Genomic DNA, 144,179 nt, shown 5'->3' with positions numbered 1-144,179 from the left:
GTTTATATCTCGGATCATATGTAACTCTCACTTCACACTTTGTCTGTAATTAAAAACACTTACACATCTTCACTGTACTGTCTCTTCCGCTGATATTTACAATCTAACAAGCAGTCGAGAAGGCCATTTATTGCAATGCAATAGACCTCGCATTTGAGAGTTTAAGCTATTAGTATTGTAAATGACAAAGCCTTTTATTTATGTTTTAAAACCCAAAATATAAATGAAAGTCATTGTTATTTAGAATGCCGATAGCTCAAACTCGTGTGAATGTGAGATCTATTGCATTGCAAATGCTTGTTTGTGAATCCCACTGGTCCTACATATACTAGGAGACACAACATGGCTAAAAAAGGGCTCTCATATAATGTGTAATTCCATGAGTGAGCACTTCTTTTGCCTCTTCAAAACCTGTCACATTTGTCTTTGTTTTACAGTGTTTTTTAAATTGGACTGCAAATGGCTCTGTGGCTCACAGTGTCAATGTGAACTTCAAGGTGTCCCAGTGAGTGCAAGTCATGTGGCCTAGCAGATGGAATTAGCCAGGTTGGCTCCCAAGTCTTCAGGTCTTTCGGTTGTACAGTTGCAAAGTGCCACAAATCGTGGGCAGGTCTCACAGGGACAAATTTCACACACCTTTGAGCCCCCCGACCGTCTCCTGTTTCACCCAATCTGCTGGGATAAGGTGCCAGTTGCATGACCCAGCTTGAATATCTCAAATACAACCTTTTGAATTACTTCAGCACCAAAGTAGTTGCGTACACAACACAAAATAACTTTACTTGGGCATGGCCTCAATGGATCGACAAGCTTTCGCAAATGTAAGATACCTTACACTGTACCCCACAAGGTACTCAAAGCAACTGGTGCTGTTGGGTACAAGAAGAGCTTTCAGGTTCACTTCAAACCGAATAAAGCAATAATTATTCTCACATTACTCGCACATGAATACTGAAATCCGAATTATCTAATGCAAGGCCCTCGCGAACTGGCTTGCTTGCAGTTTCTATTTTTGTTCAAAATCTTTGGTGACAAAACATTGTAACCCAAGGAGAGCACCCGTGATCGACATTAAAATGTATTTTGTGACGTTTGCATAAATTCATCAAATATCTGCAATCTTGATTATATCGCTCGGTGGAGGGTTGTCTTAGGAACACAAAAGATTAACCTTACGGCAATGGATATAACGGGGCTATGTGGCATATGACAATTCCTTCAGCATGATGTATTACAGTCCGTGATCTCGAACTTTAGATACAGAGTGGAGAGCGAAAGCCAGTGACGTCAGACATAGCAGCGCAATGAAGGATTTAGCTGGGAAGGAGGGGTACAAGATAATTGGTAGAAAAGAATGTGGATCAGTGTAGGCCACCCCATGAATGCTTGCAATCTCATTTGGGAGTGCGGTTGTGTATTTAGAATACAATACCAGCATTTGTAAAGCGCACAGCTACCTTCAGAGAGGTGTCCCAGCGCTGGTGGCTGTCGGGAAGATTAAGCGAGCTATTGCCCAGAGTCACAAGGTGCTGGGCTGGGCTGGGCTGGGCTGGGCTGACCTGCCGCCGGGGATCAAACCGTGAGCCCACGTTCCGGAGTCAGCCGCCCTGGCCGCTGCACCACACCTCTTCCCTTGTTTATGGTGGTTGGACTATTTGGAGGACTATGTCCAACCAGTCCCATTGAATCGGCCACTGGAAAAGAGGTATTTTTAAGTTTTTATTATTTCACTGTATATGCATGTGCCCATGGATTTAATGTTATTGAACTGTATATGCAAATAACAAAATCTTCAGAAGACTAGTTATGTATATAGAAAACAGGCAAACTGCCACAAATACTTCTTGCTTTAGTTTTTACCCTATTTTTAAATGGGGTGGGTGATGCCATTACTAAGAACTGTTGTAAAAGTAGGACAAATGAGAGAATGATCTTAATGCATGGGGCTGCCTTGGGAATAGGGTGACCCGTATTTACACATTGAGGGGGGGGGGGCTATCAAAAGCTTGTGGTTTTCCCCCCTTAAAATAGGAACCGGGTATACCAAATCAGGGTCAGCCTCTTGCATGGGTGAACTGTGCTTATGCCTAGGGCACCAAACTTTAGAGGTAGTACACATGGTGTTGTCTGCATTAAGGCCTGCAAACAGCAGCACTCCCATGGTGTCATTTAGGAGAGAGTAGTCAAGGAGCCCAGCTTTGGCCCCTGGCTTGCCTTTTGCAGCTTCTGACTGCCTTTGTGGCCCTTGAACTCGGAGGAAGAAAAATCAGTGCCAAGTACACGGGACAGCTCACCCGTATGCCCCAATTGTAAGTAATATTGAATAACAGTCTGTTCACTGTTTGTGTAATGTAAAAGAAAATGGCACACCAGGATCCTGGCAGGAGACCTTCCCTGCTGGCAGCTGAGATAAAGGGGGGGGGGGGGGGGGAGAGAGAGTGCTTTTACATGTTAGTTGTGTGTGTGCTTGTGGATGAGAGTGACTGTGTATGTGCTTAGGAAACTGTCCCTTTTTGCATGGTTACCCCCTAACTTTTTGCCAGATACCTAATGCCAACTTGACTATGTGCTCTGGGTCCCTGACAATTAAGCTACCAGGTCCCAAAACGGTACCTTTGTTTCCACAATTGGCACACCTCTGGGCCACATGCAAGTCCCTTGTAAAAGGTACCCATGGTACCAAGAGCCATGTGACCAGAGAGGGCCTCTGAGGGCTGCAGCCAACCATTAAAGACCACTCACCCTAACACCCACACACTGCCATTGCAGGCTGCGTGTTTTGATGCAGACTAAAAAGAAGAGTTAACATGGCCCCCATCCCAGGTTCCATGTCCACCAACACTGTTGTGGGTAAGTCACCCCTCTAGCAGGCCTTACAGCCCTAAAGGCAGGGTGCACCATACCACCGGTGAGGGCATAGCTGCATGAGCAATATACCCCTATAATGTATGTGCCATTCACAGGCATTGTTGAGTGTATTAAAGCCATTTTTAATACAGGGGGTTGGAAGTTTGTCATTATGAGCTTCACTGAAGACTGGAAAGTTTGGTACCAAACTTCCCAGCACATTTGGTATCGACCTCTGCACCCGGCTGCCCCTGTGCCGCTAAGGGTGCCCCCTTTGCACCTTCTTGACCCTTGCCCAGTGTAAGTGCCACAAACCAGAGACTGAACTCTAAGTCTAGTACTTACCTGTAAGTTACCTGCCTATCTTTTCTCCCATTGGATTGCATTGCATTTACTCACCTTGCATTTAAATGTGTGTGTTCCTGTAAAACATAAGTGTGCTAGAGCTAAATGAACTGTACTTACTGTCTTAAGTTTTTTTTGCACGTGATCACTGCTTACCCTGTAAAAGTATTGTATTCTGAACTGTAGTTCACACTAACAGAATTACAAGTATTTGCACTGTGTTGCTCCTGCAATTCGGTAACTTCATTTGAGAAAATAAACCAACAACAAAATACCTTTTTATACAAGCCAATTGATCTGGACTCTGTCTGAGTGTGTGCTATAATTTATTTTCTGAGTGTGTACAACAAATGCTTAACACTACCCACTGATAAGCCCAACTGCTCAGCCCAGCTACCCAATAATTGAAAGAGTAAAGCATTATTATTAACTCTGCCATTCCTTTGGGGACCCTGTGCACAGTCGCCCTCTTTTTGGTATGGTATATATAGAGCCAGATTCCTACATTGGTGGATCAGCAGTGGGATCTACGACTTTGCCTTTGTTGGACTACTTAATCAAGACAGGATCACAGGACTACAATCCAAAAATTGCCTTTAGTTCAATTAATTTTTTGAATTGACATGTTTTAGTCTTGTTAGGGCCTTGGTTAAGTCCCTTTAGCATTTTTTACATTTAAAACTTACTATAGTTTGGGGTAAAAGTATTTTACACGGTCTTGACCATTTTAAATTATTCCCTCTATTAGTAAAATAATGACTGATACACAGGACAGAGTTGAGGAGCTTGAACTCACCGCCTCCCTCCATCTCGAGCTGAAAGAGTTAAGGTCTCTGTGTAAACATCAAAAGATAACCATTGGGTCCCTCCCTTCCAAGGGCAAGCTCCAGGAGATCTTGGCAGAGTATTCAAGGGACCACCCTTCGCGGGGGGGGGGGGGTTTGGGGGGAATCACCACTCCGAAGATGATGAGGCTAGTTAGTGATATGGAGGATAACCCCCCCCCCCCCCAAACTCCCTGACTAAATGGGGAGAACAGGGTTCCTGTGCCCCTGACTCCAAGTGTAGTAACCGGCATCTAGATCCCACACAGGTGGGTGAGGCCTTATGAGATCACGGAAGACAGCCTCAATGAAGAGGACACCCTTCCAGCAAAGTTGATGAAAAGACTAGACCTATAGTCCTGGCTCTAGAAAGAGAGCAGATGGTCAATGGTGGCAGCAACTTAGAACAAAATAGGGAAAACGAGTTCTTCAGACCCTAAAATCCCCAAAGGGATTGTCCCCATATATAAGGAAGGTGATGACATCAGCAAATTGTTCACAGCCTTTGAGAGGGCTTGTTGAATGAGGGAAGTGAAGGAGCCTTACTTTGGTAACTGTTCCCTGCTGACTTCTAACCCTCACTGGGACAGAGGCTGAGTCCTAGGACCTCATGAAGGGCACCCTGATAGAGGGCTTTAGACTCACAACTGAGAAGTACAGGATTAGATGCAGGGGGGCTTACAAAACCCCAAGCCAGTCCTGGGTTGACTTCATAGACTACTCAGTGAAAACACTAGATGGTCAGTTAACTGGAAGTAATGTGCGTGACTATGTTGGGCTTTATAATCTCTTCATGCAAGAACACGTGAAGTAATTGCGCTAATGAAAAGTTGCATGGGTATCTGGTGAACCTAGGTCTAACTGCTCCCCAAGAATTGGGAAAGAAGGCAGACCATTGGGTCAAAACTAAGGAGAACAAAACAAACTTCCACTGGGGGGTGACAAAAAAAAAGGGGTTACAAAACCGCACCAGGGAAAGGGTTTGATCCCGCCACCAGACACAAACCATGAGTCTTCTAAAGGCCCCCAGAAACCAGTTCAGGATGGTGGCCACCAGAAGTCTTCCCAGACCACTGGTGGGTAGAAGGAAAAAATGTTGGTTCCCTAAAGGCCTGGTGTGGCACCTGTAAGAAGTTTGGACACCAAACTGAAGATTCTGCCTGTCCCACAGTCCACCTCCAGTTAGTACTGGTGTGGCAAATCTCCATGTGGAACCAGCAATGTGCCTAGAGCAAATCAGAGTTCACACTGAAGCTGTTATAGTTTCGGGGGGGGGGGGGTCCACTTTAGCTGCCTGGCTCCCTAACTTGAAAAAGTACTTGTAATAAGCCCGGTGAGAGAGAGAGACTGGTTTCCCCAGGACAATACCTGACTAGAAAAACCTATCCAGTCGCCAGCGCTGACTGGGTCACTCGGACCATTCTATGGCGACATTCAACTGGGGGGGTGGGGGGGTGTTACTGGACTGAAGCAAGTAGTGGTCTCTCCAAAATGTCCAGCTGCCTGTCTGCTTGGGAATGTCCTGGAGACCTCAGCATGGGCTGGGGTAGAGCAGAAAACTCATACCCCGAGAGAATGTGTGATGACAAGGGCACAAACCTAAGCACAGGGTGAAAAAGTAGTGGAGCCTGAAAGGATTGCCCAACCATCCAAGAGGAAAGGCAAGAAGACTGGGGGACAAGCTTCTGAACAGCAAAAAGCTCATGACCCCTCTGGGAGAGGGCTCGTCACTTAAAAGAGGGAAATGAGCCCATGAAACTTGGACCTTACCGGGTTGAGCTCCTGGGCCCAGGGAGACCCTCTAGGTAACAGTTGTGCCTTGGACAGCAAGTCTGCCCCACTATTGAGATCCTGTGACTGCAAGCTGCTGCACTGGAAAAGGGAGAGGTCAGTGGCTCCCACAGGACCTATAAGGAGGCGGGTCTCCTGTACACTGAGGCCAGATACCCCCCCAAACCTGGTGCCACCAAGAGAGTGGTAGTGCCTCAGCAGTATAGAGAGTTCTTACTCATATTGGTCCATGACCTTCCCCTAGCTGGGCACTTAGGTCGGACTAAAACTTAGGAAAGGCTTGTTAGCCATTTTTACTGGCCCCAGATAGTAAAGGAGTTAGTCAGTTCCTGTGTCACTATTCAGGCCAGTGGCAAAACAGGTGGACACCCAAAGGCCCCTTTAAGTCCACTACCAGTGGTTGGTATTCCCTTTGAAAGGGTTGGTGTGGACATAGTGGGTCCACTTGAACCACCCACTGCATCTGGAAACCAATACGTCCTGGTAGTAGAGGATCATGCTACCTGGTATCCTCAGGCAATTCACCTTAGGTCTACTCGTCTTTACCAGGGTAGGGTGTCCTAAGGAGGTGGTGTCACAGTCATATCATCTTCATGTCTGCATACCTAAAACGTGGGATGAGTGTGGAGTGAACTACAAATTCACTACCCGTACCACCCATAAATCAATGACCTTGTTGAGAGTTTCAACAAGACATCGAAAGGCATGATCATGGGACTCCCTTAAAAACTCAAAATGAGATGGTATGCCCTCGGGCCATGCCTATTTTGCTTACAGAGAAGCATCACAGAAGAGAGTAGGGTTTTCACCCTTTGAACTTCTGTTAGGCATCCTGTGAGGGAACCACATATTTGCATGGTGTTGCTCCTGCAATTAGGTAACTTGGTTCTAGAAAATAAACAATAACAAAATAACTTTTTGTACAAACCAACTGATCTGGATTCAGTCTGAGTGTGTGCTATAATTTCTTGTCTGAGTGTGTACAAGTAATGCTTAACACTACCCTCTGATAAGCCTAACAGCTCAGCCCAGCTACCACTAAATTGAGAGTAACGTATTATCAACTTCTACCGCTGCCTTCTCTTTGGGGGGACTCCCTGGACTCTGTGCACACTATACCTCTTTTTGGTACAATACATACAGAGCCAGCTTCCTACAATGTGTGAGCGCGTTTCTGTAGGTGTATGCATGTGTGAGTCCGATAGGGATTGAGAATAAATGACACTTGGTGTCTTTAAATGAGTATGTGTGAGTCCGAATGAGTTAGAAAGATGGAGTGAGATAAATTGACTGGGAGTGAGTGGGCAAATGAGAATGAATAAGGAAGTGTTGGAGAATGTCTGAGAATGAGTGTGAGCTAATGTCAGTGAGAGAGTGAGTGTGAATAAGGATGAATAAGAGTGCATGCAAGTGAGGGAGTTAGAAAGTTTAAGTGAGAGTTAATATGAATGATTGAATGCATGTAGGAGTGAATAAAAGAATAAAATATTGAGAATAATGTAAGTGTGAGGTAGTAAGAGTAACTGATTTATTGTGAGGGAGAATGATTGAGTGGGAATAAGTGTGTGCAAGAGAGAATTAAAGATTACACATGAATGATTGAGAGTGAGTGAGTCAATCTAGGTAAGAGTAAGTAAGAATGTGGTGTTTGTCGTGTGAGCTTTCCAGTGGCCCTGGTATACTGAAGGTAGGCTTACAGAGACACACACGGCAAAATGATGGCATTGGCAAACTGGAGACCATTCTTAGCATGACAGGCACCTGTGACAAAATACTGGAACTTGCATATTTACATAATGTCACCCATAATAAAATACGGATAGTGGCATACTAGAGGTAATTCTTGACAAATGGGTCATGCATCTAAAAATGCTGGTGTTGCTAGTTGGCACGCTTGAGGGAGTTCTAAAGAGTAGTAAAAGTGACGGATTTAAAGCTTTAAGTAATCTCAGCCACTGGTAATTACAGACTTGCATATGCAAATCAGTCCTTACCATGCACCAATGGCAGTCGATCCGGAAGTACCAGGTCAGGTCCTCTCTGAAACAAAACCCAAGCAACCCTGGGCCGGTTTCACCCTACTTAGGGCTCATCTGCCAGGTATAGCTTATTTCCAGTGAGACAGTGTGCATGGGACCCACATTTGGGCATACCCTTCCCACTTAGTGCGACACACTAAAGTATACCAAAAAGTGAATGATGGAATGCTTGAATCAATCTCAGCCACTGGTAATTACTTGGGCCGCATCCCAGTCCATCCATGTTTTGTATACCTTTCCTCCTCCGTTTGGACCCAGCAATATGCAAATTAGTGTTGAGCCTGCTCCAGTAGGAACAGTGTAGCCTGAATTGCCAGCCAGGTCCTCCCTGAACCAGAACACAAGCAACCCAGGACCTTTTTCCCCCTGCCAGGCCTTATCAGTGAGGTTTAACTTGGTTCAAGGGACAGTGTGCAAGGGACACATGTCTGGGTATACCCATCCCACTTAGGGCGACATACTAAAGTGTACAAAAAGTGATGGATGGAATGTTTGAATTAATCTCAGCCGCCTTTGTTCTTCTGCACACAATGCCACCGGAGTATGGACCCAGCCATATGCAAATCAGTCTTGATCCACTTTCAATGGGAACAGTCCAGCCTAAATGACCAGGCCAGGTTCTCCTTGAACCTGAACCAGTTTCGCCTTGGTTAGGGCTCATCCAAGAGGTATTGCTTAATTCCAGAGACATAGTGTGCACAGGTCCCACATTTGGGCATACCCATCCCACTTGTGGTTGAGATTAATTCAAGTATTCAATCCATCACTTATTGTATACTTCAGTGTAACACCCAAATATAGGCTATATAAAACAGATATGTCTGTTTTGTTGTTATATCAAGACATTATGATGAAATGTCTAGAATGACAATTATTGTGATGTCGTCAGCATTAAAGTCATGTGACCACTTCCTTGGAATATTCGGGTTTATATGATGGCATGCCCTGCAATACCATTCCGTCAAAGGGTGTGTGATGTCACTTCCATTACCTCGGGCATTTTGGTCAATGAACGTCCACGGGCAACCCTCTCACTTGGCTTCCGTGACTCACTTTAAGGCCCACATGCATCAAGCTAATTTGCGACCGGAAACATTGCGAATCGGTAAAAAAAAAACAGTTTCCGATCGCAAAATAGCCAGTTCTGATGCATGAAGTAAATTCACACAAAATAGTGGTTTTCGCAATTGTAGCGCTTCATAAAATCCAGAATCGGTAATACCGATTCTGTATTTTAGGAAGCGCAATTAAGAATTCGCAAAATGGGAGGCATCAAGTTTTCGCAAATACAGAACTAGACAAAATTCGCTATTTGCATTCCTTAAACTAGAAGAAATCAAAGCAGGTGGTAAAGATTACACAGAAGCAAAAACAGGTTGAAATCATCAGCGAACAATAAACAGTCCCAGAATGCATCACAATGACCGACCATGGCTGCGCTCTACGTCGTGGCGAGGAGGATGAGGCTGAAAGCAGCTGCACAGAGGAGAATGAGGATCAGGAGAGGGAGGATCAGGAGAGAATCTTTAGAGTGCACGTCACATTGCTAGGGCAGACGGAAGAGGAGATCTATGATAAATATAAGCTGAATGCTGTAGCTATCTTAGATCTAATTGCGGAGTTAGACCCAATACTGCAGCGGCAGACCCGCAGGACACATGCCATACCCACCCATGTGCAGGTCCTGTGTTCCCTGCATCTCCTAGCTTCAGGGACCTTCCAGGGAGTAATTGCAGCAGCTGGAGGGGTCTCCCAAAGTGTTATATCGCGCTTTTTTAACAGTTTCCTAAATGCCATGTTGCAGAGGATACACCACCACATCAGGTTCCCCACGACACCACAGGAATTGATGCAAACCAAATTAGAATTTTATCAGGTCACACAGTTCCCGCATGTAATTGGTTGTATCGATGGGACGTATGTACCCATATGTCCCTCTGCAGTGAATGAGTATATCTACCGCCACCGGAAATCTTACCATTCACTTAACATACAGGTAAAATGCAACTCCTAAACACTAATCACTGACATAGTGGCAAGTTACCCTGGCAGTGCACATGACGCCTGCATCTTGAATACACAGACTTCTACTTGCGGGAGATTTCAGAGAAAGATATCTTCTGGGTAAATCCATGTAATACTGTATTTCAAAACTGTTCGACATGGTGACACGTAGCAGTGACTAATGTATGTTGATTTCTCACATCCTGTAGGTGATAGCCAATACCCTGTGAGGTCTTACATATTCACCCCATACCTGAAACTTGCCACACAAAGGGAGCAACGTTACAGTTGTGCGCACATTGTGACGCACAATGTGATAGAAAGGACATTTGGGGTACTAAAATCACGATTCCGCATCCTACACAAGACCGGTGGGGCATTACAGTATAGTCTGGAAAAATGCTGTAAGATTGTGGCAACATGTGCTATGCTGCACAACATAGCCACTAATAGAGGCATACCCTTGGTGGACTCTGACAGCGAGCCAGATCAGGACATACAGCCGACACAACCACCCCATGCAGCAGGTGGACCAAATGCAGCAGAGGGCTAACAAAGAAGAGCAGAAATCACGAAACATTACTTTTAAGGTGAGTAAGCACATGACAACACAGTATTTGCTTAAAGGTTTAATGTGACAGTTGTGTGGTTGTGTTAATGCACACATACCATGTAAAGACAATCACTTTCCATTGCCTTGGGACTGCAACTACAGTGTGAATAAGTAACGCATATCTGATTATCTCACCAGATTGTTTGAATGTCCAAATGTCTAACTCTTCCTGTGACGCCCTCCTGTAGCCTTTGTAGTAGGCCCAGCTACACCTGACATGGTGCCTTCTGTGCCTGCCTAAATCCTGCTACTGCGCCTCCTGCTATGTGCCACAGGCTCCAGTAGGCTGCTGAGGCTGGAGGCCTCCTCACTGCCCCTCCCTCCATGCATGAGGTTCCCACTGGCTGCGGTCTGTAGCCCTTCCACAGCAGTGGTGACCTGGATTAGACCCCTGGCCACATCCCCACAACAGTGGGTCATCTCAACCTGCATGCCGACTGCATGCCTGTAAAGCTGAGCTGTTGTAGTACTCAGCCTGTTGATGGCCCTGGTGTATCCGTGCATGCGCCCCATAGAATGGTGTTGCCTCCTGGCATTAGAGACATGCTCAGCCTGGATGACCCTGCACATCTGTTCAATGGCTGTTGCTACATGGTCAAGTTTCTCACTGTGTGCCCTGAGCCCCTCAACGACTGCAGTTGTTTGCTCCTTCATGCAGTCACATATACCACCCATGTGTGTGACCATTGTTCCCAGTTGCTCCTGCATTATATGCAGGTCTCTGTTGTTGTAGGCGCTGGACCCTCAGCATCTTGGACTCCAGCACACTGCAGGCAGCTTCACTATCGTCCCCAGCAGACCTCAGAAATGCACTTGGCCTTCACCTGGGGAACAAACTGGGACGTTGCGGGATTGTTTCCTCTGGTGGTGGTGTATGGACAGTGCCCTGTGGGTGCGCTCCTGTTTGGGTGTCCTCCTCACTATCCAAATCGGGCAGTGGTAGGACTCTTCTCCTGCGATGAGTGGGAACAGGTAGGGGCGAGGATGCTGGCATCTCTTGTTCCTCATCTGGCTGTTCTGTATGTCCCTCAGTATCGTGGACGTCTGCCACGTCACTCTCCTGTGATGCATCTGTGAGGGAAACAGTGCAAGATCATTTTTTTTTTGTAAAATGAAATATATTTTCTTTACACAGGTTTGTGACATTGCGCTTACAGAGATCTAATAAATTGACTTATGTGATGTAGACAGTCTACTGTTGTCACTGCCTTGCTGTACTCAGTTGCAATTTGTTACTCCCTCCATGCTTTGCCATTACATTTGTATGCATACAACTCCCACAATGCATTAGGGGGTTGCAAGTAAGAAGTGGACTGGACTCATGTCTGCTACACTACGCAGGGTATGCATTTGTGGCAGTTTGGGTTACATTTCTATGGAAATATGGTTGGTTGTGCACTTACCTTGGGAGATCCCCGCATGTCCTGAGTTGTCAATCTGTGTGATCCCGACAACTGCCTCTGCCTGCAGAGTGGATTCCACCAAGTCGTCCAGTGGGGTATTTGCAGACTGAGAGGATGTTCTCCTTCCTGTTGTTCTTGCAGAGGCCAGCCTTTGAGCCACTCTCTCTTTTGCCTGGCTGCAAAGGTCATCCCATCTCTTCTGTAGGTTGTTGATGTGACGGTGTGTTACCCCCACAGAATTGACCTTGGCTTGTATCCCAAGCCAGATCTTCCTCTTCACTGACTCTGCAACATGCAGGGATAGTTTCCCAAACAGCTGGTCATGTTTTTATACAACGTCTTTAGTGAGTATTTCCAGTTCCCTCTCACTGAATTTAATCTTCCTCTTCCTGTCTTCTCCTTTTTGCTGTTTAGGTCTCGCCTGACCCAGCGCATGCGCTGGTCTGACGAGACTTTTTGTGAGGGCTTAAAAAAAATGCTACCGCCGGCCTAGAGCTACAGTACATGTGCGCGGGCGCGCGCTTATGAGCAGAGGCTTTCCTCCTCATGCTCATTAAGCGCATCGCTCGCCGCGCTTGATCGCCAACGAGATCACTTTCACTTTCGCGGCCATCTGCCTCCCAGCGCGATCAATGCTGCACGCTCAGAGCGCGTCCTCGCTATCACGATCACTTCCGCTTTCACGGCGCGGCCAATGCTTGTTGAATCTTTTTCCCGACTCTCTCTTCCCGAGAGTCTAAATGAGGTGATTTATGGTAGCTATCCGTCTGTAGGGTCATCCATCAACTTATAGGCAATCAAAGCAGCAGCTGTTTGCTTTGAATCTAGCAGAAACGTTGTCAGTCATCGCATGCAGGTATGACCTTTTGTGGTAAAAAACATTATCTCGCACGCAGAGTTAAAGGAGCAGCCTCCTGGTTTTTTTTTTTTGGCATGGCCAGGGTACATTGTGTATCCTGTGAGGAGGCCAACAAAATTGTAAAGTAAACATTTCCTTTGTATTTTTGACCTGCTTAGTAAAATGCCCTCGGGAGGGCACTCAAGAGGCCTGTAAGACGATCTGTGCGGTGCCACATTTCAGAGAAATAAATCTCTGGTTAAGGTTAATAGTCTGTGTGGCTAACAAACGCGGCCTGGTGAAGTTCTCTGCTGGTGGGCGCTTGCTTTCTGCACACACTCATTTCAACAGGAGACTTGAGTCGGTGCCTGCAAACATTTCTATTAAGCACTCTCCTCGGTGGATAAAGACAGACACACACACATTTTCTTAAGAAACTGTTCTGTGTTAGTAAGACAAATACCAAACAATGCATTTTCTTTCAAGAATAAAAAACATGGAAGACACAACGTGCGCGAGAAGTCAAAGTATCTCGCCTTCTTCATCCTAGTGGCTTTGCAGGCAGGTTTGTCTAAAGGCTTCTTGGTCATACCACTTTTAACTGTTCGGGAGATATAAAAAAAAAATGCCTTTTAGCAAATCTACAAGAAGTAAGGCTTCAGGTACATATATTTAGTTGTCAAACATGATCTGGAAACCGAGAAAAGTGGACTACTGGTCAAGTCCTGCCCTCAAACTCCATAACATTGGGTTCTAATCTCTTTTTTTCTATTTAGAAAAAAAACACGATTCTCGGAAAACGACCTTATTTTCCTTTCCTTCAGATTGTAAATGTGTATTTTTATACCTAGCCTAGTACTGTTTTACTCCACTTGTAACTACTTCCTAGTTCCTATACTCCTATGTCAACTCTCCAAAACATCATATCGTTCTGTGTCTAAGTACCTAATGTTTAGGGCGTTCCTCCTCCAGTGAAGATGTTCTGACCGGATTGCTGCTAAATTATGTCAAATAACACAATAGTGGGTTTCTAAAGACACAAGCGAAGAATACCTTGATATTGATCTTTGCAAGTTAAATAAAACAATCATTACATTGAAGTGACCAATAGCAATCAGATTACACGAATGGCAGTAGATGTTATTTAGACTGTCTAGTGAGCTCTCGTTTGGTCTCATTCACAAATCACAATCCTTGTGTAGATAAGACGCAAATGTGGTAAAAGCAGAACTCTGGATGCAGAACGTGTGTTACCTCCACTTGCAATATCTGAATTATAATCAATTGTTAGGAGCATCATGTGTTTTAAAGTGTGGCAATTTTGCCCTTATCGAAGATATGGAAGGTAAGAGATGTCTTCTCATAGAAAATGTATTTCCATGCAAAAAAAGTAATTTAAAAAAAAAGAAAAAAAAGTGTGAAATATCTTGTTTCCATTTATGCACTGAGAAGATTCTTTACACGTAGGACTATAAAATACAGGCAAACTCCAACGATGTGTGTGAGTACCATACTGTCCATGCAGCAGTTCTGAAATTTGCGACCGGTGCACACATTTGTTCAGGGCTCGCTGATTTGGGTCCACACCTATTATACTCCAAGGTAGGAAGTTTACTACACAACCACAGGCTTACCACCTTTTTGTGAATCTGGCCCAGTCTGGCTCACACAACAAGCATTTAGATGTTAGCATTTGGAAAGGACTAAAGTATTGAATATAGGTGGTAATAAAGTAACAAAAAGTGCCAGGTGTGATTTATTCTCACTTATCTTACACTCCACCATGTGCACTGACATACTTTTAAACTTTTTGCTTCACTTAATTTTCTGCCGCAGTCCTAATACTACTTGGTGGCCACCCAGCAATCAATATAAGACAGTTTTCAAAAAGACACCGCCATGACACCCAAGAGCCACTTTATTGACCATCAACTCGTTTCCAAGCATCATTTATTTCAGTTTGATGTACAGCGTGCAAATGGGTAAAACAGTGTAATGGACTCTAGAAAAATTTACCTGGCTAATTCTGCACACACACACTGCAGTGTATTTTAACATGCTGTGCGGTAGAGTTCTAATACTATATTTTTCACAGTTCTGTTTTGCAAACAAATGATATTGAGAAGTGATTTATTGATGGATTGATTAAATGTATTAAGCACTGACTACCCATGGCTTTCTTGGTGCAGATCTAAGTAACTAATAAATAGAGTTGCATTCTAAAGTGTTTCTTAAATTCCTCAAAAAGTGCAGGGAATAGAGTTCTAGATGGTGGGACCTAGATGGAAAAATCTTCCACCATTTGACTTAAGTATTGTTTAAACATCTCTCCATTTTGTTTTTTTTCACAGTGATTTATAAACCCAATAATACTGGGGTTTTTAACAAAAAATCCTAAACATCTTGCCAAACAGCATTTTTAAGTGGAGGAGTCCTACTTTTATGCTACAGGACTTTAGGAAGGATGGATGGTGTGGGTCAGTGCTCCCCTAAGTGGCAACATCATTGCTCAGGTGCTTGCGTTTCTTTTTGGTGTGGGCAGACTTCCAAGAATTCATAGTCCTAATTAGTTTCTACTCCCCAACCTTGGTACACCCACAGTGCTAAATTTGTGAAAAAATATATGAATACAATTTAAAAAAAGCGCAGGCCACAAAAATATTCTCAAGCGCCCAGCCCTGCTGCTGGTGTTGCTGTATACCAGAGCTGTCTAGTCTTCATTTCACCTCTTCCTGTTTCTTCAGCTTCTCTCCACCATCTGTCGCTTTGTTCTTTCTTCACTGTTCCCTCCTTTCCTTATCTGTCACTATTTTCCCGTCTTTTACTTACTCTTTCTTTCTCCCGTTCTGCCTTTCTCTCTTTTGTTCTAAGTCTAAATCTGATGATCAAAAATAAGTACTGCTTCTCAAAAATGAGGGGAGGTGTCTACTAACTCCAAATGCAACCACCATCACAAATTAGCCATTGCCCACACCGATAAACAAAGGGCATATGACTAACATGGTCATGTGTCTGGTGGAGCAACAAACACAAGGCCATTACAAGCCCATGAAAATTTTCTATGTCGCTATTAGTGTGCAATCCCCAATATTAAAAGTAAAAATTTCCAATTGAGTTTCAGTCAGACCGAGATTTCAAGTTTCTCGTAAAATTACGCCACTGTTATGATGGCACTGGAATATTTGTCTTCTTTGGCCTAAATGAATGGCCTTAGTAGTTGCTGAGCCGATGTCACTACCACTCTCACATCTTCAGAAAAGTGAGAGGACCAGAAAACAACATATCAAAGTCAGGAGTTAAATGGATGCATTCTCCGCCACAAAGCCTTTTTTTACTGTCTCAAAGAAGCGTACTTATCTCAGCTGCTCTTTGCCCTCGATTATTCCATTTTTGCCCCTACAATTCTCCGTAGCGGTGATCACCGGACTCTTGAACACACATCACCACAGTGCGAATGCACTCGCTGAGGAATGCTTGCTTTCGTAAATAGGTAGCTGCAGCTGATGTTGTATTAACAGAGAATCCCAGTGGAATACCAAGTAAAAGAGTAAAAATCACATAAATGAATAAAAACCAACATAAACTCTGCAATAAAAAAAAAATATCATTCCAGTCATCACAGAATTGACCGGAGTTTGTGTCGGAGGCGTTGCATTAAACAACCACTCTTATTGGATCTCACTTATGAGGTGCCACCACATTATAAACAAGCATTGCCATAGCCAATAGGTCTCGCCTTTGGGACCTTATAAGTGTTTAGCCATGCTACAGTTAATGTTGTTGCAGTAAGGATATTGTGCTGCATAACTAAATACTTGAAAGGCGAGACCTACACCTCTCTTTCTCTCTACACACCTCTCTCTCTATACACACCTCTCTCTCTCTCTCTGTACACACACCTCCCTCTCTACCTCTAAGTGGCAGCCGAAGCCTGATAGCACTGCTTGTCCTTTAAAAAGAAACAAGCATTGGCATAGCCAATAGGTCTCGCCTTTGGGAACTTATAAGTGTTTAACCATGCAACAGTTAATGTTGTTGCACCAAGGGTATTGTGCTGCATAACTAAATACTTATAAGGTCCCGAAAGCGAGACCTATTGGCTATGCCAATGCTTGTTTTTTTTGTGTCCATGGTGTTTGTCTCAACTTCTGCAGGAAAAAGTGTTTTCCAGGCTGTGCACCAACAGTCTTCCTCCTCCTCAGTTTCTCCCTGTGAACAGGTGTGTGGAATCTGAGAATCACTTCCTGCTTGTGATGTCATCTCCATGAGACGATTGACGCTTTCGCCATTACCGATTCTGTAATTGCGAATTCGCAAATACAGAATCGGTAAATAAGTAAATCTGTAAATATTTTAGCCATTTTTAAAGGAATCGCTAATATTTACCTATTTTTTTGGGTGCATTTGGTTTAACGAATCAGTAATAGCGATTCCTTATTTCTCGCTATTTTAGACTCGCTAAATCTTTATTTGATGCATGTGGGCCTAAATTCCTTTTAATGATTTTAACTTGCTATAGCCACCATTTTTAACATTCCCTTTCTGTCTCACACCTGCTGCCACTAACCAGCAACGTGGCACTCACCTGACAGAGCGAATCTAGGAGTGAATCAGGTAAAGTGGGACAGGTTCCGAGATAATTGTGTTCAGAGGCCAGTCACTGCTCTGATGTAGTCAGGAAGGGACTGACCTGGGAACACAAAATGGGCCCCAATGCCTCGTTTTCTTCAAGACCAGAAGCAAAGGATTCAAATTTATTTCAGCCCAGGTGGCGCCTGAGCAAAGGCCGGCGCTACAACAAACACAAGATAACAAAACACACGGCAACTATATAATTATGTTAGCGAAAAAGGCAGACCTGTTGTGTTGAAAACAGTAAAGAGGATACATCCTAAGATAAGTACCAGTTGCCGGGCCGTCCAGAATCACAAACTCTGAGCTAATGGCTAGTATTACTCTCAGAGACCGGTGGCAACCCCACCTGGGAGGCTGGGTGGGGCATTGTGATCGGTAAACCTACAGTGAGTCATGGTTTCGCCTCGCCTGCCTTTTGCGTCACGCTGACACTTGCGCAACTGATCCGGGAAGAGACCTTACTAAATAAATGCGGAAACGAATCACTGGGCGGCATCCGGCCATTGGTCGGCCTGTGACTCGATATTATTTCCAAATTAAAGGCGGTGTCCCGAGCCCTGAAAAACTCCCACCGAAATTCTGCCAAGGGCGAGCAATTCGGGTAATTATAAACAGTTCTCTTCTGTCCGCATTGGAAGCCGAATATGCTGAACGCACTTGAGCACGACTGACTCGTCGCTTCGATTATCGACCTCAGAAGCATGAACATCAGTATCACCTGGATCCGAGCACGCAGCTGCAGATTAATTAATCACTGTTTAAGGTTACTGAGATTGAAAACTGCAAATTAAAAGAAGGAAGGATGTAGAAGTGTAATCCCCAGAAAAATCAAACCTTGCCACCCGATAGGTGGACACGGGTGTGATAAACGGGCCTGGTCTGGTGCCGAGAAAAAGTGGCCTTCCCCCGTATAAAATAGAACCATGAGCGATTCCACCTTGTGCCTTCTTCTCCAATCTCCACCCTCCCTACACTTTCTCTCTGTATCTCACTCTCGCTGGTTCTTTTAATTTCGGCTTTTTTGTCAGGCTATTCACGTCCTTCTCTTACTTCCCATTTCTCCCTTCCTCTTGCTACGGGTCCAAGTCTAATCACGAAAAATAAGTCCCGTCGCAAAAAAATGAGTGGCGGAGGTCACCACCTGCAGTCCCCCACGCAATAGAGCACTACTATTCTTCCAAATACTCTACACAAGCAGGGTCATGAAGGCTTGCCCTTGGCACCTGGGTGGATGGATGTCCGTATATGGGTAGATCTAGATAAGCAAGTTAATATGCTGGCTGTGACTCCAATCTCTACGCTGCAAAATCCCGAGCCAGTGAGATAGTTCAGTGGGTCCTTGTGCGAGTTACAGATAACTGTGAATCTACATGGCATACATTTAAGCTGCCATGAGATAGCTACGTGGGTTAACGCGTCATCTGTAGAGATCTATTTTATTAGTGCGGCTGTTTTCTACAATATACAAACATATGTGCACCAGCCTCATTAACCTGAGCCACGTCACTGGGTTTGGAAACTAGATACATTAACGCACTGAGCTCTTTCCTGGATTTCAAAGTGTGGCCTGCAGGTTTCAAATGTCTCTGCAGTAGGTGCATTCCAGAACTGTTTTGCTGAGACCGGAATTTGTGACTAGTATGTTGCACACACATGTGTGCAGCAGAGAGTGACCCACTGAGCCATCTTAAGGAGCTTTTATTCGCCATACTGTAGATTGCAGGCTTGCCTTCAGCAGGTGAACAGCTTACAAAGGTTGAGAGTTCAGCCACAGTTCTGCACTGTCATTTAATTGGGGTGACCAGACGTCCTGGATTTCCCTGGCAGTACCTTTTAATTTTTTATCGAAGTGTCCTGACGCATCTCAATAAATTAAAAACGTGTATTTACCTTGTGTGGGGCTATGCACGCTCCATTTCCACCAACTTTCTCATGCTGAAAAGGCAGGTATCAAAGACGATGAAGTAGCTAGACAGTTGCTGATAACTGCATAGCTATCGTTAGTTCAGGGGTTATTCTCAAAACTATGGTAAGGGAGGTTGGGAGCCCTGCGAACCCAGGGGAGTTGGTCGATCCTTCCCTGTGTCAAGGGAAACGTCCTCCCTTCAGGTACCCCTCTGTTAGAAGAGACACTGTTTAGACGGGGCATGCTTCATCATCAGGTTCACCCTGACCCCTAAATGTCAGGGTGGGCTTGTTCGTAGTACAGGCAGCTCTTTAGATTTCTAGAAATGGGGCCAGAACCCCTTATCCTTTAACACAGTAAAGGATATCCCAATCCGCCCCCCACCCAGAGAATTTTTTGCACCGCACAGCTGCAGGGTTTTAGAAAGACATAATCTGTTCACTGTTCTGATGTATAACACCCAAATGGCCAACACCACAATGGAACAACTGGACCTTGCGTAGACTGATGAAATTGCATCATTAATTCTATCAACCTCATCACTACTTCCAGACACCAATATCACACAAAGCCTAGCTCAGTCACACAACTGCGACGAATTCAAAGAACTGAAAAGAAACGAAATGAAGACCCTTCCCCAAGGGGCAAACATGACAGAATACCTGCAAACCAAGGCAGCCCCCACAGGCCTCCTGGAAACCAAAGAACCCAGAATCTTTCTGGATGACCCTTTTAAAACAAGAATCCCTCATCGCATGGTGTTGCAACATCAATATTACACAAAGCCTAGCTCAGTCACACAACTGCGACAAATTCAAAGAACTGAAAAGAAACTAAATGAAGACCCTTCCCCAAGGGGCAAACATGACAGAATACCTGCAAACCAAGGCAGCCCCCACAGGCCTCCTGGAAACCAAAGAACCCAGAATCTTTCTGGATGACCCTTTTAAAACAAGAATCCCTCATCGCATGGTGTTGCAACATCAATATTACACAAAGCCTAGCTCAGTCAAAGAACTGGGACGAACTCAAAGAACTGAAAATAAACTAAATGAAGACCCTTCCCCACGGGGCAAACAGGACAGAATACTGCAAGCCAAGGCAGCCCCCACAGGCCTCCTGGAAACCAACAAATCCAGAATCTTTCTGGAGGACCCTTTATTAAAAAGAATGGTCCCTCATGGCATGGTGTTGCTCAAGGGACTGGCTCCTCCGGTTTATAAACATGGCAAAACTACTCCCAGACGTTATGCTGATAAACGTTAAAGCTAGCAAGGACTTTCTTAATACTACCCAGGTTAAGATAACTGTATACAAGAAGAATTGAAGGATGTCAACAAGGAGATAGTAGAACAGAAGGATTTCCTCATGCAGAGCAAAATAAATTGCATAAAGATATAAAAAAAAGTTTTTACATGAAAGGATCTATCCATACACCCATGATAATTATAAAAATAAATATAACTCTTACGCAGAATCCTCGGGAAGAAGTGATTCGGAATCCTCTTGCTCAGATACCGAAGAATGGTCAAATGATAACTCCAACCAAAGTTGGAGAGGCAAACGCAGACAAAAGCGAGGAGGTTACTATAACCCCACATACCCACCGAATCAAATTAATTTGACCAGGCTCCTATGGACAGCAAACTTTCCCTGGCACTCCCACAACACCAGCATATCCTCTTACTCAAACCAACGTTTTTTTAGAGAAAGGCGACAGGAGAGGGAGACGTGGAGGAATGAGAATCCAGAGGGACAACGAAAAGACACAAGGAATGAATACACAGGACCAACAGGTGGGGCCAAGCAGTCTGTAGATATGGTGGTCAACTTTACCCCTGAGGAACTATCCACAGATTACCTGTGCTCAACAAGGGACTGGGATTCGTTCCTACTACCCAAATGGATACATTCAAAATACGATGGGATCTAGCCGAGTTCTTTAAGGAAATCCATGTCAAAGTATTTTTCCAGAACAACCCAATCAATTAATACAGATGATGGACACACGACGTTGAAGAAAAAAATCCAAATTTAACCCGCCTCCTTCCACAATACCCCCAGAAGTATAGGCCTTCGAAGAGGCAGGGATTAAAGAAATAAAAAGAACAGAATACCAGGGGGAGACACCTATCAGACTATCACTAGAAAGGAGAGAATGGCCTTAAAAACCCTTAGCAAAAAGGATCATCTTGTCACCAAGCCAGTGGAGAAAGGGAGAGCTATTGTCAACCAAGGGAAAAAAGAATACAGAGAAGCATGCCTTACTCTTCTACGTATTGGAAGGAATTATGAACTCTTACAAGCAGACCCCACCAGCCGTCTACAAAACACCATCAGGAATCTACTGGATCAGTGATACTCAAAGTATGGCCTAAGGGCCATATGCAGCCCTCCTGACCTTTACATGCGGCCCCCCAGTCAACAGCAGCACTGGGCTGCTGCTTACTCGACTCAGCACTAATATTAAAAGAAGTTAAATAAAGCATTTATTCAATGGTAATTGAAGTTAAAGAAAGAAAATAACTAAGTTGACCTGCACTGATTAACTATAAAAGGACCTTCGTTTTTAAAACCATCTTGAAGCAAAAGTGTAAAAATGTGGTAAAGTCTCTTCACCCTAGAACATCAGATTAGATCAGTGCAATAGGGAGTATTTTCTTTTGTTAAAGATGTTTTTTTTAAATAAATGTAGAAACATTAATTCTTCTCCGCACCCTAACAACGCCTATGGTGAACTAAGAGTCATGTTCCTTGTTATATGCACTCTTTGGATGGAATGGGTTCCTATTACTCATGAATAATATTATAGTTTATTGAATCAAACACAGGACAAGCCTTTGTAGAGCACATATCCTGAAGTCATGTATTTCAAGGTCAATACAATTGCCTAGGATCACAAAATTTGGTTAAGTGGGAAAGCCAGGATTAATTCCATGTTTTCTGGAATCACATTGTGCAATTCAGTCACTAGATGTATATGCTTTGCTTCCCCTACACCGGCCTTCCAACTGCCCAACCCCACCAAACATCACCCTGCGACAAACTTCATCCTGCTGGCATCAGTGCAGCCCTCGGTCACATCACAGATCACACTTTATGGCCCTTGGGAAAGTGTTTGTGAGTACCCATGTCCTGGATGAAGCTACAGACGAGCAGATTACAAAGAATGAACAAGAATTCCTAACCACCATGGACGCCTCAATTCTACACCATCCTGAAGATCCACAAAGGGAGAACACCACCTCCGGGAAGACCCATAGTAACGGGTATTGGATCTGTCCTTGAGCCTTTATCACAATATACTGACTGGTTCCTATGACACTTGGTCACAAAAATAAGATCCCAAGTCACGGATACTAAACATCTGCTAAATCTTCCCAAGGAAGTGGAGTACGATGCGACCACAGAAATTATGTTGTGCCTCAACGTGGAGGCCCTCTACACCATTATTCCGCATGGCGAGAGTCTGCGGGTCATCAACCACCTGCCACTATCCTAAGAATGGCAATTGGCAGCCCCCATCCAGTGGATCATGAGCCCGGCAGAACTAGCAGTGACAGAGAATTTTTACCATTTTAATGGTTTACATTTCTTTATTGTATTTGCATGTAGAACAGATAAAGATGGCTGATGGCAAGGGCCACCAGCTGCAGTGAATACAATTGTATATTAACCCCCAAACTCCCTGGAACCTGTTTAAGGAAAGCTATAAGAAAGAACCAGTATCTCCCTCCACCCAGCCCAATTCAATGACCATGGGTTGGTGTAATGTTGGCTTCCGACAAGCAAAGTAAGCATAAGTACTTGGGGCATGTAAGCTCTCGAAACTCTGTCATCAATAGGGATAAAAAGGGCCTCCAGAGCTTGGGGAATGTTGAGCCCTGATTCGTTATTGTGAGGGTGATTAACTCCATTCCCATTATATACCACAGTCTATGAAGCCAGCCTAGGCGTGTGGGAATGTGGCCGGTGCCCCAGTACAATAGTATATTCTGGAGGGCCGCCAGTAGTAACAGTCCAATTTGTCTACCCCTGTGGGATTTTAATGGGAAGGTAAGGGCATTAGGGAGGCCAAGGAGAATGTATCCCGGGAATCTAGAAATTTGTGTTCGTCTATGTCTTTAAGCATCTGTGCCCAGTATGAGGCTAGCTTCGGGCATTCCCATAGTATGGGAAGTAGCGTGCCTGAAGATCTGCATTGGCGCCATCAGTCAGGTGACTTGGATGGAGTGTATTTATGTAGTCTTACCAGGGTAAGATACCAATAGGTTATGATATTGGTGGCCGTTTCAATGCCTGGGATGTTACGGACTGTGTTTTAGGTGCAGTAGTGAATATCTTCCCATTCTTCTGGAGATAACTCCCACCCTATCTTTGATTCCCATCGGTTTTGGCCTGGGATTTCATGATTGTGCTTTCAGAGGCCAGTAGTTTATACAAGTGGGTAATGAGTTGTGTATCCGTCGTGCTAGAAAGTAATCAGCATTTATATGAATTAAGATGTTGTTGTGTCCCTGGGCGGTTTGCCGGATGCATCACCCAGTGGTGGATCTGGGTGTAGTGCCAACGTTCGCCATCGGAAGGCTGTGTTCTTGGCGGAGGGAGTCAAAAGGAATGGGGCCTTCCATATCAAACATGTGTCCCTCTTATCTTCAGCACAGTTGGTTCGAACTGTGAAATCCCGGGTCAGTAAGGGCTGGAGTGAAGTGGGGATTCTCTACTATGGGTGTCAGGGGGGGAAGGGAAGGACATGAGTGTCCTCTTAGTCGCCACCCTGTCCCATATAACTAGCGCAGGTTTAGTGATAGAGGAAAGATAAAGGTTGAGGGGCAGTGCGCTTTTGGGAAGAAAAGGTATTTTTGACAAGGGTTGTCCTGCAAGCGTCCTCTCCTTAAAATCCAGTGTTTTTCGGACTCTGCGTGTGACCACTCGACAAAGGCTCTTAGTTGGGTGGCCTGATAGTACCGGACAAGGTCCAGGACGCCCAGGCCACCCCCCAATGGGGACCTACAAGTCCGGTCTCTTTGAAGGCGGGGGACGTTTACCCTCCCATACAAAGTGGCTCAAGTCTTCCTGGAGGGAGCAGAGCGAACCCAGTGGTGGTTCTAGTGGCAGGACCTGGAATAGGTACAATATCTGGGGAAGGACTGCCATTTTCACTGCGGCCATCCTCTAAGGCCAGGAGAGGGAATGGCGTTGCCAGCGGCCAAGATCGGAGCATATTTGATGAGTCAGAGCACGAAAATTGAGGGTCACTGTCTCGGGTATCGTAGGGGCAAACTGGAGGCCTAAGTACTGAATATATGTAGATGCCCATTGGAAAGGAAAGGTCTGTCCGAGTGTAGTTAGCGATTGTTGTTGCAGTGTTAGGTTAAGGGCTTGTGACATACAAATGTTCATTTTAAAACCCGTTACTTGGCCAAATGCTGCAAGCTTATCAAGGAAGGCCGGTAGGGAGGATGTCGGATTCTCCAGAGTCTAAAGCAAAGGTGTAGTGCGCGCACAACCGTTTGGATGATTATTAAGTTTTGTTGTTGAATCGTGCTCCGGGGTATCACTCTCCAGAGTCGCCAGAACATCGTCTGCGTATAGACTGATGGTATGTTGGTCACCACCGAATGCGATTCCCTGTATTGCCGGGTTGGATCTGACTCTATGAGCCATAGGCTCCATGTATAGAGCAAAGATTAATGGCCATAGAGGGCGCCCTTGTCTGGTACCCCTTATTGATTGTGAGTGGGGTGCAAGGATGGCCATTTACCCGAATTACTGCAGTCGGGTGGTCATAGGCGCTAGAGATCCACTTTCGGAATCCCTCACCTATACTGGAGTGTTCCAAGGTGGCCTCGAGGTAGGGCCAGTGGACTCTGTCAAATGCTTTCTCAGCGTCAACCGATAGTAGCATTAGTTCTTGGCCATGTCTCTGAGCTGTGTCTATGAGGTGTAGGAGCCTTTGCGTGTGATTTGTTTATCTTTTGAAGACCAGATCTACCTACAGTGCCATGGGACTTCCATAGGGAGTACATTTGCGCCAAGCATAGCCTGTCTATATGGGGTGGTTTGAGGAGGAGAATATTTGGACCAACAACCCATACAATGATAAGATCCAATCATGGCAGCAGTACATCAATGACATTCTTGTCATTTGGCATGGGAATGAAAGTACTGTTGAACCCTTCATCACATGGCTTAATGGCAGGAATCCCTACTTGAGATTCACAATGACGACAGACAGAAATTATGTAGCTTTTCTTGATATCACCATCACAGCAAAAAAATTATAGACTTACCAGCTCCCTCCACACAAAACCCACAGACCAGAATAGCCTCTTGTATTTCAAAAGTGCTCACCCCCGGGCTCTCACAGAGAATCTGCTCGTGGGGCAGTTTTTAGATATCAGAAGGAACTGCTCACATATACAAAACTTTAAAAAAGAAGTTACGACTCGCACAAAGAAACTTAAGGGCAAAGAATATCCAGAAAAGATCGAAAGGCATGAAAATGTGCATGTAACATCCCAAGAGTTGCCTTACTCAAGACCAAAGCCAAACAGGATAACAAATCTTTGATCTTCGTCATTATCTACAATATCTCGTCCAACAGTGTCAATAAGATTGTGAACAAACATTGGCAAATGTTTACATCTAACAAGTTGTCATTGAGTAACCAAAATACTGGACTTAAGCCTTCCAACCCCCTGGGAACAGCGAACATATACTAATTGTAACAGCAACAATGTAATATACATCATCATCTGTCCATGTGACCTTCGCTACATTGGAATGACTACAAGAAAAATCAAGATCAGGATAAGTGAGGAAAGAAGTACAATACCATGTAGAAGAACGTCCTCCAAACTAACAACATTTTCTGGAGAAAATCCATTACAACAAAGACCTTAGGTGGTCAATCATTGAGAAACTCATCCCAAAAGTAGGGGTTAGTAACAGTCTCTTGGAAAAGGAATAAAGATGGGTCTATAAACTACAAACAAATAGACGAGGGTTCAATGACATACCGTGAAATCAATTGACCCTCAAATAGAATAGATACAAGTAAACATCAGTAACACTCTCTGTTTGGGGACAGTCTTCCCTTTTTTTTTTTTTTTTTTTAAAACAGGCTGCAGCAGTGGTGTAACTGGCCAACAATAAAAATACAAGTGTAGGTTCTGCCCCTAATACCAGCGTGGGAGGAAGCACTTAAGATAGTCTCTCCAAATGTGCCCGGAATCATCCCAGAAAGCACTCAATTCCCTCTATAGTTTACGTTTTGCCTTTGCCATCCACCCCACTAATAAAGGGATACCTTGAGAGTGGATGAGGAATTTGTAATAAATTGTTAACCTCCCCCTCTCCCCTCGGTTGTTAAAAATTGCTCCCTGGAATACAGTCTAGCCCACCCTGACTTTTAAGGGACAGGGTGAACCAGATGATGAAGCATGCCACTGTTAGAGTGGATGAGAGATATTTATTTAAAAAAAATATATTTTTTCCCCCCACCTCCTGATGGCGTGGAGTATAGGTGTGGCATATAGCAACCCCCTTCTTGATAGTGTCTTTCTAACAGTGGGTTACCTCAAGGTTTATTGCATGGGTCAGTGGGGACACTGAAAAGCCGTTTTTGTTGTCTTAAAAGTGAGACCGTGGACTATGGACACCATTTTAGGTCTGTTGAGTCTGTTGTCTCGAAATTGAGTCTGTGGGACAGCAACAAATGTGAACTCCGTTTAACATTGAACTCCGTTTAACATTGAAAAACTGTTTTTGTCCTCCTAGAAGGGCACATTTAGTTGTGTCCTGGCACCAGATACATTTTTAGGGGGGGGACGGGGTGTTTATAGAGAACTCAATTATTATTATTTAAAAAAAATATATATATTTTTTTGACGTCTGCCATATCTGGGGTCTCAACTCAGGATCGCAGACCCTGCAAGACTTCCTTTACAGTCTGCGGACTATGTGCAAAAATTAAAGAGCGTTCTGAGTTTTTCACTGGCAGAAAGTTCAGGTAACATTTAACCACATAACAAAGCACCCTTTCCTTGACCACAGAAAACACATTCACCATTTTGTGATGAGCAGGAGACCTAAACAGGTGTTTCTGGTGCTCAGTATTACATTTCGGATAGCTATGCTGAGAGAGGTGAATGAGAGATTCCTGGGCCATCTTCTGTTATTGCGAGGAAGTAGCACTTGGGGAGAGTGAAAAGATAGAAAAACCTAAGACCTAGACGCACAGAGTTTTTTTTTTTACACATTCACAAGGGAAGAAGAGGCTCAAAGCAAGGCTAGTCACTAACAAGCTATATGACCAAAAGGTTAGCTGGGGACAGAGAACTCTCTCCTCCTTTGGTACATTCAGTGCTTTGAATGGGAAAAAATAAGTGCAGGTACTCATTAGAATAGAGGCGTGGCAAGTGGGCGGGGCGAAGAGCAATACATGATCGTACCTAATGATTTCTGTAGCAGTTGCAGCACATGTCAAAACACACGAGAAATGCGTTTGTGGCACGAAAACAGATTAACCCATTACACATAAGTACATTTTCCTCCGAAGCAGAGCGGAATCTGCCCTGGAGGAGAAACCTAACCTGCGCCTGCCGTGCTGTGGATCAGGGTACCGGTACTCTCCCTGGCTGCAGAGAAGTGCCGGTACTGAGTGCAGAAAAAATCGGCAGTGCCGGTACTCAGTACCGGTGAGTACCGGCCCATTTAAAGCACTGGGTACATTCACCATAAGGTGACCGCTCAAATCACAGCATGCCACAGAACGTGGGAAGTTTCTACAGGAACAGAAGAACAAGAAAACAGGATCACAGGAATCGGAGAGACCACAGAATGTTCCACAAAAGGAAGGAGAAGAAAACTATCTCCACCTCAGAATCTTTGCACTCTACTGCATAGAGTGCAAAATGAACATCCGGTGGGGGTAGAAACATCACAGAATTCGGAATCAAATGATTGGCGATCATTACACCAAATTCCATCTGCAAGGGACAAATTGCTGAACAGTTTAAGTGGCCATTTACCTCCAAAGTTGTAAAAAAAAAAAAAAAGGCAAACAAAATACACAAAATCAAAGAATCCAAACCTTTCAATGCAGTTCTTTTGAGAACAATCAAAAAACTAAAAAAAGTACTGGTCTCTATAAACCACTATGCCTCGCAAGCTGCCCGTAGTGGGTTGGCTGCAAGCTCTTGGATCGACCCCCAACTGCACACAGCTGAAAGATGCCAGAGGCAAGTCAGGACTTTCGCAGAAAACTCCAGAAATTTACTGAAAAAAAAACTACAGTTAAAGTGACTTTATGGTTAGGGATGGTTATAAAACAATAAAGCATTTAAAAAAAAAAAAAATCTGAAATTCCCTTAAAAAAAAGCCAACGTGACGCTTACAAAAAATAACCCATAAAAAACACTTGTAGTTGCCAGTTAGCTTCGATATCTGTTCTTTGTATGGGTCTGAACTCCAAGAAAGTAAAGCACATACAAGAAGTGTATGATCCCATTTTACCTTCCAAACAATAAGTGTAAGGTATGTCTAACAAGGTGTATAGCACAGACAACAGTGCAGACTTTACAGAGACAGACAGACACACAGTTCAAGGTGTTGTTTAGTGGTGGTGTTCAATGTGCATAGGTACATCATATATTATGCTCTCATGTCTAATGTTTTGGGTATTAAGCATAATTAGCATTTCACAGATATTTAGATTTTGGGATACTTCTTTAAATGGAGATTTGTTGGGTATTAATATTAGGAATTTCAAAGAGATTTTGGTGATCTTAATTTTAAAATGTGTGATTCTATGGCACATCTGTACATTTGCGTTAGCTTTTGCGTAAAAACAAAAATCAACATCAGACTGTCGACAAACCAGTGAAACTCTCTTAACTTCAGAGAGACTTGCATCTAGCTGTAAAGGTGGGTGTAACAATGTAGATAACTAATAAATCCTGAACTTTCTATGCCCCAGAGTGGCCCTACTATGGATTCTAGATGACATAGGAAATGCCCTATAAACTGTCTCTGCCGGTTATTTATTCAGGGTACTTATTGTAACATTACTGACCTTAGCGTTCACTTGCACGGGACAGCCTATATACCGTGTTCACCTAGGTCACATACACATTTCCACTTTTAAGACACACCAGTGTTTTTTGGCAGACGATAATTTTTTACAGAAACTTTTCCCCTGGTCAATACAGCACCTATTGTTATATCCATATGTGGTACCCTTAAGTGCTTTACCTCTTGTTGGACGGCTTTTGTCTACCCAAATCTGGCCAATTAGCTAGAAGTACTTCCTCACTGGAAATAAATAAGCTTGCTTACAAAATGGAGGAAACAATTTCCGAACCAGAAAGTTTCATATCCTTCTCTCTGAAGTGTCACATATGCTAACCTCACGAGTTATCTGCCTCTACAGATTCTTTCTGTCAGAACTCAATTAGAATCCTGATGGCAAGTTAATGCGCAGACATGGGGGCACTGCCGTCTTAGTACAATGCAGCCGACTCACAATAGCTAATTGCAAATTAGTAGTAAAATGCCTCTTCACACTAGATGGCTACTGCACTCAACAGCTTTGCTAAAATATATATATATATATATATATATATATATATTAAATTTATTAACTAAGGGAAATTCTTACCGACAGGCTCCCCCCAAGTAAGCTTATGGCAGATCAAACAGCTGTCCAGACTGATACCATTTCTAATGGCTGTTGGCACTTAATTTAATCTCTGGTTATCTGCAAGTGCTGAATTCTGATGCAAACACGTCAAGGCTGACCTAGCGAGAAAGTACAGACTTGAGGAAAGGGAGACAATAACACAAAGATAAAGGACATTAAACTCCAATATGAACATGGCTTAGTAGCAAGGACACTTTTGTGAATTGCAGTCTATGAGACAGCAAGACGAACATTTGGCATCTTCTCAAAATCAACGTGTCTAGGAGTGATACATTTAACAGCACAAACCCTTTCTGCCTCAATGAGAACCATGGGCAGTATTAAAATATCAGATGCACATTCCCAATCTGCTCTGTAGCCCATGCATGATAGGGTGCACCTGGCGCAGACCGAGAATGTGCACTCAATTACAAAAACAAAGTGTGGTTTCCAGTGTAGGAGCGAACCTGTACACATCTCAGAACAGCACATTACCGAAAGGCAACCAGTTGTTTGAAACCCAGACAGTGCACTCCCTCATATCTGGTGGTCACCCAGTTCTTTGCCAATGCACCCACACTTATAATATAGCGTGGGTGAACAAGTAGTAGGGTTTCCTCATTGGCACGCGAACACATTCTTAGGATATTGCAGCCACATAAATTGCACCGGCATGATCCATATTACAGAAAGGGCTTAACAAGTGTCTGCAGACCTTTCTGTAATATCAGAGTACATGGATAGGATAAAAAGCAGACGCAAATGTCTGATGTGATCCGGCAGCATTTTGCATAATGTAGCCTCAGGATTCATGTTGCCACCTCGAAAGCATTTTGGGATTTGTGGTTGGTTGGAACTATATCAGAACCAGAAATTATTTAACTAACCTTAACAGACAGAGTGCAGCAGCAGTGCCAACGCCCCTAAACCGTTGCACATACTGGGCATAGGCTGCAATGCTACACGCTTCACTGTTCCTTTAGCTTCGTTCAGGGTCCACATTATCAGACTGCTAAGTGGGTATATAATGAAAGCTCGTGTATTATAAACGATCATGAGGTCCAGTGGAATAGTACTAAAACTAGCATAAAAGGAAATATATCTAGAAAGATCTCCTGTGGAGTGCTGTACCCAGTTATGAAGGGTTCATATGAGACACTGTCTAGTCCTTAATGCATCTCATGGAGTATTGCAACTACTTTTAGCTACAATATATGTTGTAAGAACCTGGAGGTCACGTTTTAGGTACGCTGCCATTTCTGGAATGTTGTATCCATATCTGGAGACACAACAGCACAGATATTCATTGGACTGTGGATTCAGAACTGACCCTATGACAGATGTCGGGGTCTAAAATGGATGACCTTGCTACTATGCCAATCAACTGTCATTCATGTCTTTAACTAAAGCCTCAGAAAAACCATTAGGTTTTTAAAAGAACCCTCATCCACCAACCTTGTTGTAGGCATGCTTCATCTTTGGGTTTCCATCGAAGTTGCCACATGCACCTTTGGTGTGCTATGACACCTGATTACAGCGAAGCAGGTTTCTTTTTGTGAAGTGGTGAATTTGTGAGGGATTTTTAAAACTACCTCCAGGATATCCACCCTTAGGGAAAAATATTTTAATTATGGATTCCTTGGGTAGCGTGTAAAGCAGTGGTAGATGTGTCATGAGAAATTAGCGATCTCTCACATCCTAGAGGTAGGTCGACATGTTTCAGCCAATGAGGAGTACTTTCTTCAGGACCAATGTGCTATGGACAAAACCCTATGAGGGGGAACACACACACACACTAAGACATGAGTATGTGAGGTGTAGCATTCAAAACTTAAGATTTTCACCCAATTATTTTATTGTATCTAAAAAAGTTGAGTACAATGAGAAAAAGACATTACGCATGTATACATGGTAGTTTAAAATAATGATGAGGATAATGCAGAGCAAGCTCAGCGTGCGTGTGCGGTGCAACATGCTCATCATGCAACTGTATAGGTACTTCCAGTATTGTAGGCACGCATGTGGTACTTAAGACGCATGCAACAGTATAAGCACTTCCGATATTGTAGACATGTGTGGTACTCAAGAGACATGCCATTTCCGATGAATGTTCCGTTAGAGTTTAAAGGACATATTTGTGACATACATGCCAAAATTCTCATCCCGGTTGCTTGCCACAAAAAACAAGCTGCGACATACGAGTACTTTATTGAAGTCACTCTGCGGCAAATTGTGCCCATTCTTTTAAAAAACAGTTATGGTCGATACTCTAATATGGCAGAAAAATGTGCGAGACACATTCAAGCAATGCGTCGCACCAGACCAGAGAGGACAGTATCTCTCCCCGTATTTTGCAACACATTGTTTGTGTCATGAGTACCATGCGGCAAAATCCACTCCGTCAGTAAGGACCTACACCCCTAAACATTTTCTCTCGTCTACTATGGCGTGTCCATAATCCCTTCCAACATACGAATTATCATTCCTCCACCTCAGTCTTCTACTCCATCCCACTGTGACAGTTACACCAGTGGTCCATTTTAAAGCCAAACCAAAGCAGGAATTGGGGACAGTGGTTTGCTGCTACCCAATGGTCCCCTACATGCCCGCGGTTAAGGAAGATACAACTATAGGGAGAAAAACGGCAGTCAAACATAATATTGGCCAAAAAGAAGGGTGCACCAATGAGAAGCTATTCTGCTGCTGATCAGTGTTTTCAGTTTTGAAATTTTTTGCACCATGTGCCAGTGGTTTTGTGCACGGTCTTGCAGTCAACTTTTGCATGGCTGTGTACCCACATATGGGGCTGAAGGGGGCTAAAGAATAAAATGGAAAATTTCCAGTGTCTTCTGTTTTCTTTTCAATTTAGTGGGGGATGCCACAACTACAATTTGGGCCTCTCTGCTACATAGTTGAGTGCTCAATCACTAAATGATATGGCCTTCTAGATTCCTCCTGCGGAAAGCACAAAGGTTGTTGTACATAGAACATCACAGTGTATTTGGCCTTTCTATATATTTTGGTACCCTACCAAATACATAAAAAATAAAAGAAACTAAGTGCTGCAGCTTTTACACATTTTATTTAAGTTGATTTCAATTAAATAATCAAACTCCTTGTAACACGTTATAAAAAAGAATAAGGGTTTAAAAAGAGGCTTGACACATGGGAATAGTACATACCAATAATGTGGGACTGTGTGCCTCGTACAATACCTTTTCTTTCTTGAGAACTACTCCATGGCCTCCTCTAGCCGTGTTTGCTGCCCAGTTCCAAATATTACGTATCGGTTTTAGAGACATACTTGCAGCAATGGGGCAAGGTGAAAGCAAGACGACTTCCCATCTACCAAGTCTTTTTTCTGGACCCTGCAACTACCTTAACATCGTCGCACTGAACCTGGATAACACTGGAAGTGAATGTCTACATAGTTCTCTTACAATGTTGGAGGAAAACGTTTTTCGAGCTATCCTTATTTGACTGTGCCAGCTCCTCCCCCAAAATATTCCCGCTCAAAGCGCTTGAAGTCTGCATCAGTGAAGATGCTTGGCTCCTCCTTCTCCTTGGGTTTCTCTGGTGGCCGATCAGATGCCTTCCGGCCTCGGTTCTGGCTCAGCACCTGCCAAGCGAAAACAGAAGAATGAAGCGGACAGAAATGTGAAATTAGAACAACAGGAGGAACATTATCCCTCAAGTGCTAGTAAGTGACTAAGAAAAAAGAAAATGGCTGGAATCCAGGCAATGATATTTAACAGTAAAAGAGGAAGTTGTTGATCAAGGTCGGACTGGGACAGAAAATAGGCCCGAGCACAAAAATCACCCCCATGGGATAATCAGACAGCTAAAAAGGTGCCCCACATTTGGACATCATGGTCGTTTAAAACTTGAAAAGACAAGCTATGTGTAGTGTCCCCTCCAACAACGACCAGATGATCAGGTAAGTCAGAAGTATTTTTTATACAAAAACAGACAGGCACATCTGCTACTTCATCCGTTCTATTCAATCTGGCTAACTGCCAGTAGTGCATTCCAGAACCCACGCCATGTCCCTGGTAACAATCACCAGGACAACCTACGTGCACCAGGAGAACCTGATGCACACATCCTCCCACTTTAACAAACATAACAAAGATAATACAGATCTCCACTACACAGTTGAACCGTACAAATTACATAACTAATCAATGGTATGTGTGCAGTTACTAATACCACATACAAATAAAAAGAAGAACACCCATAAGAGTACATTGTAACATTTCCTAAACAACAGTTTAACCCACATTGAAATACTCTTTGGACAAGGGAAAGTCCTTACCCTTCTAGTAGTCTTGGACATATCCTCCAAAACAGTAGTCCTATTACCACTCCCTTCACACACTCTCCTGGTTGTCACTACTTTACAATCCCGCTAACTCCCAGTGGCATTTCCCCCACTAGTTCAAGCTTTCATATCCTCTCCTTCACATCTTTGCTCACCCTTTGTGGAATTTTCCCCACTCGTTCCACTTACATCCAAATGCTGCCACAGTCACTTCTCATTCAAAAATCTCAACATTTGATCCCTTTGCATTATTACCTTGGTTGCACCTAGTAAGCCTACTGAAATGCCAGACCATTCACTTGACAATTTAGCAGTGCAAGCAAAAACCTCTACCACTCGGAGAGGCCTGGTTAACTTACTATTGCTCTTTTTTAGGTCTCGGCTACGCAGCGAGCAAGCGCTGCATTGGAGTGACCTCTTGAAATCGCTCCGTACTTTTTTGGAAACTCGTGCATGTACTGCATTGTTTCCAATGAACCCTTGTGCATGTACAACGTTTACCTTGCGGGAGTGAGCAGCAGCGCCATCTGTTTGCAATTATTGTGGCCGCCGCTGCTCGCTCCCCTAAGGTAAACGCCGTACATGCACGATGGACTTTCACGGCCGCGCTTGTTTTCATTATGAGCGCTTTTCACCAAACACGCGTGAGCCAGCCCATTACATGCTGCATGACACTGTCCCACTTAGAAAGCGCTTCAATGTAATCAAGCACTTCGGACGCCACACACATGTTTATGCTTTTAAAATTTTTTATGATTAATAGCACCCGATTTGTTCGCTCTCCTCCCTGTGTGCCGTGTTCATCAAAGAAAGCCATGCAGCCTCTTACTCGCACGCGCCTTTGTTCCTCACTCCATAACGTTCGTGTTGTTTATTTGATATAAGCTTGCTCGTGTCGTCAATCTACAGCTGCGATGGCATGGCATAGAAATCTGTGCCTTTTATTTTCTCAAGACGCGCTTCATGTTTCAGCGCACCTTTTATTTTATCTGCACGGTATTACAATAGTAGCGTTTGCAAATATCTGTCATCACTGTTGTTCCACGATCACCTATTGGATATCGTATACATGTACAGGTCCTTGTGCTTAATGTAACTACGCTTATCAATAGACGAAGACATCGCCCACATGAATATGTGCAGTTAGCGGCCATGTTTAAGTAGGGCTGTGATCGCCAGCATCCCAACACCACCCATTCTCCGACTGGAAGATGATTTGTTTACATGCAACTAAGGAACACAACAAGACCTTCCTGATGGACGAGTCGTCCAGCGTGCGCTACGCCAACTTCGTGAACGAGCTGAAATTCATGAAGAAGCTGCTGTCAGACTTCCCCCGTGGTGCCCTCTGCCACCAGAGTGGCCATAGTGACGTTCTCTTCCAAGAAAAACGTGCAGTCCCGCGTGGACTACATCTCCGCGATCCAGTCCCACCAGCACAAGTGCTCCCTGCTGAACAAGGAGATCCCGGCAATCACCTACAAAGGAGGAGGAATGTACACGAAGGGGGCTTTCCAGCAAGCGGCGGTAAGGCTATGACTGTAACCTGTTCGCGCGCCAATTGCCCTTTATAACTCCCTCCACAGAGAGCAGTGGCGCCACGCACTCAACATGTAGTAACTCCACGTGCATGTCATACTGTAATTTACGGTGATGTCATCCGTGCGCCTTGTCCTGAATGCGATTTTTTTAATGTGATAAACAAAGTGCTTGAATTGCAACCATAGAAGTACACGTGCTCGTTATCTAAGTGTACCAGTTTGATAAATAGAAGTGCTGGTTACCCCCTATTAAATTGGACATATGCTGATAATTGCGGACACTCTCCCCTTAAAATTTAAGAAGTGCAGGTACTGAGTGTATGACGGTACAAGCTGCCCATTTTGAAGCAATGCATCATCACTCCACCAATGCCCACCTGCCCTACCACCGGTCACTTCCTATTAATCCCACCAAGTGACCCAGCCACTTCAGGGAACCTCACAAAATGTATCCCTCACTGCACCACCACCTGCCCTCCCCTTGTACACTAGAAAATACCCCCCTGCCGCCCACCTGCTCACCAACCACCCTCTTCAGCTATGTTTCACATAAAATTTTTTCCACCACCCAGCCTCACAAACCCTCCTATCAGACACCACACACCACTTTCCCCGTTTGTCTTTTGTTGTCTCTTTCCCAAATCACTTAGTTTGCACCTTCCCCTCTTCACCCATCTGCACCCTCGTCCCATCATTTAAAGGCGTCATCTAAAGGAGCATTCCCCGCCGTCCTCTCGTTTACTCGTGGAGATGTTCCTGCGTTATCTTCTCCTCGATTTGAGACCCCGCCTCGCTGTCCCATTTCACGGGTGGTCCCCAATCTCGACTTTCATTTATTTGGACAGAGGCTTTTTTTCTCTCTTTGGGTTATTTGAGGAGTGGTCTCAGCTCAGCCCCAATTTATTTGCAGAGTGATGTCGGCTCACGTATTTTGCTCCCTTCCTAGTATTCCCTTGCTAGTGTCCCTCTGCTCACTGCTCTCTTGACCCAAATTGAGGAGCGTTCTCTTCTTTCTGGCTCTCACCCCACTCGAACTACCCCAGGCTCTTATTTGAGAGGCTTCCCAGCTGTTATTCCCACTTGCTTGCACCCATTTAAATAGTTGTTCGTGTTCCATTGACCCTCCACATCTCCCCCTCTCTCTCTCTCTCTCTCTCTTAGACTCTCTCTCTCTCAGACTCTCTCTCTCTCTCTCTCTCTTAGACTCTCTCTCTAAATAACTCTCTCTCTCTCCCACTAAATAACAACACTCTCTCACTAACTAACTCTCTCATTAACAAACTATCACACTAACTGTTACACAGGTACTATTTCCCAAGCTTCAGCCTCCTGTTATTTATGCTCCCCCATAACAAAACAAGCATTGGCATAGCCAATAGGTCTCGCCTATGGGACCTTATTAGTGTTTAGTTATCGAGCACAATATCCTTGGTGCAACAACATTAACTGTTGCATAGCTAAACACTTATAAGCTCCCAAAGGCGAGACCTATTGGCTATTCCAATGCTTTTTGACCTTGCAATCAACCTTGACACTCATCCAATCGTCCTTCTGCAATGAAACACTTTACACATTTCTCTTTTTATCATAGTAATCCTTATTGGCTCTTTGCACTAAAAAACAATTCTTAATAACGATCGCAGGAGACCACTTACTTTTCAAATCTCTAGACACCCATTCTTTATTATCCTTTGTGAACAGTTCTCGTCCCCTCAACATTTTAAATGGACTATAAACGGTCACCGACGGAGTAATTCTATACACCCAGATTAACTTGTTCACTTCCTTCTCTTAATTCCTTCCAGCATTCACAGCTGCTTGTACACTACCCATAATCACACAGTTGAACCTCTCCACACAAACATTACCTTCAGGATGGTATACCACTGTGTGCAAGGCGCACACCATACCTGGAGTGGAAGATCTCCACTTTGTCTGCCCTAAATTGTGGACCATTGCCACTCAAAAACGTCTTAGGAATGCCCTCCCTCAGAAAGGTCCCCCTCCAAAAAAGAGATCACTTCTTCCGCATACACTATGGAAAGCACTCTAACTTTAGGCCACTTGGAATACAAGTCCATAAGGACAATGACAAATTTGGGCTTCCGCCCCTCTGTCCAGAATAGGACCCAAATGTCACCAGCTAACAATTGCCAAGGACCTTCTGGTAACTCCGTCACACCTAACAAAGGTCTCAAAATCTTCTGGGTTTTGTCAACACTGGAGCAATTACTGCATTGACGCACAAACCTTTCCATATCAGAGTCCAAACCTGGCCACCAGTAAAAAGTTTTGATACTTTTTTTTTTTAAGTTAAAAATTCTTAAATGCCGCTCATGCATTAACTCCAGAATCCTTCCTCTCAATTCACAAGGAGAAACCAGAAACCACTTTAAACCCCCTCAACAGAAATCCTTTTATCAGAAACAGAAAAATCCTCTCCGAGTTACCAACATTTCTCAACTTCCACATCATGTGTGTTCTTGGCAGGCCATTCGTCAACCACAAACTTCTTAATTTCTTACTTTACCTCATCTTCTCTGTAGTGCTCCAACCATTTGTTCTCAAGAATGGCAAGGCCATCCTCACCAATAATAGCAACACTGTACTCGTCCCACTCATCCGGCAAAGGAACCTCCCCGCTAACAGGGGACCTACTAAACAAATCTGTGACCTTGGGGGCGCTAGGTGGCGCACACGCAAGATGGCCGCACAAGCATGAGGCTCCGGCAGCCCGATGTTTTAATCCTGTATTTATCCTGCTTAATGGCCTCCTCACTGCTTGGAAAAGCCATTTACTGACAGACAAACTGGCTGCTGACTCGCTGAGAAAACCGACGATTTTGGGCCAACCCTTCTCCTGATCTGGCAGCGCAAAGAATTGACAGAGGGAGAGGGCGGAGAGGCGAGGCGATCCAGAGCGGCCTCAGTCGCTACGGGAGTCTGCTGCTGCCCACGCGGAGCCCAGGCCAGGAGGAGCGGATCTGGTGACGGTGAAGGACATATTGTGCCGGAACCCTAAGCGGCGCTGAAAACAGCTTCCTACCTGGAAGTGAGGAACTCCGCCTGTTGCTGCATCGGCGGGGGAAGCCTCGGCCCGCACCGTGGCGGAAGGAGGTAGGTGGGCAAACAGGAGCATTGCTGGCGGCGGCCACCATAAGCTCCCGTCGCGGGGAGAGGAGAGTCCCTGCTGCTGCCTGGTGAGTGAAGTCGGCGCCCGGAGGAGTGCCAGGGGGCCGTGTCGTCCTTGCGATCTCCGGGACCAGATGAACGGTGCTCCCTGTGCACGTCTGTAGGCCTTCCCGCCTCGCGGCGTTAGTGGAACAGCCCGTCGCTGACAAGATACTCCTGTAAATAGGTGGCTGGCCTGAATCTTACCTGCGGGCCATACTGCGGGAGGAGGGGGAGCAATTCATCGGTGGTGCGGCCCACGACACCGGCCCTCTCCCCAGGGACTCCTCGGATTGAGGCTAGAGGGGGACGGAGTGGCCTACTGTTGTCGGCCTCCTGAGCTGATATAGGTGGCTAAGCGCCCCTGGACTGGAGCTGTGGCGGGAGGAAGCACTACCGGTCGCCATCTAGAGAAATGCGGGGCTGACAATATGCTTTCACCATTCGGTCACAGCTGCTATTGTTGGGAACGTGGGGACCTAATCCGGGGGGGGCCACGTCGCTTTGAGAGGTGAGGCTCCTGATAGAGCTTTGCTGGGGACCACACCTGGAATTCTCCCCTTAAAAAGCACCGGGCATTCGAGTGGTGACTGGGCTGGTGCTGGCTAGCCTCTAATCAATGTGCTAAGGTACATAGCAACTGTCGCCATGGCTGCCCCTCGATGTAGAGTTTGAGAGCTGCCCACGTTGCTATCAGCCCTAATTGCGAACTGTGCACACCTTGGTGCACGGAAACTGTGGTGCGGGGCCTAGCGTGGAACGGCCTGCGGCGGACCACTTGTGCTACACGAGGAAGTAGGTGAGAAAGTAAAAGTGTGCAGGTAGGACTGTTGCTGAATGCCTGAGGTGGCGGCGGATTCCCTGCTGTGCCCAGTCGCGTTATCCTGCACTGGTCACCTCGAGTGTTGTTTCTTGTAGGGGGCACTGACAAACAACTCGAACGGAGGTCGGTGTATGCATGTGGGTTGTGGCGCACCACATAACAGCAGACATACGCAGTCATGGGCAAATCAGATACTAGACAGCTGAAGCTGAACTTTGAGGCCATGAAAAAGCCCCCCTGGACCTTACAAGATGGCCAGGACATTGACAAGAGAGCTGAGGCCCGGGGATGGGGGGGGGGGGGGGGATCCCACAAGATGCTGACGTGCAGAGTATCCTTCAGGAGGTCAGACAGGGGTTCACCACCATCGTGGATAAGGTGGACAGAATGTCGACACGTATAGACGCCATTGCACATAAGCTGGAGGGGCATGAGGACCGTATAAAGGAAGCAGAGCGGCGTGTCTCGGACGCAGAGGACACGGCATCCAGACATACAATGCAGTTAGCTCGCATGGATAAGCTTCTAAAGCTTATTGCTGCAAAGAACGAGGACTTAGAACCGCGCAGCAGGTGCAATAATATTCGCGAATTAGGAATTCCTGAGTCGACCAACACAGGGAAATGGAAGAATATGTTGAGAAACTACTGTTGTCTGCAATTGGAACTGAGTCCTTCTCCAACCAGTTTATTGTAGAACGAGCCCACCGATCTCTTGGGCCGCGTCCACCGCCCGGCAGCGCTCCACGGCCCATTATAGCAAGACTTTTGAACTATAGGGACCGGGATGTGGCTTTGCGAGTTGCGAGAAGTAAACAGAATCTGTCTTATGATGGGAACACGTTCTCCATCTACCCGGATTTTACGCCGATAGTCCAGGAAGAGAGGCGCAAATTTATGGATGTTAAGAATAAGCTGCGGGTAGCACAAATAGATTATGCGCTATTATATCCTGCGCGGCTTAGGATTACTCATCAGAGCAAACAACACTTTTTCACCAAGCCACAGCAGGTGGAGGAATTTCTCAAGCATGTTAGGCGCACGAGTCGCACTGATGGAAGCATGGCGGCATCACAGCGATCTACATCGACGGGAGCAGAAGATGATTCGCAATGACTGGGGCCCTTTTTCTTTATTTTTTGCTCATAGCCATTTTAATCATAGCCTGTGTTGTGAAAACCATTTGGAAATAGGATCTATATCAAGGGACACAATCTGTTCAGATGAGGGCCCATTCTGAGCTATACCCACTGTGCATCGGGCACCCTCCGCCCGCATGAGCCCAGCTAGGCCATCAGCGGAGGGCTTCACGGGTGAGAGGTACCTGTGCTGCCGCCTAGGAATGGTGCCCAATGGGTATCCCCCTGAGAATGTTCACTGCATATTAATTGCAGGGGCTGTAGTGCTGTTTTTGTTTAAGTTGGGATTAGGGGAGGGCGAACTTTTCTGGCATGTTGGGCTTGCTTCGGGCGTGGGGGGGGGAGAAGGGAGGTATGTTGTGTTATTTGTATGGCAATCACCCATCAGGACTGTTTCCTCGTCGGTTCAGTGACGATGACAATTGAGTTCGCGTTTGAGCATACTAAGCGAATTAAGATATTATCCTGGTCTAGAGTACAGAGCATGGCAGGCATTTTGGAGGGCATAGCACAAGTTGATAGCAAATGTCACGAAATATGGCTGATATAGATTCTGGAAAATTAAATACTATCACGTGGAATGTGAGGGGCATGGGGGACCCGAGGAAGAAGAGACACATATTAGCGTATCTGGACCGGTATAAAGTGCACATAGCCATGTTGCAGGAAACGCTCTTCACTCCTCAAAAACCGAACAACTTTGCAAGCAAATGGGCGGAGCACAGAATCTTCTCCTCCTATTCATCTTATGCGAGGGGGACGGTAATCCTTATTAAAAAACAGATACCATTTCACCTAGCAGGAGCCACTTGTGATGCGCAGGGATGATACTGCCTGGCATGGGGGTGACTATGGTCGGTCTCAGTCACGCTAGCCTGTTATGGACCGAACGTAGATGCACCCGAATTCTTCACCTCATTATGGGCTAAGATATTCGATATAGTCACATCATCGGGGGTGGGGGGACTTTAATGTAACATATGACCCATGCTTGGATAGATCACATCCTGCCCCTCATCATTATACCAAAGGGTGCACAATTCTCCAAGATACCATAACTGCCTACAACTTGATTTATGCTTGGAGACACACCCACCCACACACAAGAGAGGGAACACATGACACGGCATGGGCAGCGTCATGGGCGCGACTAGACTATTGGTTGGAGTCCCGAGGGTTGGGCCCAGCGATATTTCAAGTGCAGCATCTAGCTAGAACATACTCGGATCACGCCCCGGTAAAAATCACGCGGTCGTCCTCAGAATTCGACACGCCGCGCAGGGCTTGGTGACTGCATACTCCCCTTTTGTTAGACACGGTCTTCCAGGCAGAACTGCGAGAGGAAATACTAGATTTCTTCACGCGTAACAAAGGCTCGGTGGACAGTGTGGAAACCATCTGGGAGGCTTCAAGGCCACTGCATTGCAAAAGGGTCGGGTGTGCTAAAAGACATAACCAACACATTGCGCAGATTGGAGGTGGAGCTTAAATCACTGGAAGCACAATTAGCCACGGGCTCGAGCAGTGTTGCACAACTCAAGTTTAGGGAGACACTCACGGAATATATGGATGCAGCACAGAGGGAAACTCGGTTCCGGGGTAGGTTCTGGGTGGCCCGCTGTTACGGGAGGGAGAAAGACCTGGTAAGGCGCAGGCGCAGACGATTAGGAAACCTCGCTACTCAAATTGTGTTGGAGCTTGAGGATTTAGACGGGATGGTTTATTGCGATACTGCCAATATCCTTAGTGCATTTACGCAACATTATAATCGATTATACACCACCCAGAAGAGGGACGACCTGGATTTGGAGAGTTATTTGGGAGATGTAGCGCTCGGCTGGTTGATTGATAGGCAACGGGAATTCTTATGTGCCCCATTTGAGTTGGACGAGCTCAGGGATGCTATTATGAGCATGCAATCAGGGAAAGCCGCGGGAACGGATGGTATCCCTATAGAGTTTTACAAAACATACATAGATCTAATGGCTCCCATCTTACATGAGGTGTATGAAGAAGCTAGAGGTTGGCTGTCTACCTGCATCCATGAGGGAGGCTATTATCGTCTCACTCTTTAAACCTGGGAAATCTTGCATTTTCCCACTGACGACTGCAACAGATCGCTTGCCGCTGGATTATCCCTTAGAGTGGTGTGATGAAGAGCTGAGGTATTTGGGAATTCAGGTCAATAAAGATAGAGGAACTAATGCGCTTGAATTATGGAACTGCAATGACTCGCATAACGGAAAATGTTACCCGCTGGATAGCTCTTCCCCTCTCCATGGCGGGGCGGGCATCCCTAATTAAAATGGTAATACTTCCCCAATTGCTCCATTTATTTTTAAATATTCCGTACTATCCAGGGGCCTTCTTTAAGACACTCAGATCAGAACTGACGTGCCTAGTATGGGGGTGTAAGCAGCCGAGATTGCAATGGAGGTACTTATCAGGCCGTATGCACAGGGAGGGTTCGGAGTACCGAATTTTGAACTCTTATTACCTTAACACACAAGCTCATTATGCATGGTTTTGGGTGAAACAGCCACGGTATATGCCGCAGGAAGCGGCAGAGCATTGGCTCGCACACCCCACTCCAATAGAGGGAGTGATATATGACCCGATCACACCCACAGACAGGACGCCGACCACCCTCACATGTACAGCGGTAGCATGGCAACGCATAGGGCGTATGTTGAATGTCACCCTACTCTATTCCCCATTATTACCTCTCAGTTATCATCAGAGTATGCCCCTGCTCCAAGAAACAATATTTCACAACTTTAAAGAGTGCACTCGCAGTAGCACTTGGGGGGGGGGGGGGGGGGGACTTATACCATAATGGTTGCTTTCACACTGCTGAACATGTATTCCAGGGCCTGCAACAGACCCCACTTGATGTCTTTCTATATATTCGCCTTAGACACGGAATCCGGTCTTTAACCACAGACTTCCCAGCGGAACCTCAGGCTCTAGCTCCACTTCAGTTAATACTTTTTAAAAGTACGATGAATAAACGCCTGGTCTCCCTGATATATCGGACGGTGCACAACCAGAGAGAATTGCCGGCCACGCTCTGCTGCACACGGTGGAGTGAGGAGCTGGGATTCGCCCGGACGGATGAACAATGGGGATTCTGCTGCTTGCAAACTGAGAGGGTCTCGGCTAGCAGCAGGCTCCGCATAATACACTAAGTTTCTTCATAGATTATATTACACCCCAGCCAAGATGCACAGATATCATCTACGAGATTGTGACAGATGTCGAGTTTCCGGAGCAGATTTTCGACATCTGGCCTGGGAATGCTCGGGGGTGCATGAATATTGGGGCAAGTTTTTGACGCTTTGGCTTGGATGACGAATGCACACATAGAACCCACACCGCTGATGGCGCTGCTCGGCTATGTCAAATCAATACAGGCGGCACACCGTAAAAACGTTGCTCTCGCTCTACTCCTGGCTAAGAGGCGGGTGGCCTGCCGCTGGGGCAGGGGACGGGCTCCCAAATTTAAGGAATGATTTGGTGGTTTGCCAAGATTGACTCACCACATATGCTGAACTGCTGCCTAGTGCCTCTAAACTTCGGGATATCTGGGCCCCCTTGACATGTTACTTGCTGTCGCACCCGCGTGGGCCTGCTTCCTCTGACACAGAAGTACCTACACAATAAACTCCCTATTGCAGTGGGGTCGACATAGAAATTCCCCTAGGTGGCACTTACTTCACCCTCAGATAGAATATTTCATAGAGAAAAGTTGCGGTCAATTGTAAGAACTCCCTACCAGTGCTGCTGAATAATATTGCAAGCACCGTAACAAGTGGCCGGATGCACACACGTGAAGAGGAGAAGGTCCAGACTATATAAACATGAATGAAGGGTCTCCCGAAGTGAACAACAGCGATATCACATAAGTCATTAACAGGACACATTTTAGTAAATGTCATGTCACCGTCTACATAAACACTTACATGACAATGAAGTAAGGACAACCTGGTGTGTGAGTGAGATTGGCGTATAATACCGGATGCAATGTCCCCTGCCTCTTGATGTACTGCCGATATAGTGAAATGCTTTGATATATTATGTGAGATGGACTAATGCTATCAATGTAGGAGAAACATACGAGCTGAAACTGTACTAATGACTGCTTGTAATGATGCTCTTGGTGTCTTTGTTTGGTTGAAAAACAATAAACAGAATTTACAAAAAAAAAAAAAAAAAAAAAATCTGCTACCTTATTCTCGCACCCCGGAATGTACTCCACTTTGTAATTATAATCAAGTAACCGGAGTGTCATTCTGGTCAACCTGGGAGCACCACAAACAGACCCATCCGTAGTTAAAATCTTCAAATGTTTGTGATCAGTGTGCACCAGGCAATCAAAACCCCATACGTACTGTCTAAACGTACTCATTCCCCAGACACACGCTAACATCTTTCTCGATGACGGAGTAGTTCACCTACACCGTGGATAAAGGATGCGAAGCAAACAACTGTTTCCCCATTTACTTCCCATTTTTGACAGAACCTGGCTCTGCACTGCCCCTAAACCCTTACCACTAGCATCTGTGGTAAGTATAGTACGAGAATTAAGAACAAACCCTTGCTATGGAAGTGCAGTGCATATGTCTCTCCTAATGCTAAGAAATTCCTCATTCACGTCCTCATTCTATTCAAAAGGTCTTGTATTCGTTTAACAATTGCCTTAACCCAAATTTCTTATCCGCAATTAATTTTTTTACAAACTTGAAATAATATTCAGAGAGACCTAAAAAAGGCCTTACTTCGTCTCCGCTTGTGGGGACAGGGACATCAGCAATATCATCTTTAATCTTTTACTTTGGAAAAATTCCTCAAACCAGATAGGTCACCAATTTCATGCAGAATTTGCATTTATTCCATTCCGCCGTGAAACCATTTTCCCTTAAAATTGCCAAAATTTCCCTGGTGCGTCCCATCACTAAGATGTCGTTCTGAAAAAACGTTTTTATTTTAGTTTTTTTTTTATTTTATTGTTTTCAAGAAAAAAGACATTACATAACTACATGTCATGGCAAATTCAATGATAAGTAATACAAAATACCTCTTGCAAGACACTAGAAAAACAAAAGAGAAAAAAAAAACATTAAACAAATAAGAATTACAAAACCCAAATCAGACAAGCAAAATATACTCTACAAAAAGAAAACCGAATAACTCCTCATTCAGAACAACTGCAAGGCTCATGAAAAAAGAAAAGAGGGATGTTTTGTCAGCAAAAAGCCCCTGACACAATGAAAGTAATAGCAATATAGCCCTTGGGGAGGAGAACATTCCATCATGATATTTAAATTGTTATCTAATCCCGATTTACTGCATCCAACCTGCAATAGGAGCCCAGATTGTTTGCCCCAACCCCCGTCTCCTTCGCCCTCTTAGCTGGTACACTGAAGATTCAATATTATATATGGCAAACAACCTGGAGCGCCAGTTACAGAAAGTAGGAGGATCAGGACTTATCCACTGGGAGGCAATGCATAATCACACAATAGCCATTGAAAAACAAAAACCCAGTGACAGCTCGTGGCTTAGCATTTCCCCCCCATATTTCCCTCAATCCCCAAAATTACCAAATCCGCCGTAATTTTTAACGGGATCCCTAGAACCATAATCAGAAAGGATTCAATATCCTGCAGAAATTTCGCTAAGCTAGGACAGGAATAAAACATATGAATGGTATCAGCTGCCAGCAACCCACATCTATTACATTTTCCACCCCGCATTCCTCCCCACTTGGCTATCTTTGCCGGAGTATAGTAGAGATTGAAAATGGACATACAATGTTGACTAAGGCTTCCAGTTATTAAAATCAGGTTGGCTAATTCAAGTGAATCCTCACTATTTATTCCCTCCTTCCCAAACTTTCTATCCCATTTAGTGTTCTGAATAGATATATCGTCGGGGAGAGCTTCCAATAAATTGATAGATTTTCCCTACAGAGATTTAATTTGTATTAATTCCACTAGTCGTAGCTTTTCAAAATTGAAAGCTAGACCTTGCATGTTCCTCCCCAGAAAGCTTAGGATCTGCAAGTACTTAAAGAAATCTTGTTTACCCAAACCAAACCTTTCTTGTAAAAACATAAATGAAGCAATTTGACCTTCATAGCCCAAATCACCCTAAGTGTTAATTCCAATGTTTCACCATCTGAAGGTGGTTTGATCTTGGAAAATTGATGGCAAGATCACACAGGCCGATAATGGTGTATACCTATTAATATTTAAGATCTTCAATCTACGCTGGATCTTTCTCCAAATCCAAATCTAAGCTTTTTAGGTCGAGGACTACCGGTCTGCCGAAGGCAGAACCGGAAGTCGGAAGATTTAATGTTTTCTAGAGTGGCTATTTAGCCCGCCTCTCTTTTAGCTTCTCCTCCATTGGCTGGCTTCCTAAACGGAGGCCAGCTATTGGAGGAGAGAGCCGTCCCTCCAAATAGGCTCCGTCTTTTTCAGATTCGGGGGCGTGTTCCTGCTGTTCTTTCCACTTTTTAGCCACGCCCCTTTAGAACAGCAGGAACACGCCTTCGAATCTGAAAAAGTTTCGAAGCTTCCATCCGCCATTTTTTAGGACTCACCAGAAGCTCCGAGGGCGTTGCAGGCGTTTGTCTCCTACAGGGGTAGACTTTCGGACGAAGTGGAACACCAGATCAGGGAAGGCTGAAATGTCAGGTAATTCCTAGCTCTTTATTGTGGGGGTGAGCGGATTGCCGGCCCTGACGCAAAGCTTGTCCCCTGATGCCAAAACATGGCCTGTGACCCGGGGCAGTGAAGGGTGGTACAACGCGTGTGTAAGCAGGGCAAAGTGAAATGATGCAGCCGCCATAAACTTGGATTATTAAACTGAATCCCATCCGTAGTTTTTACACCTAGACTAAATAAAGGGGCAGTGTTTAGCGTCTCGCTAGATAGCACCTTCACCTAGACCAGACACTTGAAGAATTTGGATGCCAGCCCCAGAATGGTCATGTTCTTCGTACTGTGTGTAGCAACACAATTTATAATTGGCTCTTTAGCGCCTCGGAATATCGTTTAATCGAGCTTTGTTTTTAGTAATTCGTGGTAGTTTAGAAGTCAGGTGTCTGATTGTGGAGGTATGTACTGTACTGGGCGTTAATAATTCATTAAGTATCGCAGCTCTGCAGCCTCACTTAAACGACCTTTTTTCCTCTGCACTTCAATCTGCTGTTGCTACTTCCCTTTAGCAGAACGCTTGTTTTCAAACATTGGACACTTTCTGCCACGAAATTCACGTTGATTCGGGACCGCAACCAAATGATAAAACCTTACGCTTAAAACTGACTTGTGTTGCTCGTCTCTGTTTAAGACGGATTTAATGGCGGCTTTTTGTCTCCTACAGGGGTAGACTTTCGGACGAAGTGGAACCCAAGATCAGTGAAAGCTGAAATTCAGGTATTTCCTAGCTCTTTATTGTGTGGGTGAGTGGATTGCCGGCCCTAAAGCAAAGCTTGTCCACTGATGCCAAAACGTGGCCTGTGACCCGGGGCAGTGAAGGGTGGTACATCACGTGTGGACAAAGTGAAATGAGGGCTTAAACATCTTTCGGGACAGACAACCAAATGGTGATAAATCGTAATGCTGATCACTTTGTGCCCCCCGCCCCCCCCTCCGGTCCAGGTAACCCATCATACCGAGCGTGTCGTAATTATGATTGGTGGTTAAGTCGGTCTTTCTAGGGCATGTCACGTGAGCAATGCATACTGAGTGAATATTTTGGTGTCAACGGCAGTGGCTTTTCTATTCCGTATTTTCTGAGCACGCCGTCAGTCTGCACACTGAATACTTCAGCGAAGAAATTAGCTGTACTGTCGTAATTTCCCCTTGAAACAAACAGTGGTGGGGGCAGGGTTTAGCGTCTCTATGTAGCTCCTTCATCGAGAATAGACATTTGATGAATTTTGAGGCCAGTCCCAGGATTGGCATGTTTTTCATATAAACTGTGTGTAGCAACACAATTTATAATTGGCTTTTTAGCGCCTCGGCATATCCTCTAAACGAGCTTCGTGTTTATGGTAATTCGGTGGTAGCGACTAAATAACGGGCCTTCTCCACGCCTGAGTAGTTTTCATACTAAATAACTTATAATTAAGAAGTTTCTTGTTCGGTTTGGAGGGAATGTGTCTAATCGTGGAGGTATGTGCACTAAGTAATACTCGTAGGTAATTTCATCGTTGCTAGTATTGGGCGTTAATAATTCATAAAGTATCGCAGCCTCACTCGAACGACATTTTTTCCTAGATACTTCCATCTGCTGTTGCTACTTCCTTTAGCAGAACGAAATTCACGTTGATTGTTGGTTTTGCACTAATCTTTATTTCTGTGTTTAACAGCATTCCGATGTCCGAAGGATGCGCAGTTCGTTCTAGAGAGAGACTATCTTCACAGCACAATTGCGGGTAAATATCAGACCACCTCGGAACTCCCCTAAAAGACTGAATTTCTGTAACGTTCCTTAAACTTTGCAGACTCTTGCGAGGGTATATTAAAGGCCTCACTCCACGAGGACTACACAGTTGTAGTTCATCACTACTTTGTGGCCAACATGCTGTTCAGATATCATTTTAATTGATTAAAACTACCGTGCTTGCTTAAATCACTGCTATGACTTGCGCTCAGTTCCACACGGTGGAAGCATTTAGTTTCCTTTTTCGGTCGAGCCTAGGCAGTGCGCTGTTTTTGAGACATGCGGTGTCTCCTTTGTGCACACCCATCGTTTTCATTGGTTCCTTTTTAGGCGAGGGACCATCTGGTCTGCCGAAGGCAGAACCGGAAGTCCGGAGATTTAATGTTTCTGAGAGTGGCTATTTAGCCCGCCTCTCTTTTTGCCTCTCCTCCATTGGCTGGCTTCCTAAACGGAGGCCAGCCATTGGAGGAGAGAGCCGTCCCTCCAAATAGGCTCCGTCTTTTTCAGATTCGGGGGCGTGTTCCGTGCTGTTCTTTCCACTTTTTAGCCACGCCCATTTTCGAACAGCAGGAACACGCCCTCGATTCTGAAAAAGTTTCGAAGCTTCCATCCGCCATTTTTTATCAATCACTCGAAGCTCCGAGGGCGTTGCAGGCGGCGCCGGGCTCGGGAATCCTGTGCACAGCTCCCAGGTGCAGCCTGCTCTATGCCCGGCTGCCCTGTGCGTATCACAGATCGACAGCCTCCTCCCGAGGATCCCGGTGGCTGCGCTCCACCCTCACCCCGGCCGCTACCTTCCAGTGCCGTCCGCACCGCGGCACCAGCAGCAAACAGCTCTGGGATCGTGCACAACCGGGAGCCCCGTGTGCTCCCGGTTGTGTCCCATATAGTGGCTTTGAAAGTTGACAAATGTTACTGTAAATGACTATGACCCATACTTTCCACAAAAATGATTATTGGGGTTGTGCGTATCTTTTTGGGGTGAGAGGTCGGTCCGCAGCTTGCCAGTCTACAAACGATTACTATCATCGAACACAGCCACGTATTGAGTGTTTATTGGTGGGGGCTGTTAGAGCCGTAGGTCTGGGTGGAAAGAACCCCCTTTACACTGGAGGTTCATGTACAGCTGTGCACTCACACCGCATGCAGTGCAGGGACACGGCCCGAAGGTGCCTTCGCGCAAACAAGGAACCGGTCAGATCGAGGGATGGGGGCACACCACAGCCCCACGGAAGGCCACTACAGAACTGGCTCTCTGCTCCAGGAGCGCCCTCAGCTCTGCGCCCCCCCCCCCTGCAGACTCCCTTTTACAGCTGGGAGCGCCCTGGACTTCAGAGCCCGCGCCGTCAGCACAGCGTCGCACTGAAGGCACGGGCGGGGCATTAACCCCTCTCTCCCAGGCGAGCCTGCGCCTCCCTTGTGTGAGGCCACCCTCCCATCCACTCCTGAAGCCTTGGTTGGAACTAGGCAAGGACCCTGCATCACGCCACTGCAGGTGTGTGCGTTTCTGGGGATGGGAAGCAGGACAGTAACACCATGCACAATGTGAACATGCCATTATGCAAATATAAATCACACCCGACAACATGAATTTCAGCCTGCCACCCCATCAATGGTTAATATTCACAGCCGGGTGTATTTACTGCCGTCATAATAAATCTGAGTTAGTGAATATAGCCCCAATACTCACCCCGCCCCAAAAAACAGCAGAAACAGTCCTTGGCACCCAAGCAGTCCCCAATATCCTAGCAATTTACTATTCGGAAGCCCACCGTCAGTGTAATCGAATTAAAAAAGTTTGTGGGCACACGTCATATTATATTTCAGATTTCATAATGTTTTCGAAAATTCTAATTCGCCATCACAGAGTTTTACATACTTCTGAGATAAAAAGGCTTAGAAATCACATTTGAAATTGAGTTAAAATGTGTTGAGGTGTGTGCTGCAGGCAGTAAAACTTTTTTTTAAATCCAGGTGAAAAAGTCTAGTGTTTGGGGGTCTGTTGCCCTTTCGCCAGAATTTTGTAAATTTTTTGCAGTTTTATGTAGCGCTACGTCGACCGGAGCTATTGGAGGGCAATACTGTTCACCAGTTCCATTACACATGGTTTATTCGTTTTTGTAGCCACGAGGAGATTAAGTAATTTGTCTCGAAACACAAGTGGTTGAGCAGACGCCGAGATTCGAAACCGGTTCCTCAGTTTCAAATTCGACGGCACTGGCCATAACGCCACATCCCTTAACGTCTTCCTAATGTTTACATCTCTTGGTCTTTAGGGTGTTGTAATGTTTCCTATATCTCACTACCTCACAACACCCCTCTCCCTCACTATATCACTGTTTCACTACCTCACTCTCTCTCACTACATAACTCTCTCTACCTCACTACTCCACTCTATCTCACTACCTCCCTATCTCACAACTTCTCTCTCTCAAAACATCACTACCTCACTCTCTAGCTCACAACCTCACAACTTCACTCTCTCACTCACTACCTCAATCACTCTCTATCTCACTACCTCACTCTTTCTATCTCACTAACTCACTTTCACTCTCTCTTTCACTACCTCTCTCTCTCTCACTACATCACAACATCACTCTATGCTTATATATCACTACCTCACAACATCCCTCTCCCTCACTACCTCACTCTCTCTATCTACCTCACTCTCTCTCACTACCTCACTCTCTATTTCAATACCTCACTCTATCTCACTACCTCACTCTCTCTCTGCTAATGCAATAGGTATCACATATGCAAAAAAAATCTAATGCCCATAGAAATGACAATGCCATTTATTTAGGGATACAAAAATGATTAAAAAAATAATGAGCAATACCAATAGCTCTACCTATAATATTGCCGAGACCATTGCATTGTAAATGCTTGTTATAGTAACTAGGTTCTAGTATCTTAACCAAGCATTGCTTTGCTTCATCCCCCAGCCCTATTTCATATATGGTTGGTCTAACTGCCTCCGAGCTTTCGGCTTTATCCCCCACTAAGATTATCCTCATATGTTGCAGCATGGATGCCCAATAATACAGCAAAAAGTTGGGGATTGCCCATCCCCCCCAGGAGTCTTGAAAGAGTCAGCCACTTAGCCGCCCTCCTTGATCTATGGTATCCCCAAAGAAATCTAGAACACATTCTTTCTATCTTTGCGAAGCAAATTGCAGGAAATTCTAGAGGAATAGTCCTAAATAGGTACAAAAAGTTTGGAAACACCACCATTTTGATAACATTACTTTGTCCATACATGGATAGATGTAGATGGTCTAACCTCTCCAGTGTCTTATTAACCGTATCAATCATTGGTACAATATTTATTTCCCGAATTCGATCAACCACTGCTGTAATCTTAACCCCCAAGTATGTTGCTTCAGGAACGATTGGTAAGTCTACAGGGGACTCAGTGCCAGAATAAAGAATCGGAGTCTTATCAATATTTAATTTGTACCCTGAGGAGATCTCAAATCGTTCAGCCAAATCCTTCACTGCTGGATAAGCCAGGATGATATCACTAGTAAGTATCGCAATATCATCAGTGTACGCCAATATCTTAAGTTCAGTGTCATTGACCTTCACTGGTTTGATATTCCTACTTTGTTCTAATTTATTGAGAAAAGGGTCAATGTATATCGCGAAAAGAAGGGGAGAACATGGGCACCCCTGCCTAGTGCCTCTACTTATGCTGACTAGTTTAGATTCCTGTCCCGATATGCGGATCCCGGCCTCCGGCAGTTGATACAGTGCCCGATTAGCAAGAATAAATTCAGTACCCATCCCCTTCAATCGTAGGGCAGACCACAGAAACCGCCAGGAGACCCTGTCAAACGCTTTCTCAGCGTCCAACAGGATTACCCCCAGCGGTGATTCCGTGGCATGAGCCCAATTGAGAAGGGCAATAATGTGTCTAACACTATCAGTGGTTTCCCTACCAGGGATAAACCCATGCTGGCAATTAGAGACCAAAGGATTGATGATCTTTCCTAACCTGGACGCTAATATTTTGGAATAAATCTTACTGTCTGAATTAATAAGTGGGATAGGTCTATATGAAGATGGATTGAGTTCAGGTTTATCTTGCTTTTTAAATACTACTATAGTAGTCTTGCGCCAGGAATCAGGGATACAGCCCCTTTGAGCTAACCGAACTAAAGATGTGATATCTGGCCGCAGTAGTTGACGAAATGTCAAAAGGAATGCCATCTGGGCCCACAGCCTTACCAAAAGCTAAAGAAGTTATAGCACTTTCAATCTCTTCCCATCTAATCGGGTCTGCGAGAATCTTATTTTGATCAGATGTAACCTCCGTTGTTTGGAGGTCTTTAAAAAACTCCCCTGGAGATTCCTCTCCACAGGAAGCTACTTCCTCAGTATACAGTTGACGGTAAAAGTTCTGAAATATATTCAGGACTCAGGACTCCTGTTGGAGGGTCCTGAATCAAACCAAGCTGGTCCTTAATTCTGCAAATTCTGTTCGAAACTTCCCTCTGTTATAGTAGTTTCGCCAAAACCTTCCCAGTATTTTCTCCAAGTTCATACACTTCAGTTCTATATTGCAAGTACTTATTAGCAAGGTCTGGAGGATTCTCTGCCATAATCCTCCTTGACCTAAGCGCAGCCTTCGACACGGTGAACCACCGCACCCTGGTTCACCGTCTCAAAAAGGTGGGAGTGACAGGCACGGCCCTATCATGGCTACAATCATTCCTGGAAGAAAGATACTTCTAGGTATTTGAAGGTGACATCCTATCCAAACCCTTCCCACTGCAGTGTGGAGTTCCCCAGGGCTAGTCCCTGAGCCCCACTCTTTTTAATGTTTACATGGCCCCTCTAGCGGATAATGTATCCCCCTTTGGAATCCACATAGTCATATATGCTGACGATACTCAGGTAGTCGTAGCGCTGAACCAGGCTGAACAGTCGCCCACTGATCTTCGTTCCGGTCTCAAGGAAGTTGCTACCTGGATGAGCTCATCTCACCTAAAGCTCAACGGTGATAAAACAGAGCTTATGCTGCTGGGCAACCAGTCACATTTTAACTCTAGCACCATGTGGCTGGCCTGCATGGGCTCGGCACCAATCCCAAAAACCCGAGATAAAAAGCTTGGGTATTTGGTTAGACTAAGATCTCACCTTTAGAGCCCAAGCGAGGAAGACTGCTGCCGCGCGCTACGGTCTGCTCAGAATGACCCGCAAAATACTACCCTACTACCTTGTCACTCAAAAAAGTTACTGATCCAGGCCCTAATCCTCTCTAGGTTGGACTATGGTAACGCTCTCTACTTAGGTGCCCCAAACTCAGTGATTGCTAAACTGCAGACCGTGCAAAATTCGGCAGCAAGACTGCTCACGGGCACGAACAACCGCTGCTCGGCAAAGCCCGCCCTACGCTCCCTTCACTGGCTTCCGGTACAGGAGAGAATACATTTTAAAGCTCTCTGTATTGCACACAAGACCCTGGAAGGAAAAGGGCCACCCATCACTAAAACCCTTATTAGACCTTTCAAGGCTACCAGAAGACTTTGCTTGGACGAGCTCCACCTGGCTAAAGTGCCCAGAATCAAAAAGACCAGAACAGGTGGCAGTCTTTTCTCATATAATGCTGCCAAGCTCTGGAACTCCCTACCGCTCCCCATCCGTAAGGAAGCTAACCATCTTGCATTTCAGAGACAACTAAGAACTTGGCTATTCCCATAAAGCATCCCCCCCTCCCCCTCTAGCATCCGCTGCAGCGCTGGGAGGCCTCCGGGTAGCCATGCGCTATATAAAAGCCACTCATTTCATTACTGTCTGAAAGTTCAGATTCTGTTTTATCAGCAACATATGTCACAGTTTAACTTTCTTATTCTTCCTCCTACACACTTTTGCAAAGTGACCAACTACCCCGCAGAAGGCACATCTGACTTCAATTTCAGGACATTTGTTGAGCAAGGTATGGGAGGCTATGCATTTCTGCTTGCTGTAGGCAAGGACTGAGGTAATATCAGGAAATCAACAGTAAAAGTTGGTCCACCAGACTATAAAACTGGTTCGCAAACAGCCAAAAATACAGCCCACACACTGATCTGTCAGACCACTGCCTGATTGCCCTATAGGAAAGGTCAGAGTGCCATCAGGGGATTTTGTTTCAGAAAAACTATCTAGTTATATAATTCAAAGAAAATTAATTAACAGGTGTATTTCAAAGTTAACACCAATCTACGATATCAATCGTCTCATTCAATCATATAATGTAAAGAGCAAAACACACGGGAAGTCTTTTTTGTGAGATAAACACAAAATGTTTTTAAGTATAAATCAAGTTAAAAGGAGTACATGAAAATTCTTTCGCTCCGTAAGACTCAAAAACGTTTTTGCCAATAAAACCTTATCACAAGACACTGACACTACAGGTCTGCACAATCAATCGACCTTTTTTCCAATAAATACAATGGTAGCGAAGGAAGTTGTCACCTTTGAAAATGCCATTCTGACAGAAATAGACAACTTCTTTAAAACTCCGGCTCATGTAAAACATAACCTCACACATGATGAACATGTAGCCCTAAGAAACCTTCAGTCCTTACCAGATACGATCATAAAGCCAGCCGATAAGGGTGGGGGGATTGTTTTGTGGGATCTTGAAGCCTACAATATCGAAATGACAAAACAACTATCAGTAGAATCACATTACAAGAAACTACTCAGCAATCCAACTACACGTTTAGAGAAGTCTATCATTGAACTCAGCAAAATGGGCCTGGACGGTGGGTGGCTCAGTCCCAAGGAGGCAGCCTTTCTAATTAATAAATCACCAACGGTACCGGTAATATATATCCTACCGAAAATACATAAAAATGCCAATACACCTCCTGGTAGACCAATTGTGTCTGGCTGTAATTCAATTCTTAAACCCTTAGCCCAGTATGCTGATTTTTTCATCCGTCCTTTTGCTGCTGAGACTACCACCTATATTAGGGATACTACAGCAGTCATCAATGTGGTTGAAAACCACCCTTTTGATCCTTCCTGTGAACTCCTGGTCTCTATGGACAGAGAGTTTATACACGAACATTCCACAAACAGAAGTACTAGAGATTGTAGAAAATCTACTCAATAATAGACCTAGACCACATGCGGTCCCAACGGAATTTATTATTGAATGTATAAGGATCTCGCTCTGTGAGAATTTTTTCCTCTATGAGAAAACCTTTTTCCAACAACTGAAGGGAGTCGCAATGGGGGCAGCTTATGCCCCAGATATTGCGAACATCTATGTATCTGTTTTTGAGATGAAATATGTCTATAATACAACTAATCCATTCACAGCCAACATTACATGTTGGCTAAGATACATAAACGACGTATTCCTTATTTGGAAGGGGACCCAGGAACTTCTTACTGAATTCCAAAACTGGATTAACTCGAGGAATCCCAATTTGAAAATTACACTTGATTCCGATAATCAACAGATGAATTTTGACATTTCAATAAGAGTAGGTATAGAGAAAACACTATACACTACTTTATTTTCTAAACCTTCAGCACGAAACACTCTTCTGAAATACGAAAGCCACCATCCACAGTCACTCAAAGATGGACTCCCTTACGGACAATTTCTCCGTCTTCGGCGGAACTGTTCCAGAAGGGAAGACTATTTCTTAGAAGCCAGAAAACTAAAAGAAAAATTACATTCACGTGGTTACCCTAACAAACTACTCAAAAAGTCACTCAAAAGGGCATGGTACAACGACCGTGATGCTCTGCTAGAAGTAAAACACAAAACTAACGAACCAGAGTTAGTTTGTGTATCAACCTTTGGGACAGCTACCAACAGGATAAAAAAAAATCATAAAAAAACATTGGACACTTTTGGCCTCACTCCCAGAATTAGTCAAAGAACCATTGTTTTCTTTCAAAAGAGGCACGAACTTAAAAGATCGGTTAGTTCATGCCTACAAAATGCCAGACCACAATATAATTGACAATATGAGACAGCTCATACCTGTGATTGGTCATTATAAATGCAGTAGTTGCACAGCATGTTCAAGTACCGCTAACATGAAATCTTTCGAACTGAAGGGAGAGAATTTCGTAATGAAATCTTTCTCAAATTGTAACATCAGAAATGTCGTCTACTGTACTCAATGCCCGTGTGGCTTGAAATATATAGGTAAAACTACACAAATGGTCAAACAACGTATCTTACAACACCAGTCAAGAATCAGATGTAAGGTTGAAAATGCACCACTTGTAGATCATTACATCAGAACAAAACACACTGATAAAGACATGCTATGGTGGGTTGTCGAAGTAGTTAGACCTAATATCAGACAGTCCAATGTCGATCGCACACTCACAATTAAAGAAAATCGCTGGATTTGTCGCACTGACAACATTAGGCAGGGCCTGAACTCTGCCACAGAATGGCATACTCTAGCATGCTTGACATAAGATTAACTATGTGCATGTTTACATCATGTCTTTCTATGATGGAAGGTCCAATGTCAATAGATGCGGATATATTCCTTAATATCTGATCATCATCTTATCTGAAATTGCACTACACTTGCTGAGATTAACATTGTCTGACCAGCACTATTTGTAACACTTGATTATAGACATTGGATCGGCAGATGGTGGTTCATGTAAACAAAAAAGTATTACCTTCATTATATGTATAACTTGTATGTATGGTTGAAGTTTATATCTTGATCTCCATGTACTAAAGATTTGGCCATGATTATGCCCAACATGCCATTGTGGGTAATGTACATGAAAGATAGGATTATCATTGTTTGTAAAATTGTATTGTTAACCTTACTGCAAATTCGATGTTGGTATACGGTTATCCACGAATACAAAAGATATGACTTTTTGCTATGCAAACTGTAACATTGACATGGTTGAAAATCCAAGAGTCATTATGGATCAACTAAAAAATCGTCTAAAAAGTAAACACCAACAAATGAAACAACATCTTGTTCGCTATTGTATATTTTGTATTTCAAACATCCAGAACTTCATTATTTAACTTTTGAATATCTTTTGAGATGAAACTAAACAAACTGGGAGTTATAAAATATTTTAACGAGACCCTCCTGTAATTAACACCCTGACCGCACGTACTATTAACCAAACGAAGTGAGGCAATAGTTCTGTCCGCTTTGTCACATCGAATGGTTATACGATGTGTTTTCGGTCTCCCTTTGGCCTTCAAAAACGCTTGACGACCTTCAGTCATGTTAGGAAGTATTTCAATAAGTCCCCCGTGTGATCTACACTTCGATTGAACGCATCAGTAATCACACGAAACAAAGCAGTCAAAGATGGCCGCCAAGTTACACCGAGTTTCTAACCCGATGTGCTTCCGGTCTCAATTAGGAAAGCCTCCGCCCCCTTGCCTTTAGGCTTTAAAAACGTCAAACGATCTTCAGTCATGTTAGGCTGTTTTTTCCCGAATATACCTGTGCGCTTCCATTTCGGAACAAGACATGTAAGTAGGAAAAGTCGTTAGTACAGTTCTTTCCATTACGAGCAATCCGCGTGTTCTTCGGGACACCGATTTTAACAAATATTGGATATATCTTTTGCCATAGACCTGTTAAAGACTGAATTCCCATGAAATTTTGTTGGGCAGATTATTTTTTATACATGCAATAGGAGTTCACCATGCTCCAAATTAGATGATTTAACTGTAGTTAAACATTCAAAGATGGCCGCCATCTGTGTCAGCCCTTTGAGAACGCGACGCTTCCATTTAAAACGGGTTTGTGTTCTCCACAGAAACATTACATTTAAGATCCTGCATGAAATTGGTTTTACCCTGAGCCCTTTAAAATATTAAAAAACAACTAAGGTTGTGTTTTGGCATGAATTACATCAAGTGACTAGAAGCATTCTAGCGATGCATCAGTTGTACGGCCATTAATACGGCATGAGTCCCACAACAGGTCCAAAGGAGATGTGGCCCTTGCTTAGCCTCGTTAGAATGATAGTTTGTGCTGGCACCAATTGATCACAAACGACAACACAATTCAAGTCATCACCAGTAGTAATTTTAACTACTGAAACGTGATAGGACTATACCATTCATAAGCCACATATCAATGTTTTTGTATCTCTGCTTTGTTATGCAGTCTTTGAAAACAAATGAGGAAGGATTCTCCCCTCTATATGGTTTTGCTGTCAGAAAATTCAAAGAGAATCTGGTAGGCATTACTTGAATTATGGGTAATCCCTTTAGAAAGTTATCAACTACCAATGAGAGATAAGGGACTAACTTTGCCACTTGCTGTGTATTTGTTTTGATTGCAGCAACAGCAAGAAACGCACGTACCATACTAGAATAAGTATCGCATAAAAAGTACAGTGCGAGATCTATAACTGTTGAAGTAAGCATGTCTGTCTTACTGTTATACCAAATGTTTGTTTTATTTTGTAAATATTGGTCTCTTCTGTAATAAATGATAAGTAGCCTGTAGACAAGTATCTGTAATACAGGGCTAAAAGATTAAAAAGAAAAAACAATAGGACCATTCCTTTCACACGGGTTGTTTAGTTTAGATGTATATTAAATGTAGAAAGCACAATTATGTTGACATTATTGTAACTGATTGTATTCTGTTTACATAGGGGTCTTTTATGTGCAATAATTACTGTCCTGAAGATGGTCTGACGGATTGATGCCACCCAAGACCGAAACGTCGACTCCGTCATCTATTTTCACAATATTGGTTATACACAGTTGATTATCTTCTCAAGAATGAGATATATCTCTGTTTAAATGTATTGGAATAGATGTTTTTTTCATGAAATGTGGATATGATTTGACCCTCTTTTCATGACCTATTGCTCAACCAATGGTTTTCATGTACTCCTTTTAACTTGATTTATACATAAAAACATTTTGTGTTTATCTCACAAAAAAGACTTCCCGTGTGTTTTGCTCTTTACATTATATGATTGAATGAGACGATTGATATCGTAGATTGGTGTTAACTTTGAAATACACCTGTTAATTAATTTTCTTTGAATTATATAACTAGATAGTTTTTCTGAAACAAAATCCCTTGTTGGCACTCTGACCTTTCCAATTTGTTTGCCCAAGCCCTCAAGGGTTTATTGGGTCTTCCCCTACATTTATATCTGATTGCCCTATAGGCAGGGCCAATGGATTTATGAGATTCAGTGGCTTTTCTCGCATAATCAAGCACTTGCCACGTAATCCATCACGCTAGTGTATATTGTTGGGATTTTAACAAAAAACATTGCATCTAGGTCAAACGGATCAAAAGTTACTCAAAACGTGGCATTATGAGTTTGCATGCATTGGAAGACCCTTCTCAAAGGTTAACTGGGCATCTGTCAGAAGCTTTTTAATGAATTTGGTTGTTAAACTGGTACTAGAAGAGGTGAAATTTTTGCCCAGACAGTATTACCATGTGTAAAAATTAAACAAGCATTTACAATGCAATGGTCTCGGCAATATTATAGGTAGAGCTATTGATATTGCTCATTTTTTTTATCATTTTTGTATCCCTAAATAAATGGCATTGTCATTAGCTTTTTTTTTGCATATGTGATACCTATTGCATTAGCAGAGAGAGAGTGAGGTAGTGAGATAGAGAGAGTGAGTGAGGTATTGAAATAGAGAGTGAGGTAGTGAGAGAGAGTGAGGTAGATAGAGAGTGAGGTAGTGAGATAGAGAGTGAGGTAGATAGAGAGTGAGGGACAGGCAAAGCGGTCCATGCAGGAACGAAAAAGCATCTGTGGAGCCAGGACAGGGAAAAAGTGGTATCTGTGAAGACAGGGTAGGGAAAGGGGCATCTGTGGAGCCAGGGTAGGGAAAGGGGCATTTGTGGGGGTAGGAAAAGGGGCATTTGTGGAGCTAGGGTAGGGAAAGGGGCATCTGTGGAGCTAAGGGGCATCTGTGGAGCTAAGGGGCATCTGTGGAGTCAGGGTATGGAAAGGGGCATCAGTGGAACCAGGAACGGGGGCTCTGGGGGGCCAGGGTAATGAAAGGGGCATCTGTAGAGCCAGGGTAGGGAAAGGGGAATTTGTGGAGCTAAGGGGCATCTGTGGAGGCAGGGTATGGAAAGGGGCATCTGTTAACCAGGAAAGGGGCCTCTGTGGAGTCAGGGTAGGGAAAGGGGCATCTGTGGAGCCAGGGTAGGGTATTTGTGGAGCCAGGGTAGGGAAAGGGGCCTCTGTGCAGTCAGTTCTCTGTTGGACCGGTCAGAGGGATGGAGCCTCCTACATCTCTCACTCTTTCTATCTCACTAACTCACTTTCACTGTCTCTATCTCACTACATCACAACACCACTCTGCTTACATCTCACTACCTCACAACATCCCTCTCCCTCACTACATCACTGTTTCACTACCTCACTCTCTCACTACATAACTCTCTCTACCTCACTACTCCACTCTATCTCACTACCTCACAACTTCTCTCTCTCAAAACATCACTACCTCACTCTCTAGCTCACAACCTCACAACTTTACTCTCTCTCACTCACTACCTCAATCACTCTCTATCTCACTACCTCACTCTTTCTATCTCACTAACTCACTTTTACTCTCTCTTTCATTACCTCTCTCTCTCTATCTCACTACATCACAACATCACTCTATGCTTATATATCACTACCTCACAACATCCCTCTCCCTCACTACCTCACTCTTTCACTACCTCACTCTCTCTATCTCACTACCTCACTCTCTCTATCTCACTACCTCACTCTCTATCTACCTCACTATCTACCTCACTCTCTCTCACTACCTCACTCTCTATTTCAATACCTCACTCTCTCTCACTACCTCACTCTCTCTCTGCTAATGCAATAGGTATCACATATGCCAAAAAAAAGCTAATGCCAATAGAAATGACAACGCCATTTATTTAGGGATACAAAAATGATAAAAAAATAATGAGCAATACCAATAGCTCTACCTATAATATTGCCGAGACCATTGCATTGTAAATGCTTGTTATTATTCACTTTGTAAACAAATCGTGGCCTTTAAAAGGCAGTTGTTCACAGCTAAAGTTCGCAGTGAGCAAGGCTGTGGCGGGGACATCCGGGGATTCTGGAAGCATTATTACGCGAGGCTACTCAGGCCCCTGAGTGGACTCACTACGCCCACAGTCCAAATCTGTCTCATTAATTAATATTCATGAGCCGGCCTGTGCATGCTCAGCGCCGCTCTATAAATAACATCGCGGGCAGAGGCCCACGGTGGTGATGACGCAGCGGGAACACAGGCCTACATCTGGCCGCCTGTGGCCACCTGGGTTAAATTATTGGCAACTACAAAGGGTTTCGTTGACGTCAATTTCACAATTCCATGAATTAGCTGTTCCGTTTTGAAGGTCAGAGCTTCGAAAGAAATCAGTTCCGTCAGCCTCACAATGAATACCTGATGTGAGTCACCAGCCATACTGCTATATCCAATCGTGAGCTTTGATGCATTCTGGGAAATGTAGTCTTGGGTTGCTTCCACTAAAACAAGTGGCGCAGCAGGCACATTATTAAGGATGCTTGATACCAGAAAAGCACTGTCTGAAAACAAGGTCTACAGTGCCAAAATGCAGCGAGCATTGTGCACCACCCTTAACCTTTTTTTATTTTCGAAAGGACAACAGCGCAGTTGTTGCAAATTATATCTAAAGGTTTTCCACAGAGTTGCTAGGGTGACTAGAGTTATTTATGTGCAAGGAACGCTTGTGTGGTGCTGGTAAAACACTTTAGATTTTTGCGGAAGGCAAATAAATTTTAAAAAAAAAAGAAAAAAATACAACCGGTTGCAGTCTCCCCTCATTTTTTAAGTCAGGAGTGCCCAGTGTTGGTTCAGGCTGAAGACGTATTTAAACGAGATGCAGTGGTAAATACAAAGTAAACACGACTCATTTATTTAATTGTGTATCTACCTAAACATGGGCCATAGATTTAGCTCTCTTGGACATGCGTTGGACCTGTAATGGGTGTTCTGTGGCTGAACGCCCCTGCTGCCTCAGGATCTGTGGAGGACGGGATGTATCGGGTTACCTGCTGGACTAGCCTGTGCGTGCGTTGCCACCCAGCCTGACTGCATCAACGAAGCCAAGATTTGGATGTTGGCGGCCGGGCTAAAGACTGCAGCTAGCAATAGCGATGTGGGAGGGCTGTGCTCTTGGCTCACTAGCCGCCGGGTGCCATGCCCTTTCGCATCTTGCTGCGCTGCCGCAGGCTGCCCTCCATCACTTTTCCTAGCTTAAGGAGCACTCCCCGATTAAAATGGGGGTCAGCTATGAGAAGGGTGAGGGTGGGGGTGGGGGTGGGGGGGGGGGGGGGGGGGGGGGGGTCGATGAGGCCGCTTCCTAATGGATTTTGTCGGCGGCGGTGTTCGAATGGCATCGGATTGAAGGCAGCAGCCTCTGATCTGCGCATGCATATGAGCCGGGGGGGGGGGGGGGGGGGGGGGGGACGGAAAAAGGTCTGGACAGAGCTGACCGCAAATACAAACAAGATGGCTTACCTTACTCGTGCACAACAGCAAGAAGATCCTCACGGCCAGACGATACCTAATAAATGGCGGATGGAAGCTCCAAAACATTTTCGGATTCGGGGGCGTGTTCCTGCTGTTCTAAAGAGGGCGTGGCTAAAAAGTAGAAAGAACAGCACGGAACACGCCCCCGAATCTGAAAAAGACGGAGCCTATTTGGAGGGACGGCTCTCTCATCCAATGCCTGGCCTCTGTTTAGGAAGCCAGCCAATGGAGGAGAGGCAAAAAGAGAGGCGGGCTAAAGAGCCACTTTCAGAAACATTAAATCTCCGACTTCCGGTTCTGCCTTCGGCAGACCTGACGGTCCTCGACCTAAAAATAATGATTTAATACTATCAAAAATGTGCCACATTATGCTGCATAATTAGGCTTTCCTTGATGCATAAATTCAGTCTATCCAGCTGCAGAATTTGGTGCTCCCTTGCCACATATTGCAGTGGCCCTGCCTATAGGCCAGTAGACCCCGTTCTAAATAATGGCGTCTCAGCTGGTAGGAAGAGGGTAAAATATCTGGAGCAATACAGGTGAGTGGAAATTCGGAGCCTAGGATGTCAAACTACGAGAAAATTGAAATAAATCTATGCACAGCAATGGGAAGAACACCTACCTCCTTCGTGACTGTGCTGTCTGTCACAAACTTAGGTCTTTGCATGTACTGGAGGTTTTTTTGCAGATTGTCTGTTCCGTGTCGCTTCAGGTATTCATCTGAAGTTAAAAAAAATATTCCAGTTAGCGCATTTGGAGGCTTTCATAAATACTGTGGATACAGAAGGTCAGTACAAGTTCTACACACTCTCAGAATAAAACAGGCACAACAAAGTAGTGCAGGATACCTAAATACAGTGAAAAGCACATTATGTATAACAGTTTAAGTCCCTCCTGCAAACATCTTTCACAAAAATAATACAGGTACAATACAGGCAAGAGTGAAAGCTCCACTATCACACAAGACAAGAACAACAAGCATTGGCATAGCCAATAGGTCTCGCCTTTGGGACCTTATGTGTTTAGCCAGAACGTTTGGCTATGTTGTAGAGCATTGTGGCTGCTGTGCATTATGTTGAAAAGTTATAATAAAAAGTGTTAAGCATTTTTGTTACATTTATACAAAACAAAGATGATATTATATATACAGCTGAAAAACCTGATTAAAAAAAGATTTTAACATAAAAATGTCTTCTAGTTTATTTTGTGCTTGCACTGCTGACAAATTCTTCCTGCATGTTGTCATGCTTGTTTGTTATAATTTTTTTGTTATGGGGGAGCGGGACATAAATAACGGGGGAGTGGAGGTTTGATAAATAGTAATTTAGTTAGAACACGAGCAGCTGACGGACACTAGGAGAGAATCAACAGATCCCAGATTCCAAGGGCAGACTGACGTGATGCTTAGGTGGTGCGCTGATGCAAAATGGTGGTGGTGAATTATGTTTGGTGTGCAGGTGGTGATACTATATGGTGTGGGTTGGAGGCAAGTTGAGAATTGTGGAGTTCTGGAGTTGAAATATGTTGTTTGGTGTGTAATTATGCGGTGTGTATTGGAAATGTGTGGAGTTGAATTGCGTGGCCTGGAACTGTGATGTTGAGTGAAATTATGCTTAGTGAAATTGTGTCATGGTGTGGAGTGCATTTATGTTGATTGGTGGTATGTAGTATAGAGTGCATTTATGTGGAGTGTATTTATGTTGCATTGAGTAGAGTGCAATTATGTTGTGTCTATTTATGTGCCACAGTAGTAATATGTGGAGTGTATTTATGTTGCATTGAATAAAGTGTAATTATATGGCACTGAGTAGTATTATATGGAGCGTATTTATGTTGCATTCAGTAGTGTTATGTGGCGTGTAATTATGTGGCACTGAGTGGTATTATATGGAGTGTATTTTTTTTTTAAATCTCTTTTTAATAAAATTTTCAAACCAAAACATCAACAGCAATCGTGGCATATATTACTGAGGTAGCATTTGCAGTATATATATATATGTATACAACGTTTACAGTTACACATCACAACATGACAGTGGGCATGGTATTCGTCCTATCTCCAAGGTAAGTGACCGGGGACGGCAGAGGCTCATCTCCACGTGTGATCTCCCCCCCCCCCATTCCTCCTCCCCCTGGCATGTTCATAGTCCGCCAGATGATAGGTCGGCCGTGGACCTTCACCCAACGCTGACGTCTTGAAATCTCCCACTCAGTCAGCCTACAGCGATTAACCACTGATATGACTTGCGCAGCCTATCCCCCGGTCTTTACCCCCCCACCCCATCCTCAGTGTACATGTCTGTCTGCTACGGAGCCGTGCCCTCCGGTGGGTGTTCGAGTAAATAGCATGTGAGCGGCGCCCATATGTTGCGAGGCCTAGAGGCTCTAGGCAAAAGCTCCGAATATAGCATAGCTTGATCCTGGCAAGACACCAAGTCCGCAATCCAATCCTTAAACTTCGGGGCCCTCCCCCTTCCCCACCGACAGGCCACCCTCCTCTTTGCCATCAAGAGCGCCACAGCGACATACCTCCGGTGTGCTGCTTGGATCATTTTAACACACCCTAACAGTGCCATCAGGGGCGCTGGTTCCACAGATGTATGCGTCATCCGGGATACCGCTTCAAATACCTGCCGCCAGTACTGCTGTACTCCCGGGCACACCCAAGCCAGATGCAGAAAATCCGCGCCGGCGCCCCACACCTGTCGCAGCAATCTGTGGCTCGCAAGTGAAAATGGTGCAACTTCGCCGGTGTGTAGTATAGTCTGTGTAAGTATTTATAGTGTATCATGCGGAGTCTACTGCTGGCTACGACCATCTGGCAGCAAAATTCCCACTGATCGTCTGGGATTGCCATCCCCAACTCTTGTTCCTATTTCGCTCTGGAGCCCGGGTCCCCATACTCTCTTTGCATGTGGACCGTTCTGTAAATCAGTGAGACAAGCCGTGCAGCCGAGGTGCATTTAAGCATCACCTGCAGCGGGACTAACGTCTGCGGTTTCTCCGGGAAATCTGGTGTGAGTGTACGTATACCTTCTCTCAGCCTGACATAAAGAAATCTATCCAGTGGGGTCTGCGGCAAGCCCTGCATCATCTGCTCGGCGGACCGGAATTTGCCCCCCGCATATAGATCCCCCCACGTCCCAATGCGTGCTCGGTCTCGGAACCGATGGAACAGCGTCTCCTGCAGCAGAGGCATAGTCGGATAGCGGTAGAGTGGGCGCATAGAGCATGGGAGCGCCCATAAGAAGCCCAATCCGGCACCAGGCATCCGTCGTACAAGTGACTGTTGTAGGGCTCTTTTCTCTGGGTGTCGTAGGTGTGAAGATCGCACCATCCAATGGTATCGGGTGGGCTAACCAGTGCTCCGCCGCCACCTGCGGCATGTATCTGGGCTGCGTCACCCAGCACCAAGCATAGTGAGCCTGCGCACTGAGATAATACAGCTCAAAATACGGTATCCCAAACCCGCCACGCGCATACGGTCTCGTCAGGACGTGCCACTGCAGTCGCGGTTGCCGGCCCCCCCCAAACCAAGCGCGTCAGTTCTGACCTATATGGAGTGTATTTATGTTGCATTGAGGAGAGTGTAATTATGTGGCTTGTAATTATGTGGTACTGAGTGGTATGTGGGGTGCATTTGTTGCATTGAGTAGAGTGTAATTATGTGGCACCGAGTGGTATTATGTGAAGTGTATTTATGTTGCATTGAATAGAGTATAATTGTGACGTGTGATTATGTGGCACTGATTGGTATTATGGGGAGTGTATGTTGGATTCAGTAGAGTAATTACGTGGTGTGGAATTATGTGGCACTGAGTGGTATTCGGTGTGTACGTTGCATCAAGTGCAGTGTAATTATGTAGCATAATTATGTGGCACTGTGTGGTATGTGGAGTGCATTTATGCTGCATTGAGTAGAGTGCAAGTATGCGGCGTGTAATTATATGGCACTGAGTGGTATTATGTGGAGTGTATTTATGTTGCATTGAGTGGAGTGTAATTATGTGGTGTGTAATTATGTGGTACTGAGTGGTATTATGGGGAGTGTATGTTGTATCCAGTAGAGTAATTATGTGGCGTGTAATTATGTGGCACTGAGTGGTATTATTTGGAGTGTATGTTGCATTAACTGCAGCGTAATTATGTAGCATATAATTATGTGGCACTGAGTGGTATTGTGTGGAGTGTATGTTGCATTCAGTAGAGTAATTATGTGGCGTGTAATTATGTGGCACAGTAGTATTATTTGAAGTGTATGTTGCATTGAGTGCAGTGTAATTATGTAGCATATAATTATGTGGCACTGAGTGGTATTTGGAGTGTATGTTGCATTGAGTGCAGTGTAATTATGTAGCATATAATTATGTGGCACTGAGTGGTATTGTGTGGAGTGTATGTTTTTGCCCTCCCAACCGCTTTAGAGATTTACTATGCCACAGCCATTGGGGCTGCGTTATATGGCTCCAAGATGTATTGAACCTGTAATTCAGTGAAGCGGTCTTGGGCTAAAAACAGATTCATAAGATGCTCACGTTAGTCTACCACAGAGTGCCCCGTTGCCACCATTACGCATGGATTTGGCTTTAAATAGTAGTAGTTTGTGTAGCAAACCTTAAACCTCTATTAAATTGGATAAGCTTTGTGTGGTGAGGTAAGCAATAGAATCAGAATGGAGAAGCGCAAAATTAGAATACAGAAACGCAGTAACAGAATAATGAAACGTAGACAGAATGTACGGGGAGTAGGAGTTTGAAGGGACTGCGCAGCTAGTTGGAGGTGTATGTGTCCACTTCTGCTGTGTTATTGCTGGGGCTGAATAAAGGAACCTTTCTTCAACTAAGCGTGGTACATTCTTTACGAAATAAAAACTGATGGAAATTCTCAAGAGAACAGATGATCAGCCCCGGCGCTGAAATGACGACGATACACACAGTAACAGTCAAGCACATTAAACTGCCCAATAGCGTTACCTGGGAACTAGAAATATTGCCTGGTACCCCTACAAGGAAAAATCAGGGATGGTGACTAAAAGTACGAATTTTACCTTCAATAGAAGCACTGTGGTGGTTGCAGCAATGGTACTTAAAAACTGCATCACCGTTCTAAAGAAAGACGCTGCAGTAGTTCACAGTACGCGTCAGTGACACCGGATAGCGCACTGTACACGTGACCTAGTCAAGCAACATACAAAAAGTGCCGCCATCTTGTGAGTATGTAAACACTTAAAATATATGTATTGTGTTTGCATTAATGCAAGAAGTTAATTGCTGTATGAAGCGTGCACACCAGCTTCACCTCAGGTGAGCGGCGTATCGGGCATTTCGTGATTAATGGAGTTTAATGCTTCAACTGAACAGCGCTTCAAGCGAGTGGTGCGGTTATACCAGTTTCATCATTTCTGTACCAGGAGTGGCAGCAATATTATTCACAAGGTATTTATACACAACAGCGCGAAATTAAGAATTCTGCACATTTTTGACACGACACCCGCAGGCAATAGTGCACAGCACACTAAAAATGTTGGCGCAAAGCTTTGAGAATCAGTTCCGCGCGCAACTCTTGGCACTACTAAAGATTTAAGTTTGTCGTAAGTATTAGCATTGTCGAGTACTTTTCTCAGGCTTCAAGGTGAAATTTGTGGCAAGAACAGTTACAAAGCCTATGTCTAATGGCGGAAAAAGTGAAGCGAGCAAAGTGTTTGGTGAAACAGGTACTGCGTGCAAAATGTGATGGAGACTGTGAAAGGAGAAGCTAGTAGTTATCCGGAGGGGCAGCTGAAACCACGTATGGCAGTCTAGGTAACAAGGTTTCTCCAAGCGTTTGTGTGACGTTTCTTCGTTTCCAGTTCCCGTATTTGTGACATTTGCATGCCTCCGGCAGTGCTTAATCTGTAAAAGAAGACGCCCAGGAGTGGTGCGCGTGCGCTAAAAGGAATTTAAACAGCCAGCCATCGGTTTCCAATTAACGCGACAGCGAGACACGGGCGCGATAATTGGAAACAGATGGCGCGGCTGCTCGCTCCCAAGCACCCTAGGCCAGGGTACAGTGAAGGCGTGACACGCACCCGCCTTGGGACAATTGCGTGCTGTCTTTCTTAGAAAAACGCACGCAAAGGCCAATAGCGGGAGATAAAAAAATAAAAAGCACACGCACGAGCGTGTGTTCAGAGTTTTAAAGCCCTTACTAAAGCCTCGCAGCGCATGCGCGCTGGCTCAGGCGACACCTAAAAAGGCATAAGCAGGAAAATCCTCTATCAACTACAACAGGTACACAAGAGGCAATAGTAGTGTAAGTTCCGTTCCAACCACAGAACAGATCAAGCACAGGTAGTAACACAGCATTGGTCGCCAAAATCCTGCGATTCACACATTTGTTAAGATGAAACCGGACATCACACCAGCAATTAATTTGTGCTGTAAACTGGAAAGTGGGCCTCACCTATTGCAGACTTCACCACCTTTCCCTTAACAGTAGCCTTGTTGCGCCGCTGTCTCTGCTGCTGCAACATCTGCCGCCTTGACCCAGTTTTCTTGTTGCCTAGAGAGTGTATATCAGTCTTCCCCACTTTCTTTGCAGAGACACCATCTTTGTCTGGGTGGAGAGCAAAATACAAAGCAAAAGTGACAGTAAGTACGCTGAAAACATCAGTGTGGTTTAGCAGATGAACCTGCAGTGATATGAAAACAGAGCACCCAGATTGTCCATGTCAAGTTTGAGTAGTTTGTCCAGTCCTGACATGCCCCTGACTTGTAGTAGTTCTTTTTTTTGTAAATGTTTTGAGTTTTACTTTGTAATGTACATTGCCACAACATATTTAGGAGGAACAATAACAGCAATGTCGCACAGACTTCATCAACTTTTACTTCTGCATTTGTATATCTCTGCAGCAGTACACACAGAGAACACACCGTGAAGTACATAATCCTCAATCGCGACAGGTCAAATCTCATAGGTACATGCCTTTCAGTCCATCTGTCACAAACGTTATACTATCCCCTTATTTATTTCTCACAATAAAACTAAATCCGTACCCTACACAGTCCCATGATTCAAGCAACAAAGAGAAGGAATTCAAGATAGGATTACATCATCCTGGCAGTTTTTTTCCCTTTACAAACTGGGGCTTGCAATGTTGTTTCCCCTGTTATGATACAGGACTACAAGCAAATACACAAAAAGGAAGCCTGTCCTAGTGTAATTACTACACCTCATGTAAATCTTCCTGAAAGCTCTGAGAATTGAAAGACAGAATGAGGAATGCAAATAACACTGACAGAAATTATAATATAATGAAAGTGTCCTGTTGTGATCTAAAATGCTGTTTAACAAATGTGAAAATCTAGGAGGCATGAAACAGCATAGCGGTATTATTGTTTCAGAAAACAGGAGGTGGAAGGGGTGTCGGACATCGCAGAAAATACAAAAAAAAAATCCAGCTATTGCATCAACAATTTTCAATTCTAATAAGGACACAGAGGCGGGGATTAAGCTTCTCTTTCTTAATCTACTCAAACACAGCAGTCAATTAAAACAATACACAGAAAATACTACATTTCCCATGAGCCCTTTGGCCCATCTTCTACCACTCAGGACCCCCCCAGTCCATATATATTGCTATGCAACCACAGTCTTTGTGAAACCAACAGCTTCAACCATAAGCCACATGATCCAAATCAAATGTGAACCACTTGGTCCAATGTAACCCAATGACAAGTCTAAGTACTCGCCATTCGAACATCAGGGAAAATTGGAAACCTCCAATCCATCCTGCAACTCCAACTGAATCAGGACACTGTCTACGCCAGTTTGAAGTCCAGTCTTGCAAGACAGAAAAACTGTAATCGTAATATCCCACCTCTAACAGGAAAGAATGCATTCAACGGATGGGCTCACGTCTAACATTGATATAGTTGTCATAATCACTATATACATAAACATTGACATATCTATCATTACATATCACAATGTTTGTGGATGGGATAATCCTCGCCTCAGTGTCCTTAATAGAAATTAACATCCTTGACGTAATAGCTAGAATTTTTTTTATTCTACGGCAGGACTGGAAGTTTTGGATTATGCTTGTTCAAAGCTATGCGATCACAACAGAAGCAACATCTACAATTGGTTTGTGATGGAACACAGTGAATATGATCAGAAGACCAATCGGCAGCCGCCATAATATCGTCCAGTCTAGATTCCAAAGAGGAGGCTTTTGAAGCCATGGCCTGAATGTGCTCCAAATACAGACATATCAATACCAGCCTTCCCTAGAAGCCACTTGACCCAACGAGAGAGAGTCGCTGAAGAAACAGGGCAAAAAGGTTTTTGTAGAGAGATAAGCAATTGACCTGCTTGATCCCTGCGGATTTAGTGGGTACATTCCCCATAGGCTTGAATGCATTTGACCACACCCAATTTTGAATTGACGGGAAAAGGTTGGATAACTGATATAACAAGTATTAGTCATGGTATGTTTAGAATTGCGGAAAGAACCCCCCACAGGAGTAAATACTCTACCTGTTATGTCCAGGGCCTTGACATCCGAAACTAGTCTACATGACACCAAACACAAAACAAGCATTTGCAATGCAATAGGTCTCGCATTTATACGAGTTTGAGCTATTGGCATTGTAAATGACAATGTTTATTATTTAAGTTTGGTTTTTTTAAAACATAAATAAAAGGCACTGTCATTTACAATGCTAATAGCTCAAACTCTCGCAAAAGTGATACCTATTGCATTGCAAATGCTTGTTTGTGCATGGTAGGAACCAACAGATGGCAGTGAGAGTCCTGTTGAGCGGGGGTGCCTGGGAGGTCGATGGAAGTGTACACAGCTGTTGATGTAGGGCCTGTGTTGAGTAAGGCTTTGTGGGGCTTATTTGCAAGCCCCTTGCCCACCGGTGCGTCACTTTAATATAGAAAAAAAGTGACGCAAGGGGCTTGTAAATAAACCAAAGTATGTGCGAGTTGAGGTGTTTTTCAGATTTGAATTAGGGTACAGCAGGTGTGGTAAACACATTTCCGCCTGATATCATACTCCATCATTACAAATAAAGTGAAGAATAGACCTTGAGGGATACCCAGCCGATATTGGTGAAACTCTGCCTTAAATGTCCTGATAGCAAAGAGCGTCGCCAAGATGCCCAGCACTTGATTAGAGAATTATGGTTCTGAACATTGTTAGACTGGATAATCATTAAGAGTTTGTCAGCATTAATAAACGAGCTGTCGTGCGGGGTAAAAAACGTCTATGTAAGTTTTTTACACAGGCTAAACTTAAAAAATGATTAGGTAAAGCTGTTGCAAGATCAAGCTGCGGCAAGATCATAGCCCCAGCACTTTCCCGTCACAAATTAAGCATGGATAGCGTTATACTAAATATAAACTGGTTGATTGTGGCGCTCAGCAGCAGCACGTAATAAGAAAAACAACAGATTAAGCTGTATTTCAGGGCATTTTCTTTTAGGTGGCACTTTATTTGTTGCAAATCACGTATTCACTAATTAGTAGCTCCACACACAAAGTTTTGCGGCCATGAGAGGGAGGGGTGAGATGCCGGCTGGTGAGTGAGAACTCTAGGGAAGAGACTGCCCTTAGAGGGAGGGGTGAGATGCCGGCTGGTGAGGGAGAACTCTAGGGAAGAGACTGCCCTTAGAGGGAGGGGCGAGACGCCGGCTGGTGAGTGAGAACTCTAGGGAAGAGACTGCCCTTAGAGGGAGGGGTGAGACGCCGGCTGGTGAGAAAGACCTAGGGAAGAGACTACCATGAGAGGGAGGGAGAGAGGGCCCTAGGGAAGAGGCTCCCATGAGAAGGAGGGAGAGACGCTGGTGAGAGAGAGCCCAAGGGAAGAGACTGCCACGAGAGGGAGGAGTGAGACGCCAGGGAGAGAGAGACCTAGGGAAGAGGCTGCCATGAGAGGGAGGGCGAGACTCCGGTTGGTGAGAGAGAGGGCGCTAGGGAAGAGACTGCCCTGAGAGGGAGGGAGAGAGAGAGGGCCCTAGGGAAGAGGCTTCCATGAGAAGGAGGGAGAGACGCTGGTGAGAGAGAGCTCAAGGGAAGAGACTGCCACGAGAGGGGGGAGTGAGACGCTAGGGAGAGAGAGACCTAGGGAAGAGGCTACCCTGAGAGGAAGGGAGAGACGCTGTCTGGGGCGAGAGGACAGCAGGGAAGAGGTTGCCATCAGAGGGAGGGAGAGACCCCAGCTGGCGAGAGAGGTGCCCAGGACCAGAAGGAAAGAGGCTGCAGTGTTCCGAGAGGGGTTACCTACTTCCGGAACCACAGCTGATGAGGCCGCACTGTGGGCGAGGAGGAGGGAAGTCGTGAGTAGTGAAGGCGCTAGGGAGAGAGAGACCTAGGGAAGAGGCTGCCCTGAGAGAAAGGGAGAGACGCTGTCTGGGGCGAGAGGACAGCAGGGAAGAGGCTGCCATCAGAGGGAGGGAGAGACCCAGCTGGCGAGAGAGGTGCGCAGGACCAGATGGAAAGAGGCTGCAGTGTTCAGAGAGGGGTTACCTACTTCCAGAACCACAGCTGATGAGGCCGCACTGTGGGCGAGGAGGAGGGAAGTCGTGAGTAGTGAAGGCAGCTGCCTGCGAAAGTGAAAGCAAATTTGTGACGCGGCATGGCGCGCGCGCTTGGCGGGGGAGCGCATTCCAGGCGGGGGAGCGGACCCTTTGAAGTTTGATGCCGAGGGCGCCAGTGGGCTGAAGCGCTTCCCCAAACAAATTGCATGGCGGAACGATGCACGCGATTGTGCGCGTGCTCGCCATGCAATCCACTTTTGGGAGCCCCTCTACTAGAGTCGTGCATAGCGATTGCGTAAACGCAATAGCTAGGTGAGACCTAAAGAGGGTCAACTTAGCAAGAGATCCTCGTTTGAATGCCACGCCCACAAAAAACAAAGGATCACACCCATATAACCAATTATTTCGGTGCAGAGGGATGACCTATTCGAACAACCCGAAGCAGTTTACAGATGATGGGTTGCCCCCCCACAGGCTTATCATCCATATGAGGATGACCCACCTGAATGGCAGACCGAAAATTGTAGATCGTCCTGTCAGCTAAACCTTGAGAGGCTGTCTGAGACAAAAAATAACTATCATCTGCCCTGTGGCCCCCAAGGGATCCACACTCTGTTCACCACACCAAGAAATCCAATGTTTCCATGCTGCAGCATATCTTTTGTGGGTACTGGGGGCCCATGATTGGGATAATAAGAACATAGCCTGCTCTGAAATGCCAGGCACTTGCCATTGTCTCCCAAAAGTCTCTATGCCATCAATGACAATTGTCCCTTGACCACTAACTGATGGAGAAGCCCCATCGGATCCAAAAGCAGGTCCAGAAAGGGGCAAATATGAAGCAGAGGAGCACATGACCGAGTCATGACTACGGGGAACAACGACTGCTTTCCAACACTGAATCATCAGAACCACTTCTGCGGACTGACAACTGATCGGAGGGAGAACCCTCTGGATCATTGTGAACGGAGGAAAGGCATACATCAAGGCCCCCCAACCAAGACTGTAGAAAAGCATTTGAACTCTCTGCCAGAAGATCCAGCCTCCAATTGTAAAAACATGGCCGGTGAGAGTTTAGGTGAGACACACATGGACCCCATAAAAGAGCCAGAACCTTGAAAATGCAAGGGTGAATTCTTCAGTCACTGGAGTGGAGAAGACACAGAGAGTTCCAGTCCACCACACTGTTCACCCGACCCAGGAAATACTTTGCTGTCACCGCAACCCAGTGTCCCAGGCAATAATGCCAAAGTCTTTGGCAATTTCCACCAAAATCCTCAACGATATTGTCCGAGACGCCAGAACTCACCTCAATTCCTTCTTTATTGAAAGCATCTTTGGAAGCGGAAGTTTGAGTTGTGCAGCTATCGAGTCCACTTGGAACCCCAAAAACTCTAGATTCTACGAAGGGATAAAAACAGATCTCTCGCTGTTGATTATGAACCCCAAGCCCTGTGGAGCCAGGTCACCCAGGAGAGGTGGAGGAGAACTTTGTAACGCTGCTGGACCATGATAAGGATGTGGTCTATCTAGACGATCAATCGCACACCTATCTCTCTGAGACACTGGACAATCAGGCACAAAAGCTTAGTGAAACACTAGGAGGCCAAGGAGAGACCAAAGGGAAGAGTGGTAAATTCGTAACACTGATCGTGCCAATAGAACTGAAGAACTCCCCAATGAGGTTGAAAAATCAAGATCGTCAAATATTCGTCTTTCAAATGGAGACACACCATCCACTCTCCTTCCTGCAGGAGATCGCGTAGGAGATGGGTGCCCTCCATCTTGAAATGTCAATAGACTATTCTAGAATTGAACTGACATAGATTGAGTACCAGATGGAAACCTTATCCTATTTTCTGTACCAAAAATATAGTGCTCACCACCCCTCTGGGAGGAGGTACTGAGTGAACTACCGCTCCCTTGCAGAGCAACTCCAGAATCTCCACGTCTACGAAGAGTCTGTGGGTTAGGAAAAAAGGAGGGAGAGGGGACCTCATGAGAAGGTGTCAAATAGAATTTCAGCCAGAACTCCTACACTGTCTCCAGGACACAAGCGTCCCGTGTAATCCGCTCCCAATTGTGAAGGAATTACTTTATTCTTCCCCTCCAATATAACCTCTGAACAAGGAATTAACGGTACCCACGTAATAGGATTCCGATGATGGTTGTCCTCCGCAGTAGTTATTGTGGTAATGACCCCTGCCCCCTCTGGGAAGGGAGGAGTAGAAGTTATTGGAGCCTGAAAAGGGTGGCAGTCCTCTTCTTCTGTGCGCGCAGAAACCTCTGGGTGAGGTCTGCGGGGCACCTCGGCCTGGTACACAACATCTGTAGTGCCTGGCCCTGACAAAAAGGCCACTGTTGAACACCTTTTTATGGGCGATTGGGCAGTGTCCAAAGCTGACAAGCATTGGCATAGCCAATTGGTCTCGCCTTTGGGACCATCTAAGTGTTTAGCCATGCAACAGTTGATGTTGTTGCACAAAGGATATTGTGCTGCATAACTAAATACTTATAAAGTCCCAGAAGCGAGACCTATTGGCTATGCCAATGCTTGTTTATTATGATGCTGAAAATTGATCTAAGCATTTCTCCAAGTTGATGTTTTGCAATGAAATGTATCAAGGAATAATATACTGCCTTAAAAATAATGGAAGTGAGTATATTTGTATTTAATGTTGTTAGTTTTCCACCGAGTCGGTGCAATTAGATCTACGCACTTATAACCCTTCCAAGAGGATGCTTTTTAATGAATCTTATTGTGGATATTTTAATGTTTTTTGTAAACTGTCTGTTTTTATCAGTTTGTCTTTTATGATCTGATTTTGGAAGATCGAATATTGATTGATACTGATTGATTGACAAATGTTTATTAATGTAATAAGCACACCTACTCTCCTCAACCGTATACCAAGAACTTCAAACTCTTTCAAAAATAGTTTTGCTTCTTCTTTTCTTTCCCTCGATAATGTGAAACAAACTTAAATAAGAGTCTAACGAGACTTTCATTTAAGCTAGAATGTCTTAAAGGACAGAATATGCAGAGCAGATTTTCAACACAAACACTGCGCTTTTTAGGTCTTGCAGAGTCAGCGCGCATGCGCTGCTCGGAGAGACTTTAGTAGGTGAGTTTTCAAAGTGCTGCTAGCTGGCGAAAAGCTTGCGTTCACGCGAGCGTGCACAGGCGAACTGCCAGCCTTCAGCAGCGCTTTGGTTTGTTGTTTTGAACAGCTGTTTGCGCACATTCGTGCGCTTCCCTTTATACCAACGCTACAACTCAATTCAACCATAACCCTGCAGCTAACATTTTTATTATAATTAGTACCACGGCCGCCCCAGCCAAATCTCCAAGTATTGCAGCCGCACGCATGGAACACACATTCTGAAAACAGATCACGTACTTCGCCATATCATTTTTAAATGCTTCCATATTCTGAACAGAAGCAATGTTTGAAGTAGCTGCCGTAGCTTAAGTAGTGGACTGAAAAGGAGTAGCCAACTACGACATGTCTTTGTAGCAGTGTGTTTGAGTATTACACAGTTAATGCAAAGAACACTGACAATGTACTAGAGATCTCATCCAATAGCGCAAGTTATGTTACTGCAAAAGTAAAAGGCAGACTAGTCTGTGTACGCATTCACCAAGCTTAGTTAATTGCACCATGAACATGGAAGTAAATACATTTTTAGTAGATCGCAACAATAAGCCGGTTTGCTGTAGACTAAAATCTTCACCTTCTGAATTTAAATACGTAATTAAGGATAACGTGAAATCCGATGGACATTGGTAGAGCTGACATCAGCCTAGCCCCATGCCAGCTGCCTGCGCCCACTGTGCCAGGGCTGTGCCGCTGCGCTCTGAATGCCTTCCAGCGTCCACAACACAAACCGCATCACCAGTCCTTGATTACACACAAGGCTTTCACAACACTTCTGCAACCCGCGCCTCCTTGTGTCATGTGTGTGCCTGGAGGTCCTGGTATATTCACTTGTATAGCGACCAATGCAGTTTGTGATGTGCTGTAGCGCTTTACGCCTTGGAGATGGACATTCGTGAAGCAGCCCTGTTGCAATAATCTGGAGTTTACCCATCACGCCTGCTTAACCCCTTCGCTGCTGCGGACATTCCGCTACAGCGCTGGGGGGGGCAGGGGGGCAGCGCGGTGGGCCTGTGCTCATGACGGAGCCGCTCCGTCATGAGCCACAGTTGAGCTGTGCTTATGACGGAACGGTTCCGTCATGACTCCGCCCAGTTGCATTGTCCCCCCGCACAGGCGGGGAAACAGCGCCGCACAGGCGGAGCGGCCGCCAACGGGCGTGTCATGACGGAACCGTTCCGTCATGAGCACAGCTCAACCGTGGCTCATGACGGAACGGTTCCGTCATGAGCGGGGAAGGGGTTAAGTTGTGGAGTGCAAAATACACAGCAGGGCATGGGGAGTGTATATGTACCTTTAAGGGTAGCTGTATGTATGCGGTTAGGTTGTTTACGGTTAATTTTTTGTACATACGGCTAGGTCGTGTACATGCGGTTAGTTTGTTTACGTATACAGCTAGCTTGTGTACATATGGTTAGGTTGTGTATGTATACGGCTAGCTTGTGTACATATGGGTAGGTTGTGTATGTTTACAGTTAGGCTGTGTATATATATATAGTTAGGTTTGTACATACGTTTAGGTTGTGTACGTATACAGTTAAGTTGTGCACATGCGGGTAGGTTGTGTTCTAGTACGTGAAGGTACTTTTGGTGCAGTCTTGTCATATAAATATATTTGAAAAATAAGGCAGCACTTTTCGTATTTCACCTGCGAGTTGTGTGAAGTAGTGAAGTGTTGTCGTCTGCTCACAGAGTGATTGATGATGAAAGGTTCGGCGATTTTACTTTAATCAAAGGAAATGTAAGTTCAAAAATTAATGCGAGCCAGGGCAGAGGCGTAGCTAGAGCTTGTGGCGCCCGGGGCTATCTCGCAGATTGCCGCCCCTGGGGAGGGGAGGTTGCTGGGGAAAAAAAGACAGCGACCACTTGAAAGAGGTCCGAGAGACACATAGTATCGCCGCTAATAGTTACCTCGATCATTTAAGTTACATGCACATACATGACACGGTCCAAGGCTACACAGTTGAATACACCGGTGACTGGCAGTACAAAAGAGAACACACAGACTGCATGATCTATCTGGGGGCTCAGAAAAACCACATGTGACATCCATCAGAGAGCTGCGTGAATAATTACCTGGTTATCCCCTCACCACAATGCAAACATGCACATACATGACACTGTTCAGGGATCTATCATCTACAGCGGACATTAAATGACCATTCATCATGGTCCCCCCATTAAAGCAGTGCACTTTGTGATCTGCATGGTACATGTTCTTTGCAGCGGGCACATTAACCCTCTGTGCTACCTTTCCAGGAGTCAACCCTTCCACTAGACAAAACTCCATCTCTCTCTAGGAAGAGCATTAATCACCAAAGTTATCATTACATTTTTATTGTTTCTGAAAATTGCTGGAGGCAGCAAATTTTTTTCAAAACATAATATACTTGCAAACACTACGCACCCACCCAAAATAGGTACCCAGTGAGGTCACACCGTTCGCATCGCCCTAATCTGCTCAAGGTTCATGAGACCTCAGTGACAGAGTCACAGCGACTGGATCACTGTTGCTCTAGGGTGTGCTGCTTTGTAGGCCTGCCCGCAAGACTGGAGATGGATTGTGGTGGACAGGCCTTCAAGGGTAACCCACAATAGACACCACTAGGGTACACCTGCTTGTGCTAAGACATCAAGCCTTCTAAGGTCTAGTGGGGCCTTCTACGGTCTAGCATGGGAATGTGCTCCCTCAGTAGAGTGGTCTGGTGGACTGGTCATGAAGGCTGAACCCGGTTCCCCAGTTCCAAATTCGACAGCTCTGGCCATAGTGCCACATCCTCTCCCCCACTGAACACCATACTTCCCCACTGAGAGAAACTCGCACTGCCTTCAGCTACAAACTAATTGTGCCTGCTATAAACACTTGGGTGTGGCTCAAAACAAATTATGCACTGGATAAGAGTAATATACTGCCTAAAAAAAAAGTAAAAGCAACCACTCATAGGGAATGCAAGATTAAGTAAAGCATGTGAAATGTAAGCAGAAACAACGTGGTTACCTTAACGATCTGTCACTCACTATTCAGAAATCAGCGAGTGGTTTCACCTGAAAAGTTATGGACATGACTAGAAGGCCCTGAAGGGAACAGTTTCAATGTCCATTGCTTATATCCTTACAACACGTAAGCAGTATGGTATAAAAAGACCACATCCATAAACACAGAGCCATGGTACACATTGTGATTTCCAATCCAACCAACAACCAGGTATTGCAGTACCTCCAGGAATGGTACACTCTCACAACCTGGGAACAACAATGCTGTTCAAAGAAAGAAGAGAAAACGAAAGTAGCGCTTCAGTGGCAAACTCTGTGATGCTGGTGTATTTGGATGTAAATAAAATCAATCTGGCCACTTTGCAACCCCTCTGTCTTACTTTATTTCGCCCCCCCCCCACCTCCCTTTCCCACGCTAGCAGCACCCCTCAGAGAGAAAACGAGAGAAAAAGGGCATCTCTCGCAAGCGTGTTTCTTTTTTGGATCCATTTCACATAAAAGCAACTGCAATTAGCACGAACCAAGCGGAGCCTAAAATAAAACATTTCTCCTCCCCCAACATTGTGCCCCCACCCTACCTAACCCACCGATCGCAAAATACCCCCCTCCCCAGCACCAAAACTCACCTTTCCTCTCCGACACGCAGGAAGCAAATGGCTTCCTGCGCCTCGGAGAACAAAGGGGAAACATCCATGACGTCAGCGCGCGAGCCGCGCCGACGTCATTGATGACGCGGGGGGAGGCAGGGGAAGGTCTTCCCCTGCCTTCCCAATAAAAAAAAAAAAAAAAAAACCCAACCACTCGCGGGGGGAGCGCCATCGCTTCCCCCGTGGGTGGGTGTCATGACGTGCTGGACACGTCATGGGCACAGCGCGACTGTGCTCCATGACGTGTCCAGCACCTCATGGGCACACAAGGGGTTAATGGTTGAATTTTGGATTATTGTGAGGAAGAACATTTTTTCCAAAGGTTGTGCGACTGATAGTTGGCGCAAGAGTACGTGCAACACATTTTGAACATTACACACTTGTGCCGTTTGGGGCAGACACCCGTCGCAGCTCCAGTCACAACATTGGGCAGAGGCATCAGGGTAAGCTCCGCACTTTCTTAGTGGTGTTGCAGCCACCATATCAGGCTGATTCGCCAGGATGTTTACTGGGCTGGAGCGAAGCTATCGGCTCACGCGTCCGCCTTCTTCAACGTTGTTGCCACGCCCCTGCTTTCAACTTATCTGGGTCAGGAGTCATTCCCCATCAGAGAATATGTGCCCGGAGAATTTGCTTGGTCTTGTGAAACTCACACTTTGCTGCATTCAGAGTGAGGCCTGCATCAGCAAGTAACTGACACACTTGTGCGAGTGCCTTGCCATGCTCCTTTCGTGTTGTCCCAAATTCCAGTATGTCATCACTGTAATGCAAAGCATGTTCAACAGGTTGAATTACTTGGTGCATTACATCCTGAAATATTTCAGCAGCCGAAGACACTCCAAAACTCTGTCCTTTGTATCTGATCAAAAAAACATGAGTCGAAAAATTGGTAATGTACCTTCAATTCTCTTCCAGCTCGAGTTGATGGAATCCCTTGTTCAAGTCAAGACTTTGGCTCCATTTAATTGCATAATCATGTCCGCTATTTGGGGACCAGGATGTCTTTCTCTGGATTGTTTTGCTGGTCTGTCGCATATAAACACTAATGTGCACTGCACCTCCGCTGTCCTTTTTTGAAAACCACCACTATGGACGAAATCCATTGCATAGGACCAGTGGATTGCTCAATTATTTCGTGCTTCAAAAGCATTTTCTTGAGTTTTCCTAAACCATGAAACAACAACAGGAACTCACTTACTATTTCAGACTAAGTTAGAAGGTTGTAACTGAGAGATATCAGTCCTATGTCAGCAGCAGTGGCAAAACTGAGCAGGCATGCACTGGATGAAGTTCCTTGGAGGACATGGACAGACACTTGCATTGATGTAATTTTGTGTTGCATGGTTGCTGTGAAGGACCCTTGGCTTTGCAGTGGTTCGGAAACAGCCCAAGTGTATACCTGTGTGCCTGATTGAATGGGGTGAGGCACAGGGGACAGGCTGTTAAATGTTTACACAGGCATGATGTTCATTGAGGCACCACTGTCTATGATAAAAGTTACTGGTTGATCATTCACTTTCAGTGTGATTTTGCGATACATCCAAATGAAGTTTGTTGTTTTGTTGGGTGAACTTCTTTTGAATTGTAGTCTTATGTACAAGCAGCTAATCCTGCATGTTCATGCCGCACTTTGTAGCTACCATTAACACACACCCATCTTCTTCATCGTTACTCAACTGCGATGTCGAGGATCCTTTGTACGATGAGCTTATCAACCATTCATCTAGTCTTGTTCCCATTAGTTGAAGTTGCTTTTTTGATTTTGCGGGCATGGCAAGAATGTTTCTGGAAACTTTGGGCACCCATTTTCTCTTCTCAAGGTGACAGCATGGTGGTGACCCCTTTTATAAATCTAGCCATCTTCCTCGGGGTCAGGTAGAGTCTATGCAACGTAAAAAAGTGATTCCTCCTTATGGCAGCCAGCTTAACTGTTGAGTAGAGAAGACGCTGAGAGAGATGCCCTACCTCCGGATGCTCCTCTACTGGTGACTAGCCCTCCCATGGGTGGAGAGGGATTTTACTCTCTATTGCCTTCCTTTGCCAATTCCCAATACCATACAGAAACTTCCTTTCTTAAGGGCTTCAAGTCCAACATCTTCTCATCGAATTTCTGAATCCACTGACTAACCCACCTCTGCTTTGACCCCCATGAAACTATGTGCAAGTATTTTTACCCAGAGAGAGCGCCTTTAGTTTTCTCCTGTATGGCCTCACAGGAAATCATACAAGTGCCTATCCTTAATTCTTCCCAGCGCCTAATACCCTCGTTGGTCAATGGTAGGCTTAGCTTATCCTTAAGTAAGGGAGAACCAGGCAATTCCAAAAATAGGGGCATACCCAGAATAGTACTCAATACCTAAGATGTTTTGGATTGAGTACCAAACCCCTGAGAAAGCCCACAACACATTCAATCTCACCTTCTTGAAACATCTGGAATCACCAAATTCATAGAGGAAACCATCCTTCCCTACAGAGCTCAGCATAGTTGTATATAGCATCCCCCTGCTGAAGTCATCCGGACAAGATAACAACATTCTAGAGTTACCAAATTGAAAGGACACATAGTGCAATAGAAGATCTGAGAATGAAACCCCACTCTTTTCTAATTTTCTTCTCAGTTTCTTCCAACTGAGGCTGGCTCCCTTGGAGGCTCAAATATAATTTGCTAGTCTGACCTGTATCCTTGCTAGACATTCCTTAGGGAATAGAAGAGGGACATTATTGTATAGGCATGTTACCTTGGGCAGGATCTTCATCTTAACCAGATTCGTCCTCCCGTATAGCGGTAGTAAAAGATGGTACCATCTTGCTAAAAGTCTGTCAATTTCCTTAATCACCCTATCTAAATTATGCTTCGGCACCTGATCTAATTCCTGCACAACTTTAATACCCAGATAGATGATCTTAGTCTGAGGAAACACAGTGCCACTTTTCTGATTCCAAAACATCACCTCTGTTTTATTCTTATTGATAGAGTAGGCTGTGAAATCACCGAAGGCATCAGTAATTTCTTCCATTCGTGTGACTGTCCTGCTGGGAAAACTCATGTACAAAATAATGTCATCTGCATACAAAGCAACCTTATTTTCAAATCCCCGAAACTCAAAGGAAAGAATGTCAATGTCTGTTCTGAAAGCCTGAGCTAGGGGCTCCATGTATAGATAGAAAAGTAAAGGGGATAGTGGACATCCATGTTGGGTTCCCCTCCAGATGTTTATTCTCCTAGTCAGATTATGAATGCGGGTTGAATGCCAGCCACTGCTAAAGCTTTCCACAAGTAAGCTCAAAAGACCCTATCAAATACGTAAGCCGCATCTATTGTGACTATAGCCAAAGGGTCTGAGTTTGCAATAGATATGTCTCTTGATGGAATTAACAAACGGGTTAGGACAAACAACTGCCTTCCTGGCACAAATCACTTCTCGTCTGGATGTCTTATACCTGCTACCCTAGCTAGTCTTCTTGATAAGATACCGGTACAAAATGTTATATTCATAGTTCAACAGGGAATTTGACCTATATGAATCCACCTTCTTTGGGTTATTATTCAGCTTTAGGAGTAAGGTGATTACGACTTCATTCCACAACAGGGGGTATGTGATCTCCTAGACAACAACTCTCTCCATATAGCAACTATAACCTCCTTCAAAGCTTTATTGAACTGTCCCTGGAGTGCATCAGTGCCTGCTGCTTTCCCACTCTGGGTTCTATTTATTTGTGGAAGGATTTCTTCCTCCAAGATGGGGCTCAAGAGGGCTGTTGTTCCTTTACAGAGAAAACTGGGAGCTGCACCCTCCTTAACCACTCTCTTAACTTTGCTTGCTTACAGTTAGTTGTCTCTGTGTAAAGGTTTTCAAACAACTTTACTATACACACTTCAATCTGATCTTGATCTTCTGAAGTATTTCCCTCTTCAATCACGATTAGTGCCTCAATGTGGTTCCATCCTCTGTCTATTCTTGCCTTCCAGGCAAGCAATCTTCCTCTCCTCTGCCTGTATTTAAAGTGTACCAACTTGCTCGCTTGCCACTTTTCTCTGTTCCTCCTCTCTATTACCTGCCCGAAACCCTCAAGTTTCTCAAGCAGCAGCCTATGCTCAGCCGCTTCCACCTCCTCCTCCGACTACTGTAGGTCCATTTCTAACATGCTAATTTCTTCCTCAAACCTTTTGTCCTCCTGCACTTTTCTTCCTTTCCAAGCCCCCTGCTTGCATGGAATACCTCAGACAATTGCCTTGTATACATCCCATACCATTTTCAGGGAAGCAGTGTCAAGATTACTTCCAAAATACTGCTGACTCCTCCCTTAATATCTTAAGTATGTCTGTATCTTAAAGTAGTGTTCTATTCAATGTCCACCTAAGTTTGACCTGAATTTCTGGCAAACCTATCACCAAAACACTGCTAAATGATCTCGGCAATACAAAGGAATGTGCTTAATCTCCTTGACATTGTGTTATACTTATTTTTCTTCCTTAAAATAATCTATCCTAGCATAACTGCAATATCTTACATTAAAAAAGTGTACCCCAGTTGCGGCTAGTGACATTTGAAAGTGGTGAGGAGTAAAAGTTTGTGATGAGTCCCCAGTGGCAAGCGAGCGAACCCGACCATCATAAGGGCGGTTCGGGGGAGTTCTCACCCGAAGTGTTTTTGGAAAAAAAAAAAAGAATGGGCAAATGGTGTATTTCCAAGCAAATTTGAGAAAGCCAGAAGGTTAATAAAGCAATAGTAAAAGTGTAGTTATGACATCAAAAAAGAGATTTCATATGATAATGAAGTAGGTAGCTGCTTATTCAGCATAACCACAGAACTTCATAACAGACTTTGAGATAACAATGCTGAGTACCTCACAGATTTCTTTATTTATTGATATACCTTTACAAATGAAGGGCCTTATTTATGAGAAGTGACGCATTGCTGCGTGAAAGCAGTGATGCGTCACTTCTCAGTGTGCCTTCCTTGCGACATGATGGATGCGTCATATTTACTGTATGATGCATCATGTCGCAAGGAGTTACAGATACGTCAGTATTTCTGAAGTATTCGTAGATTTCGCTGTGTCACTTCTACAAGGCTTACTGATGTGGAACGCCCACCCGGCATACATTATACCCGACGCAGGTATAACGTAGCGCAGGGGTTTACAAAGTGACGCATCTGCTTAGATGCGTCACTTTGTAAATAGGGCGCAACAGGAGGCATGTTTTATGCCGCCGATGCGTCACAAAAAGTGACGCAACGGAAGTGAAAACTGTCAAAGGCCTCATAAATATGGCCTATTATACCGGACTCGGGTAGAATGTAGCGCAGGGGTTTGCAAAGTGACGCATCTGCTTAGATGCGTCACTTTGTAAATAGGGCGCAACAGGAGGCATGTTTTATGCCGCCGATGCGTCACAAAAAGTGACGCAACGGAAGCGCAAAACTGTCGCAAGGCCTCATAAATAAGGCCCGAAATCTACTTGGAAAATACAAGTTGTGATTTGTCAGACTGAACACGAGAAGGCAAGGAATAAACTTCCTTGCTGTCTCATTGTGTCCAGTCCGACAAATCACAATAAAGGCGCATTGGCTGCCAGCTCAAGTATATTGAACTATACTGTTTATTTTTGCAGACTTGATATTACTTCTAGTCTTTATTTGGGCCTATTGCAGACACCTGTGTCTGCACTTAAGCAAGAAACAAGTTGGAGTTTTGAAAGTCTGCCAATTAGCCCTGCCAAAGGAGCACAAAGGCTAGAGACATGCAGCTCCTTTCGATTACAGGCACGTGACAATACCGAGTCAGCAATTAAATTACATTGCAACTTCAAAATCCCACAAACATACTGGCACTTTACAGAAAGATGGGACCTGGAGATGGCAGCCGCCATGCATGTTGCGTTCCATGTCATCAAGCAGCCTCTGTGTTGACATTAAACGGGACGTGCCTCAGTAATGAGCATTGAAATCGCCCTTTGCTCGTCACATTTATTTCATGGATGGTGGGAAACCATAGCGAAGAAGAGATTTCAAAGGCACACAGACTTTTCTTAATGCCAGGTTTCCCTCAACAGTTGCATGCGTAGTGTCTAGAACTTCAAATACGCGTTTAAAATATGGGGTCATAAAAAGGTAGAACAGGCAAACAGTCAGACAAAGCTGTGCATCGGTTTTGAAACGTGAAGCTGATCTAGTTTACTTTAACAGCATTTGCTAAGTCACGTATAGATTATGCGTTAATAAGTTTAAACAAGCATTTACAATGCAATAGGTCTCGCAATTACATTGTTTTGAGCTATTGGCATTGAAAATGTTATTGTTTCCCCCCCCCCCCCCCCCCTTCGTGAATCATTAATCAAGTAATGGCATTGTAAATGACAATGTCTTCTACCTCCTGTTGAACCCCGCATACAGACATACATAGAAACCGCACTACAAACAGGCACACATGCATACACACGCTGAGAAACATACGCTCCCCGTGAGACAGACACACTAATACATAGAGGCACACGGGTGCACCGAAGCACGTGATCACACACACGCAGGCACACTGAGTCACAGGCACACTGAAGCTGTGGGTCTGGCAGACTAGCCGACACACCAGACACTGTCACACTGAGTAGAGGCGCACACATGCTGAGATACGGATCACACGAACACCCGAGGCAGAAGCTCTCTGAGAGACTCGGGCACGCGGGATCAGTAACATGGAGACACAGGGTTCTAATAATCTGCAGAGGGCCACATAATTCCCCATTCCTTGATGCAAAAGTTGGAGCCAGATACAAACTAGTAAGACTTTTGATTCTTGGGATAATTGTACCAAAGGGGCTGTTACTTCTACAATTAGGAAAACATCCAATGCATGTGGCAGACCACTATAAAATAAAATAACCATTGTTGCTTTTCTCAGCAAATTGTACAACAGTCTGTTCGATTTTCAATGTATTTCATAGTTCCTGTGTGTCACTAAACGTTTGAAACTCGTGGTTTTATTCTATAAGGCCACTAGTGTCAAAATAAATATTAAGCCACAAGTGAAGGCAATGTCACCACACGAGGTCCAATGACTAGAACTAAAAATTCAGCACGGTTATGAGCGACACATCAAACGGGACAGGACAGTGAAAATCGGTTCCTCGCTAAATTAGACACCTAAATTCATTGACCATGTCGGCAAATGTGAAACATTTAAGCTGCTGAGTAAGATGTTGAATTTGGCCCTGTTTAGGTAAAGGCATCACGGGCCTTCCTGGACATTAAAAAAAGAGTAAGCTTAACATACATGTGACGCTAAGCATTGTCTGATTTACTGGCTTGGTAATATAAATGTAACGTGAAGTTAGCATGTATTTTGCAGGTCTTCAACAAGTGCCTCCAATTCAAATCATCAATTCAATATGACGGGCACCCCTGAACACTGCAATTAGCGGATACGGGGGAAGTTGTGTAAGCTGAGCTTAAATAGGGCAGATATGCCACACAGAATGTACGAGAAAAGATAAACCAGTAACTATAAAAATATCAGTTGTTTACTCAATAGTGACGTATTCAGCCTAATGAACAACACAGCGGCGAAAATAACAGAGCTTGTTTGCGCAGTGTTAAATTGTGATTTTTTTTAACTCCTGTTTTTGAATGTCAGTTATTACTTCTGTGCAATACAGTATATAACCAGCACATTAATTACATTTAGCAAATTGCTCCAGTTGCTGTTTAAAAACGTAACAATTTAATTAATACACGTGCGTTCATGCTGCTAATCGCAAACATTCAATTCTGCTACCGGCTGTCTGCCATTACCTACACATCAATACCACAATACAAAACCAGGCGTCACCTACGCTCGACACATTGAGCGTTCACACCACATATTCCACAAACTGCGCTGCTGACTTGCACGCTTCTGTAACAGGTGTGACTATCACCGGACAGTTCCGTGGTCCTCATCTTGCAGACTCCAGAAGGTCGAGAGGCTGGGTCGGCCCCAATGATGTTCATGCCTGTGACGTGCAGCCTTCCCAGAGATGTGTGTGCAGCAGAACGAGCTCTCAATAATCTACAGGAACTCTGCTACGGCTCTCGGGAGGGGCGGGGGCGAGCTTGTCTGTGCTGCTGCTTGCTCCTGTCCACCCTCCCTCCATAAACAAGAGCCGGGAAGTGCTTGGAGCGCGCGTGCGCATTTAAAAAAAAATATTAAATAGCATGAGGCTGCCTAGGAGGTGCATGTTGACGAAAGTGAAACTGCATGCTGGCTTGCGAGGGAAGGGGGACAGGAGATGTGCACGCCGCGTGGCTGTAGGCGCGTACACCAACTCAAATCCGCCAAAAGCCTGCGCGTGCACATCTCCTGTCCCACTTCCGAGGCAAGTCAGCAACAATAGATCTCGCTTGCTCACAGCGCTTCGCGCTGCGTTCGCAGGCGAGACCTAAAAAGGGTACAGGTGAGCGTTAACAATAAATTAATTATATCATACCAGGACTGGTACTGTTAGAGTATGCAAATACGGGAAGGTTCCAGGGGCACGACACAACTAGAGCGGTGCTGTTCTGAAAAGCAATAAAGGCAACTCATGAAGGTATGGGCAAAAGTAATTTAAACCTAAAGAAATTTAAAGCAAAAAGGGTCTTTCATAACCTCTGTACATAGTACTTATTTTACAACGAGGGAAAAACTCCTTGACTTGTCCCGAGTGAAAACATTCACTGGCTGGCCCATTTAAATTGCTCCACTAATCACAAGCACGGAAGGTGTACTTGCTTCCCGTGTTAATTATTCCGAACGGGGTGATCTGAAAAGGGAAACAGAATAGGCAGGGGTGTCAGAGTTAAAACGGCCCGACTTCTATGTGTCAAAACACAGAAAATGATGTAAAAGTCAACTGACCGGGAGATTAATTCAATGGCTGCATAACCTCGACATCCGTGGAGACTGGCGCCAACAATGCGTAAAGCGGAAGTAAACGTGCTGCATGAAGCGTAACCTACGTGATGGCCATAAACAACAGATATTACGGGCAGATATCTATCAGGTCAAAAAATGCTCCAAAGTGCGAACAGACTCGGACCGTCTGTCTAATTAATGGTAATTCCGGGACAGCTGAATGAAGCCGGGGACAGCAAATAAAATAAACTCCAGCGACTAAATCGAAATAATAAAATAGCAAAGAACCACTACCGCCGGCCGCTACCGCCCCTGAAATAGTGCCGCCTGGAGCGAGCCGCCCCCACCGCCCCCCCCCCCTCCATAGCTACGCCACTGAGCCAGGGAGACACTTGTCAGGCCTGTCTGTGCGGAGTGAAACTTCAGTCGTGCCGACTTCAGTCGGGGCCAAGACTTGTACAGGGCTCTCTCTGCGGGTCAACCTCCCCTCCTGGCTCCGGGACGCGGGCTGTGCTCTCCGGGCACCCTGGCTCTCTCCTGGGATCGCGCTGGTGCCAGAGTGCTTCTAGCCTGCATGGAAATCTGGAGTTTTCACGGCAGGCCGGTGGCTCCCAAAAGCAAGTAGGGCTGGGGCAGGGACAGTTGCGTGACAGGTGAAGTCCAACATGTGACTGACTCGGTCTCATCTCTCCTTGCCTGCCAGAGGTTATGAAAGCTTGCTAAACCGCCAGAGTTTTTCCAAAGCTCGCCTCTGTCGTCTCCCAGCACTGCTGTGCCCCCTGCCCACCTCTAACAAGCAGGATGCGCCCCTATCCAAAAGAATAATTATCAAATTACACTATGTTGCAGGGAACTTGTTTTACTTACTGCAAAACAAAGTGTTTCAGCTTGAAACACGCCTTTATAAAGTAATGTGCCCGTTACTTTTGAGAGGATGAAGTGAAGCAGCCACAGGTTCCGACATTGGAACTGGGGAACCTGGTTGGAGTCTGAGCGTCGGGTCAAATGTGATTCTGGGCAAATCACTTAATCTTACGAACAATGAACATGTCATTATATAATGTAACTGGTGCTCATGTAAAACATGCCAATACCTATGGGTCGATTTCACGCTAGATAAGAACTGCAAAAAAAAAAAACGAACATGGTAACCAATATAAGGATAATTTCATAGGCATGGAAAACGATGTACAATTGTAACTTAAGCAGTTAAAAAAACATTTAAATCAATGCACCGTTATGATTTTACATTCTTTAACAGGTACGGTTAGTTTGCCATAATTTAATTCAATATCCTATAGAATTCTCACACGGCCATTGTCTGCCAGAACAACCAACCAACACATGACATTCCACAAATAAACTTCCATTACTGAGAGAGCTGGGGTGGTATACTTGCCAGTGCTTCGTAAAAATGTATAAACAAAGTCTGTAACACACCTAGCACTGTGCTCGCCCCCTTTCCTTTCGAAGTGCATGAACTCTTTCTTCGGGTTGACCCATGAAATACAAAACAAAGGACGTCCTCCTTTAAGTTATGCACGTGCATTGTTGTTAATACAACCAGCTGGACTTATTCAGAGGAAGCCAGAACAGAAACAGTAATGAAATGTGACCAGTGCTATCACTGAACGGAACGTTTAAGGACAAATTAATGGCATTGTTATCATGCTCAGGGCCCACAGGCTGCACTGCTCCTAGCTACAGCATAGCCATTCATCAGGGACATATCAAGTAACTGTAGATGTTGTAGCACCCAGAATAATGTGCTGCATGGCTAAATACTTATTACATCCCAAAGGCGAGACCTATTGGCTATGCCAATGCTTGTTGCTTCATATGGAAGAACTGTTGTAGGTCATTTGAGAATGGAAGGCTCAACGAAGATCCACGTGAAAATTCTTCATCAAGGTTACAATGTTGTGAAATACATTTTCAAATCTGTAGTCCTGAAGATGAGGAGCAGTTCTGCGAAGTCCACTTGGGTATAAAGTGCATATACTGCACACTCTCCTGTAACCGAAAATTAAACCATTCTAGTTGCTGCAAAAAGGCTTTATTGCTATTGGGCATTAAATCATCTGTCTCTGAATTATGGGACCGAGAAGCAGGCATGCTCTCTAATGGGAGAGAGGCTATTTAGTATCTAAAAGCGTGCATCCATTGAGGGCAGCATGCTAAAAATTAAACAGAGAGCAACTGTAACATTCGAGTGCAGGAGCGAACGCCTTAAAGGAGTCATTAGCCACCCTGGGAAACACGACCATTTTCAGTGTAGTGCTCAGCATTCCAATGTCCAAAATCCCCGTACAAATTGTAAGAATCTCACCTATGTTTCCGCAGGAACGTCATGGATTTGAGGTAAGGTCCACAACTTCTCCGAATCACCAATTGCACTTGGCACTGTCAGGGCGGCAAAAAGGCAATGGTAATCCGGGGTCATTTCTGATGCAGGAAAGTCCAAATATTTTGATAAAATCTGTCTAGATTAATAAACTAGATATAGAGTCAATTAGTGTGCTCTTGACCAAAGTTATTTTCTTATCTCTTCCTTTTGTACCAATTTGTTGCTTGCTCTTTATTGTTCCTTACCCAGGTATTAAAAGGGTCAATTGGGTATTACCCTGTTGTTTGCCAGATAAAGGGCCTGGCCCAGCACACGTGCCATATCCGGGGTCCTGCAGGAAGAGTTATTCACCTTGTCTAAGGCCTCATGATGAAGTTGTCCCCGCTCAGCTGATTTAACCGGGGGGGGGGGGGGGGGTGGGGGGAGGAGGAATTCCCCAAAGTGGTGCAAAATTCCCTCCTGCCATAATTGAGAAGGGGGTCGACTGAATGTGCCGAGGGCCCTACGCATGGCCTTATTAGTAGAATTCTGTGCATGAACATCTAGTGCCTCAACAAGTCTCTCTTCCATTTGTTGCTCGTATGAAGCATTCAAAAATTCCCCAAAGCGGTCCTCCTCCTGAGAATAATGTGCCATAATGGTGCAGAGTACCCAACAATTAGCCCCACCTTTACTGGAGGTATACAGAGGAGAGGAGGGGGCGGAGCCCCAACAGGTGCAAAAAGGTGATAATACCACCTGTGCCGACGAAATAAGAGTGGAGGGAGGCTCCTAACCCCTAGGGCAGAGCCCTGATATATTTATACAGCCCCATAGGCGTGGGGGGGTGCAAGAATCAGCGGAGCACCTTCGCAACACCAGCACCGTAGAGCAATCAAAAGTTCGAGCACATAGGAAACAAACTCAAGTGTGTCCGCAACGCGCAGGGCCCTAAATGGAAAGCGGACTGGGTTCTATGCAATCAGGCGCTGGTCTGCTCCCGAATCCCTGCTCCACATCGGCCGAAACAGATAGTAGGATTGCGATTCCAGCTAAAGTCTGAGGGCCTACCTGAAAGAACACTGAAGATATAACCTTAAGGATCGACCAATCGGCACAACGAAATCGCAACAAGTCAGCAAAAAAATATGTGAGATCACTCCTCTGATGCTGTGTCAGCAGCAAAGAAAGAAGACGGACTGTGGTTGCATGGATAGAATATATATATATATATATATATATATATATATATACACACACACACATACATACATACATATACACACATATACATACACACACACTGGGGGTACTGATTGGTTTAAGATGGGCACAAGGAGTCATGGGAAAGGTATTTTCAGCATATTGTGTTTTCATTGGCTGTTGTTTTTTAGGAGATAAAGAAAGAGATGCATAATCCGAAGCCTCCGGTCCTGCCATAGACTCAAAAGTGCTAACATGTTGCCCCATGTCAGGAACAGGACATGCACTCAGTCCTTTTCTTTCCTTTACACTGTGGTACCTTTAATCATATAATACAATAAGTACTCATGTTAAACCATAGTCAATTTGAGAATCCTGAATATTCTGGGCTTTTGGAATAGTCCAAAATCAATTGCCAATCTCTAGCACAGAGCCAGGTCCATGATCCTTAGGCTATACACATAAAATCGGAACAGTACACCAAGGCCTCGTTCCAAGGGCCATGTACTTACTGATTTAGCTGGGAAACGAGTTTTCAGTTGTATCAAGAATTTCAGAAGATGCAGGAATGTAAAAACACAGACTTCAAATAATACACCTTCCAGCGTCTTGATTAAAATACCAAAGAGTCAAACAAAATAAAACTGAACAGAATGTAACACCCATGAACCACAAGAGGTTAAAACAATATCACCTTTAAGTAGTCTGGAATGGGACAAACGTGTTGGGCGAAGACCAGGCAGCTGTATAACAAATGTCCTTCATCAAACCCATTTTAAATGCAGCCCTCCAAGTACTGAGAGTAGAGAGCTCCACAACTGGACAAAAAAAATCCATCCCGGATTTCTGATATGTCAAAGTTTCTCTTAGTAAAGGTAGGCGATCCCACATCCAGAAAATATATACTGATAATTCTGTGCAAAAAATTACCAGAGGGGGATTCTTGAGATGTTGTGAAATAAATTGAGCCATTAATTAAAAGTTTAAACAGAACTCCTTTACACAACTGCTGAGTGGTCATCATGAAACTCTAGCATGTATCAGCAGTCCTAGATATACAATGTAAAACTTCGCTTTAATCCCAATGATCATACTCGTCGTGACAGTTGCAACTAGTAATCGAAACTAGCATGATCAGTGTACTTTCCCGCAATCTTTATTTCTGGTCTAGCCTGCTCGCGTTTCAAACTGTCAGCTTCAAACACGCACCCTCCTGTTGCCATACGCTCAGTCGTCCCTGCAAGCTTAGCTTAATCTTTCTTACTTTCAGAGCTCGGTGTATCAAACGGATGTCTAAGTCCCCTATTTGTTTCCATTCATGCGAGTCCTCTCTCCATGTCCATGCTCTCATTACCCACACAAATGCGATCACGGTATATCCTCTTGCCCCCTCCCGGTGCGTTCTAGCGAGCCTCTATTACCCAAACTTCCACTCCTCACCCTGGGAGTTCAGCAACTCCAGACCCCTCCTCAGGAGCGCTGCCGACATCCCTACTCAGGCAACCTCCTCCTTGGACTGCAAAGCTCTGTGTCGATACCTATAAGATGCACTTCCGTTTAATGAAAGTCCCATGTTGTGCCTGTCAGGAACACTTCCGGTTTAAAAAAAGGACACTTCCGTTAGTTCAACATTCCTCTTTATTTTGGGTTTGCTGGCGACACTCACGCCCTTTACCCCATTATTTTGTTGCTAAACTGTCATGACAGTTGTTTACTGAAACCATGGAGCGTACAGTAATTTAATAATAATTGAAAATACAATCGAATAGGGTTACCATAGTAGTTCGTGCTAGCCAGTGCCGTGTTTTATGCATTCTGGGAGGTGTAGTCTCGAGTAGGTAACGTGAACCAGTGGGCTCAATTTAGATCAGTGATAAAAGAAAGTCTGTGAAATGATAAGGTTCCTTCGCTGTGATATAGGCAGCATAATACCACCGGGACATGAGCTCTACATCGTGATCAACGGGGCAACTTGTAAATCTCCTATATCATATGTGTGCTCCAGTACTTGCAAATTAAAGAGCAGGACTGGAGCTAGCTGATCGCACCTGACGAAGGGCAGCTAGAAACTGAGGGGGGGGGGGGGGGGGGTAACGGTGATCATTTCACTTTTATTAGTTTATTGTAAATTAAAATGCAGCTCCATATTCCCGGCTTCTCTGCCTTTGTTTTACCCAATATCATATGTAGGGCTGCCACCTGGTGAAATGCACCTCTGAGCGGCTCTGCCCAGCTGTGGCAGCCTTATGATCCCAACCCCCACAAGTGACCATGCTCCAGGGTGGAGTGCAATATCCCTCCCTCTATCACAGACCACAGATCTCACATACACACATTATTCAAACATTCGCTGGTGGGGCCCATAACACCAACATTCACTCACCATTAATCCGTGTGGGAGGCGATTATCTTCCAGACGCTGGCATGTGAAGGAAATACCACTTCTACCCTAATGAGCGTCAAATCTACACCACCTTCTGTTGCCCATTAGGCCCTAAACTTCACCTTTAGTATTCCTCTCTTAAATCGGGATGGATCAGTTAGTTGCTGATTTAGCCCAAATTTCTAATTCCCTAATTAACCTTTTTGTTAATACATTTCAATGAATAAACAACCCAACTCATTTCTGTAGATATTCAATTTCAATTTTATATTAATATTGCAAATTAAATCATTCATTTGATCAAGTTGCCATTCATATTTACCTATTCTGGCTAAATGTCGTCCTCTATGTCAAATCTGGCAGTCTCGCAAATCTATGCCCATCAAATTTAGTAAGTTCAGTTCATCAGGATTTCGGGCATTAATTCAGTTCATCAAAGATTCAGGCAAACAGCTGTCCTGCAGTGTCACCGTCCTCTCCGTCAGCATAACGTCAGGAAATCGAGAAAGGCCAGAAACGAACCCGCACCAACCTCTCTATTCTACCATAATTTATAGTAAAATCAATATTAAATGTATCAAAGTTTGGGCATCCGAGTTCGCTGATTGGACAATCAGGGATCATCCTTTTTAGGTTCTCACGAAAGTGTCTTTTGGGTTATGACCCTTGTCAGTTCCGGTTCACACAACAGTCTTTGTTCGGAATATTTGGCCGATGTCCCAGGCTGTCCTTGGAAGGTACATGTTCATCTGGGGTCAGGTCCAGGCCACAGTTGCTAGCGTCAGCGCAGGCGCACTTCACCCAAGCCTCGTTCGGTGTCGGCAGTCGGGTTAGGCACCAAAGGCAGCCATCTTTCGATAGGCCAAAATGGTCAAATTAAGCAAAGAAACACAAAAACGTAATTAATACATAGAAATGACTAATTAAATGTTATTCCCTCGCTAATACCCATATGTGTGTGTATTTATCTAGCAAAAGCAACACTCAGTGCGGTTTATACTTTCTAAATAATGCACAAATCACAATTACATTACAAAAGCGACATACATCATACAATATTCTAATTGTCTATCATTAGTATGCGTACAGAATTTAGTTCACATATTAATTAAGCCATGCAGATGCAAATCCCATGTGTAATTCATATATTAGTAAGGTTGGTAAGTATTTTCCACATCACTCCAATCCATTAGTTCGATTATAATTAATTAATTAATCTAATTAATAAAACAACATGCAAAATGGGGTGGGTATACAAAATTTTGCATAACCCGCTCCAGCAATCCCCCCTTTGGTGATTTCATCACCACACCACCCAAAATTTTTCTGTCTTACGGAATCTTTAAAATGTTTTCTTGCTCTTAATCATAATTCAGTTTCACCTACGTCTTCTCTTTTTGCTGATTCGTACATACTCTCCTTCCACTCCTCCAATTCTATTTCCTCAATTTCTCTTTCTTGTTTCTTATCTTTTCTTTTTGAATTTTCGCTTTTTATTCTTTTCTTATTTTTCTTGTTTTTACAGCACATACAACCTAATCTTATCACTAAAATTATGCAAATTACACATGTTAATGGAAACAATATTTTACCTACAAGAGTACTACCTATTTTCACTAAGAAATTCTTAATAGCAGCTATTTTCTTTCCAATACTTTCCCAAACACCTTCAACCTCCAGTGGTGCAAGTTCATCATGTAATTCAGTAATATTCTTAATATAAATTTTCAGATCTTTGCTTTCGTCAGGAATGTAAGTACAACAAAGTTGAACTTTCAGCATTCCACAGACTCCACCCTCTTTTGCCAATAATATATCAAGGGCAAGTCGATTTTGCATTACCATAGCACTCATGGCAACCATTTCAGTGTTAACCAATAAAAATCCTCCAGCGGTGCTTGTTGACAAGCGATCCACTACTGTTGATAAATTTCTAATTTTGTTTGCATTCAGAGTTATTCCCACTGCTGGTATCAATGCCTCGAAAATATCACCTACAATTTCTGCCCAAGATTCTTTCTTGGTCCCGGCTAAATGATTACTTAAGCTATGTACACCATCTTCTCCTCTATCCATATGGAACATTTTCGGAAAGACCAGGCCTATGTAACATGTGCCATACCAATGGTCTGGCAAACGATAATATGCCCTGTTTCTACAAATAAAATATAATCTAGGAAAGACCGGATCTTTACCACCTTTAAATCCCCATCCACCCATGATTCGATATGTATCATGGCACTCACTATTACCTAGAAAATAATTATCATACACAGTTTGATTCCTTCAAATGCAAAATTTCCCTTTCTGAGGCCAATCTAAAGCTATAGTTGGACTAGCTTCTCCTTTCAAATGTTTTTCTTTCTCTATATACCAGACTGTTTTCTCCACTTTCTCTTCTGCTGCCTTTCTTTGCATTTTCAATCTTCTTTCTTCAACCATGTCTAAGAATGTCTTTTCCTCCTTCTTCAAACTGCATGTCAAATTGTTTCTAAAAATATACTCTAATGTTAGTTCTTTAGTCTCTAAGAAAAATTCACCTAATACCCTAGCAGGTTTTACTTTGTTTAATTTATTATAAGAAGTAAGAAGGCACTTGCGCAAAAATGTTATCTACATCTGAAAAATAATATTCTAATTTCCCTGTCTGATAAAATAAACTAGCTATTACACTACATGTTATTCCATACGTTGCCGGAAGGTGATGATAAGTCACTCCTTCAGAAACAGATGCAGATAACTGCATACATACGTAGCAGTCCCGTACGTCCATTGTCTTTACATATTCATACAATAATTTTGAAAACACATTATTAGAAAAATCTGTTATTGACCTGTCTTTATGAAAATAATTATGATCTATTCTAGTTGGAACTACCTTTGGAATTTTCCCTATATTAGTTTTGTTCTCACTATGTCCTTCTAATGTATCTATAGTAACCTTAAAAGAAATGACAAGAGCAAGGATGCTCCATAAAAGCATTAATAATCCTGTACAACAACAACACATTTTACACCATCTTTTCATGGATGTACATCTACCTTTATTACTTTCTATGTTAGCCATCTTTGTTAAAATGGACCGTGTCTTTTGACTTAGCCTCTTTTACTTCACAACTAGTTTTCCTAACCTAAGGTTCTAACACCTATTTGGTTCTACCAGTCTCTATCTTTTGATTCAATATTTTGTTTTCTTCATCAGTAGTTTTCTTGATTTATTCAGTTTGGCATCTCATCATTCTTCACTCTCCTCTCGTCATCCAAATACAGATTTTCCTGAACTTCCGTTTCTTCTTCTCCAATGTCGGACAAGAGAACTATCAGGATTTCCGATTCTATTTCATCCTCAACCACTTTCAGTACAGCCTCCTCTGGATTTCCTTGACTATCTGCCTCTTCTCCCTTTTCAGGCAGAGCCACGTACGTCCATTCCGGTGACTTATACTTCTGGTTAGGTTTCCTTGTTCTTTTACTCTCTTGGTCTTCAGTTAATTCATCTTCTTTTGATTTTTCTTGACTTGTCACTTCATTCACCTGTTCAGCTCTTGGTGAATTCACTCATGTCAGTCGATATCTCAGTTTCCTTATTTTATTGGGCCAAACATCATCTCTTGCAACTCTTTTTACTTTGCTCCCTTTGTCATTCTTTTCATTCCTCCAAGCTCTTTTTCTTAGAACTCGACCTTCAGGTATTTCATTTTCACTCTCTTCAGACTCTGTCTCAACTTGCTTTGTCTTTTCAACGACTTCTTCTTCCACCACTTGTTTTGTTTTTCCTACTTCTGTCCCTCCTCGGATCTCCGACACACAATCTTCCTGCTGGCTACTTGTCCCTTCACCTAACTGGATGTTGCAGTTCCCTACACCTCCTCGGGGGTCTTCCGCAGAAATCTGTCCCTCTCTCTCTGTACCTGTCCCTTGTTCACTTAAATTTGTTATTTCAGGTGGAATTTCTCTCAGTCTCTCATCTGGTACTTCCTTTTCACGAATTTCTCTTATTGTGTCTTTAGCACTCTTTCCTTTTTTCTTTCTGTGTTCCTTTTTAGAACCCTGCGCTTCTTGCTCGTTTCCAGAATCGCTGGATTCAGAAATCTGCAATCTTCTTCTCAGAGAGCTACTTCTGGGGACCAAAGCTGAACTTTATTCTGTTTCCCCCCTTTCAGAGTTTTCTCGTGTCTTTGGCCCTTCGTCATCTGACTCAGTGCTTGATTCTGATTCATCAAAGTATTCTTTTCCTGTGCTGTCCACTGGATTCGGAATTCTCAACGTATGACTTGCATGGATCCAGTTTTTCAGTCCAGCACACTTCACAGCTGTGGTCGTGGTCAGAATGACTTGTCGTGGTTTTCCCCACCTTGGAACCAAACAATTTCTTCTTCTGTGGACCTTTATCCTTACCCAGTCACCTGGGCTCAGATCATGGGCTGGCTTCTTTTCAAGTGTGGTGGCATCTGCTCCAACATGATGAAACACAGAATGAACTGCGTCAGCCAGGCCTTTACAGTATTCCAACACCATGTCATCAGTTATAGTCATCAGCTTGTTGACTGGTATAAACACATGTCTCATAGCACGTCCCATGATTATTTCATGAGGACTCAATCCTGTAGTTCTGTCTGGAATTGACCTAATTGTCATGAGTACTAGAGGCAAGACATCAGGCCATTTCATACCTGTGGCCAAACACATTTTCCCTATTCTATTTTTGATAGTACCATTCATCTGTTCAACCACACCAGAAGCCTCTGGTCGGTAGGCACAATGTAGTTTTTGCTGTACATTCAATGCTTCACAAATGAATCCTACAATCTCATTATGGAAATGTCCTCCTCGGTCTGACTCAATTGTCACTGGGAACCCGAACCTGGGGATGAACTCTCTCAGCAGTAGCTTGGCTACTGTCAACCCATCATTTCTTCTTGTTGGGAATGCTTCCACCCACCTAGAGAATAGGCAGACCACAAACGAAACATACCTCAGTCTGTTACAGGGAGGCATCTCAATGAAATCTACTTGCATTCTGGTGAAAGGCCCTCCTTCTCGACCTATTGTTCCCAGACTCACTACTGTCTTCCTTCCAGGATTGTATTGCTGCCATATTAAGCATCTTTGACAAAGACTTTCTGCTACAAGTCTGAATTTTGCATTGTACCAGGTCTGCTTAAATGACCTGATCATGGCATCTCTCCCAATATGTCCCTGGCCATGATACATCCGTGCCATGGTAGACATCATGCTATCCGGCATAACTGGTCTTCCATCTCGATAGACCCACACATGATCCTTTACCCTTGGGGCACATCCTGCTTTTACCCACAATCTCATTTCCTCATCTCCTGCCTCTTCCTGCAATTGTCTTACCTCTTCCCAAGTTCCCACAATGTTAGTAAACATCAATGAGCAGGAAGACATTTCTCTTTCCTTAGCCCGATTGACCGAATTCTGATTTCGTGCACAATACTGTGCCATGTCGTTGGCGTACCTGTTCCCAGTGGCGATATAATCACCACCTTGACTATGAGCAGCACATTTTACAACAGCAAATTGTTTAGGCAGCTGTATCGCCTCAAGTAATTTTCCAACCACTTCTGCATTCTTAATAGGAGTTCCACTCGAGGTTAGGAAACCTCTTTGTAGCCATAGTTGGCCAAAGTCGTGGACGACTCCAAAGCCATACTGGCTGTCAGTTATCAAAGTCACTCTCACACTCTTCCCAATCTTGCATGCTCTAGTCAAAGCCACAAGTTCTGCTACTTGGGCTGATTTCACTCCTTTCAGATATGATGCTTCTATTACTGCTGCGACTGTGCATACTGCATACGCTGCACTCAGCACTCCTTCATCTGTTCTCAAACATGACCCATCAACGAACATCACAAAATCACTTTCTGGCAAAGGTACATCTTTTATGTCTGGTCGTGGTTTTGTACAGAAATCAAGTACATCCAAACAATCATGATCTACGTCATCTCTTACTTCCACAATCTCAGCATCAGGCAACAAAGTTGCAGCATTCACATTCAAACATCTTGCAAGACTCACATTAGTGGCACCCAATATGACCTTTTCATACTTAGTCAGCCGACTGTGTGTCATATACTGAGTACGACTCCTTGTCAACAAAATTGCTACATTATGGGGAACACACACTTTCAATGGATATCCCATCACAATTCCTTCACTCTGCTCCAAACTTCAACATGTTGCAGCCACCGCTTTCAAACATCCAGGTAAACCTACAGCTACTGGATCAAGCATTGATGAAAAATATGCAATTGGTCTTCTCAGTTTTCCATGCTTCTGGGTCAACACAGAAAGTGCACATCCATTTCTCTCACTGCAATACAACTCGAATTCTTTTTCATAGTCAGGCATACCTAATGCAGGTGCTTCACACAAACCATCTCTCAATTGTCTAAATGCTGCAAATTCTTCCTTGTTTAATTCAATGGGATCTTTCACATCACTTCTCGTTAATCGCACCAAAGGTTTTGCGATCAAGGAGAAGTTGCTAATCCAACCATTCCCCAAAACATTCTCACTTCTCTTTGAGTCATGGCAGCTCTCATTCCTTGTATTATTCTGATCCTGTCTATTGTTATTTTCCTTAGTCCTTTCTCAATGTTATGTCCCAAATACTGCACTTCTTTTTTACAAAACTGCAGTTTCGCTGGTGACACTTTAAGTCCTCCATCGGCCAAATGATTCAGCAAGGCTATTGTATCTACCTCACAGGCATCACATGTTTTTGACGCCACCAAAAGGTCGTCAATGTATTGGACCAATACAGAGCTTTCTGGCATTTCCAGACTCTCGAAAGACCTCTTTAATAGCTGATTGAATATTGAGGGACTTTCTGTATACCCCTGTGGGATTCGGCACCATGACAAAATACGCTCACCAAAAAAAAATGCAAAAATCTGCTGACTGTCGTGATGTAATGGGATGGAAAAGAAAGCATAACACAGATCAATCACTGTATACCATTCTGCATCATGGGGAATCTGATATAGAATCACTGATGGATTTGGTACAATGGGACAACATGATACCACAATTGCACTATCCTGAATTTCCCATTAGGCTTTTTCAGTCCCATTATCGGTGAATTTCATGGACTACTCATTATTTCTCTCAAGATTCCTTGTCTGATCATTTTCTCTATTATAGGAGTTACACCTTCAATTATTTCAGGTGTCAATCTGTACTGTGGAACATTTGGATACGTTACTCCTTCTTTTACAGTTATTTTACCTGGATCTACATTTCTCATTAACCCTACGTCTTCTCCAGTGAAATCTCAAACCTCTGCTTTTACAGAGTTTCTCAGTTCTTTTGGTAATTCATCAGGGTTGAATACAGCATATGTTTCAGTAACTTCACTTTCTCTGTTAGCTAGGGTCATCTTATACAATACATCATCATCTGGCATTTCAAAAGCTATTCCACCTGGAGTACAAAATATAGTGCAATTCATTTTGCACAACAGGTCCTTACCTAATAAATTCACAGGACTGGTGTCACACACCACAAAGCGGTGCATTTCTGAAAATGTCCCTATGCTAACTTTCACTGGGTCTGTAAGATATGTTTTAATCTGTCTGTTGGACACACCAACTACTTCAGTTGATCGAGTAGCACCAGTATCCAGTAGGAAAGTAATATTTTCATCATTAACCCTCCCATCTACAAAAGGTCCTGTCTGGTCTACTTCTAGAGTTGCGCCAAGTACGCACTCTTCTTCCTCCCTTCGGCACCGTCAATAGCTCTCTTCTGCGTCACTCTCATCGCGTTGCAGCCAATACTGCGAGACAGCGCTAGCGCGTGGCAGCTTATTTACCTGTTCTTCATTGTAGAATACCAATTCACTACTATACTTCTGTGTGTTTCTGCTCTGTGGAAAAGGCAGTTTTGGCACCTGATTCTGTGGGAGAACAACTTGCTGCTGTTGCTCCAGTTGACCACTCACCTCATGCTGCACCTGTGGGTTCAATGATGGATTTTCATTGTTAGTACTCGGGGAAACTTACACTTAGATTTCCAATGCCCTATCCTGCCGCAATTATGACACGGGAATTTCTTTGTAGCTTCTTCAATATTCCCTTTATACTTCCCAGTATTAAATTTAGGCTTTGACCCTGCTTGTTCCACCAATTGTGCTTCCTGTCTCTCCGCTACCTTTACCTGTGCCTAAATTGCCTTCTCCTTTAACTTCCGCTGTTTTGCTTCAATTTCATCACTGAAGTATTTAGCATGTCTCAATACTTCATCTATTTTCTTGTTTTGCCAATCTACCGTATGCTGTTTAATCATCTCACCAATTTCTGAACGTAAACCATATACAAATCTATATACAAAATGGCTCAAATCCTTTTCACTCAGATTCTCATCTCCACTAAACTGCTTAAAAGCTTGTATTAGCCTCTCGTAACATGCATGTACTGACTCTTTACTTTCCTGGTGTGTTCGGTCAATTTTTACTCAATCTGTCTCTTTAGGGAGCACTTTATTTTTCAGAAATACCATAACCTGCTCATATTTCTTCATTACCTCGGGGTCCGGAGCTCCTGTTTTAGGATCCCTAGGATATTCCTTGGTTGGCCAATTAATCATTAATTTACACTCTGTCCATAGATCTGCCGGTACGATTATGTCAAACAGACTATTCAAATCAATTCATAATACTTTAGACAATTTCACAAATCTGTCTAACTGCCTGTACCACTCGACGGGCTTTTCACGTAGTCGAGGGAAATCATTCGTAAAAGACAAAATATCCTGTCTCGTCCATGGGACATGTACATATCCTCCTCCTGGAATCTCTCTCATAGGGCACTCTGTCACTACCTTCTCTTTTTCTCTTACAGGAAAGGCTGAAAATGTCTTATCTGAGGCATCATCGCGTTTTCTATACCACCTGCTTCTCCATTTATCCCCGTCTCCCCATTTTCTCAGCAAAATGATTATATCCTTAATTTGACCTATTTGTCCTGTGGTGTTCATATTCTCAATGTCATTTTCAGTGAATTCTACCCGATATGGTTTCTGTAAGGCTTTTACCTTTTCAATATCAATGCCCATCTCATTTGCTACTTTTTCTAACCTTTCATTTTTTTTTTTTAAATAGACTTTTATTGAACTTTACAAAGTAATACAAGCATATCTCTCGTCCCACAAGGCATCTGTGCCATAATGCAGATCGTCCATAAGAGTGGTCCATTAGCACAATGCAGTACAAGCAAAAAGACCCCCACCCCGATCCCCAGTAAACCTCCCCCAACAACACCCCCCACCCCAGCCACCCCCCCAAGCATGTCGCCAGTAGCTAATGGAGCCAAGTGAACCCTGAAGCCTCCCGCACCGCCTGATAGATTCCCCTCCCACAGGGCACAGCGAGTAAACCAAGAGATCAGGGGGAAGCGTCCTATCCTGGGTCCAAAGTCCTCCCCCCACCCTACACTCCCATTCTCATGGAGAGATGCTCACGGGTCCCCTATCCCATCCCCCTCCCCAGGATCCCCCTCGCCATCCTCATCCGACTGCTTGAAAAGTTCCAGGAGTGCCACCCATGCCCGGGCCATTTCTTGTGATTTCTCACTTCCAGTCCTCCGAGCCACGCCCAACCTATAGTTCCCCTCACTCCCCGCCCACTTCACCATCTCCCTATTCCAACGCAAGAGATTAGGCCCTTGCCTCGCTTTCCAATGAGAAGGGAGTTCCCGCTTAGCCAGGACCAGCCCCAGGTCAATGAACCGGCTGGTTACCTTAGTCCTAGCAGTGTGCGGGAACCAATGTAGCAAGCAAACCCCTGGTAACATCTCCAGTTCCCTCTCAGTCACGGCCCGCAGTGCAGTCATCACAGGTCCGCCTCCCATTTGAGTCGCAATGCAGTCAGGGGTTGACGCATATCACCGGTAATCCGCCGATAAAGACAGGTCACCGCCTTAAAAGTCACCGCCGCCATCAATACGTACTGACAAGCAAGGGATGTGGTCGGCTCCACCAGTCCCCGTCTCCAGTGTTTCCTGACAGCCGCAGTCAGAGCTGCATGCAAAAGAAAGTCCCCCCGCGGGAGATCATGCCGCTCCCTGAGGTCATCAAAAGGGAGAAGATTACCATCCTCATAGAGGTCACCCAGTGCCACAACTCCCGCCTCTTCCCAGGCCGACAACCGACTCCAATCTCCCCCATGAGGCAATGCCCCACACATCTGCAAGGGGATCTCAGGCGCATAGGGAACCCGCCTCTGCAGAGTAAGTAAGGCCACCCTCCGTCTCCCAGCGCCCCAGATGAATCCTGTAATCAAAGAATTCAGTTGCACGAAGAGTTTACCCGGGATCCAAACCGGGAGGGTCTCAAAGTAATAAAGAAACCTGGGCAATATGACCATTTTCACCAGGGCGACCCTACCGGCCACTGACAATGGGAGAGTTCCCCAAAAGTCAAAACAGGTTCTCGCCCCACGCACTGCTCGCCCCACGTTGCCCTCCAATAGGTCAGCGGGCGCATGATAGATCTGAGTCCCCAGGTAGGACAAACAACGAGGTTCCCACGGGACATCCCCCGGGCGAACCATCCCGTTTGGCGCAGTAGGGAACAGGTATGATTTGGTCCAGTTCACCCGAAGGCCTGCCACTCTCCCCAAGGTCTCCAGCAGGCCCCGCGCCCCCTGTAGGGCCTCCCCAGCATCCGGCAGGAAGATGAGGAGGTCGTCCGCATATAATGCTATGTGGTGCACCCGCCCCTCCACTGAAAGTCCTGGATAAAACCGCCCTGACCTGGCATGCGCAGCCATGGGTTCCAATGCCAACGCAAATAAGAGAGGGGATAGCGGACACCCCTGTCTCGTCCCCCGAGCAACCGCACAGGCAGCAGAAATCAAGCCCCCCGTCCGCACCCTAGCAGTGGAAGCACTGTAGAGAAGCGCCGTCCACTGTACGAACCTTTCCCCTAGCCCAAATGCTCGCAGTACCTCAAAAAGGTAAGGCCACTCCAGGCTGTCAAAGGCCTTTTCAATGTCAACCGCGAAAACGCAGGCCTCCGCTTTGACTCATAGGAGTCGGACCCCAAGATCCGCATAAGTCTACGAACATTCATCGCAGTGGTACTTCTTCTAACCTTTCATGTAAGTTTTTTGCTCTCGAGGTCACACTCTTGCACAAAAATAATAATTCTTCATCCTGATAGGTTTTCAATTTTTCTGTTGGGATAGTCCCTTCTATTAATTCTTCCAATACCATTCGTAACTTGGCCACATCAATTGATTGGGATTCCTTGTCTTTCCTCTGCAAGCTTCTTAACCATTCACTTAACTCGTCTGTTGATGGTCCTACTGGTTTTTCTATACTTCCGTGTCCAAAATCTTTTTGTGTTTCTGATACTGTCTCTATCATTGTCATACGTCTCTCTGCACAATTCTGATCTACAAATGGATTGTTTGTAAAACTCTGTTCCATTACACTCATAGTCTGCCTCCATGGATTCTCATTCTGGTTGTTCTACTGGTTTATTACTTCTATAAGGGACTGTCAAACAATGCTCACTGTCCTTCTGTTTGTCAAACATAGGCATTACTGGACCTATTGTTACTGGAACAGTTACCGCTTCTAGATTCTTAGTCAATTCTCTTATTTTCTCAGTTAATTCCAGGGTTGTTTTCGCTAATTCTGCAGAATTTTCTCCATCTGTTCTTTCTTCCGATCTCTTTCCTACTTCCCTAGTAGCACTGTTTTTACTCAAACTTAGGGATTCTGGTTCCGATTTTATAATTCGCATCGTTTCTCTCATTGGGGCACTTGGAGTTAATATTTCTGGTTCTGGTCGATACGGTGGTGGATTTTTATAGAACATATCATCAAGAACATCATCCTCAGACTCATTCGCTCCATACCCTCTTGAATCCACATTATGCCTCTTTTCTACACACTTTCGACCTTCATTCTCTCCTACAGTTCTTACAGGGAACACACCCTCAGTCATATTCGCATCTCACCATCTTTTCATTCGATCACCATGCGTTCCATGTCCGTATGGTCTTCCAAACCAGTACCTATATCCTCTACCACTTCTTTGTCTTTCTCGTTCATGCATTTCGTCTTCCCATTCTGTCAAAGCCTCAAACTGCATTGGTCTAGGTCTTGGTTCTAAATTCATCATCTTTTCTCTCAAATTTCTCAAAACAGCCAAATTAAATGAACCATGCTCTGGAAAAGCTAATACTCCGTCGTCCTTTGTATATCTCACCCAGTTATCCAACCAAATACAAGTATGATACCCATATTTCGCAATCATAAAGGATGCAGGGGTTTTCGGTGGAGGAAGTAACTGTCCTTTGCCCAGCCCCCGGGATGTGGGATAAGCTGTGTTGGGTAGTGCCTATCAGTACTGTCACAGCCGGCCTCCGGGTTGTAGGCGAGTAATAGTGTAAGCCTGCGTGATTTTTCATTAAAAATAAATAAAATATAAAAAAAGGAAGTAACTGTCCTTCCCTAGCTTTAACTGGTTTGTCCTTCTTAAACCACTTCTTGATTCTTCCTAACCATGTTTTCTTCTCTTTTTCTGGTGGATCGTAATACATTTTCTTGCCTTTCGCGTATCGCTAGTCTCTCTTTACAACTATACCGCTAGTCTATCCAATCACAGCGCGACTCACACTAACGCACCAATTCAGAGCGTCCACGTCACTGTCACAATCCTCAAATCCCAGTGCGACTCACACTAACGCACCAATAAGGAGCGTCTACGTCACCCTGTTTTCCTCCGCTCCTAGCGCGACGTACACTAACGCACCAATCCGGGGCGTTTCACAGTTCTGACCGACTGTCCAATCCCAGCGCGGTCGTTCCAACGTCAGCAGCCGCTGTGGCAGCTCCTGCTTCTGTCTATCCCTCCTTTACAAATCTGCTCAATAAGTTTTTGTTTCAATTTCTACACTTCTGTTAGTAACAACATAGAAACATCTCCATTGTCCGCTTCGCTAACCAAAGAACAGCAAAAAGACCTTTCTCATGAGAATTCCGTCTTTCCCGAGAGCAGCGCTTACCTCTGCCCTACTACGGAATCATTACTTCCGTTGATAAAGTAGCACATCCCTCTACTTCACCCTTCTATCAAGCATTAGCTAATTGTTTCTCTAGTATTTAAGACACATAGTTGGAGACCCAATGCTCCTGAGAAATAAACCTAGAGTTTCGCAATCAACCTGAATGCCTTTACATTCACACTCGTTCATACAATAAAAATGTAGTACATTCACACAGAATCCTGTCTTTCCCGAGAACAGCGAACAGTCTGTTCTACTACAGAATTATAACATACGTTAACAAAGCAGCGCTTACCTCTCCTTTGTCCTTCTAACAAGCTCAGTACCTATTACCTTTCCAGTGATAAGCGTTATCGGAATGCCAGTTGGATCCCTGGTACCTAAGACCAGAATTTCACAGGTAACCTTCGCTATCATACACACTTCTCTCACACTATAAATGTCTCTAATGGCAACACACGACGATGGCACCGAATCGAACCCAGACAATGCGTCGTGCAACTTCAATCGACACAAATTTCCCCTGTGTACCTACAGGGCAACAACAATTCCGTCTTTCCCAAGAGCAGCGCTTACCTCTGCCCTACTACGGAACCGTTACAAACTTCCTACATCCCAGAAGTCGTGCATACAACATATAACTCAACGTAACTCAACATAGAGTGTTAGTACATAAATCAATACCAATCAATAACCAAAATCAATAAGCAATGTACAAGCAATAATCACTAAACCAAAACAATAACAACCATCATCTTGGTACCAGATAAACTGCTCCAGCGTGGAGTGCAAAATCCCTCCCTCTATCACAGACCACAGATCTCACATACACACATTATCCATACATTCACTGGTGGGGCCCATAACACCAACATTCACTCACCATTAATCCGTGTGGGAGGCGATTATCTTCCAGACGCTGGCATGAGAAGGAAATACCACTTCTACCCTAATGAGCGACAAATCTACACCACCTTCTGTTGCCCATTAGGCCCTAAACTTCACCTTTAGTATTCCTCTCATAAATCGGGATGGCTCAGTTAGTTGCTGATTTAGCCCAAATTTCTAACTCCCTAATTAACCTTTTCGTTAACACATTTCAATGAATAAACAACCCAACTCATTTCTGTAGATATTCAATTTCAATTTTATATTAATATTGCAAATTAAATCATTCATTTGATCAAGTTGCCATTCATATTTACCTATTCTGGCTAAATCTCGTCCTCTATGTCAAATCTGGCAGTCTCGCAAATCTATGCCCATCAAATTTAGTAAGTTCAGTTCATCAGGATTTCGGGCATTAATTCAGTTCATCAAAGATTCAGGCAAACAGCTGTCCTGCAGTGTCACCGTCCTCTCCGTCAGCATAACGTCAGGAAATCGAGAAAGGCCAGAAACGAACCCGCACCAACCTCTCTATTCTACCATAATTTATAGTAAAATCAATATTAAATGTATCAAAGTTTGGGCATCCGAGTTCGCTGATTGGACAATCAGGGATCATCCTTTTTAGGTTCTCACGAAAGTGTCTTTTGGGTTATGACCCTTGTCAGTTCCGGTTCACACAACAGTCTTTGTTCGGAATATTTGGCCGATGTCCCAGGCTGTCCTTGGAAGGTACATGTTCATCTGGGGTCAGGTCCAGGCCACAGTTGCTAGCGTCATCGCAGGCGCACTTCACCCAAGCCTCGTTCGGTGTCGGCAGTCGGGTTAGGCACCAAAGGCAGCCATCTTTCGATAGGCCAAAATGGTCAACTTAAGCAAAGAAACACAAAAACGTAATTAATACATAGAAATGACTAATTAAATGTTATTCCCTCGCTAATACCCATATGTGTGTGTATTTATCTAGCAAAAGCAACACTCAGTGCGGTTTATACTTTCTAAATAATGCACAAATCACAATTACATCACAAAAGCGACATACATCATGCAATATTCTAATTGTCTATCATTAGTATGCGTACAGAATTTAGTTCACGTATTAATTAAGCCATGCAGATGCAAATCCCATGTGTAATTCATATATTAGTAAGGTTGGTAAGTATTTTCCACATCACTCCAATCCATTAGTTCGATTATAATTAATTAATTAATCTAATTAATAAAACAACATGCAAAATGGGGTGGGTATACAACATTTTGCATAACCCGCTCCAGCAACCATGCCTTGTGTTTAAAGATTCTACAATTGTTACTCCATTGTGGGTATTGCTATCAGCAAATTAGCTGCCAATTTTCAGTTTAGTTATGCATGACATTTTCATGTTTTCAGGGTACTTACGTGTGACTATGCAATGCTTTAAGTGTGATACTTTGAGTGACACTTTATAGTGTGTGGTAATGACCTAAATATTAGAAATTACCCCTTCTGAGGACTGTTATGGCATTGAAACTGCCTTAAAACAGCTGCAACACCCTGAAGTACTTATGCTAGGTTACTAACCTACTAAAGTATGACATTTAAAACATGATATGGGGTACCCTTCAGTTAGGGTATCTCAATGGTCTTCTGACTGTGTTCCTCCGGGCCCTTTCATGGCAGAATTTTTTGGAACAGGACTATGTGTCAGTTATGTCCTATCCGAAATAAATATGCACATCCACAAACATTTGCAGATGCACACCATTCCCCATGGACTTTCAGTGGCTCAGTATTTTTGTGTTGCGAGTACATTAAACTCCAAACGCTTCTAAAAGCAAGCCAGGAGACTGGAGAGTCCTTGTTTTATCTCTGGCAGTGGGTATGTCTAGGGCCTGATTTAGACCTGAACCAAAACCAAAAAATTCCCACTCATCAAACTTTATTGCATTTTTTCAGCAGCCAATTAAAACAGTGAAAAACAGAAAAATATATTTCCCATAAGCTCACCAACCATTCATAGCACACCACTCCTTGTATCAGAGCCAACCCAAAATGCCTCCTCTTCTGGTGTTTGCTGCTGCAGCCAAAGCTAAGTACCATCTCTCTAACTCATTACAATTTTAAGGTGTTATCAATGTTAAACAGTGTTTTTGGCTAAATCCTGACGATTTATTAATTGTTTGTTATCAAAGTACGCTTTACTCAGTGCCCAACTTCTCACGCGCTCTGTATTTTGAGTGCGCTCTCTGCGCTCCGGATGTCGCCTCAGGTGGGTTTGCTCGCGGGCACAGTTTGCTTTCCATCCCACATCCAGCAGGCATGTTACAGCGGGCCTGCAGGCAGTCGGGAGAGCCGCACAGAGTCTGCGCACAGTGTCTGCACACAGCTTGGGGATCTCCGGAGCTCAAACTTTGCCTCATATCTGCTTCTGCTAGATTGCTTCATTCTACACACTGCTATGCGCCTGCATTTACACCCTGCCTCAAAACTGTAGGAGTCTTGACCCAATGTCATTTTTTTTACCTAAACACTCATACCATGCGACCAACTGACTGAGTGTATAGTTGGATACTTATATGGTTAACATTTTTGGAACCACAGGTGTGCTTGTGGTAAATGTGGTGCTGACTGCTAGCCAAACCATGGATACCTTATTGGGGCCTTTGTTCACACTCTGATTGTAATTGGTACCACCCCCTCTTCTCTACCCCTTATTCTTGTGGGGTGTAGTTGACCTTTTACCTCAGCAATGGATCAATCTGGCTATGTCCAAGACCAATATAATCCTTATGCTTTAGAGGAGTACCCTTGGGGGAAGGACTACCTCCGGCCAACACTCAGTTAACAAAGCCCTTGCCCTAGAACACTTTACCTGCCAACTGCGGCTCATTGCCAAACGATTCCATATCCCCCCCTCCCATTCCGGACAATCTCTTTGCCCTTGTCCCAGACCCTTCCAAAGTACCCCCCAAACCGCAAGAGGGCAAGTGGCCCCACTCTGACACTTTTAACCGCCTCTCGTTTATGATGGATCATATTTATAGCACCCCCCAGGGTCTGCTCTCCCGTTCCACCTCTTCAGCCCCTCTCAGGAGAGACTGAGTTCTCTTTCAGAAGTGTCCTTGGGGGTCAAATATGCTTAGTCCTGCACAACTGAGTTCAACTCACTCAAGACCCCTTGATTCTCCGGACGATGCAGGGGTACCAGATAGAATTATATGGGACTCTCAAAGGGTCTGTCTCTCCCCTCACCGTCATCCGAGGGAGGTTTACAGTACTATATTTCTGCTCCCCAAGCGGGAGGGGGGTCACAGGTTGGTTCTGAACCTCAGGGAATTGAACAGCTGGGTTTGTTATTACCACTTCAAGATGGAAAATATCCATCTCCTCAGAGATTTACTCAGAGAAGGCGAGTGAATGGTCCAGCTGGACTTAAAAGACGCGTACCTGACAGTACCAATATTTTCCCTTCATCTGTATTTCCTCCAATTTCAGTGGCGTAACCAATGATTACAATATTATGTTCTTTCCTTCAGGAAATTGTGGTGTTGGATGACTGGGGTGTGAGCCTGGTCCAGCAGCAACCACAGTCTTTGTCAGGGTGAGCCACAAGCCAACCCTAATTTAACCTGTGCTTAACCAGCTGGTTGCTTGGCACAGAGTAGTTTGGCTTAACTCAGAGGCAATGTGTAAAGTATTTGTGAAACATTTCAAACATTAATAAAGTGAAAACACCACACAAAAAGGATCCCACACCAAGTTAGAAAAATAGAGATTTCTTTAATAAATAAAACAAGAACAAAATGGCAAAAATCCAATGAGGAAAACCGGAGATATGCAATTTTAAATATTTTACTGAAAATAGCGCCAAAAAGCACATAGCGTCAACTGTAGATATCTTGTCACACTGGACCGGTACAAAGTCACAAGCTCAGTCCGATCGTGATGGAGCACCGGCCGGCTACAGGAACCCACTAGGCCCATTGAACAAAGTAGCATAAATCCTAGTATGCAGAGCATTGGGAGGATCTGAATCAAAGATGTGTCACGCTGCAAAAGCAATGCGTTAGTTCCGAGGTGTGGCGAGGCTGCAAAGCTAGGTCCTGAGACGTCTTCGAGCATCCCATAGATGAGGTCTTCCGATGCGAAGTCTGGCGTTTACAATGTGTCATGCAGTCTGGGTGATGCGTCGGATCCAAGGAGCTGCGATGCGGAGTCCAGCATAGTCGTTGTGGCTGCCTTCAATGAGTGAAAGTGATGGTCTGCGCTGAGGATGCATCGCACAGCTGGAATTCCGAAGAGGCTGCAGAGGTGATGCAGGTTTTTGCGATGGGTCCAATCCACGTAGCAGAGGAGATGTATCAGTTCTGCTCGGGGTTGTGCCATGCAGCAGAGGAGATGCATCTGTTCTGCTGGATTCACAGAGGCTGTCAGAGCACCTTAGGCCCACATTCTAGGGTTCAGGACTGGGGTGGCTCAACTTCTGCCGGTAGACCCAAAGATGATAGAGTCCAGGTGCAGAGGTTGAGGTTGTAGGAGCCTTCTGTCCCCGAGGCTTAAGTCTTGAGGCCTGTCAACTAGCCCCTGGAGTCACTCTAGCGCAGGAATGTTTTCAGGATTTTTGGGGCCCTGGGTAGAAGGGGACCAGGCGAGGCCCCTCTAATTTGCATATAACGTGACACAACCACAGCTGTTAGCATCTCAATAGATGGCTGTGGTCCTAAAGCTGCTTAGTGTAGACCCCCCGCACAGCCAACTGCAAGCACCTCTTTTACAGCTCATAAAGGGCTGGAGGTATGAGAGTTGCTTACGACTAGAAAGGGTAAATTCTGTGGGGTAGGGGCAAGTGAAGCTTTGGGCAATAGGCATCCCGCGGTGCCTCTGTGTGTGCAACCGGGTAGGCAGTCCAATTGCAGGACAAACCTCCAGAATGTGTCTCCCTGCAATTGGAAAGACATGGGGCCCAAGAAGACGTGTGCTGCCGTGGCCTAGCTGTGTCGCACTGGTGTGAGGCCCTAAGTTGGTGGGCTGAGTGCAGGGCCCTGGGCAGCTACCCACACTGCCCATGGCTACAGGCCCGGACTGGCCGTAGCGGGCACCGGGCAATCCCCCGGTGCGCTGCAAGGGTGGGGGCCGGTTTTGGGCCCCTGGGGGCCGTTTTTGTTACAGGGCCGTTTTTACAGCGTAGCTGCAAAATCGGCTCTGTAACAAAATCTGCCGGAAATCGGCCCTGACAAAGAGCTCAGTGGCAGGGGGGGGGGGGGAGGTGGGGGCCGGCCGAGCACTTTGCCAGGGCCGGTTTTGGTGCCCAGTCCGGCCCTGCATGGCTAGCGCTAGTCCTGTCTCCATCCTCACCATACCTATATCCCACCATGCTTTGTCAGTTTCTCTCTTTCCTCTCTTTTTGCCTCAAAGTTTTTAGTCGCTTGGTTCTCACTTTGTTTCTCCTGGCCTCTTTTTTCATCCTCTCACCAAATCTCACCTCGCCTTCTTTTCTCCCACCCAGTCTGTCTTATCTTTTCACCTCTCTCATCTGTTTGTGTCTCCTCCTTCCACTCCATCCAGTCTCGGCTCCTTTATTGCTTTTTTATCCCCTCATCATCTTCTCCTTTTCTACTCCTCTCCCTGACCCATCTTTATCTCTCTCTTGTGTGCCCCTCTCTCTCTCACTCTCTCTCTCTCTCTCATCTCCCTTCCTCCACTTCAATCACTGTTCATATTGCATGACATGAATAAATTCATTTTGCCCACATGTCACTCTTTTGGACTATTTTTGGGAGTTCGTTTAGTCAAAGAACATAACTCGTTAGGCCCAGTGATGTAATTGATTTGAGAAAATAATTTGTTGGTCATAGATTGTTATGTTTAGTTCTACTATTTATTGAAACTTTAAAAAGACACTGCTCTGACCAGGTGCTGCGCTAAATGTTGCCCTGATATGAATACATTTGGCCAAACCTGTCTTTTATTTGGATACTGATTGTCAAAGCAGTTGCTGGTGCTTCTCAAGTCAAAGCTGCATCAGAAAATGCAGCACTGGGCTGTGACACAATGATTAGCTCAGTCTCTCTTACGATTAGCACTATCAGTACGTGGGCTAATGAGTGAGGTGGCGGCAGTCAGTCTCGGCATCCGGGCAGTAGCTTCACTCGATTCTATGCAGCGTCCAACCTGCACAGTGAGGCTTCACTCAATTTCATGATACTTGAAAACATTTCTGAAAGCCAAGTCCCAGGCCAGGGAATTTCACAATACTTGTCTATCCGTGGCATGCTCCCCTCTTGTTGACCTTTACAGAGCAACTGGCCACAGCAGACTGACGTGTACTGCAGGAAATACATTACAATGCTACGCAAGATCCTCCAGCGCTAGTGGTACAAAAACAGAAGGGAACTCTAACTACGTGACTAATGCATTTCAGTGCTGTAATGCAGGGGCAGCACTGAAATGCGTTAGTCTAACACTTGATGCGTGGCCTTTGGCAGGGCTCCAGATTGTGGTGCTCTGCCCTGCTGTTCTTCCATCTGCAAGTAAAACCAGTCAACTCCGCGCTCCATCCACAGACCTCGCTTCCTTTTCCACGTCATCTCATGGATAGCAGCCACAACGAAAGAGATGCCCAGGCCCTGATCTGCAGCAGCAGCCCTTCCAGCCTCTTACACACTATGCTGCATTTGACTGGGCCCGTCTGTATAACTGCTGAATTTAGTTGTTGCACTATTGAAGGCTTTGTGGCCCATCCCTGCTTCAGGGCCATTCGCTCCACACACTGCGCGACTCCCCGTGAGTGTGCCAGGCTCCACCGCTGCTGCCTCGAGTTCGCCCCTGCCCTGCAGCTGAGCTTGATTTTTCCTTCGCCGGTTTTTCCGCCCGTGTTTTTGTTGCCGCTCCCGCTAAGTATTGTATTTTATTGCTACGTATTGTATTCTGTTCTTGTATTTTGTATTTTGCCTTGTCTCTGTGCTCATTGTACTGCCCGTTTTTGTCCTGTGTACCTGCCCCCTCGCCCGTTTTTCCCGCTCTCCTTTCCCCCCGCTCCCCGCCGCTGCTCCCCTGCGGCCCGCCCCCTTTTTCTTTCTGTACCCCCATTCGCCGCCCCGCTCCCACCTCCCAGCTGCTCCTCCCTCCCACTTGGCCATTTATGGCGGAGTCCACGCGGTGGTGAGCTGTGACCCTTGTCCCTGCTTCAGGGCCGGTCGCTCCACACACTGCGCGACTCCCCGTGAGTGTGCCAGGCTCCACCGCTGCTGCCTCGAGTTCGCCGCTGCCCTGCAGCTGAGCTTGATTTTGCCTTCGCCGGTTTTTCCACCCGTGTTTTTGTCGCCGCTCCCGCTAAATATTGTATTTTATTGCTACGTATTGTATTCTGTTCTTGTATTTTGTATTTTGCCTTGTCTCTGTGCTCACTGTACTGCCCGTTTTTGTCCTGTGTACCTGCCCCCTCGCCCGTTTTTCCCGCTCTCCTTTCCCCCCGCTCTCCTTTCCCCCCGCTGCTCCCCTGCGGCCCCGCCCCCTTTTTCTTTCTGTACCCCCATTTGCCGCCCCGCTCCCACCTCCCAGCTGCTCCTCCCTCCCACTTCGCCATTTATGGCGGTGTCCACGCGTACGCGCAGCGAGCACGCGCAGTGGGCGCGCCGATTGTGCGCCGAAGGCGCGCCAAAGGCAAGCCCGTCTACACCCATACGCGCCTGGACTGCGCCCAGCACCAGGACCCCTGGCCCCCGAAGATGCCAGCCCACACGATGGACTTACAACGCCGCCACCCTCAACGCACTCAAACCCGGCCTGGAAGCCCGCCTGCTACCAAGCCACCCCGAAACGCACCCACAGACCCTTCACCTGCCAAGCCTGCAATTTCACCTGCCTCCGGACCTGCACCGCACCCGCCAAGCCGACGAGCACCAGCAACTACCACCTCAAGTGCATCCTGCTCAACACCCGCTCCGTCCACAGACACGCCGTCGAACTCTGGAACCTGCTCGACACAACATCACCAGACGTCGCCTTCCTCACGGAAACCTGGATGAACGCCTCCTCAGTGCCCGACATTGCCATAGCCATCCCGGACGGATACAAGATCACCCGGAAGGACCGCGTAAACCAGACCGGAGGAGGCATCGCCATCGTCCACAAGAACACCATCCGCATCACGACAAACCCCGACGACACATTCACCGCCGCTTAGCACCTCCACTTCCAGATACACACCTACCCAAAGACCACCCTCAGAGGCACCCTCATCTACAGACCCCCGTGACCACGCACACAATTCAGCGGAGACATCGCAGACTTCATCAGCCCGCACGCCCTCGCCTCCTCAGACTACATCCTCCTAGGGGACCTCAACTTCCACCTGGAGAACATCAATGACAGCAACACCACCACCCTGCTGGACAACCTCGCCAACCTCGGACTCAAGCAACTGGTCAACACCCCCACCCACTACGCCGGCCACACGCTTGACCCAGTCTTCTCCTCCAGCAAGTACATCTCCTTCAGCCACTCCACCGGACTCCATTGGACTGACCACAGCTGCGTCCACTTCAGCTTCAGGAGAACCACGACCCACCACCACCCGCAACAGGTTCCCCGCAGGAGCTGGAGCAAGATCACCGCCGACCAGCTCACCACCTCCCTCAGACGGAACCCTCCCGCCAGCGCAACGGACCCCAACGTAGCAGCCCGCATCTTCACACAGTGGCTCACCGACTGCGCAGATGACCTCGCACCACTGAAGACCCCTCCCAGCAGACCCCGCAGCAAGAAAGCCTCTTTGTTCACCGAACTCAAAAACTCCAAGAAGAACTGCCGCACCCTCGAGAAAGCCTGGCGCCACGACCAGACCACTGAAAACATGACTGCCCTCAAGAACGCCACCCGCATACACCACCAGCTGATCCGCACCACCAAAAGGTCAACATTCAAAGAACGACTGGAAAACAACACCCACAACAGCAAGGAACTCTTCAGCATCGTCAAAGAGTTCTCCAACCCCAGCGCCGGAAACAACGACATCACCCCCTCGCAAGACCTCTGCGACTCACTCGCCTCATTCTTCCACCGCAAGATCGCCGACATACACAACAGCTTCGGCGCACCAACCACGCATCCAACCACCGAACCAACGCCCCCCACCACCACCCTCTGCAACTGGACCCCGGTCAGCACCGAAGACACCACCCGCTCGATGAACACCATCCACTCCGGATCACCAACCGACCCCTGCCCCCACCACGTCTTCAACAAGGCCGACTCCATCATCGCACCCCAACTCCGGGACATCATCAACGTCTCCTTCACCACCGCCACCTTCCTGGAGAGCTGGAAGCATGCAGAGCTCAGCGCCCTACTGAAGAAACCAATAGCGGACCCCACCGACCTCAAGAACTTCCGCCCCATCTCGCTCCTCCCTTTTCCTGCCAAAGTCATCGAGAAGACCGTCAACAGACAGCTCGCCGCCTTCCTCGAGACGAACGGATCCCTCGACCCCTCGAAGTCCGGTTTCCGAGCCAACCACAGCACCGAGACCGCCCTGATCGCAGCCACCGATGACATCAGATCCCTGCTCGACAACGGGGAAACAGCGGCCCTCATCCTCCTGGACCTCTCTGAGGCGTTCGACACTGTCTGCCACCGCACCCTAGTACAGCGCCTCAGCAACATGGGAATCCAAGAGAAGGCACTGGAGTGGATCATCTCGTTCCTCGCCGGAAGAACCCAGAGAGTCCGCCTCCCCCCGTTCAGATCCGAGGCCACCGAAGTCATCTGCGGCGTACCACAAGGATCATCACTCAGCCCGACCCGCTTCAACGTCTACATGAGCCCTCTCGCAGCCATCGCACGCCAACACAACCTCAACATCATCTCCTACACCGACGATACCCAGCTGATCCTCTCCCTCACCAACGACCCCGCCACCGCCAGAGCCAGCCTACACGAAGGGATGAAAGGCGTCGCTGAGTGGATGAAGAACAGCCGCCTGAAACTGAACTCAGACAAGACGGAAGTCCTCATCCTGGGATCAGCCTCCTCCGCCTGGGACCACTCCTGGTGGCCCCCTGCCCTGGGCACCACTCCCAAGCCAACGGACCACGCATGCAACCTGGGCTTCATCCTGGACTCCTCCCTCTCGATGGCCAGACAAGTCAATGCCGTCTCATCATCGTGCTTCAACACCCTGCGCATGCTCCGTAAGATCTTCCGATGGATCCCCACTGAAACCAGGAAGACGGTCACCCAGGCCCTCGTCACCAGCCGACTGGATTACGGAAACACCCTCTACGCCGGAACCACAGCCAAACTTCAGAAAAGACTCCAGCGCATTCAGAACGCCTCCGCACGACCCGTCCTGGACATCCCCGGACACAACCACATCTCCGGCCACCTGAGATACCTGCACTGGCTCCCCGTCAGCAAGAGGATCACGTTCAGACTCCTCACCTACGCACACAAGGCTCTCCACGACCTGGGTCCCAAGTACCTCAACAACCGCCTGACTTTCTACACGCCCACCCGCCAGCTACGATCGACCAGCCTCGCCCTCGCCGCCGTACCACGCATTCACAGAGCCACCGCCGGAGGAAGATCCTTCTCCTACCTGGTGGCCAAGACATGGAACTCCCTCCCCATCCGCCTTCGGCTGACCCAGGACCATCTCTCCTTCAGGAAGCAACTCAAGACCTGGCTATTCGAGCAGTAGCGGACCCCTCACCCCAGCGCCTTGAGACCCTACCGGGTGAGTAGTGCGCTATACAAATGCTGGGATTGATTGATTGATTGATCCCCGTAATTCCTCCCTTAGCCCTCTCAATCCTGGCACTCGGGCATCTAGATAGCGGGCTTTAGGGGTATCTTCCATTGACATCTTGCTTGTTTGGCCCTACTAGGGCATGGAATGGCCATAAGAAGTTCTCATCCTTCATTCATCACCACTCATCTGACCACATTACTTCTAGACTCCAGTATACGTGCTTGGTCAAGAGGCCGTGGTTTCAGCAATCTGCCCAGTTCTGAGTAGCCTTGATAGACTTGAGTTTGAAAGCTGTGCCCTCCTAGGGTCATAATCTTGCACCCTAAAGTGGACTCCAGAGACCCTTTGTTCTTGGAGTTTCGAGACTTCACTTTCTAGCTGTTGACGGCTCTGTTGCTCTTGGGTGGAGCCCATAACTTAAAGTGCATGTGAAAGCCTGAAAATTACTCAGGGAGCTTTGACAAAGGCTTTTTCAACATACTAATCGATTTATATAGGGCATCGTGGGTATGCGTAAAACTGTTGGAGAGCAGAACCTTTTATCAAACATTAAAATGTATAATGGCCGGGGGGCGTGGCTTGGACGGCAATGGGTGCAGTTGCCTAAATCCAGCGCTCCGCGGAACCTGGGAGCGAGCAGCCATAAGAACGCACAAGCACAGATTTCAAAGAGGAAAGGAACACATCAAAGTACGTCGGAAGGGCAGAGGAAGAGAGTGACCCGGGCGCCCGAACCCCACATCGATGGAGAAAGGAGAAAAGCACCGCAGAAGAGAAATCCCGATGTGGAGAGAGGAAACCAAGATGGCACCTAGCAAGTGAAAGCACCGCCGCTGCCGTAACTGCCGCAGAAGAACTGTGCCCAAAAACAATCACCGGACGCCTCCCACCAGCTAGCGCACCTAAGGTCAGTGCGGGGAGCTTCTTGCGGGGGTGTACCGGGACAACAGAAGACGGAGGGTGCGATTTGCGAGAGTAAGATCTCCGGTCCATTTGAACGAAACTGAAACTGAATAAGGGGGCCGCCATTTTAGGTCCGATTGTGAACCCAACGCGGACGGAAAAGAAATAAGAGGAGTGAGACTCCAATGGTGGGGGAACAGGTGAAGCGGGGCCGCAGAGGGAGCAAGGAGCTACTTTTAAATATGTACACTTAACGCGCGAGCGCATCTGAAAAATAAGAGCCCTCACCAACAATGCCAATCCCCTGTCGGCATAACTAAGGAGTCAGAAGCAAAGCAAAACCACCAGTGCGGGCCGCCATTTCCAGAGCAAAAGGCAATAACAGCGGGACACAGGTGAGATCATGTGAACATGAACAAACAATCAATGTTTGTTGCAACATGAGGAGGTGTCCATAACGCCTCACAGCAAGACCACAGAGGATCCATAAAAGCGGAGAAGAAAGACAACACACAGTTAGAGGGACAACAAAAAAAACAAAAGAGAATGACGGCGAAAACATCACATGAGCCTTCCAGTTTTGTCTCAATAGCCAGTGTGCAACCAGCAAGGAGCGTAAGCAAGACATCGGCTGTAAGAACCGATCCAGAGACACGCGAATACTGGGGGGGGGGGGAGTAAACTGCCTCTAATTCCTAGACGCTGATACGAACACACGCTTAAAGGGGGCGCTAGCCACGGAGCATCAGGCTGGCACAATAAGCAAGGCACCAAATAGAAATTAACCAGCGTGAAACAGAAAACCAGGCACGATCTATCTCAAGGTATCTCAACATATGAGGAAAGACCAGGAGTGAGATAATTACGCATAACAAGAGAGGAAAGATCATAACTCAGTGGGGTGCATAACATAGAACATTACAAAGCGAGTAGGCCCAGCCAGAGAGAAACAAGAAGACCAAGAGGATAATAACAACGCCACCAACAGGGCACATAATACTATAGAACGAAGACACAAGATACAAGAAGACAAAAGAGACGCCCAATACCGTGCCCAACATTGAAGAAGGCTGAACAAATACCAATTACCAATACAGATGACCATCACATCTACTAGCCAAGCGAAAGATCAGACAAGAAGTGCTCATATGCCCTTAAGGTGAAAATACAGTAGAAAACCAACGCTAGAGGAGGTGTGAGAGGCAACCATCCAACGCAAATAGAAGGAGTGGCGTCGACAAGGGCCAAGTACAGACAACATGGACAAAGACAGGGACAGCGTCAGGACAAGCCCCCGAATACAGCAAAAACAACCACGGACTGAGGATCACAAAAGTCACCCACAAAACAACAAGGCGGTGACACACGAAATCGAACCATAGCGCTGAAAGAGAGAGGAAGGTTCAAACTACAACAAGAGAAGAGAGGGCTATCAACCATGGCTGGAAATGACGGTAAAATCACACAGCAGTCAAAAAAGAACAAGAGCGACACTCTAGATTCCCCCATCAAACAAAGACCTGATATCAATAGCACACTGGACATGATTCTGAAAAAACTGGCGGAGGTCCACGACCTAGCCAAATCAACTAAACAAACTACGGATGCAATACAACTGGAGCTGGCCGCAGTTAGAGCAGGAATTCACGCGGCAAACAATAGACTGATGGAAGTAGAACAGAGGGTCAGCGACATAGAAGATGGAGAACAAAAGGCAAACAAAGCACTGCTAGAACTAACCAAAACAACTGCAATACTCCAAAGACATACGGCTGAACTAGATGATCGGAACAGAAGGGGGAACATTAGAATCCTGGGGGTCCCGGAGGGGGAAGAAGAAAAAACAGGGTCATGCATCACCTTTATACAAGACATGATCCTCAAAATCACGAACCTTAAATTTGACCACCCTCTCGAGCTAGACAAGGCCTACAGAGTACCAGCCTACAAACCCACAAATAGGGCGGTACCACGCCCCATAATATGCAAACCACTCCGATTGCAACACACGGAAGCTATCTTCGCAGTGGCCAGGAAAAACCAAACTATACAGTGGAACGGCCACAAAATAATCCTCACACAAGACTACTCTAAACCCACAGTGGACATAAGAAAAGGATTTCTGGCCCAGCGAGACAAATTAAGGAAGGAGAACATGATTTTCTCATTTATAGGCCCCCTCAAAGTTCAGAATCACTGTCAAAGGAAGAATGCACGTCTTTGAAAAGAACTGGCCAGATGCCTACAAGGACCCACACAACAGGAGATGGAAACCTCACAAGCAGGTACAAGCAAGAGACGAGCCTCACCGGAACTAAGAGTGGAATGAAGGAACAAAGACTTAAAATTGACCACTCAGGCACACTCAAGACCCGAAAACTATTTCTACCTCAGTACACACGACCTACACACGACCTACCTCAGGCAGGATCTAAGCCCACAATTATCTACCTTGAATAGTCGATCCAATCTCAAGAAGGAAATTTGAAACCGTACCAGCGCAAGAAGTGGCGAGACCAGCATATCTACAACAACAGAGCGAGTAACTTGAACAAAACCAGCCGACGGGACTAAGCAGAGAACAATATAACACTATATCCTTTTGGGGATCGAATATATAGGAATGTAATAAGGAGAACGAAGTTACCATGAGGGCATACCTATATTGGCAAATGAGGACCATAGTGTGCAAGGGAAAGGGAAGAATGTGGAGGGGTACCTATATAGCAGCACTGGCGTAAAGAATCATAGTATACCAGGGGGAGCGGAGCGGGATCTTTGCTGTCGCACATCCAGAATACAATGTTTTGGTATGGGGAGGGGGGATGTTTTTTTTTTTGTGTTGTTTTTGTTTTGTCAGTACTGTATGTCAGGCACACCTGCTTGGATTCGATCCACTGCACTCTATCCTATCTAATCCCTTCTCTCTACACTCCTGCATGCAAGAAAGGAAACGCCATTAAGACCTAGGGGAGAGCACAGATGAGGGCCCAATAGAGGGAGAAACAGTTAGTACCCACCCACTATTCCAAAGGGGGAAGGAGGAATTTCAAACAGAATGGAAAAAAAGGTTTTTGGGTAAACAGCGAACACCCAGCATAAATAAATGCCACTAGACAGCCCGAAGTCCTTAGCGTCCAACCCTTAGTCTCCCTAAACATAAAAAGTCTCAACCACCCAGTTAAGAGGAAAAAAATACTAGACTACCTAGTTAAAACAAAAGGACATGTCTTCCTTCTACAGGAGACCAGGCTATCTTTGGACCAGTGGTCTCCAACCAGTCGATCGCGAGCTACCGGTAGATGGCCGACCCCCTGGGAGTAGCTCGTGCTGGCATCTGATAATTAAGGCTTTGTTCGGAGCCACAGCATTTATTTATTTGCCCTTCATTGTCTTTTTAGGTTTTTTATCCTGTTTTCCTTGTTTGCCCGCCCTAACTCAAAATAGCTGCTCAGATTGGCTGAGCTGAGCTTAGCTGGGGCGGGGTAAGTCTAAGAACATGACGTTCTTCCTGAAGTCTGGCACAAGCGGGAACCACACTACCTGCCTTTTCCAGGCTTGCGGCATGATTAGAGATCTGCCTTTTGATCCTACGCCTAGCAGAGCAGCAGATCAGTAAGTGAACTACTGGTCTCATAGCTGTATATTTTGTAAATCGGCCCCACGCATGCAAGGTGCTTGATTTTAGCGTTGGCTGGCACCGTGCTTTAGATTTGCCTTCCACAGTAAAACGCGGTTGCAGCCGACATTACAATCAAAAGGCCTTGTGTGCACTGAGCCACTTTACATCTCTAGTAACCTGCAGTCAGTGAAAGCATTTCAGTGCACGTAAGGCCCTTTGATTTTAACGCTGGTTGCCACTGTGCTATACTAGATTTAAAGCACAGTTTCTAGATATATAAAGCAGCTCCGTGGTTGCAAAGTCCTTCGATTTTAACTGACTGGCACCGTGCTTTATATCTGCCTTTCAATGTAAACAGCAGTGGCAGAAGACGTTAAAATTAAAGGGCATTGCGTGCCCTGTGCCATTTTCACTGACCACGCATTGTATTTGCAGTTAGTGAAAGCGGCTCAGTGCATGCAAAGCCCTTTTGATTTTAACTTCAGCTGCCACTCTGCTTTATTAGAATAAAGCGTGGTTACGAGGGATGTAAAGCGGCATGGCCCTCAGTGCAAGCGTCTTAGTCCCAGCATTGCCAGATGTAAAACGCGGTGGCAGCAGACTTTAAAATCAAAGGGCGAAGTGTGGCTCAATGATTGGAGCGGCAGACCCTGATGCAGAGGTCTAGCCCGGGACCAGGGTTCAATTCCCCGCCTCGGCGGGTCTTGGGCTCAAAAAATTCCACGGACCTGATAATTCTCGCCTCGGTGCCTATTCCAATCATGGAGTCCCACTCTGCAACTCTGGGCAGTAGCTTGCTTAATCTCCACAACGGCCCCCACAACGCTAAGGATGCCTGGCCTCCACCTTGGGGGTGCCCAGGAGTGGACGCCTCACAGGGAAAGCCAGGATGGGTTCCACAGCGGTATTCGTACAAGCGCCTTGAGACCCTTGCGGGTGAGTAGTGCGCTATACAAGTATCAAATTTACATTTACATTTACATTAACTCTGGACAGACAATCACAGTGCCATTCACTCCCCCCAAGTGAGCACAACACACTAAAAGAATTATGTACCAGGTTCAACCTTAAAGACCCATGGTGTCTACAACACCCTGACACCAGAGATTACACCTTTTATTCCAACCCACACAACTCATACAGCAGGATAGATTGCATACTAATCACAGGAACACACACCCACTTAATAGAACACACTGACATTGCGACAAGAACTGTCTCGGACCACTCCTGAATCAGCCTATTGCTGTGCGGGCGACACAATGAAGATCATCCACGAAGATGGAGATTCAATAGTGACGTTTTGTCAGACCTGACCAACAAAGACAAAATAGAAGAAGCCATTAAGGATTACATCAGGTTTAATGACACTCCAGGCACGGATCCCAAGACCATGTGGGACGCACTAAAGGCCACAATTAGAGGCACAATTATAGACATGAAAGCCAAAATTAACAGAAATGCGAAAGCACGGCTAGGCCAACTAGAGAAAGACATCCAAAGATTAGAGGCAATCCATATCACAGATTCAGAGAACGCCTGCGCGCTGACAGAACTCACAAAGAAAAAATACGAATACAATAGAATCTTGAGCGAAAGGGCCTAATGTGGATAAACAAATACAAAGCAATCAACCTATGCGGGGCCAACAAAGCAGGGAAGTTCCTGGCCTCTTACCTGAAACACAGACAAAGACAGCATACCATCTCATCAATCACAGACTCACAAAACATCACACACACAAGACACAAGGAGATTCTACGAACATTTAGTGAGTTCTACCAAGATCTCTACAAAAAAGATCAATCTCTGGACGAAGGGGGTTGCACCGAATACCTAGACAGAGTAAACCTCCTGAAGATAACGACTGAGGAAGCACATACTTTGGGACGGGAGATAAGTTCAACAGAAATCGATATGGCAGTGAAGTCTCTTAAAGATAAAAGAGCACCCTGTCCAGACGGGTACACAGCCACCTTTTATAAGAATTTCTTAACTCAACTGCAACCAATTATGAAAAAAGTATTTAACCATTGCGAGGGGGTGGGGATGGTATCACAAACCATGTCCGAAGCAAATATAATAGTTATCCCGAAAGAAGGCAAAAACACTCAGCTGCCACAAAACTACAGGCCCATCTCTCTAATAAACGTTGATTGCAAAATATACGCCAAAATCCTGGCAACAAGGCTTAACAAGGTTCTACCACAGCTGATAAGTAACGCACAGGTAGGATTTCTTAAGACACGCATGTCACATGACAACACCAGACTTCTGTGTCATATACTAGAAAGGGCTGCAAAGACTGGCAAACCAGCGGTGACCATTACACTAGACGCCGAGAAAGCGTTTGATAGGGTTTCATGGCATTTCCTGGAGTAGTGCATGCAGACATACAACCTGGGGGACCCATTCACACGGAAAGTTATGGCACTATATGAGAAACCCAGAGCTCGGATTGCAGTCAATGGGGCAGCCTCAGATCCCTTCACCCTCCAGCGAGGGACAAGGCAAAGTTGCCCCCTGCCCCCTTGTTGTTCCTACTGGCCCTAGAACCACTGATTAGGGATATCGAAGCCAATGAGGAGATGAAGGGGATCACCATCAATAAGGTCACAGTCAAACTAGCCGCGTACACGGACGACATTCTCATTGTCACCGAAAGCCCTAAATCCTCTATCACGGTCCTCATGGAGACCATAGATAAGTACTCAACCCTCTCTGGTTACAAGCTAAATAAGGAGACATCAGAATGTAAACCACTTAACATATACACCACTAGAGAGATACTGGGGTATTCGGGCCTTGCCTGGCAAACTGGCTTCATTAAATACCTAGATTTACACTTCGGGAATGACCTCAAAAGCACACTTGAACAAAATGAAAAACTAATGCTAGACAAGACAAAGACGCTGATGGAAGGTTGGTCGCCCAAATTCATAACATGGTGGGGGAGGATAGAGACAGTGAAGATGATGATCACCCCAATGGTCAACTACCTGTCAAATATGCTCCCTCTAATACTCACAGACGAATTCCATCGCAAAATAGACAAGATGCTAAATAATTTCATCTGGTGAGACAAAAAAGCGAGGATAAGCCTTAAAAAGCTAAGATTAGATAAAAAACTGGGGGGACTAAACCTGGCGGATTTCAAAACTTTTCAAACAGCATTTTTAGTGAAACAGGGGAGCTACTGGATCCTGCCCAGCCAGGACTACACACCGGTCTGGCTCGGACTTCAGAGAGCCATACTAAACAACCTTGAACCATTAGCTCTCCTAACAGCTAACAAACAGACTCTAGCAGCAAACCCAATACTCAAAAACACAAGAAATGCCCTACTAAAAGTAGATCAAAGGATGGAACACAGCATAAAAAACTCAGGGTGGGAATCACTGTGGGCAAACGCAAGGATAAAATAAAGAGGCAAACCGCTATCTACTCATGGAAAAAAATAGGCATCTCCCGCCCTGTCCAGCTTGAAGAGGGAGGGAACCCCCTCCACTTTCAGCATGCTAAAAAACAAACATAACTTACCAGACATAGAACTATACAACTTCCTTAAAATCAAAACAGCCCTGACCAAAGCGAAACTCTCTAATGTCAAGCCCTCAATTATCCAATACATGTCTAACCTCAACAGAATAGGCCAACAAGTATCACACCTTTATAGACTACAACGACCCAGCTCATCCAAAATTAATGAAAAGGCACTCACTTACTGGGAGTCTCATCTCGGAGGCACACTAAGCGAGAAAGAGATCCAGATGCTATGGACCTCCCCTACGCAAAACAAAATATCCCCGGTACTAGCTGAGACAAAGTTCTGGATATTACACAAAACCTACTGGACCCCGGCTCGCCTGGCGACCCTGGGCCTGAAGGCCAATGATCAGTGCTGGTATTGCAATAAGGGAAAGGGGGACCTGGCACACCTGATATATTACTGTCCCAAAGTCAAAACATTCTGGGAGAAGATCTTCACTTTCCTAAACAAAATGTTAGGTTGCACTTTAAAAACAGAATTTGCCACCCTGGTAATTGCTTTTATTAAGACAGAGGTAGACTCACAACAAGACAGAGACCTACTGGATCTCCTCCTAACAGCGGGAGAAAGCAGCGTTCAAGGGATGGCTCAATTGGGTGACGTATCTCAGAGGCGCTGACACAGTTGCCCTACGCGACTCACCATGGAAACAGCCCTGCAGGCGGATGTGGGCATCCCTGGACAAGTTCTTAGAGCCATATGAGCCGCCATGAATAGGACTAGCAGAAAGACCCGGAAAGCAAACCCTAACGAGACACTAGCGAGAAAATAGAACTTCTGGCATGCTAATCTCTTTCTCTCTCTATCCTATTTCCTATCATTACCCCAATCTCTCTCTTTCCCATGCGAGGACAGGGGCTGGGGGGCAGTCAAGCTACCGGAATTGTTCTACAGCTAACCCAGCCTGTTTTGGGCTGCCCTGTAACAACAAAGCGATGCAGAATACATGTTATATGTTAATTGTCATATGTTGTAAAAAACAATAAAAAGCATATTGAAATTAAAATGTATAATGGCCTAAAACAAGGATGTATCATGGCCCCTTTAGTATTCATTTTATATACCCCAGATCTTTTAAATATATTATAGTAAACTATGGGCGACGCCCCAAAATTAGCAAACAACAAGATCCCATATCTGGCGTATGCTGATGCTCTTGTCATCCTCTCAAATTCTCAAATCGGCCTCCAGCATCTGCGGACCAGTGCACACAACTTTCATATTGACAATAATGTACAGATGAATAGCACTAAAATTAAGGTAATGGTATCTGGTTGCCGAAATCCAAAATTCAAATAGGACATCCACCAGAATAAAATTGAGCATGTGCCAAGATACACACACTTAGAGTTATAATAGACAAACATTTTAATTGGAGCCCTCATATTGCACATCTACGAAACAAAGCTGTCAATACTACTTGAGCAACAAAGAGATGTTCTCGAAAATATCGTGGCAGCGCCATTGGGTACTTCAAACTAAATTACTTCTCATTCTTCTCTTTGGTGCACTGTGCTGATCCTCGAACACCATGGAGAAAGTAGAAACAATATTCTTGATATGCATCAGGAAGTTATTTAATCTAAGGAACTCAATGCCACAAGCCTGACTAAGATTAGAATTTGGCCTTATGTCTTTTAATGCTCCGACTACTATTAATCTAATTGATTCTTTTATTGAGTGTCTCTGGTGGATGACATTTTTTTACCATTTTATATTTATAAAGATCTGATTAATAATACTTCTTATTTATTTATTCATTTTTATTATGTTTATTGGCTTTTCCAAAGACATAACGTAATACAAATATTTGAACCCCCCTGCGCAGCCCCACCCAACCCAGATCACATGCAATTCCTCTGGGATACAAATTTCATATGTATGGTATGGCATGGCCCACAACTTACATCGTAAACCACTTCTGGCCGCAAGCTTATTCACCTGCCTCATCCTCCTGCATGTGGTACTGGCTACCCACAAAGGGGTCACCAGGCCTTTCAGCTATCCACCGGCTAGCACTAGCCAGCCAGCCATACTGCATAGTTTGTGTCCTCTTGCAAGTTGTTGAACAGCATAAGAGACCACAATGGAAGACCCCGCGCAAAGGGGGACCTCCAGAATATCATACGACCACCCTTTGCCAAACGTCTGCCATCAGCTGAAGGAGAAATGGGGAGCTCATGCGTACCTCTTTCCCCATCATAAAGAGCTCCACATGGGTGCCCTCCAGCAATGCTTTCTCCCAGTTAGGGCCCCCATCAAACCAGCTTACAGGTTGCTGGAGCTGAGTGGCTGCATAGTAGAGGAACAGGTCGAGCAGTCTCTACCTACCCTCCACCCAAGGGAGCCTCAGAGTATAGAGTTTGAATCTGCTTTGCTTTCCAGACCACACCACTGCCCCCAGTAATCTATCCTGGTGAGGAAAGTGGCGTTCGGGATTGGGCATTTTGTAACAGTGAGGGAGAAAAAACGTTTTCCCCAGTGCCACGCGGCCCATCATAGATAGTGGCAGGGCAGTCCACATCTCCACCGATCGATCAAGTCTGCTCAGCACTCTTCGCACATTTAGGCCATAGTGGGCATAGATGCCAAGGTTTTAGATTGCTGTGTGTGAAATGTTCATAATTTCAGTGTAATTATGAGTGACATTTCAACGACTATGAGTGACCCTTTCTCACGAGCCATATCAAGCAATGAGGACGAGGGAACATATGAATACCAGAAGTTACAAGATTCAAGAAACTCTAAGAAGATCTTGAAACTGCTTCAAAGCACCAGAAATGGAAGGACACTTAGGAAGTAAAGAGGTGGCAAGGGTCATACTGAGTGGGAAAGAAGCATTCAACGTCCCTAGTGGAAAGACTGAGTATCATGAACAATGCGCATGAAATAGAGTGCCTGCTTCTAAGCACTACTATCAGGCACAAAAGAGAGACCAGAGTCTGGGAGGGTGAGAGCAGAGTTATAGAAATTATGACAGCGTTGTAATCAGTCTGAGCCAGCAGAAACGATACTGTACAGCGGGAGCTGTAACATGTATCGCAGTGCAAACCTGACAAAGCAGTCGCCAGAACAGGTAGCCCCTGCACAGTAGTGAGCCCTCACCCTGATATGTAATTAGATTTTTCAGTCTATAATTTACAATGTTAGAATTGAAACTACAAGTCCCAGACTCCAATGGTGTTCATTAAAATGATAGGACTGACTGAAGGTGTTCTATTCTCGTACCCCACAACACTCCATCCTTTGAAGTGTATCAACAACTTTGTTACTAAAAATACAGATAAACCTTTGTTATCATGCTTACTTTGTGGCTCTTTCTCATTCTTATCTTGTGGTTATCAATCAGTCAAAAGAGCTTTATTCGGTATATACAGCAACCATAAAAGCAGAAATAGAATTTAAAACACTTTTGTTAAGACATTCCAATACATAAAACAGTCCAGTTGATTATCAAGCACAATGCCTTTCCTTGCAACAATTGTTTTTTGGATAAAAGATGCAACATAAAAACATATCCCAGGATCATTAAGAGTAACCAAAAAATTCATAGCAGCATGGGTTGGTCTCACATTGAATTTTATAATAAGTGGTTTCAGATAAAAACATCTATAAGGAGAATACAACTTACAAAAAAGTATAAAGTGTATATTGTTCTGTTTAGATTGCCCATCACAGTGGCATGGAGTAGAGGGACACATTTTCATAGTAGGGAAAGCAACTGGGTGGTGTGCTATACCTTATTTCAAATGGCTCAGGACGAAGCGATTTGAAAGCCTAGTCACTACAGACAAGTAATCTTGAAATCACGCACTAAGCTCCATCCGTTGATAAAATACATAGGTAGGTTGCTTCCCTACCACTCTCATATGAGTCTCTGTTTTGTAAGCTAAAAAGGTATCCTTAATCTCCTGTTTAGATATGGTTGTCACACAACCTGGATTTGCCTGAATCTGGAAATGAAATAAATTACTAAACGAATCATGGATATATTCAAGCCAAGAAATACGTGACCTTTAATCCAGGAGTAGACGATCTTTAATGATGGTTTGAGTAAATTTAGTCTCATCTTTGGCCCAGAAGGATCTCCATAGTAATAGAGGCAGCATAGCAATCTGGTCCGATAGATAGTTTATTCCTACTTCACGATGTATTATTCCAGTGGACGCTGATGGGGGTAGACATAAAAGGCGTTTAAAAAAATAATTTTCTTCTTGTTGTAAAATCTGATTATGATTATAGTCCGATACCTCTGCATCATGAAGGGCTGTGGCAACACATCTAGCCTTGTATATCTCTACCATATCCTTAATACTATGATTGCCTAGCTTTGATGCGAATCTAAAAATCCCGTGAGCACCCTTAACCATCTTTGAACAAACAAAAAATGTTGTGCATCCATTTCCCATTACCTGAGTAAGTTATTCCCAGGTAACAAAAGGTATTGACAGATTCTACTGGGGAATTCTCAATATAAAAGCTTTTACATTTCTTGGTTTTTTTGGCCACAGACCATGACAAAAGTTTTGGCCTTGTTAATTAATAATTTCCTATTGTTAATAAAATGACTAAAAGTATCTATTAATCGTTGCAGGCCAACTGGGGTTCTAGAGAGCAACACTGCTTCGTCTGCATAGAGTAGGACAGGTACGGGACTGTCAGCGATTTGAGGGGCATCTGCCTGTACCAACCGGAGGGTTTTGTCAACTTAATTTATAAATAGAGGGAAAAGTAATGGTGCTAAGACGCAGCCCTGGAGGTTACCTCACCTCTTTTAACCTCGAAATGTGGTGTGCACTCACCATACTGTCCATATCGCACCTTACATAATAGTTTCTCATACATCCTTGCGAGGAAGAAAATTATTTGTTTAGGAGCCCCAATGTTAAGCAGGGTTGGCCACAGAATAGTATGATCAACAAGGTTGAAGGCACTGCTTAGATCTGCAAAGCACAGATATAATCTTTCCTGCTTAGCATGCGTATATTTGCCTATCAGAAGTTCTAAATTGATACATTGCTCGAGGGTTCCCAGCCCTTTTCTAAAACCATATTGGACTGGTGAGCGTATCTCATTTTCAGTGGCCCAGTCTTCAAGTCTCGCCAATAGTATTCTGTTCATCACTTTGACGGATGAATCCAGAAGCAAAATGGGGCGATAGTTTTTAGCCTCGGATTTTATGCCTTTTTTAAAAATAGGAATTATCACAAATTGACCCCATGACGACGGTATATGCTCCGTCACTGCGAGGTTAAAAACTCTAGTTAAAATAGGACTCCATAGATGTATTTCGGCTTTATATTCATCAATGGGGACCCCATTTGGGCCTGGAGCTTTACCACCCCTACACTTCCAATGAATCCGACCTGTACTTCATCAGTTGTAATATCTAAGGGTATCACTGGCCACTTACTTCCTGTTACGCTTTGCGTTCTAGATACATCAGGATTAGATGGATTGAAAATACTAGAGAAGTGACTCACCCATGCGTCACAACATGGGTGTTGGAAAACGAGGCAGCATCTGTGAGGCCTGCACAAATAATATGACTACATTTGTCCTTCACAGGGAACCAAACACCCAATTGCAGCACCTGACTCTCAGAGGGTAGCGTTGCAGAGCAGTCTGAGGCTTACTCAAGAGAGGTGGTGTGGGCTGGTAATCGCCATTTGCAGGTGCACAAAAATAACACTCAATAATTGATTGTCCAGTCTGTACTTTGCTTTATAAAAGTAAGAGTACATTTATTAAACACACACACTACTCAATACTATGCACCAATTTACAAATATACATAAGCTGTTGGAATTACTTTGTGACATTGCATAACATCTCCACCCCTCCCGCAAAGGGGGGGTGGGGTCTAGTACCACCACTCCCATGTATGCACATCAACTTGCCCCCAATGCAGATAGTTGAACATAACCCGGAGCGAGGGCCCTGTGCACTGGCACCATCCCAGTGGCGACTCACCCTATTACCTCAACAAGCATTAAAAAGGGGTAAACCTGCCTTGGTGACACATGACCCTGACTGAGCATCTCCTACTGACCATAAAGTATGCACCTCTATATCCTAAGGGCTAGCAGTCTGGGGTCTTCACCTAAGCGCAGCAGCAAGAATCCATGTTTACGCACACTTTAGAATGACAGTACTCATCACCTTGGTTGATCATTTGAATGCATTGCAATTACAGCCCCTAAAGACATCACAGATGAAATCACAGGATTGCGCATATACAGCCAGACACCCTAGCAGGACTGTCTGGCAACATAGCCCCACTTGGCTTATGACATCTCCTTACACATGTGACTTACAGTCCCTTCAAAAGAAGTACTCCTGGCAACTACACTTCTCCTGCAGTGCGCCTCTTCACTTTAAAAGGAATCACAGGTAAAAGCATGGGATTACGTAAATACAGCCAGACCCCCTAGCAGGAAGGTCCAGCAACATAACTCCATTTAGCTTAACATCACCTTACACAGGTACTTCACTTTCCACATGTGACTTCCAGTCCACCTAAAAAGAAATAACCAATAGTAAATGCATTTCGGTGCAATTACACCACTTCACCTCCAGGGGATGCCCTTCTCCAGACATCCCCAACTCAGCCCTTCACTCCATGATGCACTTCATAGTACACCCTCCGCTGTAGAACATAAGTTCCAGCCTAGAAGGTGTTAAAGGCTGGCTGAGCCCTTGAGGGGTTATTCTTTCAGATTCCCCGTGAAACTTATGGGTGGACTGTTCTTCTTTTAGGTGGGGGAGGCTGCGGTACTCCTGCAGCCCCCCTGCACCTCTTTTCACACATGAGGGTGACCCCGTCCTCTGGGGCCACCAGGCACCAAAACAGCAGATTTCTTCGTGCGGGGGGGGGGGAAGACTGCGCTTCTCCATCAGCTCCCCCAGCACCTTTTCACAAGTGAGGGGGTGACCCCCCTCCTCTGGGAGCCACAAAGCACCAAAACTGCAGATTTCCAAATGCCTGGCGAGGCATTATCGGGCGTTTCATGCTCCTCTTTACCAGCAGGGTGCTGTCTTCACTGGCTCCCTGTGCCAGCCATTCGCCTGGCTCTCCTCCGTGGCCTCTCTTCTCCCTGCGCAGAGGCCACTGCTCCTGCGCACTGGTCCTGGGCTCTTTTTCTGGTGCTGTTAGGGTCCTGGGGGCCGTCAGGGGGTCTCTCCTTCCAACTTCCCATTGCGCCAGGCTCCAGCACCTTCAGCCTCAGCAGACCACACCCCAGAGAGAGCTTCTCTTCCTGTGCAAGCACTTTTAAAAAGTTGAGTAGGGGGCTGGCAGGAAGTCTCTTTGGTCCTATCAAAAAGCGACACATCACGTCCCTGCCCCTGCTCCCTCCTTCTTGTCCAGCCTCTGGGCTTGTTCAAAATGGCGTCGTCCAGGGTTTCTGGCCACATGCCTCTGAAGCCTCTTCCCCCCCGCTGCCTTCCCTCCTTGGTGCAGCCTGGTGCCTGGCACCCAGCGACAGCGGTTGATGGATTGGCCTGTAGCCCCACCCATCTACTCTTCTTGGAGAGGAGGCCCTAGCTTGTGGAAGAAAGGTTATCAATCCATCCAGCTGAGGTCAGCCCTCAGCCTGGGTCTGGTCATGGCTGGCTCAGAGAAATATGACAGTTCTGGATGACCCAAAAGCAGTATAAATATGACTTTGGACTCTGCAGAATACTTATTTTCACATTCGCTACATTGGACTTAAGTGCGTGTCTGGAATCTGTAGGCCTAACGGAAGTTAATCTAGCCATGGGCCCCACATCCCCATAGGGGAATAATGAAGTGAAAACACAGTAAAACACACTGACTTTCCCTGGCATGTTTCTTTTCAGTGTATAAAGCCTATTCCATGTCACCACCCTATACTGCATAAGTCCTGCCACACCATTCACTTTGTAGCTGCTCCTGGACTGCGCACGCTAGGAATCTCCCCTGCGCAGCCCGTACACGTGTGCACACGCATGTACACATGTGTCTGCATGTAACCAGCCCGGTGTCCCTTACTCCAGCTGTTGCGCAGTGGCCTGGTCAAGCCAGGGGAACACCAGTAAAATCCCCATGCAGTCTCTTACATCCTGAGTTCACTGTGGGTGAGTCCCAACTTATGAGGCTCCCCCACAGTAAAATCTCAATAATTAGGTGCTCAAAAAGCGAAAAATCCGGGCGGCCCATAGAGTCAGAACCACCTTCTAACACACGCCGCGCCCAGCTGATTCCTACAGGGAAGAAGTAGCCACTCTACATGGATACACTTCCCGTAGTCAGCGATAACTAGTTATAAGGGGTTCTGACCAGACCCCCCTTACAGACTAGTTATCAGCTTAGACCACCTACTCCTCCCATCCATGAAATCTCCACCCATGACAGGGATCCCAGACTACCCTAAGAACCCTCTGGCTCTAGGTTAGATACCTCTAGGTCACTCATGGTCTACATGGACTCAGCCTAACTAGGCTCACCTTTGCCCTTAGGCATGCAACACTATGCCTACCACTTCTCCGGACAAGGGTCCAGTGCCTTAGCACCGATGTGGTCTTCTGGGATAGGTCTAAATCCCATCCCCTGGGTCACTAGCTGGTCTCCCTTCCAGAGTTTGTTCCAACCAGTACCCTCTCTCCGTTTGGTCCTTGCACCCCAAAGATGCTAAAGCGGCGGCTCCAAGCAAGATGGCCGCACTTGCGTCAGGCTCTTGCTGTTCATGGGCAGATCCGGCTAAAATCCTGTAAACTCGGGAGCGTGGACGCGCCCAGCACACAAAAACGAGCGCCGGAACATATTGGCAGCTCATATATGCTGACAGAACTGAGAAATTTGCTGGAGGTCCGGCGGAAATCGCTGAAGAGCTTCACCTCATCAGAGCATAAAATGGCGGCAGCCGGCCACTGAAGAGCGGACCAGCGCGAAGCAGTGGACTCTAGTGCTGGAAGCTTGGCGGGACGCGAGGCCCCTATGTGAGGTCAGAGAGGGCGCCTGATGCCGGCCCGGGGCTTCCTGTCAAAGTGAAGGCTGCTGCTGCTGAGCGACCCGATGTGGGAGTGAGCGGCCTGCGGAGGGACGAGTCGCAGGCCTGGGAATGCGGCCGCTCCGGACCTGGTGAGTGATCAGCGTCGCACGAGGTCGGCGCTGCGGAGGCGGAGTGGTGTGCGGCTGGGGACTCCCGTACAGACATTGGCAGTAGCTCGGACCCCCCGTGCGCAGATTGAGAGGAGGCGCTGTCTGCTGGACTGAGGCTCCCTTGCGCCCAGAGAGGAGTCTGATTGTGGACGTGCTGCTGTGGCTGAACGCTCCGATGTGAGGGTGAGCGGCAGCTAGGGAGACGTGTTGCGGACTTGAGATTGCTGCCGCGTTGGACCCGGTGAGCGCGCTCCGGCTCCTTGGGCCGGTTGACACTCCCGCGTAGCTGCGGATAGAGCTGGCGACTGCCTCTGTGCTGCCCGCCCTACGGGGCCTGACTGTATTGCATTGTGGATCGTGCTGAGAGGCCTGGGGAATAAGCGGGGTGGAAGCAGACACTGTCGAATGCGGCGAGGTGCAGAGTGCCGCGAGAAGCTGCACTGGCCCCATTGAGGGGGGGGACATTGTGTGCTGAGAGTGGGGGTGACTGGGGGAACGGACTGCCCCCCCCTGTCTTTCCAGAGACTAGAAACGCAGAAAGAGGCCCGGCTGCCATTGCTGCACCCTTTGACTCTTACTAATTGTACCCAACTGTGCCCTGGTCACCTCTGTGTGGACTTTGAGCGGTGATCTTGCGGGTGCTGTGGATTAGACGTTGGGGGTCACAACACAAGCGGGGGATCGGAACCGGCCGAGGGCCCCAACTGTGGTGAGCACGGGAGCCCACGGAGAGCGCTGGCTTGAGGCATGCCGAAGGGGGAAGAACATGGGGAGCCCAGGACTTACCCGTGTTGCTAAGAGGCCCTGGGAGACACGAAAAACCCCCCACTAGAGTGGAAGGCGGAACGAGGCGCAAGGTCATCCAGCGTTCAGAGGGGGTTGAGAAGCGAATAGTACTGCCTGGGGCGCAAGTTGTGTAAACACCCCGGAAACTGTGTTTCCGGGGTGAACCCGCCGTCACACATGCAGTAAGGGCATCACAGCAAGCCTCCATTACTGAACCCTCCTACCCGAGACCTCCTGACACCTGCAACCACACCCGTGACGCACGGATAAGAGCAGTAAGTGCACCGCAGGCTTCCCACCAGCAGTGGCAACCACTGATGCGTATCGGTCTACCCTCCACATGTTCACAGGTGACAGAGACGGCGTGCAAGGTAATTAATGTGCAGTAGGGAAGGAGCAACCACAAGTCTGGGGCCCTGAAGGGACAATAAGGGCAGATAAATCCTCTCCCAACGGGTGAACCAACGAAAGTTGTCCTCCTCTAGACTCTCAGGGTATTTGGGGGTAGTTCTGTCTGAGTTAGGTGTGAGATGCACTCCTTGCCCCATTTCATCAAGGCTGTGCAGCACTTAGTGCCAGCTGCAACGTTTAGATTTGCGCAAGTACGCACCCTGGTCTTTCGCTGCATTGGCAGCAGCCCCGACATTCTGGACACAGGGCATTTGAGCCCCTTTGAGAAGGCCAGTTGACCAGGGGGACCGGGAGGTTTGTAGGGCGCCAGGCCCCAATGTGTAATTGTGGTGCTAGGAAATGCATTTCTTGTAGTTTGATTTTCGGACCCGGTTCTGACTACCTCTAAATGTGTTTGTATGATTTTGAGGTTGTCTTGCATACTTTGGTTTATGCTAGTGAGATTATGCTCCACCCTGTGCTGTATGCCCCTAATGTTGGAGATTCTTAGGAGGTAAGTGTCTAACATTAGACTGCTGAGATTTTGGGCGTACAATGCGTTTGGGGCCTATTGTGATGCTATGCATAATGTGGTTTATGTCACAGGATGATGTTAAGTACAGTGATTTTCCTCTTACACCACTCCATCTTCTGTCCTATCTTGTTGAATCAGTCCTGTTCTGAAGTAACAACCTGTTCCTAATCGCCTCACCTTCCTGTCTCCACAATAGCTCAGTTCCCTTCACCTGACGTCTGGATTATGTGCCCCCTTCTTGTCCTCATACTTCTCCTTACCACTGCTTTCCTAGTAACACCCTTCTCATATCCCTACCACTCTCCTCCTCCACAATTTCCCAACATGGCCACCACTCGAATTAAGTCTGGAATTATTTGCTACAAAATCATTTACCCTTCTAACCTGACTAAAGCTGCAGCAAAACGTTTCAAGCATAACACCATTGAATGTTTCCCTGATTCCCTTTTTGTTGATCAGTTTTACAATGGTCGTTATGGGAGGCTCAAAAACAATCTCATTTTTTTCACGCACGACATACCCTCTTGGTCTACCAGCTTTTATAACTCCCTTAACGTCACCTCCTCCTCCTCTATCACTCATGGGAAACAGCTAAAAATGTCCCCCTCGGTGGGTTTTGACGGCTCCCTCACTATCTCACTCTATAACAATGGTACTGTCATGATCCAAGCCAAAGACACCTGTCTCTCTCTCTTTGACCACCTCTTCCCTTCCCTACTCCCCTCCCCTGCGACCGGGCTATCCCTTGACTCTTCATCTAGCTCCACCAATTACTCCCTTTCTCCTCCCCTGACCCCCCCACTCTCCAATAGGCTACACCCTTGAGAGGCACAGGTCGACCCTCTTCTCTCCCCTCTGCCCTCCCCTCCCATTCTTCCCCCCTCACAGTATGCCCCCCCTCTTCACTTCAGCCTTACCTCTAGCTAACACGCTCCTCGTCCATTCTGCACCGTCCCGGCACTCCATTCTCTTCTCCTCCCCCCTATTCCTACCGGCCGCCCCCCTTCTTAGTCCACCTCTCCTCCAGCCCTCTCCCCTAGTTAATTTTCCTTACGTTCCCCTTATTCCCTCCTCCTCTCTGCTTTTCCTCCCACTCCTCCCCTCACTTTGTACCCCGATTTCCCCACAAATACATTCCATCTCTCTCCTTCCCCACTCTCCTCCAGCAATGCTGTGCTACCCCCTGACCCCCCCCGGTAACCCTTTCCCTCCCTCGGACCGAGCAGAACCACTTTCTTTCTTCAACTTCCCTATCTCCCAATCCCCCCTCACTGCCTGATACCCGCTCCCTCACAGCCACCTCACCTAGCTACCAGGACCTCTCCAACCCCCTCCCTTCTCTTCCTCCCAAACCTCCTTCATCCCTATGACTCCTCACACTCCTCCCCTCTCCTTCCGCCCCACCGCCCCACTCCTCTCCTATCGCCCCCTAATTTTGTCCTTAATTCCTATCCTTCTTGCAACGCCAACAACGACAACTCTCCTCTCACCCCTGGTGCACCAACTCCTGCCCTCATCCAAAACCTTTCCCCACCTCTGAACCCTATACCCCTACTCCCCACCCGTTCCCCCACCTCTCCCTGCCTTCCACCGCCAAGTGCACCCCCTCCTGTTTCCATCGAGCCACCCAACATGCCGTGCTCTACCTTACTCTCTCTGGAAAATAAGCTAGGCTCTCTAATCACCTTCATCTCCCAACTTGAAGCTACCATTTTAGTTTTAAGCTCCAAGATCTCGACTTTTCCAAACACCTCAATTCCTTTGGAAAACAATCTCCCTCCCACAAGATGCACCTCGCCCCCACTCCCCATAATAGCTAAGCATAGCCTGTCGGCTGAAAATTCACACAAGCACTCGAACGCCACCCTTCTTCCACTTTCACTTCCCACTAACCCTCTTATCTACACTATTCCGACCATCTTCTCTGTCAGAACCACTCGTCCACCTAAACCCTCCCGAGCGCCCTCATATAAGTACAATATCCCCATCACCCCTCATAGCCCAAGTGCCCCCGTCACCAAAACAGTTGCGACAGAGCTGCGCTGTATGTTCCACAACTGCAGATCTGCAATAAAACACAAACTTGAAATCTCCGATACCATCAACTTGCACAATATTGACATGCTCTTCCTCACAGAGACCTGGTTCAACGATACCTCTCACTCTATGTTTGATCTCCTTGTACCCACAGACTATTCTATACTTAGAAATGACAGAATTGACAAAGTTGGGGGAGGTGTTGCAGTCCTCTTTAGAAACTCCCTTCAACTTAAGGCTCTTCCTAACAGCTCCTTCCACACTTTTGAATGCCTATCTCTTGAGCTTCAATTGCACCACCGCTCACCTCTCAGATTCCATGTTATCTACCACCCGCCTGGTAGCAGCCCTTCGTTTATGGAGGAACTCACGGACTGCATCAGCGACCAATACTCGCAAAGTGACAATCAGATCTTCGTGGGTGACTTCAATGTCCACTGGGGCTCGCCTCAAGACACCTATGCGAATTTGCTGGCCACCTTCCTCTCTGCAAACGATCTTATCCAACACTGCACTGAAACAACACACTCTAAGGGCTCAACCCTGGACCTTGTTATTTCTAAAGCAGGCTTTCTGACCATCGCTACCCCTATTCATGTAGATTGGTCTGACCACCTCCTCATCCCATTCTCTCTTCACTTATCACACTCTATAACTCTTGGCCAGCCTAAGAGGGCTACTTCCTGGTTCCGTGACACTAAAAATATTGACCTCAGTACCCTCTGTGACTCTGCTTTGCTATCACTTCCAAGGCTAGACCCGGACCTAGATGTTAACAAACTCACCTCCCAATGCCTCACAATCCTTGCAGTCGAAATCAATAATGTCGCTCCTCTCCAAAGCAAAAAGAAAAGGCCCACTCCCTCAGCACCTTGATTCAACAAATCCCTCTATGAAGAAAGGAAGTACCTAAGAGTCCTTGAGAAACAATGGAGACAAGCTTCCACCACCGAAAATTTGGCCACGCTTCGTTCAGCAAGATCCAAGAACCACAAGCACATCTTCCTCGGTAAAGCGTTGCACTTCAAATCCCTCTTTGACTCAGCCAAAAACAGACCCAAAAAACTATTCGACCTCATCAAGAACCCAAACAGCTCTCCCCCAACCTCCAAATTGGAGGATTCCACAAAGAAAGCAGCGGAATTCGCTATATTCTTTGACGAAAAGGTGAAATCACTTGTAGATCAGGTCATTCATCCTACCCCTACAGAGGAGCGCAAATCCTTAACCATTTGGCAAAACTTTGACCCCATCTCTGATGATGCCCTCCTTAAATGCATCCTCGATACAAAGCCCTTTAACCATTCCCTTGACCCCATCCCTAGTGCCATTGCCATTGACTTCTATACCCATTCTTTTTCCTATTGGACCACTCTGGTCAACATCTCCCTCAGTCAAGGCTCCCTTTCTGTTTCCTTCAAAACTGGGCAGGTCACCCCTTAACAAACCCACCGCTGATGCGAACGACCCCAACAACTACCGTCCCATTGCTAACCTACCCTTTCTTGCGAAAATCACAGAAAACTGTGTAGCGAAACAACTCTCTCGCCATATCAAGGACAATGATCTTCTGGACAATTTCCAGTCCGGCTTCATTCAAAACTGCAGCACTGAAACAGCCCTGCTGCTAGTGATTGATGACGCGCTGAGATTACTTGATTCAGGGGAGTCTTGTCTTCTAATTCTTCTTGACCTTTCTGCAGCCTTTGACAGTGTCAATCACAACACTCTCCTTAACACTCTTCAACAGAGAATGGGCATGGAGGGCACTGTGCTCAAATGGTTTGCGTCTTTCCTCTCTGATAGATCCCAAATGATCAAAATAGCGAACAGTCTTTCATCTCCTTTGGCGGTTGGTCAAGGTGTTCCTCAAGGCTCTATACTAGCACCCACACTGTTCAATCTCTATTTAGAACCGTTGGGAAATCTCCTGAGTAAATCCGGGATCCACTATCATCCATATGCGGACGACACTCAAATCTACCTTAAGGTGGCCTCCACTCACGATCTCTCCTTCCTAAGCTCTACTCTCGACTCCATTCAAAACTGGATGTTAACTCATCAACTGATCCTGAATCCCTCCAAAACTGAATTCCTCCTCCTCTCCTCCTCACTTTCTCCTCCCCCAGTGCATTCATGGATGGATCAGATTAATCTACTGAACAATAAAACCATCATTGTCGAGAGCGCAAAATCCCTTGGTTTCATACTCGACAAAAATCTCAATCTACTCTCCCACATCGATTTCATTGCAAAGTCTGCTCGATACCAACTGCGCCTTCTTTGGGGGATTCGTCGCTTCTTCCCGGAGCACGACCTTAAAACCCTGGTCCAATCGCTGGTTCTCTCCAGATTGGACTACTGCAATTCTCTTCTTACTGGCCTCCCCAAATCCCACCTGTCCCCCTGAAGTCTGTTCTCCATTCAGCAGCTTGCTTCATATATGGGGCCAAAAGAAGCGACCACATCACACCCATTTTATCCACCCTCCGGTGGCTTCCCATAGAGGCAAGATCTATCTACAAGACTGCCTGTATCACCCACAAAGCCTTGCACTCCTCCTCCC

General features: G+C 45.5%; 1 protein-coding gene, 1 long non-coding RNA gene and 1 other non-coding gene across 3 annotated transcripts; 2 read left to right on the top strand and 1 right to left on the bottom strand.

The window, feature by feature from the left end:
* Positions 1 to 32,992: 32,992 nt before the first annotated feature.
* On the bottom strand, positions 32,993 to 95,216 carry RPS19BP1 (ribosomal protein S19 binding protein 1). The gene is made up of 4 exons (XM_085601268.1): positions 95,064 to 95,216; positions 70,340 to 70,492; positions 64,521 to 64,618; positions 32,993 to 33,548 (listed from the first exon to the last, which is right to left on the bottom strand). The coding sequence occupies exons 1-4, from the start codon at positions 95,110 to 95,112 to the stop codon at positions 33,402 to 33,404; spliced, it is 447 nt and encodes a 148-aa protein (XP_085457394.1). The 5' UTR covers positions 95,113 to 95,216; the 3' UTR covers positions 32,993 to 33,401.
* LOC146833437 (uncharacterized) lies at positions 48,301 to 60,231 on the top strand. The gene is made up of 3 exons (XR_014960239.1): positions 48,301 to 48,365; positions 49,304 to 49,369; positions 60,001 to 60,231. It is a non-coding gene; the product is annotated as an uncharacterized LOC146833437 (long non-coding RNA).
* Positions 48,490 to 48,561, top strand: LOC146833438 (small nucleolar RNA SNORD2). Its single transcript, XR_014960873.1, has one exon. It is a non-coding gene; the product is annotated as a small nucleolar RNA SNORD2 (small nucleolar RNA).
* Positions 95,217 to 144,179: the final 48,963 nt, after the last annotated feature.

Source organism: Triturus cristatus, chromosome 4_2, assembly GCF_964204655.1.
Source record: "Triturus cristatus chromosome 4_2, aTriCri1.1, whole genome shotgun sequence".
Lineage (NCBI taxonomy): Eukaryota > Metazoa > Chordata > Amphibia > Caudata > Salamandridae > Triturus > Triturus cristatus.
This window is presented reverse-complemented; position numbering and strand designations above follow the sequence as displayed.

Bases quoted from the DNA above. Each gene is read 5' to 3' on its own strand.
- RPS19BP1 (XM_085601268.1), bottom strand. From the start codon at position 95,112: ATGTCGGCAGCGCTCCTGAGGAGGGGTCTGGAGTTGCTGAACTCCCAG. The intron at 64,619-70,339 runs GTGAGGCCCACT...TTTTAACTTCAG, and splicing joins GGTGGTGAAGTCTGCAATAG to ATGAATACCTGAAGCGACAC. The intron at 33,549-64,520 runs GTAGGTGTTCTT...TTCGCTTGGCAG, and splicing joins ACAGCACAGTCACGAAGGAG to GTGCTGAGCCAGAACCGAGG.